This window comes from Grampus griseus (assembly GCF_964374135.1).
Source record: "Grampus griseus genome assembly, chromosome: 12".
Lineage (NCBI taxonomy): Eukaryota > Metazoa > Chordata > Mammalia > Artiodactyla > Delphinidae > Grampus > Grampus griseus.
In genome coordinates this window covers 68954695-69098873 of record NC_139006.1, presented here as the reverse complement: position 1 = coordinate 69098873, position 144179 = coordinate 68954695, and positions in this window count along the sequence as shown.

The following is a 144179-nucleotide window of genomic DNA, read 5'->3' as shown; positions in this document are numbered from 1 at the left end:
GCTGACATAAAGAAACTATTTAATACATATTACAATGATTGTTATTGTGAGCACTGCACACTTTTTAATGGCAAAACGAGAGCTTAGTAGCAAATAGCTGAATTAAAAGCCAATACGTGAAAGGTGAATGTTGGTAAGTCAGGACTTGACTTCATTGGAGATGTGTCAGGGCCTAATGAATGATTCATATGAGGTCATTCTGTCATATTAATTAACCCAATTGCTCTGTGGGCCCACAAACTAGGTACAGGACGGATACTAAGAAATTCTTATTCCTCTGAATATAACATAAATCAGGGGACTGGGGCATTTCAGTGGAAAATCTTCCCATCACTCAAGCTAGTACCATGGGATACTATAAAATCTATTCTGTCCACATTCTCCCTTACATACATTTTGAATTGCATCTGTTTCATTTTCTTATTACAGCGTATATGTGGAACACCTCAGGGGAGAGAAATCTTTCAAGAAAAATGATGGCTCGCAAAGTTGCCCCAGGGGAAAAACAAAACAAAAATAAAAGTTGTCTTTGAAACACCTGTCAGCAAGCATCTTCCTATATGCCAGTTATTGTTGTAGAGAATTGTTTTCAAAACCAAGAGCACGGGCTTCCCTGGTGGCGCAGTGGTTGAGAGTCCGCCTGGCGATGCAGGGGACACGGGTTCGTGCCCCGGTCCGGGAAGATCCCACATGCCGTGGAGTGGCTGGGCCCGTGAGCCATGGCCGCTGAGCCTGCGCGTCTGGAGCCTGTGCTCCGCAACGGGTGAGGCCACAACAGTGAGAGGTCATAACAGTGAGAGGCCCGCGTACCGCAAAAAAAGAAAACAAAAACAAAAACAACCCACGAGCACAATTTTTTTTTTTTTTTGGCCATCTCTGAGTTCAATTTGAGCGGCTTGAAGTTCCTTGCATAAAGAATTAAAGAAGAAAAAGAAAGAAACCCTCCCTCCCCCCTGCCATATCCACTTTCCTCCTTTTCTCTACCAATTCTGTCCATCTACAGCTTCATTGAAAATACTATGTTTTCAGGTTTTATGTCTGACTCAAAGCTCTTGAGAGAGTTCTGTGCAATTTAAAGGCTATTATAAAACTTTAGGGTCTCATTGTTATTGTTTATAATAAGCTCTTATTGGTTGGGGGAAGGTCACTACTGCTGCTGAAGTAATCTTTTCCTTCTTCTTCAGAAAAAAAATATCTAAGCTCTGATGACAAGAAAATTAGATCATAAAGGAGAAAATGGGACAGTATGGTTTATTTTGTAAGCAGTACCTACTTAAGAGCTACATTGTTTAATAGGAATTTTATAGCGCTTCTGGCTATATTCCCTTCTGTCATACTTAGTGAGGAAGTTTACAAGGCAAAACATTGAACACCTTCAGGTTTTGCCTCAGGCTTCATGTTTCTCTGGCATAGATCTCAGCGAAGGTCAGTATTACTATTTTGTTAAGAGTTTTGTTTAAGGCAATGAGTGGAGAGTTATCGAAAAGACATCTTTAGCAAGCCTTATAGGCAGGATTGTTCTATTTTAAAAGGTAGAAATGAGGTATAATTTTGTTTTTTGAACAAAATTAGTTGGCAGAATGCCAAGAATATTGAACAAGGAGTCAGAGTTGCTAGATTCTAAGTATGGCTTTTTCTAGCTCTGTGTCTTTGGGCAAATTGCTTAACTTCTCTGGGCTTCAATATACTCATACATAGAATGAGGGCATTAGGCTGCATCACTGGTTGTTAAATATTTCTGGTTACAGCTCACAGTAAGAAATACATTTTATATTATAAAACTGTGCATATATACATATATGAATAGATATATAAATGTAAACTAAAATTTTGCAAAAAAAATCACTCCTGCTGCCTCTGATGCTCTGATATCCTCTAATTCATTTCATTCCATTCTATCTCATCTAGAGCAAAATGCTGGTTGAGACTCACTGAACTCATTTCACTCATAGGTGGTTGCAATCAAGTTTTATCAACACTGGGCTAGATAGTGTTTTTTTATTTTTATAAAGTTGGTTTCCATTTATTTCTTTGGATTGTGTGCATGTGTGTGTGTGCGTGTGCATGTGTGTGTGTGCGTGTGCATGTGTGTGCTTCCTTTTTTAAAAAATTTATTTATTTATTTTATTTTTGGCTGCGTTGGGTCTTTGTTGCTGTGCACGGGCTTTCTTTAGTTGCAGCGAGTGGGGGCTGTATGCACGTGGGCTTCAGTAGTCGTGGCACGCAGGCTCAGTAGTTGTGGCACACTGGCTCTAGAGCACAGGCTCAGTAGTTGTGGCACACGGGCTTAGTTGCTGGAGGCATGTGGGATCTTCCCAGACCAGGGCTCGAACTCCTGTCCCCTGCATTGGCAGGCAGATTCTTAACCACTGCGGCACCAGGGAAGCCCTAGGTAGTGTTTAAGGTCTTTTTTAGGTAAAAAAACTCTAAAGTAGAATAATGAGGGATCATGGAATTGCTGCTAAGTAAGAAAATACCTCTTCCCAGTGAAGGAATAGCTCTTTCCTTTTATGAGATTTGTCAGCATATTTGAAGTAATCAGACTAGATTTTGCCAGATGAAAATGTGATTTTCTGCATCTTCCATTTGGTGGGAGGCATGTTAGCTCCTGGAATCCTGGGTGTTAGTGGCTGCCTACTGGCCACCAGACCAGCTTTAGATGAAATCCTGAAATGGGCCACATTCATTTGCAGCATCTTCTGCTCTTCCTCTTTAAGCCTCCTCCTCCAGATTCCTGCTTCATTCTAGAAGGTCCAAGAGATAGACACGGTTACTCTATAATGCAGGTAGGCTTGGGTCAAGCACGTCCTTGGGAAGCCAGTTCCGTTCCAAGCTTGCTTACATTGGAGGATTTAGTAGAACAAGAGGCTGAATGTCACCAAGTTACCCAGGCATTTCTCATTTTTCTCTGTGTAAGCCCTTCTGTCACCGTTTTTACTGTTGGCTTATTTTCCTTAATTCTTGGAGCTATTTTAATCCATATCACTGTTTCTCAGGGTTCCGTAAGAGTTCATGTGTATGCCATGCTAAAAGCATCTAATGAGATTGAGACATGGTGATAAAAGAGAGATACAGGTTTATTTATTCCTAGTGAACATTGTGAATCTCTGATAAGTGGATCGATGCAGTATTTACTGTACTTACCTGACCATGAAACCCTTCTACAGTCTCTAGGACTGTAAGCCCAGTAAGAGGAGGGAGCTTAAGGGGTTTTCTTCAACGCCTGACACGTATTCACAATCATTCGTGGCATGAATGTCGCTGAATGTAAACGATTTGACTGCATTAACATATCATTGAAAAGAATGAGACAATCTTTTTTTGTTTTGTTTTGTTTTTAGAATGAGACAATCTGAAGGCAGTTGTCTGTGGAAACACAAGAAAAGTGGTGTCTTAACAGCACACGTTGGACATGTCCAGCTGGGAGGATTTTAGCCTTTGAGTATTTCTGGTCCCAAGAATAAGGCTATCTTCTTACTGGAGTTTGATGTAGAGGATTCTGAATTTTGAGTATTGATGCTTCCACTGTATGAGATGAATGTGTCAAGCCAGACTGGTACATTAAATATTGAAAGCATATACTGCTTTTTTTTCTTTTTTTTTCCCCAGATTTGGCCTTATTATGGTTGTAGGTCTACATAAGGGATTAGTGGGCTAGTCATGCTACATAAGTACTTACTGTCCTTGTGATAGCAATTTCTTCTTGCAAATAAATTCTTTTCCATTTCAGTGTCTACCTCAAGCTTTTGTTTGCTTTTAGCCATTTTGACTGTTTCTCTTGGGTCCTGGGGAGCGCCCCTGGACACTGATGGAAACTGTTTACTGTTGCCTTAAAATGGAAGTTCAGATCCTACCGACGTCTCTAAGATTATTTTCCTCCAAACCGATTTAAGATCTTTCAGAAGCATTCATGCCAGACACATTTATGTACCTTTAAAGTAGACCAGTGTTTCACAAAGTGTGGGCCCTGCACCATTTGCACTGGCATCACCTGGGAGCTCTTGGCGATACCTTGGAAAAGAATTAAGTCACATAAAATATGTGACTTTTTTTTCTGCTGGGAAAAAATATCCTAGGAGTTTACAGTGTTCTTCCTCAGAACTGGATGTGGCTCCCTAGACACTGGTGACCTAAGAACTAAAAGGACAAGATATCTGCCCCTACACATCCAACATACATCCACCTTTCTTGTTCTCCTTCCCCCAGGACCCTACTTCCCTGGTGAGAGGCTGGAAAAGTGAGTAATTTAAGAAAAGGTGTTAATGGCTGAAATTCTCTCTTCCAAAGGGTTGCCTTGTGAACAGTGTTGTTCTCTATTGTCAATCAAAGGAATGACTCATGTTTGAATTTTACTTCAAGGCTTGAGGAAAAGGTCTGGAAAAATTCTGGGTAAGAGGCTGCTGACTCTTCCAGGAAAAAGGCTGGCCCTGCCTGGGAATTTCATGGACAATGGGATTTCATGACTCACAGACAACAGCAAAATTGTGGTAACTAATTAGTTTTACCCTCTTACTACTGTTTGGATGAACCAAATACAAAATTAAAAAAAATCAACATATTGACTTCTCTGCTCAGACTCTGTCAGGACGAGTGATGTGCATTATTGCTGAAAGCAAGGATTGTGCAATAATTATAATAATAATAGTAACAGTGCTTACTTTGCATAGCAAGTTACAAGTTGACAGATTGTGTATATATATATTGTTTATATGTAAACATGTATATACATATATTGCTTATACATTTAGTCATATTTAATCCATCTATCACGTACATATTATTCTCATTTTACAAGTGGGCAAATCAAGGCTAATTTAATGTGACTTGACCATCTAAATGCCTCTAGAATGTGGGAGACTTGAGATAGCATCATTTTTAGTTAAATGCCAGGCTTATGTTGCTACTTAAGTATGAGTTTCTTTTTTTCTTAATTTTTGGCAAACATTTTAGTAAAGTATAGCATATATAAATGTTCATATGAAGCGTATTCACAAAGTGACCACAGCCATGAAACCAGCACCCAGGACACACCCAGTCCCTTAGCGGCCCCTCTCCTGCCCCGTCCCAGCTGTTGGGTCTCCCCACCTCAGCCACCAAGAAAAAACATTGTCCTGTCTTTTGACAGCATATATTACATTTGTGTGTTTTCAGACACTATATAGTTGAAATCATAAAGTGTGTATTCCTTGTGTATATATATATATATATATATATATAAAGGAAATATTAGAAGCTTGTAAATGTTTCTTTAGTGGAACGTCCATATTATCCAGATGATGTTAACTGGCTCCATGTGATGAGGGGTTTTGCTCTCCCCTGATGAGTCAGGAAGGCTGCCTTTAGGTGAAGATGAATATACTTCTGTCAAGGGGAAGTTATGCTTGATTTGGAGCTCTGTTTGACCAGGTCAATTAATCAGATTGTACTGGTAAAACCTTGCCACTTTCAGGAATCATGGCAGGTGGTATTAAATTATGGAGTCTAGTCTTGGTGTTTATGAATAACTCATAATAAGTAGACCTAGCATTTTTACAGAGTGACTAATAGACTTTGACTTATTCCTATGGGCTGATTTAATGTGTTCAATCGGCTGCCAGGAATGAGTGCCAGAGAAGAATTGCCAGTGAACAGTCAGGAAGAGGCATTTCTAATAAGGGAGGATAGGGCCTTGCTCTTAACGGATAAAACCCTCAGACCTTTTATATAAACCAGGTGGGTTTCATCTACTTGGAGACTCTCCTCATCCAATGGACAGTTGGCTTTAGCAACTATACAGTTTGGTTTTCTTTTCTTTTTTAAAAATAATTAATTAATTAATTATTTTATGGCCACATTGGGTCTTCATTGCTGCGTGTGGGCTTTCTCTAGTTGTGCCGAGCAGGGGCTACTCTTTGTTGTAGTGCGAGGGCTTCCCATTGCGGTCTCTTCACTTGTTGCGGAACATGGGCTCTAGGCGTGCGGGCTTCAGTAGTTGTGGCTCGCCGGCTCTAGAGCGCAGGCTCAGAAGTTGTGGCTCACAGGCTTAGTTGCACTGCGGCATGTGGGATCTTCCCGGACCAGGGCTCGAACCCATGTCCCCTGCATTGGCAGGCAGATTCTTAACCACTGTGCCACCAGGGAAGTCCCCACAGTTTGGTTTTCTGATGTATCTAGCGAGCTACCATTATGGTTTAAGAGAAAGCCACAACAGATTCGATCTCAGTGCCTCAGTTTCCACATCTGTGAAATGGGGCTGATGATTAGACTTGCCTCCTGCTATTATTGCAAGGGTTCATAAGACAGTACATGGTTTGGAATAGTCCCTGGTGCATAGTAAGCACTCAGTCAGTATTAGCTAGTAGAGACGGGCTGATGTTTACTAGAAATACGGCTGCCCACATGGTGTCTTTTGAGGGGCTCCAAGAGAGTTCCATCTACAGAAAGAATTTGTGAAAAACCCCATCATCCATAAGAGATTTCCTATTGGTTTTGCTAAATGCCAGGGCAACACCTCAGAGGGCAAAGATGTCAGACGCACTCAATCTCTTCTGACATGTCTACTCCTTCTTCCTACGCCCTCTCACTATTCTGTTACATTGACACATTTAATATTCACCACAACCCAATGAGGTAAATCTTATGATTGTTCTCATTTTATAGGTGAGAAAACGGAGGCACAAAAAACAGGTTAAATAACTTCCCAATTTTACACAGCATGTATATGGCAGCACTAGGATTCATGCCCGGGATGGGCTCTAGAATTTACTGTTCTCATCCGCTCTGCTGCCTGTACCCTTTCCAGCCCATCCTCTCTTCCGGTCTCCCTAGTGTTTTCATACAGGGTCCTCACCTTGGCCTCCCAATGATTCTACCTGCCTGCATTCTTGCCCTTTCCAAACAACCCCACACACTATTCCTAGGGTAATCTTTCTAAAATAGGACTCTGATCATATCACCCTGTCCTGCTAACATTCTGCAATGTTTTCTCCAAGCCTGAAGAATCAAATTTGGAGCTCTCATCTTTTTTTTTTTCTTTGAGTTTTATTGGAGTATAGTTGATTTACAATGTTGTGTTAGTTTCAGGTGTACAGCAAAGTGAATCAGTTATGCATATACATATATCCACTCTTTTCAGAGCTCTCACCTTGCATCTCTGACTCGTCATGGCAATGGGCTGCCGGTTTCTACCCCAGCAGCATTGCTCCCCAATCCCCACTTGCATCCCAACGTTTTTCCAGATTGACTCTGAGGCTCTCAAATTTCTGAATTAGCGCAATCTTGCTTCCTCCTTTGCTTGCAAAGTCCCTCTCCTCTTTTTGTTGGACGGGTTCTTATATGTGCTTCAAAATTTGCCTCCTTCCCTAGTTCCCCACTCTCCCAAGTCTGGGTGAAGGGGCTTTACTGCCGGCTCTCACAGCACAGGCTCCCGGACCCCTGCAAGGCTCTCCAGATTGAGGCCCTGCCTACACGCTAATGAACTTTCCATTTCTTGTCTTTCTGCTCCACTAGACTTTGAACTCTGTGTAGGCAAGGACTGCTCTTACTTATTTTTACATTTCCAGCCCATTGCCCAGCCCACAGTAGTGCTCAATCAATGACTGATGAATGAATAAATAAAAGGATGGCATACAGAGAGCAGGGCCCTGGGGCAATGGGACTGAGAATGGGTAGGGCTTGACTGATGGCAGAGGAGGGGCACATTACCAGGGGCACATCAGGGGGCACATAGCCTGTAGTTGGGAGAATTTAACAGAGGGCAAGACACAATTACAAACCAATCAATGGAGTGACCAAGGGATGCAGAGAAAAGCCCTATGAACTGTGGTTAACAATGAAAAAATCAGTCTCACCGTCTTTCCTTCCTTTGTCCCTTCCTTCTTTCTTTCCTTTCCCTTCCTTCCTTCTTTTATTAAAATGATCTTTTAAAACTTACAAAATGAATATGTATGCTTTGTTGAAAGTAAAAAAACAGATAAGCCGAAGTTTGGAAAGTACTGCTGCATTAGTGTCTTAGGGCTGCTGTAACGAAGTACCATAGATGGGTGGCTTTGTTAAAACAACAGAAGTTAATTTTCTCACAGTTCTGGAGGCTAAAAGTCCAAAAGCAAGGTGTTGGCAGGATGTCCCTTTGACAAGGATTTCAAAAGGAAACCTGTAGAGGAGAATCCTTCCTGGCCTCTTCCTGGTTTCCGGTAGTTGCTTGTTAATCCTTGGCTTCGCTTGACTTGCGGCTGCATCACTCTAATCTCTGCCTCTGTCACCGCTTGGCATTCTCCCTCTGCTTCTTTCCTCTGTGCCTCTCTCCTCTTTTTCTTTTTTTTTTTGGCCCAGCCTCGTGGCATGAGGGATCTTAGTTCCCTGGCCAGGGGTGGAACCCACGCCCCCTGCAGTAGAAGCTCAGAGTCTTGACCACTGGACTGCCAGGGAAGTCCCTCTCTCTGTCCCCTTCTTAAAAGAACAGCAGTATATTGGATTAAGGACACACCCTCCTCCAGTATAACTTTCTCTTAACTAATTACATGTGGATAGACCCTATTTCCAAATAAGGTCACATTCTGAGGTCCTGGGGGTTAGGACTCCAACATCCTTTTGGGGGACACAATGATTCAACCCGTAACAATTATATTTCTACACCTCAGAGATAATCACTGGTAATATTTTATCATATATTTTCCCACATCTTAAAAAATGCATATCTATCTATATCTATACCGATACCTATATATACACACATACATATGTATCATATATTTTCCCACATCTTAAAAAATGCATATATACATATATGCAATTTTTAACCCAGATGAGATGATACTGTATATGCTGTTTTGTAAGTCTGCTTTTTTGTTTTTCTCAGGGTTTTTTTTTTTTTTTCCAGTTAATGATCTAAGGAGATTAACTTTTATTATCTGATTTCTTTTGTTTCACTTTGCAACCCTTGTTTTCTGGCTTATTTACTGTGGTTTTTAGCCATTATATCTGAAATGTGATCCTATAATGCTTTTTTGAATTGCTAAGCATATTTTCTGATTATTAAGGAAAGTTGCTGGGTTCCCTATGGGGACAAAAAAGAAAAAAGAAACAGATTTAAAGCCCCATTTCATTATGCATAATCCATGTAAGCATGTTTTCTGGACACTTCTGCTCTCATTGACATTCTGAAATTGAAGGCCAGGCTGGACTTCTACTCTCCACCCCAGTGGAGGAGGGCTGAGGTCAAGTGTGACTCTCGTCTGAATCTCTCCGATTAGATTCAGCGAGCTTTGTGCCTAATGAAAAGTTTCATCTAAAGGCTCATTTGTTCAGAGGAACTTTTTCTGAAACTTTCTTTCCTCTACCTAATGCAAAAGTCTGCAAGGAAAATACAAAAGAAGGAAGCTTTGCTGCTTAAGCATAATTTAGCTAATTGTGCAAGTGAACTAAATAAATAAAATAAAATGTGACACATTAGAAAAGAGAGGATCTTATCTAATCTTTATTTTCCATCTTTCTCTCTCCCCCTTTCCCCTTTTCAGCTGACCCTGGTGCTTTTTAGAAATAGAAGCATGTTTCCTGTCTTAAAAAAAAAACAACAACATAATGTGTGTGATGGTAGTGGTGACTGAATAGGAGCTGTCTAGGTGGGCTAATGGAAAACGGATCCCCTAGCGATCAGGTGTGTAATCCTCTGAGACACGGGTTTGGCTGTGAATGTTTTACAGAGAGAAAGTGGCAATCACCCATGTGGGAGGATTTATGAGATCCTTGGAATAAACTTCCTGCTCACAAATATTTTTTCCCACTGACCCACCAAGATGCCTGCAATTATGACATGATGTACTTCTCGGGGTGATGTCATTGAAGGGCAAGTTTAAAGCACAAAGGTTAGCTGAGCTTGCTATACATACATGTCTTCAGTCTTCAGTCATGTAATAACTGTGTGAGCCTCAGAATCAGCTGTGGCAGAACATGGCATAGGAGTGTTAAGTTTTGTTGGGGGATGGAGACCAAGTGTATGCGGGCGTTTAATTGTGAAATGCTATGGATGAATGGGTGTCATAAGGGAAGCAGGAGTTGAAGGGCTTAGAATGGAAGTGGCAGGGAAGATGTGGCTGCAGGAAAGCAGATGTGATGCTACCCATGGTGATGTGCAGTGCCAGCTGTTGGGCCAGGCTAGTACTTGGATTCAAATCTGAGTTCTGCCACAAAGTATGAGGCATTGGTCAATTACAGTCTCAGTGTTTCCATCTGTGCAGCTGGGGTGACAGCAGAACTACCTCAGAGGGTTGATGTGAAGAGTAAATAAACTAATGAATGTAATATGCTTAATACAGAGTTTGGAACATAGAATTATAAATGCCCAATAAACATTAACTACTCTTATTACTAACATTAACATATTAAAAGTACGTTCAGCACTAGCCTGGGCATGTTTATGTTTTTTTGTTTTTGGTTTTTTTTTTGCGGTACGTGGGCCTCTCACTGCTGTGGCCTCTCCCGTTGTGGAGCACAGGCTCCGGACGCACAGGCTCAGCGGCCATGGCTCACGGGCCCAGCCGCTCCGTGGCATGTGGGATCTTCCCGGACCGGGGCATGAACCTGTGTCCCCCGCATCGGCAGGCGGACTCTCAACCACTGCGCCACCAGGGAAGCCCTAGGCATGTTTAAAGTGGTGACTTTTAGCAACATTATAACTTTTAATTCTCACAACAGTTCTTTGCTAGTATCCCCTTTTAGAGATAAGGACATTGACACTTACAAAAGTTAAATAGTTTGGCCAATTTTAGGTAGCTAGGAAATCCCAGAATGGATTTGGAATCTGAATCCCTCCAAGGTTCACTACATGGGGTGTAGACCCTGCCAGCAGCCGGCCTGCAAGGTCGGGGGTCTTAGTTTGAGCTCCTGAGATGCAGAGTCCAAGACGTGGATTTGGATAAGAGGGATTTAATGAGGGAGAACCCTTCAGAGAAGAACCTGTAAGAGAGGGAGAAGGGCAAGATAGGAAGAGGAGGGGCCCCCAGTGAAGATGTGGTCTCAGGGAAAGTCTAGTCTTGGCGTGGTCCACAGAGGGGAGAGAGGGTCAAGAAAACAAAAAATCAAGTCACACGCGACAATTGTCCCTCCCTGAGCTAATGGCCTGGCCTGTGTGCTCACTGAATCAGTTTCTGGCTTTGGCTTCCTACCCCTGCCCCACCCGTCCTGGGTAAGGAAGCTCTTACTTGTGGTTAATTATCCAGGGAAGGGGACAACTGCGAGCCATTTGCTTCTAAAACTGCCAGCAGCGAGGGTGGGCATATCAGCCAGTACAGATGATCCGGGCAGGGTGCCAACAAAAAATACCATGCCAGGAAGATCAGGTAAATGAGCCCCAAACAGGGTCCGTCTGGGAAGACTGTTAATTTGAGGCAACCCTTGGAAACCTACTGTCATGTGGAATCAGAGCCTAATTAGGAAAGTTTTATTCATTGAATCCAAGAGTCAAAACAAGATGTAATGAAAGAATAATCCGTGAAGGTATTGCTAAATCACAACGTTGTGAAAAATCTGGTGAGGCCAGGTGAGGAGTGAGGGCTGAGATCAAGGATGACCCTTCATCTCTTACCTTACAGGCTCCGATCTATAGACTTAAGGAAACATGATGATGGGCTGCAGAGGGAGAGGATGACCCTACAATGTAGCTGCCAGCATATACTGCAGGGCAGGGTGGACGTGCTTAAAAGACAGACCAACTTCTCCAGTAACAAGTGATAACCCTAACCTGAGAACAGGTGGAGCCAGCCTGAAAGGGAGGCAGGGACTGAGTGAGTGGTGATGCAGCGAAGTTCCAGCTCTGCGTCTGCAACACACTCATTGTCTGAGCCTCGTTACGCTCGTGGAGCATGGGTTTCTCGCCCGTGAAATGAGGGTGTCCCCTCCAGCACTAAAACGCAAGTCCATTTTGTAGGCACTCAAGCCAGACACCACTAAAGTGTGGCTTTCACCCAAATTAGACGCGACGCTCCCTATCTGCTTCACCAGTGATGAATGATGGGTTTACTGCTTATTCTTTGTGGTTCATTTTGAAAAATCAATGAAAAGCTTTGAAAAATTGGTTTTAAACAGCGCTTAGAGAGCACATGTTTCGGTAGAGATGGATGGTCATGGTATGGATGCGTTCTAGGTTGGAAAGTGAGAGAAGCTATGAGACTAACTGGTTCATCATCTTTGGGGCAGGCCAGATAGGTAAGAATCACGTTCCCTAAAAACTGTGCAAGGCCACTTGACGGGGCTTTCCCTGTTTCAAAGCAAAAGGGTGCCCCCAAGTGGTGACTGCTGGTCGAGAAGCACAGTTCTGGAAGCAGTAATCTGGTACATTGAACAGATAGCTGCATTGAATTTTAGGATCTCGGATATTGCCTTGTTCATTTACAATTTACTTTTAACGGGACGATAGCCCCTTGGTTCTCTCTGTGTTCACAGTATCCTTTCTTTCCCCTGCTATCTGTCTACCTGACTCCAATCACCTTAGTCTCACCTATGGTAATCGCCTATGGTATTGATTTAGATACATGGTCTAAATCATGTGCCACTACTTTCCTTGTGACTGTTGAGAGTGACCCAGGGAGACTCAGAAAGAGACAGTCAGAGGACAACATTGAACTGACATCATCAGGTATCCTTGGATGAAAAGATATCCCTTGCGTTTATAGGAGTAAACGGCAAGTCATATATAGGTTGGAGTACTTTCTTAATCCTCTACTATACCTGAAGTCTTCTTCCATAATAGACATAGTACCATGCTTATGTCATTTAAAAAATTTTTGTATTTTACCTACCATTGCTATATGTTTGGAAAATGTTTGATACTCCCTGAGCGATATGGATTTCTTGATTGAGTTGACCTTTGGTGGTTAAGAGAATTCTTCCCAGAGAATGCTGGGAGTAAGTAAGCATATGCGAGTCCAGCTCTCAGCAGCTCCAGTACGTAGGACACAGATCTTTTTTTCCCCAGTTACTCTTGCAAAAAGGTTTTTGGCCCAGGGTCCAGGGCTGGATGAGCTATTCATTCAATAAAAATGTATTGAGTCTATCTGTTATCACTTGCTTAAATGGTAGGAAGTAAACCAAAGTCCACTTATATAACAAGTATAATTTAGATTGGAATTTTAAAGAAGTAAAACTTAGATCATTTTACAAACTGGATTGTTTCACACTACACAGTATACAGCCTGCCTGTACCTGAGTAAAAACAATGGTCCATCCATCCCCAGGCTCTATGAGTTCCTCCATGACACAGCCCCCATGATGCTCTAACACCTCCCCGGATGTGAGGCTGGTCTATTAAGTCACTTACTCCTGTCTCATTAAGTTCACATTAATCTCATTAGTCCTTTCAATTCTTTTTGGTTCAGAGGTTGGCCTGCTAAGAAGATCTCTGTCTTCCAAGCTACCATGAACTCCTTGTCAGCTCTTAGGCTTTAGGTTTGGGAAAGCAGAGACAACTCAGGCTTATCCTCCCAGTGGGCTCTGTTTTATCCACCCCAGAGCCTGGGGGGGGGACCCCTGCTTCCAGAACAGCCCCCTCTGCAGTGGAAGTGCTGGTATTCCTTGGCTCAGCCAATAACAAATCTTTAAAAAATCAGCTGGACTTAATTGTTTGTGGCAGCCTAATGAATGGGAAGTAGAGCTTACAGGCAAGAAAATAAACTAGAGATGGTTTCCTTTATAAAATAATTTCATTTGGGATTTCCTTTTCATCACAACCATGAACATAAACTTGATTCATTGTTAAATTAGCTAAACTCTTACAGAAAAGCTGTTACACGCTCACCAGGGAAAGGGCTTCTTTAGAACTCAGAACAGAGTTTCTGCTGTTGCTATTTAATAAAGACAGAAATAGTCACAAGTGAAATCATAGGTGATTTGTTAATAATTAGTAGGAGACCAATGGCCCTTTATAGCCTCTCTTGAAAACTGAAAACACCCTCGAAAGAGAAACTCAACGCAGGAAGCATTATTAGCTACTTAAATAGAATATTATAAAGTGTCACTGTCAGAAGCCTGACTGCATATATTGGGTTGAAGACAGAGAAAGAGAAACTGAGAAACTTACTTTTATTCTGAAGCAGGACCAAAGTTCATCATGTTTTGACAGCTGAATCAATGCCTCCCACTGCAAGGGAGGGAGGTCTGCGATGTTGAAGAAAACACTGGTGAATGTTCATTACTCATTTCTGATGGTTTCAAATATGAATTTTGGTGGTTTTGTTTACTGTAGCAGAACCAGAAATGGAAGATGAAGCATGGCTATTTCACACCTTGTCTACAGCGTTAGACTATCCTGTTGTCACATGAAAAGTCCAGTCATGAAGAGCTCGGCTCTTAGAGAATGCTAGAACTGGAAAGTTCCAATGTTTAGAGGTGAACATTGAGACCCAGATACAAGTAACCAGTTAATTACAAAGTCTGATTTAGGGAGGGAACAAGGATGAAATTGTTTTATTTTTCTCCAATCGTTGCCTTCATCCATGCTCAGCTGAATCGCCCTTTTCCATCCCTTTGTGACATAATAGGTGTATCCCATAGCTTTCCAGTCACTTTCAGTTATTAACGACTCCAGTCCCGCCTAGGCCAATCTAAAACAATATTAATACATTTTAACTGTCTGTCTCCCCTCCTCCTCCTAGCATGGACCAGGCTTGGTTCTGAAGGACTTGAAAAGGGGGGAGAGGGCACAGTTGACTGTTACCTGCTCTTGTCCTCCTTGCTCTACTATGTCTCTGGCTCCTTGGGGGTTGGAGATGGGAGGAGGAAATAGGATGTTTATTTTATTTATTTATTTGTTTTTTTTTGCGGTACATGGGCCTCTCACTGTTGTGGCCTCTCCTGTTGCGGAGCACAGGCTCTGGACGCGCAGGCTCAGCGGCCATGGCGCACGGGCCCAGCCGCTCCGTGGCACGTGGGATCCTCCCGGACCAGGGCTCGAACCCGTGTCCCCAGCATCGGCAGGCGGACCCCCAAACACTGCACCACCAGGGAAGCCCTAGGATGTTTATTTTTTAAACTTAACTGGGCAGTGGGTTGCAGTCCTGTGTTGGGTGTGGGTGCTCAATGCACTCTCTGCAGCAGATGTCCAAGTGCTGGCTCCCTGGGGGGCAAACATGCGAGCTCTTTGGGGGATTTAGGGAGATCTTGCGAAGCTGGGCTGTGGATTGTCCTTTGCTATCCATGCTGTCAGCACACCTACCTCCCAAGGCTGGGGGTCTGTTCTACAGACTTTTTGGATGGGGTCTCTTTGCTGATGAGCAACCCTCTTGGGTGAATTATGATAAGAGTGCTCAAGCCAATTACCATCTGAGGTATCCACGTTGCCCATGGGACACTCACTGTCTTTGTCCCGCTAAACCTTGGGAATGCTGATTGCCCTGCGGTAGACTCACCATCTGAAACACAGGGTGTATCAACCAGTCTGTTGCCTAAGTAGATGTCCAACCACGGAACCAAGGGCAGAATCCCTTTCTTGAAAGTCCTTCTGGCTCCTTCCTGGCTCTGGCACTCCTTACTAGACCACGTAATTCATGACTGTTAGAGTTTTCTTCTTCCAGCTCCCCTAGCCTTTTGTTAGTAAACTAGAGGGGAGTAGCACAAACGTAAGCCATACAGTCCCAGTTACGAGCTCTAAGGAACAGAGGGATGGAAAGGAAATCGAAGGATACTGTTGTGCGAGGTGAGTTACAATTTCTTAGCCACGTGGGGATTCTCTCGATCGAAGCTTTTACCGAATCTTGCTGCTGTGACTGTGTCAGAGGCCAGATTTTCCTGTACTTCTCAGTGATTTATGACTGTTGGTAATAAATGTGCCGCCGTAATGAACAAAATGTAACGGACTGTGTTGGCGAACGGCATGGCTTGTGACGGTCCCACTTAAGATTTTCTAAATTCAATGCAGTGGTGTTCTGGCTCCTTGAGAAGCTCTAATCTCGCTTAAAAAGATAAATTGTAGTATCTTCTTGAATTTGTACATGTAAAACCGTATCAGCTCCTTTTCTCAGGCTCTTTACAATCATTTGCCAAGAATGTAAAACTCAAAGTAGTTCCCAGCTTCCAGAGCAAAAAAGAAAAAAAAAAAAAGAATTGGTATTTATGTTAGGTTTACCATTGTTTTCACAAATTCTCATTAAGGGTTTTGCAAATAGGATGATGCATTTACATTCAACAGTAATGTTTAGTGGTTTGGTCTATTGAACAAATATTATTAAAGAATAGCTGTGAAACATCTTTTTATAAATATAGAGCTTATGATTGGAATTTATACAAAATTTCATTGTTTTTCAAACTTTATTTTAAATCAGCCTTTTACCTTTCTTTTAAGTAATTTTCTCTAAAGTCCAAATTGGAAAAAAAAAAAAAAAGCACTGGAGTCAGATATGCCAGTGTTTAAATTAGGCTCTGCCATTAACTGCTCTATATTTACCCTCTCTAAGCCTTAGTTTCCTCATCTATAAAATGGGCTGGTAGTTGCTACCTCCTATATTAGCCCTGAGAATTACTAGAGCGACGATGTGCGGTGCTTAGAATAGTGCCCTGCACACCGCAAATGCTCAGACCTTCTGTTACAGTCATCAATGGCTCTTGTGGCCTCAATTCTTCATCCTGCTTTTATCTGTGCCCTCTGCCATGTGACTCTGCAGTTCCCCTCACCACAGAGCTGGAGTCCAAATCTGCCACTTTCCATCCGAGCTTAGTTATGCAACTGGCTTTGGCAAGTGGTATGTGCCCGTAAATAAATGAAAAAATAAATGAAATAAGCCCGTAATGTGTTTTCATTGGCTGTCTTGATTCTCTGCCCACACTCCGCCCTCGCCCCCACGAGCACTGCTGGAGGATGATACACGAGGAAGCCCTGAGTTACCCCAGTCATCCCAGCAGAGGCCTTCCTGGAATAGCTGAACTGCAGCTGACTGCCAGGCAAGGGTGTTAGTCCAGCTGGGACAAGTCTGAATCACTAACCAGCTCACTTGAGAGCTATAGAAATGCTGATTGTTTTAAGTCACTGCATTTAGACTCCCTGACCACTTGGCTGCCTCTGACCCCTTGGACCATCTCCTTCTATCAGTTTCCTGGTTCTCGGCCACACACGGTTCCTAGCTCTGTCCCATACTTGGTCTGTGCCTTGCATGTTGGTCCAGGGCATTGTCCCAGGTTGGTGCAGTCCTGTGGCGTCTATCTTTTGCATGTATTTTAATTTCTGTTCCTACCTGCTTTCTCATTTGAATTTTTGCCTGGAAAATTCTTGACTATTATTTCTGGGTTTCTGTTCCTCAGTTGAAAATTTTCAGCTGTTATTTTTGGGTGTCCTTGCTCCTGGCTGAATGTCATTGGTAGAGCATCTCTGGTGCCTCGAACATTGCCACTGTCTATGGTCCCAGCTGGCCTGAGCTTTACTTAGAAAACATCTAGCTTGGGCTTTGAGATCCCGAATTTATTAATTTGGCATACATGTGTTGAGTGACTAATATATGCCAGGTACTGTTACTGATGTTAAGGATTTAAGAGTGTTGATAACACAATATTACCTTCTATGTGCAGTAAAGCAGAATAGATAATGTGATAATAGAACTGTTTAAGTGAACTTGGGTTGGTGTTGAGGGGTGCGATGAACTGAATGTTTGTGTACCCTCCAAAATTCATATTTTGAAATCCTAACCCCCAATGTGATGATAGTAGGAGGTGGGGCCTTAGGGAGGTGATTAGGTTGGGAGGGTGGGCTCTTGTGAATGGGATTAGTGCCCTTATGAAAGGGCCCCAGTGAGCTCTCTCACCCCCTTTCTGTCATGTGGGGATGCAAAGAGGAAACAGAAGTCTGCAACCCCAAAGAGGTCCTCACTAGAACCCAACCGTGGTGACACTTGGATCTCAGACTTTTAGCTTCCAGAACTGTGAGAAATACATTTCTGTTTTTTAAAATAAGCCATTCAGTCTATGGTACTTTTTTATAGCGCCTAGACTAAGACAGGGGGTAAAGGTTTCATTGCAGAGAGACTAGCACAGCCATGGAAGTAGAACATATTCTGGGAAAAGCAAGATGTTCATTATGGCTGAGGTCTAAGGTATAGGGCATTAAGGTTTTATGCATAGCAAGAACCAGGATTAGAGAAGGAAATGGAAATCAAATTAGATCAGGTAAGGAGTGTGTAGGTTGTAGAGAAAGGGAGTCCTTAAAAGGTTTAAGTAAGGGACTGAGAGGATCACTAGAATGCTGCGAATCTGACACCGGTGTGGAGGTGGGCAGACTGCTGGAAGGGAGATGAAACGCATGGCTAATGTAGGGGCATGATAATGAGTCTGGGCAAAGTCAGGGCAATGGGAATAAAGAAGAGGGACTGGACGAGAGACCTACTGTGAAGCCAAAACCAACAGAAATTAGCCTTTTATGACATGGTGGTGGAGAAGAAGAAAGAAAATGTGTAATGACTCCCAAGTTTCCCTATGGACAAGTGGCTAGAAAAATTTGTTGAGACCGGGGACACAGAAGGAGGAGAATGTTTGGGGATAGAGAAGCTTCCACATGTGTTAAGTGTCATGAAAATAGTAAATGTTACTAGGTTAATAATAATAACAATGAAAACAAAAACAATGAAAAAGGGAATACTTCCAGCTGAGATGTTATTCCAATGAATTACAATTATACACATGCATATATTATTCCTTAGTATATGCCATGATGTGAAATTTACAGAAATGTAATCTAAGACATGAAGGCACCAGAAAAAGGGCAGGATCTAGAAGGTGGATCAAAGAAATATTTGTCAACTGCATCTTTGACTCAGTGTGTCAACATTTCTGTTTTATGCAGTGACCCCCCAGACAGTGATTTGTGTTGTTGCTTGGTGCATAAAGATGTATGGTTGGGTAAGGCTGTAAACATTTTTTCTGAGGAAAGGTACTACATTAAAAGTCATAATAAACCTATATTTTGGCAAGCAGAATGAACAAATTTGTCTACATGATTAAGAGAAAACTAGCGAATCATCAAGATATACAGGAGTTGGCAGTGTGTGCATTTTTGGGTTGTTTTTCAGAAACATTTATTTCTCCTCAAAGGGAAAGAAAAATTCTAAATGATCACATTGCCAAAACTAAGAGAAGATTAGGTGCTTTCTCTGTCTACAGTGAAGATGACTTCTCCATCTGTATGCCACATGTTTCTTGTTCTGCTACAAAACTAAACCATTAATGAGGGGAAAATGTGCGAAAGAAAAATTTCTTCCAAATTATGAGTCACAGTTGGAAAGCATAAGCATTTAAATGTTAATGACAATAATTCCATTAGTGTTCTGCCTCAAAATAAATCTAGGTATGAAGATATCAGCTCGTGATTAAAAGAAATTAAGTTAGCATCAGGATTCTGCTTAACACTCACACCCCCTCTGAGATGTCAAGGTCACATGCTAACCTTACTCTGTGCCTTAAAGTGGTTTTCAAAAAAATCTGGTCAAGAATAGGACTGTCTAGCTTGGAGTGAACTGAAGGTTGAAGTTTCTATTCGTAACGATTTTGTGAGCTATTTTACTTTTTTAGAAAGTTTCAAACTTACTTAAAGGTTGCCAGGAACTCTGGTATGTCCTCACTAAGATTCTTAACTGTTGCCATTTTACGACATTTGCTTTATCATTCTAGCTCTCTTTCTGTAGATGCATATACACGCTGTTACCATATTTTTCTTTGAGCCGTTGAGAGTATGCTGCCTGTCACCCCTAAATACCTTAGGGTGCATTTCCTACAAAGACCTTAGGGTGCATTTCCTACAAAGACAGTCCTGTATGACCACAGTACAGCTATCAAAATCAGAAGTTACATGGATACATGTAACACCAAACCCATTCAACTTCTTCCAATTGTCATAATGACATCCAGGATCCCATACAGGATTAGACATTTCATTTAGCTCTAATATCTCTTTAGACTTCTTCAGTTGGGAACAATTTCTCAGTCTTTTCTCACCTATAGTGGTTTTTACTTTTTTAAGAGTACAGGTCAATTACATCGTAGGCTTTTCCTCATTTGGGTTTATCTGATGTTTCCTCATGAGTGAGATTATACATTTTAGATGTGATGCTGTATTCTGCACTGTTTCAGGAGACACACAATCTCACATTTCTGGTGATGTTAACTTTTATCATTCAGTTAAGATGATGTCTTCCAGGTTTCTCTACTGAAAACTTAACTAATAAGGATTTTGTACTTGCTAGTTAAAAAGTGAATGTATTTAGTTTTGATTCTACTATGAAGTAGAACTCTATCAGTATATATTCATTCAATGTGTTTTTTTGTTTTTTTTTTGCGGTATGTGGGCCTCTCACTGTTGTGGCCTGTCCCATTGTGGAGCACAGGCTCCGGACGCACAGGCTCAGCGGCCATGGCTCACGGGCCCAGCCACTCCGCGGCATGTGGGATCTTCCTGGATCGGGGCACGAACCCGTGTCCCCTGCATCGACAGGCGGACTCCCAACCACTGCACCACCAGGGAAGCCCTACTAGAATTAATTTTATGCCAAATGTGGTCTTGGCAACTTTCGAGTTTCTGAGAGGGTATTTAAAGAAGACTAAGACTAAAATTTTTTAAGGAGACTAAGGTACAATCCTTGTTTTTACCTACTCTATAGTTGGTGAAGCAGAATAAATGAAAGTAGTATTGAAAGCAATTTATTAAGAACTTACTATATGCCAGACCTTTGTTTAACTAGACACTTTATGCACATTACCTTACATCACACTTGGAACAACTTCAGAAGTTTGGGATTATTGTTCTTGTTTTACAATTTGACAACTTGGGTTAGTCAGAGTTGAGATTCAAACCCAGGTCTGGCTGACCCTGCAGTTCATATTCCTTCTATTACACTAAAACTGGACAGAGAGAAGCCACGGGAAAATTTCTTAGTGGTTGTTGAATGGTATAAATCTGAGTTACAAAACTATCACCAAAAACTTTTCAAGAAATAGGATTTTATAATAATTTCTTTTGCTGTATAATGCAGTTTTTATATTGTATGATGTTTTCTTCTTGACTAAGCATTTAACTCATACTGGCTTCAATCAAACATTGATGAATTAGATAAGATATTACCATTTTACAGATGATGAGCTAAATAACTTGTCACAGGCAAATACAAAGTACATAGCTGGGGAACTGGAATTCATCTCTCTGTGAATGTGTTTGGAATGAGCTAGGCACAAAATGTTTATAAAGGTGAAAATTTAAGCAGTAAGGTAGCCATTCCCTAGATCCTCTACCCTAATGGAAAATTGATGCTTTCTGTGCTACCAGGACTCAGCCTATAGAATATCACTTTTTTCTTCAAAGGTTGACATGTGGTTTGATTGAACAAAAATGTTTGTGGAAGGGCTCGGGATTCTGAGGGGAAGGAGAAGTACAAGAGGAGTGCCAAAAAGGGGGGAAGGAGGTTAGAAAGATGAGTTTGAAGTCAGTTTTGCCTTCGGCTGTCTCTATTGCCATCTGTCACAGCGCTGCCTGCATAATGGTCCTTTCAGCTTTGAAGGGACTAAGAAATAATGATTCTGAAAAGTAGAACATATGAATCAATTTCATAACTTCATTCTTTACTTATTTTTAATCATCTTCATTTGCATGTCTAAAACTAATTATACATGAAGAAAAAGAATCAGTGAGTTTGAATAATAACTAACTTGTGGGGGGGTGCTGAGTACATTAATTTTATGGTAAGCCATTTGCCTCCGATAATTAGTTTGATGAGACTGATGTTCTTAACAATTCATATAAAATAAATGGGGTTGAAAGATACATTATTCCAAAGTAAAAATAAGATATAATATGCTAGTATAAAACAATGGTAATTGTGTGTTAGATTCTGGAAGTGAAGACTAATTTAAAAAATGTTTTATGTAGAGACTCCAATTCAAAAAGTGAAAATACTTTATATTTAGGGATTGTTAAAAAATAACATAGGTCTTGTTTTAAGAAATTAAAGCCAGAGAGTAGTTTGTTAAACCCAGTTTTCATGTTAAAGCTCTCAGAGTCTATGTCTGTGTGTGGTCAATAGAGACCTTATACAGAGAAGGGCATCACTTTTTCCTAAGCAATGAGTAGACTATATCCTTTAGTAATATTTTCATATTCTCCCTCTATTTTAAATGCTGTAGTATTTTACTTGCATAATAAGGAATTATGGAAACTTTGGTGTCAGAACATCATAGAAACTGGCAAACTTTTATCAGTAAGTATAAAAATTAAGCTTGTATTAGGCTAATTAAATAATCACCTCTGTAAAATCTATTTGTATATTTCTTGCTTTAGTTTTGTTAAATTTTTCTTAGTAGTTCTTGAAATTCTTTTATTTGATACATATGCATTTAGGAATGATGTCTTTCTTGATTAACTGATTCTTTTAAGATTATGAAATATCCCTCTTTATCTCTGTTAATACTCATTGCCTTGAAATCTACTTTGTGTGATCTTAAGGGAGCCACAGAAAGATTTTATGTTTAGTGTTTACATGGTGTGTTTTCCATTATTTTACTTTCACCTTGTCCATATCTTTACACTTACAATGCATATTTTGAAAACAGCGTATAACTGTGTTACTTCTAAAAAGTTCAATCTCATGTTATCAGCCTTTTAATTAGAGTGTTTAATGCATTTATATTTAATATGATTATTGACATATTTGAATTTATCTTACTTGTTTTCTATTTGGCCCAGGTACTCTTTGTTTATTCTTTTGGGTTATTTGAGTATTTTTTTAGTCTTTCTTCCCAATCACTCAGTTGGCTTTTTTGCTGTACCCATTTGGGTTATGTTTTAGTGATTAGTCTAGGGATTACAATATGTGTCCTTAACTTATCATGGTCTACCTTGACTACTTATTAGACTACTTATATAAGAAATTTATGATAATTTGTACCTTCCAGAACTTTGTGATATTGTTCTTATATATTTTACATGTTCATATATTATAAACTTCACCTTATAATGTCATTATTTTTGCTTTAAAATGTTCTTTGTCATTAAGAAGGACATATTAAGACCATAATCTTAAATATATTTAAGAAAATATATTTAGCCAAAATCATTTTTAGTTCTCCTGAATTATTCCATTCTATATATTAACATTTCCATATGGTATTATTTTACTTTGACCTCAAGAACTTTGTTTAGCATTTCCTATAGAGTACATCTGCTAGTAATGAATTCTCTTTGCTTTCAGTTGATCTGAAAAATACTTTTATTTAACCTTTAATTTTGAAGGATATTTTTGCTGGATATAGGGTTCTAGGTTGACTGTTTTTTTTTTCTTTTAACACATTAAAAATATTGTACCATTAAAAAAAAAAAAAAGAAAAATGAGGGCTTCCCTGGTGGCACAGTGGTTGAGAGTCTGCCTGCCGATGCAGGGGACACAGGTTCGTGCCCCAGTCCGGGAAGATCCCACATGCCGCGGAGCGGCTGGGCCCATGAGCCATGGCCGTTGATCCTGCGCGTCCGGAGCCTGTGCTCTGCAACGGGAGAGGCCACAACTGTGAGAGGCCCACGTACTGCAAAAAAAAAAAAAAAAAAAGAAAAATATTGTACCATTGCCTCTGACTTCAATTATTTCTGATGAGAAGTTGTTCATAATTTATATTATTATTTCTCTCTGTGTGTGCATTGTATCTTTTTTCTCTGACTTCTTTTAGGATTCTTTTTCTTTGATCTTCAATAGTTTAACTATTATATGCCTAGTGTGAGATTTTTTTGTGTGTGTGTTTATCATGTTTGAGTTTACTGAGTTTATTGTATATATGAGTTGGTGTTTTAAAGAAAATTTGTAAAAATTTAAATCCACATTTCTTCAAATATTTATTTCCTGTCTCTCCTTTCTCTCTGAGTCTTCACTTATACATATATGTCTGCTCAGTTTTGTTCTACAGACCATTGAAGCTGTGTTCTTTTTTTTTAATCTTTTTTCCCTCCGTGTTTTAGTTTTGATAATTTCTTTTGTCCTTTTATCAAGTTCATTGACTCTCTCGTAGCATGCAATCTTCTCTTAATTCCATCCCCAAAGTTTTTGACTTAAAATACTATTTGTTTAGTTTTAGAATTTCATTTAGCTCTTATTTAGTATTTCTTTTTCTATCCTGAAAGATCCAAGGTGTGGTCATGAGGGAGTGCAGCAGAGAGGAGTGAGGATAAAAGTCATTAGAGTAGAGAAGTTCAAGAAACTGTGAGGTTCCAGAAAGCCATCCATATACACCTCTGATGCTTCCCAAGATGATGGAGGAGTTAAGGTGGAAAGCCAGATAGCTAATGAAAGGTCTGTGCATAATTCAGCAATCTGTCAAACTGGGAGGGAGCTGGGATTGACCATAGAGCTTGGAGGTAAGACAAATCTCTAGCAGCATGTATATTAAATAATGAGAGGGGTTTTCATAAAGCTGATGAGTAATGGCCTTGAATTGGAAATAGGCAACTAGGAGAATGCTGACTCTATCATGTAGGCATGGGAGAAACAATAGACTCCACTTGAGGAGTCAAGGGAGGTGGAAATTGGGGAAAATGTCAGAATTCAGTTAAAGCAAAGGGTGTATTGTGTGTCTTTCAAAGAGACTGAGGGCATAAATGAATTTATTGATTATGGAGTAGGAGTTTAAAAGGACACAGTGAAAAGATAGGAAGAGAGGATGGCAGTGAGAGGCTTGCACCGCAGGTCAGTATGAGGGATGGAGGGATGAGACTATGGAAGATTGATCACTAGTTGGAGCTTCACTGGGACACTGGCAAATGTCAGGGAAGAAAGGATGGAATTAACTGGTCTATAGGACCTAATAAAGCTTCATCATAATAAGAGCTGTTTGGTTACCACATTGGCTCTGGCATTCCAGGGCTGGGGAGGCCCTAAGTATCATCTGCAGTTGACTCCAGGTGGTGCTGAGAGAACAGAAGGAGAGGCAGGACATCATGCTTGATTCTCAGTAATAGTGGGAGGAGTTAGCACAAAGCAGAGCTTGTATTCTTGTAAATGAAGAATAGTCTTACCAACAGAGTCTGTCTGAGAATGGCTTTTAAAAAGGATGGAGGAGATATTCAGTTTATTGTCTTAAATACTCAAGGAGATCTAGGTACCACAGTAAGAGGGAAGAAGCTACAGAAGAAGAACTAGATACATGGAATCACATTTTGGAGTCAGAGCATTCCTCACTCATCTTGCCTTCCCATTCTGAGCCCTCCCACTACTGAATGGCCTAGGCTGCCTTCATTCCTCTTTGCTACTGTTAATTTGATAGACTGTTTCATGTTGAAGCTGTGACAGATACTAATCACAGGTCCCACACTTGGGAGTTAGGTACTTCAAATCTTGCTGTCATTGACTTGTCGGCTCATCCATTAAGCTCAAAGTATTTATTTGAAAACAGAGTTAAAGCTTTCTTTTGCAAATATTTTGCTTGATAAAGGCAAAGTATTATGGGACTGCTTCATAGAGTCATTGAAATTTAGAACCAGTAGGACACTTAAAGACCATTCACGTCTTACCTTCAACAATCTTGGTTATTTAGTTTACCTTTAACTTCTATTTATTGTCCCTTTTATTAAACTAGAGCTGACTATTGCTGGAAACTATCTAGAGCTGGCTCCTCCCACACTCAGGTGGAAGGAGGACTGTCCCTTCTACACCTCCACAGGTGTTGTTCTGTTGGCAGGTGTAGGGAAGTTCTGGATGGATGTACACTGGAAGGATAACGTGCAGAACAAGGGTGAGGATTGGGGGAGGGGGGCTGGACCGTGTGGATACTGATTGTGAACCTGCTTTCCAGTCTCGTCTTATTGGGCTCACCTGTCTCTCCCATCTGCCTCCAGTCTGGCATCTGTGTGAGGACTGGTGGTGGTAGGGAGTTGGGAGTGATTAGGGAGATATATTCATATTTTCTACTAAATGTTTCACTCCTGCCCTGAGTTTTTGTTGTTGTTGTTATTATTATTGTTGTTCTCCTAAGCCATAGACTTTTGGAATTCAAAAACTAATGAGACTTCTTTCTCCCCTATTTTTTTCTGCTTTTAAATTACTTCCCAGAGGCAATGAGCATGGAATAGCTTAGCAGTTTAAATGAAGAGCTAAGGCAAGAAGAAAAAGGAACAATGGTAAAAATCACATTGGCTAACACTGACTATAAAGTCAGAAAACCAGTCAAAAATGTTGTAAAGACATTAAAGATAAGCTAAAAAATACATACTATATCTTTAAAAACCTAGATGTTCTCTGCCTCATAAATATTTTGGTGTTTTACTGACCTTTAATAGTATCTAAAATACAAACTATGTGGAAAAAAACAAATAAACACACAAACAGTTGGTTGAATGGTGGAAAAAATTGAACATAACCAGTAAGTAATTGTTTGTTTGATGTAATTCACTTTTCCTTTTTTCCTTCAAACTGCTTTTGAGATACATTTGTAGGTAAATTTTATAGCCGTTGGTAGAAACTTATAGCTTAGTAGTTCCTATCTATAAATTTCCTAAATCATATTTCTGGAGTAAATTTAATGGGCTAAAAGCTTTTTTAATGGTTTCCAGCTGTGTGTGTGTATATATATATATATATATGTGCGTGTGTGCACAGACTTTTGGTGTCTGTATAATGATCCCTCACTCATGAAATCCATGAATAAAAATGAGAATGTGAAGACATTTATTAGGATATAATTGGAGCAGGAAACACTATAGTGTGCTAAATGTGTATTTAGATTCTGTTATTCACTATGTTTGCAAGATTTAAAACAATGCTTGGTTCTAAAATCCCTGCACAAATGCGTCCCGAGGAGGCATGTTCCATGGTGTGATAGGAGGGCCCTGTGAGACCTGGTATAACTACTACATGTGTTAACTTTCTGCTCTGGTACAAGGATTCTCCTTGGAGTCTAGGTCTTTTAGCATAATTTCAAAGTCATGCACTCAGTTTGGAGTGGGGAGTTGATGCTGGAATGGGCAACTAATGAAAAGTAGGACATTTGGTAAGGTTGGGCCATGTATCTATGGGCAAGTCAATTCACTTGCTTGGGTCTCAATCTCTTTAGCATAAAATGAGAGAGATAATAATGTCTAAAGTCCTCTCCAGCTAAAAGTCAACAATCTATCTCATTTTTCATATATATCAGAGAAAGAATGAGAGAGAAGGATGCTGTTCTGAAACACCATGCATTTCCCTTGTGCTTAGAGGCAGGGCTGCACCTAAATCACTTGGGACAGATGCTTTATCTAAGCTGTTCTAAAAGATCACCAGGGATGATTCTTTTTTTTTTTTTTTTTTTTTGCGGTGCGCGGGCCTCTCACTGTTGTGGCCACTCCCGTTGCGGAGCACAGGCTCCGCACGCGCAGGCTCAGCGGCCATGGCTCACAGGCCCAGCCGCTCCATGGCATGTGGGATCTTCCCGGACCGGGGCACGAACGCGTGTCCCCTGCATCGGCAGGCGGATTCTCAACCACTGCGCCACCAGGGAAGTCCAGGGATGATTCTTAATAATCCCTTCTGCCATCTAACTGTCTCAAGAATTTTAGAGTGTCTATAGTTACACTGTGTCTTGAACGCTGTAATTGCTGACTATTGGCTGATAATGGTAACCATAGTTTACCTGTTGGACCTCAGGCTGCAGTCAAACTCCACTTTGTCAGGTTTTGTTATCATCAGACTCAGAAAGTAAAGATAGTTACTTACAACAGGGGGCCTGTATTCATGAACAGGAAGGAAATGATTTTTTTACCCCTCTGTCCATGGTTCTTGGAGAGGTTTTGCTTGTGTCTGTACATTTCAAAAATACCCAGATCGAACAAGGCAATGCAAATGATGTGTTGAGGAATGCTCTGTGATTTACCATTAGGGAGAATATATAAAATCCTGGTTTTCTTGTTCTAAAAATGGTTGTTAATACCTTTGTTATTTAATGAGCTAATGAATGTGAGAGCTTTTGTAATCTGTTAAGTACTCTACAGATAGGAATAATTATTATTTTATTTCCAGTGGTGTTGGTAAATTTGGGCTGGTTTCCTCTGTTCTCTTACCCACCCATGCTTTTGACAAACAAGCTGACTGCGGCTAGAGGTAGAATTTTATACCCTAGGCACAAGAAGATCTAATCAATTAGTTCCATCACTTCAAACATTAACTGAGTATTTAGGACAGTAAAGAGAATGTATATATCGTCCTGTCTTCAGGGATTTTTAAATTTTTTGGGGTTAGGAGAACTGTGGCACATTCACGAAGACAATGGCAGGCAAGCAGTGTCCAGAAAGACGCCTGCTTCCTTGAGTCCCCAGCTCGAGTTCAAAATGTTCCTCATGCTCTCATGACCTGTAATACACTCTTCTATGATCACATTTCTAAAGTGAAATATAATTATTTGTTTATTGTCTCTTTTCCCCATTGGGTTGTAAATTCCTAAAGAGTGAGGTCCATGTTTGTTCATCAGTGCCTAATGCAATGTCTATTGCATATAAGTTGCTCTCTTTGTATATATTTTCTGAATCAATGAATGAATATGCTGAAAGGTAAAGTAAGAGTCTCCAAAATGGAAGTATGTTCCCCTTAAAGTCTGTGCAAGATGATCCATGGGAGGAAAATATTAGCCTATTTATTTGTGTACTTATTTGTTTCTTAGCTAATCATTTTCCATTTTGTGTGTTTTGCAATGTTCATGCTGTATTAGTTCAGTAGTAGAAGTCTATATTTATATTATATGGTATAGCTTCGAAATTTTTGATAGTGCTTCCATTGAGAGGTAGGAATCTATCGCTCCTTCTCTTGAATCTGTGCTGATTCTGTGACTGCTTTGACCAATAGAATCCGATAAAAGTGACACTATATTAGCTTCTGTGCTCAATCCTTAAGAGACTGGCAGCTTCCCCTTCATCTTATAGAGAGCTCTCACTCATGAAGTCCTCAGTCACCGTGTAAGAAGTGGGAGTTCCCTTCTGGGGAGACTATGTGGAAAGGCCCTAAGATCTCATGAAGTGAGAGAGGGCCCCACCTGAACCGAACTTTCCTACTGTCCCTTCCAAGGCATCAGGCTTATGAGCAAAGTGGTCTTAGATCCTCTAGACCAGCCTGGCTGAGCCATTAGTTGAGTACCACTGAGAGACCCTAGCCAAAGAAGCAGAAGAATCACCCACTGAGATCTGTCTTAATTCAGGACCACCAAAATCATGGGCTATAATAATGTAACTGTCGTTTTAAGACCTTAAGTTTTGGAGTAGTTTGGAGTAACAATAGATAACAAGCACTATACAGGAGGTATGCCTTTTTTTTTTTTTTAAACAAAGGGGGTGCATGATCAAAAGCGTTTGGTGACCACTGAGTTAAAGTGACAAGGGATTAATGAGGTCAACACATTTGAGAATGACTTGGCGGTCCTCAATTTTCTATTTGCTACTAAGCAAAGATAGACCTGGATGAATTGTAAGCTATTTAATCAGTTGTAAGATGGTTATGTCTACAATTTCTGACACTGTTAATTGTTTAAAATGTTCAATTTTCAATTTTTAAATGCCTAGCTCTTTTATAGATATAACCAAAGAATATTAACAATTATTTCATGCTTACTGGCTCTAATCCACTCTACATGATTCCAAGGCTTTTGACTTCTCTATAAGCAGGGTTGAGAAATGGAAAGAGGATAGGCTTTGAAGTTAGCCAGATATAGGTTTCAGTTTAGGATCTACTGCCTGTAGGCTGTATGACTTGACTAAGTTATTTAATCCTCTGAACCTCAATTTCCTCCCGTAAAATAGGACAGATCTCTCAAACAATTTCATTGAAGAATTATTGTGAAGCTTAGTAAGTGGTCAATAAATTTTATCTTCTGCTATTATTATTTTTGTTTTTCTGATATCTTATTGACATATTGAGGCTTTAAAGCAATGGGTTTAAATTTAGTAAATAGTAGGATATTACTAGCATAGAAGCATGGGTAGTTACTATATTCTTATCTCATAAATATTTTTGGTTTAGTGCTTGAACATACTTGAAACATAGCCAGGAATATTTTTCAATCAAGACGTCCGTTTCAAGTGGGAATGAGGTGACTGAGAGAGTTAATTAGTTTAGAGTGGCTTCTCATTTCAGGCCAACTTAAACCACTTGCCTAGGATGAGTTATAATTTTTGCCAGACAAATGGTAAAATGTGATTTTTAAAAATTATATTTTGAGTGTTTGTCAGGTCAGTTTTCCATCAAATATTATATATCCTGTATCACTTAATAAGCAGTCACGCCTCTGGGTGCTCAATACATTTGTGGATGATGAGGATGAATTTATTTCTCTAAGTGTTTACCCCGTCAGATCACAATGATATAATATTGTCTGTTTTTTTCAGCGCTATCTTATGAAGTTAAGATCAATCTGTTGAATACTGAACTGTGATATGAAGAAGGCAATATCTTGTTCCTAAGTCAGTCTATACAAGCTTATTATTATTTTTATTACTGTGGTGAGAAACACATAACATAAAATTTACCATCTTACCCATCTTTAAGTGTGCAGTACGGTAGTGTTAATTACATGCACATAGTTGTGCAACAGATTTCTGGAACGTTTTCATCTTGCAAATCTGAAACTATACCTATTGAATAAATCCTGTTTTCTCTCTATCCCTAGCCCCTGGCAACCATCATTCTACTTTCTGTTTCTAAATAAGCTTATTATTTTTTTTACCCAAGCCTTTACCTTCTGCTTGCTTCCTTGTGTCTATAGATGATACCTCTATCCACTTAGGTCTTTCAACCCACAATCTCTGCAGTTTATCTTCAGTTCCTACACTGGCTTTATGATGCACGTCAAGTAACTGTGCAGTCACATGTTTTGAACTGCATGTAAAAAATGATGCATCATTTTTTCACTCTGTCTACAGCCCCGCTCTCGGTGGTAACCTGGCCCAGACTTTCACAATATTTTCCCACCTTTCCTTTGAAAACTGTTGATTAGGAACTCTGGACTACCAGCCACCTTCAGGTCTTCAGTCTGAGGCCATTCTTGCAGCCAAACATTGACAGATAGGTTGGTCTCCTTAGCAGTCAGAAGTAGTTAAGCCTACTGGAAGGTTAAGTATATGGAATCCTGCCTGACTACATGTTTGTTTGTTTGTTTTTTGCGGTATGCGGGCCTCTCACTGTTGTGGCCTCTCCCGTTGCGGAGCACAGGCTCCGGACGCGCAGGCTCAGTGGCCATGGCTCATGGGCCCAACCGCTCTGCGGTATGTGGGATCTTCCCGGAGCGGGCTACGAACCCGTGTCCCCTGCATCGGCAGGGGGACTCTTAACCACTGCGCCACCAGGGAAGCCCAAACTTGGAAAGTTTAATGCACTGGTCTTCCTGCTGTCCTGGCCTGCCTGTGGTCTAAACCTGGCTCTGACCCTTTCCAGCAGTGTGATTCTAAGCAAGGCGCTAATACTCCCTGGGCCCCTTAAGATTCTTTCTCTCTCAAGATTCTATGAATATGCAAATATAATTTAAGTCCACTGCTTTATATTTTCTAGGTCTCAAAAAGCACTCATGTCTGTGTGTATTTATTTTAAAGAATCTTATCTTTTAAGTTGCAAAGGTAATATATGCTCACCATATGAAGTTCAAAAATTACAGAAGCATAGAAAATAAGAAAATTAAAGACTTCCTCCATTTTTCTAAATCTAATAGCTTGGTGTATTTCCCAGTTATCTCTATGCTTATACAAGTCTCCATGTGTCTGTGTGTGTTTGTGTATGTAATTTTTACTTCAGTTGAATCAGGCTATACATTTTTGCCTGTTGCAACTGTTCTTTTAAAAAAATTAATGGCATTCCAAAGTTACCTTTTTATATTGCTATATACCTATCATGCTATTTTCTTTTTCCCTTTTAGAATCTGCATGATGCATTGTTGGAGGAGGACACTGAGAGGACGTAACCACAACCACCTGTTGACCCAGGCGGTAGAAGGCTCCTAGCCCCTCCTCCGGCGTGCAATGTATGCTCCGCCCACCGTTCCTACAGCTGGAGCAGTTTTCAAGGACGCGGCCTCGAGAGAGCAGTGTGTTCGGACTCTCTGAACTGAGTTCGTGGCTGAACCCCGTTAAGTCCTCTGTAGAAGCTTAAGATTCTGGCAGGAGGGTACGAAGATCTACTCGCCTTTCGCCCGCCTAAAATAAGCCTCGTAAGTAAATTCCCTTGTTTATCAAACCTGCCCCCCACCAGTCTGGAGTGATCTGCCTCGTTTGGTCTCCCTACCCTCCGTGTACTGGGGACCAGTTTCAGGTTTCACCCAGGAAGCTCCTGTGGTTGCAAACCAACATGCATACATATACTGAATTCGTTTAACTAATCCCTTATAAATGAAAATGTTAGTTACTCATTTTATCTTTGTTTCTTACAATTATAGAAATAATATATAAGAACCATGAGAAGCACAGAAAGGTGTAAAATATGAAGCAAAACCTTTCTTCTGACCCATTCCCAGTTTTTATTTCTCAAATCAAAGGCCCTAGAAGTGACCACTTTGAATAGGTTTGAATTTTGTTCTTTTGCTGGTTACCACTGTAGCTTTAAATTGTGTACTTATATATCTATTTATTGATTTATCACCTTGAGACAGTATCTATTGACTGGCTGCTATAAAAAATAAACAGGAGGTCTAAAATTCAGTGGCATGGAGACAATGACAGTTTCTTAGAATAAGTATGTGAGCATGTATCCTGATTTAATATTTACTTGTATTATAAAAATTATAGATATAACCCTTTAGAAATGATAATTTTCCTATATTTAGGAGACTTTTAATGCTGGTGGGGTAGGAGAGTGGGGATAATTTCACTACTATTTTATTATTTTTTTTTTTGCGGTACGCGGGCCTGTCACTGTTGCGGCCTCTCCCGTTGCGGAGCACAGGCTCCGGACGCGCAGGCCCAGCGGCCATGGCTCACGGGCCCAGCAGCTCTGCGGCATGTGGGATCCTCCCGGACCGGGGCACGAACCCGTGTCGCCTGCATCGGCAGGCGGACTCCCAACCACTGCGCCACCAGGGAAGCCCTCTTCTATTATTTTTTTTGAAACTGATTACCTGAGGGGAACTTGTGTAGCATCAGTTTTATATGGACGTTTATAGTGAGCCAGCCTTGTCTTGGAATTATTGGCATGCTTTCTGAAGAGAGGGCTCCACCTTTCGACCAGTGGGCTGCTGGGAGAACTGACAGCAGCGCTGGAGAACACACTAGACATGGAATCCAGTGGGGGGTGAGGAATTCAAGACATATTCAGACAAATTTCAAACTTCTAAAGTTTCAATCTGAGCGAAAGATGCAGCTTGTAGGCTCAGGTGTACTGGGGTCATTGTGAGCTCGTTAACCAGGTACTATAGAGACAGCTGAAGCCCATTTGGTTCAAGGGTGGGGCTGTCATCTGACACTGGTGGGGGAAGGGTTTGTAATGCAGGCACGGATTGAAATCAAAGTGGGAGTTTCCAGTAGGATTTTCTACAGAAACACTGCTTGTGTTAGGCAATTAAAAGGTTTTCTGCGTTTAAAAAATCATTGTGCTCATGCTAAGGCTGGAATAGATGAAAGGTGGAAGTTGGCTGCTACTCTGGTCTCATTATTAGTAAGGATATTTAAAGACAAGTCAAAGCATAAAGGCAGTGGTAGATGGAAGAGTAATCAGATGGATAATACCACTCCACAGAGTATGAGGAGGGATGGCTAGCCTGTAGGGAGGTATACTTAATTAACATCGCTCTTAAGGTCGTTCTTCCAACTACCTAGCTATCACTTACCAGCGTTACTCATTGCAGCTGTGTGCGCATGTGAGCTATGCCATTGTGAACTTGTAAATGAAAACACCTGAGAGCAGCTTAGTAGGAAGCTAGAAAATCAGATCTTGTTAATCTTCTGAATAACTCAGTACAGGTCCCCACACTGTGCAGACCCTGGAAGTGAAATAAGGTACCAGAGACCCAGGCAGGAAGAGTTACAGAAGGGCTCTGCACCCGTGGTTCCCAGGCATTTGAGGGCTCTCTACAGCTCTAAGGGAAGGGTTACATCGGGTTTAATGGACCATTCCTAATGGCCCCTGGGGTCTGGCTCCCCGGGGCTCAGGACCCAGATATGGTGAAGCCTTGAAGGTGGCTGAACTTTTTTGGGTAGTTCTGTTTGGATGACATATCAGCCAACAGGACAGAGTGACAACCTGTCTTTAGAATGAGGCACTCAGGTTAGTTCTCGAGGTTGGAAAGAGCGTTAGGAGGAAAGCTCTGGAAAGGGGGATGATGGTAGTTGTTGGGGTAGGAGAGTGTAGATCAGTGGTTCTCCAAGTGTGGTTCCCAGACTAGCAGTGTCAGTTTCACCTGGGAGCTTGGTAGCAAGGCAGATCCTCAGGCCTACTCCAGACCTACCAAGTCAGAAACTCTGGGAGTAGGCCCAGCAACCTGGGTTTGAACACACTGTCCAGGTAATTCTAATCACTCAAGTTTGCCAATCACTGCTATCGATTAACTAGCTGCCTGTTCATTAATTTGAGATTACCCTGGCAGCATTGATGTAAGCAGGAACAAATCTGAATCAAAAATCCTAGATAAATCCGTTCTAAATGTCTTCCAAACTTATGCTATTGAAGAAAAATTTATATTTTTCTCTATTACATAAAAATTATTAATTGAGAGGTTTCTATGTGCTTGGCAGTGTGCTTAGTATTTTAGCTACATTATTTCCTTGGCTTTTCCCATCCTTGCTATTAATTAAGTACCATTTTTATTTCCATTTTACAGATGAAGGGACAGAAGGATTTAGAATCTCATTAAAGGTTTTGGAGCTAACAAGTGGCAGAGCTGAAATTTGAATCCGGGGAATTTCACAAGATGAGCTTGGCTTTCTTAACTGCTAAGCTGTACTCTACGCATTCTTAAGTTCCCATCGCCCTCTCCCTGTGTGAAGGACTGCGGACCATGCACGATCGGTAACGTCTATTGATTAGTGTTTTCCTGCTATGGGTATGATGTGAAACTGGTATTTTGCCTGTTATCGCTAACTCATTGAATCTCTTTCGAGTCAACAACTTCTACGTACTTGTATGCAGTTCTACTCAGAGTTTAACGCTAAGTGCACTTCAGACATACGGTGTTTTAATCTTGCACTTGCTAAATTTATGCCTTTCTATTACACCTGTAAATCTTTTCTTGTCATAATATGAGTGATTTACCATTTTCCTCTCAAGGATTTCCTTGTGTTGTATTGGCACCTCCTATTGTATTTGAGGACAAGGGTAAAAATAATGAGACGAGGTGATTTTAAATCAGCTCCAGTGTTTCAGGATAAGCATCTGATTAGTTTTGTTTTTGCTTGTGATAAGTTTTCTGTAGTTAGAAATGTTGAGGTGATGCTATTTTAAATTCCAAGTGTGAGAATATTCCTATAGCGTAAACTTCCTCTCTTTTGTGTGTATGAGTGATTGGGTGTGGGTCAGAGAGACTTGGAACATTAATTTCAATTCAGAAGTGGTGCTGGAGAGACAAGTTAATTTTCTAAATCAGCCTGGTGAGAGTTGGACCTTGGAAAATGCATGCAAGGAAACGTGTCTTATACTTTGCTAGAACAATTCTGAGGTAATAGGTTCAGCAGTATACTAGCCACCATGGTTTAGTAACAAGTCACTTTTTCACATTTTAATATTTATGAAACCAGAATACACTTTGTGGTTGGTGAATATATGGTAGGATGTTAACATGGAGGTTTTAGCTAAGGCTAGAACAGAAATTATATTTTCAAAGAAGATGGTAGCAGAAAGAATCAACTCTTTATTTTTTAAATTTTATTTTATTTACTTATCTTTTATTTTTTTTTTTTTTTGCGGGATGCGGGCCTCTCACTGTTGTGGCCACTCCCGTTGCGGAGCACAGGCTCCGGACGCGCAGGCTCAGCGGCCATGGCTCTCGGGCCCAGCCGCTCCACGGTATGTGGGATCTTCCCAGACCGGGGCACGAACCCGTGTCCCCTGCATTGGCAGGCGGACTCTCAACCACTGCGCCACCAGGGAAGCCCCTTATTTTATTTTTAATTGTGGCAAAATATACATAATATGAAGTTTACCATCTTAATCATTTTAAGTGTACAGTTTATGGGTATGAAGTACATTCACATGGCTGTGCAAGTATCACCACCATCCATCTCCAGAACGTGTTCATCTTCCCCAGTTGAAGCTCTGTCCTCATTAAACACTATCTCCTCATTCTTCCCTCCTTCCAGCCCCTGGAAACCACCATTCTATTTCTATTTCTGTGACGTTGTCTATTCTAAGTACCTCATGTAAGCAGAATCATACAGTATTTGTCTTTTTGTGACTGGCTTATTTTATTTTGTGTAATGTCCTCAAGATTCATCTGTGTTGTGGCAAGTGTCAAAATTCCTTCTTTGTCCAGGTTAAATAATATTTCGTTGGGTGTATATACCACAGTTTTAAATCCATTCGTTTGTTGATAGACACGAGCTGCTTCCACCTTTTGGCTCCTGTGAATAATGCTGCTGTGATCGTGGGTGTATAAATGTGTTTGGGAACTTGCTTTTGATTCTTTTGAGTATAGCAGAAATGGAATTGCTGGATTACATGGTGATTCTATTTTTAATTATTCGGGGAAACATCTTACTCTTTTCCATAATGACAACCATTTTGCATTCCCGCTAAGAGTGCGCAAGGGTTCGAGAATTTCTCCACATAGTCGGTGACACCTATCATTTTCTGTTTTTTTTTTTGGAAATAGTAAACAATTCTAATGGCTGTGAGGTGAAGGAGTTATGACTCTTAAAGACCTCACATAGAGGTTACAATAAAAGGGTAGGAATTGAATATTGGGGATAGCTTTGGTGGAGGATGTCGGTGGAGAGAGCTGCTGATTTCATCCCATAAGGAGAACACATCAGTGTAAAACCTATGGAGAAGTATGAGTTGTGTTTCCTCTGTTTTCTGAGACCACTTGGAGATCTAACACAGGTATCTGCCAGCTGGCCTTGGGTAGTGTTGACATCTGCTCATGACTATTTCAGGCTGGAACTTTCCTGGTCCTTTCTTCCCTTTCCTTTCCCCACTTTAACTCTGGGGGAGTTGAAAACTAGCAAGTTGTAGGAGGAAGTGGAAGGTTAGGCTGGAAAAGAAAGAAAAGAAGTATCTGATGACACCCCATTGCCTGCTTGCTTCCTGTTGGCGACACACACAGAAAGGAGGTAAGAGGCTTTAACTTTATATTAAGACCAAGTTTTGATTGTGATGTGGGACTGAATATTCTAATTACCAAGAAGAAACTGCCTTTTTCACATAAGATGTTTGGTGGACTTTTAATGACCCAAAAGAAACCAGAGAATTCATGGAGCCAACTTCCATAGTGCCATGGAGTACATTTTAAGGGATGGAGGGATGGATTAAGTACATTTTAAGGGATGGAGGGATGGATTAAGTCACTTGATGATTCTATTCCATGGATTGACCTTATCCAGTGAAATGGTTAAATACACATGTAGTGTGGTAGTGTCTTTCCCAACTGAATCTCTGTCCAATTGTAATTAAAATGATGATGAATTGTCCTTGGAGAATGAGAGGGTAGGGGAAGACTTGTTAGGACATTTGGAAGGAGAGAACATTCCAAAGTTACGGAGTTCAGCTGTGGTGTGTTTAGCCTTGGGAAGAAGTGAACTTCTTTAATGGGAGGCATCTAAGTAGAAGAAATGGGACAGTCTGTTATGGCTGAAGAAGGGATTGGACAGGGATCCTTCTCATGGCCTCTCCTAGATAGTGGGGTTCTTTGGTTCAAAGATGTTTAGTTTTGAGTTTGACTGACCTCGTGGACACAAGCTGACAACTTCTCTCTCTCTCTTTTTTCCTTAGTCTTAAAAATGTTACTAGATTGGGGTTTCTCTGGTACTGAGGACTTAAGTGTAAGAAAATGTAAGCTTTACCATGTATTCAAGACTCAGCGAACATCACATTATATATGTTTGCCATGTTAAAATAGCTAGTGCCGAAAAGAGTGTCTTCATGTTTTGAAAATATTTTTGTTTCTGTTGTAGTACAAGAATGCTCCCAAATGTTTTTTGAATGAAATGTTCAAGTTAGTTACTCATCATTCACTTGACAGCAGTAGTCATGTAGCAGTGGGAGAGAAGTTTATTTTAGGAAAACAGAGCTTTGCTACTTAGTTATTATTTTGGGGAAGTAATTTCTCCAAAATTCCAGTTATCCTTAACCCTTCCAGAGCTGCATTCATCTTGGCTCCATATTCCGCCAGAGTTTTTTTTTTAACATCTTTATTGGAGTATAATTGCTTTATAATGTTGTGTTAGTTTCACTGTACAACAAAGTGAATCAGCTATACGTATACATATATCCCCATATCCCCTCCCTCTTGAGCCTCCCTCCCACCCCTCTAGGTCGTCACAAAGCATCCCGCTGATCTCCCTGTGCTACGGCTGCTTCCCACTAGCTATCTATTTTAGATTTGGTAGTGTATATATGTCGACGCTACCCTCTCACTTCGTCCCAGCTTCCCCTCCCCGCCGTGTCCTCAGGTCCTTTCTCTGTGTCTGTGTCTTTATTCCTCCCCTGTCACTAGGTTCATCAGTACCATTTTTTTAGATTCCATATATATGTGTTAGCATACAGTATTTGTTTTTCTCTTTCTGATTTACTTCGCTCTGTATGATAGACTCTAGGTCCATCCACCTCACTACAAATAACTCAGTTTCATTCCTTTTCATAGCTGAGTAATATTCCATTGTATATATGTGCCACATCTTCTTTATCCATTCATCTGTCAATGGACATTTAGGTTGCTTCCATCTCCTGGCTATTGTAAATAGAGTTGCAGTGAACATTTTGGTACATGTCTCTTTTTGAATTATGGTTTTCTCTGGGTATATGCCCAGTAGTGGGATTGCTGGGTCATATGGTAGTTCTATTTTTAGTTTTTTAAGGAATCTCCATACCGTTCTCCATAGTCTGCCAGGGCTTTAATTGGATTTTGTTAGTAGTTAACGGGAATAAATCAAATTGGCCTAACCAGTAACAAAATTTTTTTTCTTTTAATAACAAAAATTCCAGAGGTAGGGTGGGCTTCAGATGTTGCACTTCAGTCAGTTCTGCTTCTCCGCCCTGCTAGTGACAAGATGGCAGCAGGAGTTTCAGCAAAACATTCCATGATGACAGTTGTTAGAAAAAGAAGAGAGATTTTTGTCTCTTCCTTAAAATTAAGAGAAATTTTCTTTGAAGTGCGTCCTTCCTTCCTCCACCTCAGCTGACTTCCTCAGACATCTCATTGGCTGGAGTTAGTGACACATCCTAAACCAACAGTGGGGAAGGGGCCAGCTGGATTCTGTCACAACTGTTCATCTCTGCCATTGCGGTATGAAATCAGCTGTAAACGATAACATAAATGGGTGTGACTGTGTTCCAACAAAAATTTATTTACAAAAGTGGGAAACAGGCAGAATCTGACTTGTGGTCTGTAGTTTGCCGTGGTTATAGGCTCCTAAAAGTTGATCTTCCCGTTGTAGTTCTAGTACAAAAGTGGTTTTGAGAAGGATTGTGTGGGTTTCAGATGAGGCTCAAGGATTTGTATTTTCCCCAAACCAAAAGTCAAAGGCATGGCCTTCCACTCTGTTTACATGATGTGGAAACTACTTGCTATCCAGTCAGTTTGTCATGACAACTGGTACATTCAGTATGTTAAGCAGAGTCACAGTTTATTTCACTGAACTGATCGGTCAAGCAGTCAAAATAGCACGCTCTTGCCAAGGCATAACCTTGACGTAATTTGGACGGATAATCCTCCGGGACACCAATCTACCTGAAAGTTAGTTTACCTGTAATCTGCATTTCTCACTGAGCCTAGTAGGACAACGTCTAACTAAATCACACTCTGAATGAGGACACAGCTTGCCTTAGAAATAATTTAACCAAATAATTAGCACGTTCTAAAATTGTGGCAAAAATTGGTAACAGGAAGTCACTTGTAACTTGTCTAAAGCACTCATATTCTAGGAGACGCAGGTCAACTGTTTTTGGCTGGGGAGTCACGTGATGAGTACATGGCCTGATGTCTCAAGGAGGGGAACAGTGATCTGTATTTAGGGAAACTGCTTTTTCGAGCTCTCAGTAAATATGAGTCTGTTAAAGACAGATACTCTGTGTTTGCACTTATAGGTGGAATCTAAAAAGCAAAATGAACAAATATAACAAAACAGAAACAGACTCACAGATACAGAGAACAAACTAGTGGTTGCCAGAGGGGAAGGGGTGGGGGGGATAGGCAAAATAGGTGGAGGGGATTAAGCGGTACCAACTTCCAGTTATAATATAAATAAGTCATGGGGATATCATGTACAGCACAGGGGAAACAGTCAATAATATTGTAGTATCTTTGCATGGTTCGTAATATATAAACATATTGAATCAATATGTTGTACACCTGAAACGAATATAAAATTGTAAGTCAACTGTGCTTCAAAAAAAAAAGCCCTTTCAGAAGTAAGGGCAGGATCTCTGTTGCAGTTCTTGGAGCAAATCACTGAGGTTGTGTATAATTGTTTTGATTGAACAGTTTGAACTTCTCAGGTATAAACACACAATGACTTTATCTTTCCAATATCAAATTGTGTCGGTCAAGCTTCTCTTTCCTGCTGGGAAGCTGACATCCTTAATGACAGTTTGGGCTGATTCCCTAATTTTTCAGTTTCTTTCGGAAATTAAAATGGTCTCGTTCCTGTTCTTAACATTTTTTCTGTTCTTTTTAAAACCTCGATCACCTGTTCATTTCAGGGCCTCCCCATTTTCTCTCATTTCCCTCCAAATCCAGCAAAGACTGGAAACTAGGAGTGTAGTCTGCTCTCTCACCAATCCCTTTGCCCTGGCTTTTCCCTCTGGTGTCTCGGTGTTGAGGTGCTCGGTGGAAAAGGGCCATCTTCTTGCATAATTGCTGGTGGAGAAAGGGCTGCCTTCAACGTGGCGTTTGGGATTGCTGTTCTCTTATGTGGGCAACCTCACATCAGAGATGGCAAGGTCACTTCTTCTCTCTGTTGTGTGGCTCCATCTCAGCTGTCTGCCCAGCTGTCAAATCCCACTGGTTCTCTCAGGGGGCATCCTTTGGTTCTTGAAAGTCTCCAAGACAGCCTCCCCTTGTAAACCCCCCTGGTGTGAGAGATCTGAGTGAAGCTTAGCTTCTTCCTTCCCAGCTTCCAATCCCCACTGTGGGCCCCCAGCTTGCAGCCTGTTGCTGCTGGCTTCCTCTCGCCCAGCAGGAAGGGCCTGCTTCGTGGACGTCTGACCAGTGCAGTTGTACCGGGCCTGTGCTCAGAAGGGCCCCATACTTGGTGTGTAACATCCACAGGGTACCATCTTGAAATTATTAATAATTTTATCTTTGGATTTGTGTTTTGGACGTGAGATCAGATGGGCTAGTGGAGCATGTGTCAGGCTTAGAGCCTTGGCCCCTGCACAGACCTATATCTTACTGTCTCCTCACCTCTCTTGGAGACCCATTCCCCACTTCTCCATGCACTGGGCCCTGCCTGGCCTCCCCATCCTCGTCCTGCAACTGCTGTTGCCTTCAGAAACATGCTGTGTGTGTGTGTGTGTGTGTGTGTGTGTGTGGTCTGTGCGGGCACTTGGGCATGGGAGGCTTGGAGTGGTGCAATGCCCTGCTGTGTCTTGGGGAAAAACAAGGAGACATCTGTTCCAGTATATTCCATAGGCAACCCAGGAGGCCTCTTGCCCACCCCCAATCCAAGTACCAATCTCAACCTGGCAGGAAGGTTGCAATGCCTTGGCATTTGCCCTCTACCACCAGTCGGGGTGGTCGGCCCATGGAGAGGGGAGATTAATTTTCTGTTCCTGGCCAGGGCCTCACATTTCCAGTTTGCACTGGACCCCCCAAATTACTTAGCTAGAGCTGCCAGTAGATGGTCCTCTTGGGGAGTGTTGGCCAAACAGCTTAAGCCACTTCAGTACTGACCACATTACCTACAGCTGGGCGCTCTCCTTGTTAGTAGAGATGGCAGGACTGAAGGCATCCCCTGGGCCTCCCTTTCCTGGCCCTTTTTCGCTGAACGACTGGCCATATCTTTCCTGAACTCTCTACTGCTGACTCACCAGCTTCCAGGTAACTACCAGCCCTAACTCAGTGGTGAGGGGTTTAGAAGACCCTTCTCCCTGCCCATAATCTTATAACGGGGGGTTGGGAGGCATTCAAAAGCCCACTCACCTTCTTAGGAGGGAGTTGATTGCCCTCCACAGTGTTGAAGTACCCCCCAAGGCCGTCTCCTCTCTCCAAGTCCTCTTTCGTTTCTCAGTGACAGAGGCTGGGAAGCCCTGTTAGCCTTTTTGGGTCCCGAGGGAACCTGGGACTCACCTTAGTCTTGGGCCTTCTCTGAACTCCACATCGGAGAATTTTGAGATTTTGTTCTCAGCAGTGCACGAACTCTGCTTTAATCCCTGTTCTTTTCACTCACCTTCTGGGAGTAGAGAAACGTCTCTCTCAGGGCCTCCCATTTTTTCTGTTAACAAGTGTTCACGTGGGCCCTCAGCCTTTAGTGAGTTCGTGGAGGCTCGGAGTTGCTAGGCTCTTTCACTGAAATGATAGTCTCACGCAGCAACTTCATTTCAATGCTGCATACGTTCTTGTACTCAACTTCGCCCTTCTGGAACAGCTGGGAGACTGCCCCTCCCTCTGTAGTATTTGGCTTACATGTTCTACACAGTTTCTCTTAACATTGTGTGTATCGGAAACAGCCGTAATGCTTTATCTAAGACTTTCTAAGACTGTCCCTAACACTGAAAACGAAGCCTTGGTTTTCTGGTGGGCAAGATGGAAAAAATAAAAATGAGTCCCATTTACTTTACATGGTGTTTGTGAGAAACCAGTAGGATGATAATTGTAAAACCTCTAAAATGTTTAACTGTCCCACAAGTTTGCGATATCCATAGTCTGAATCTAAGTAAAGACACACCCTACACAGCCATGGCTTTCCCAGGGCAACACGTATTTGATGCTGGGGGCAAACCAAACCCAACCCACAAAAGCCCTTTAGGCTCGAGATTATAAAGTGAAGTTTAATTAAAATGAGCGTTTCTTGGTGGAATGGTAGTCATCTGGATGGGATGCTTTGTAGCTGTGCATGAGGTAGGGATGATTTATCTTGAAGAGATGAAGCTGATTCATATCTCTGAGGTCCGAGGTAAATGTGTCTGAAGCAAGAGAATCGGGTGCTTTATGTTCTGAGAACCTTGGTGTGATTTAAGTTTGATAGTTTTGAAGTCCACCTGGTGTTTCCGCTGGCAAATAGTTTGCTGCTTTGATCCTCTCTCGAGACGCTTCTCGAAGGAGTTCATTCATACTCTTTTTTTTCTCTAGTTATTCTTCTGTTTTATCTCCTCTACTTAAAAGAAAAAAACAAACAAACCTCCCCTGTGTCCAAACGTGTGCTTATATTCTCGGGTGCCCTGTGGATTGGACACTTGCCCAGCCACCAGCTGTTCAGAGTCTGGACAGCAGACAAGGGCAACGTTGGGCTGAACTTTCGGGGACTCAGCTCCTCTGCTGTTGCTTACCGGCTTCAAATTCCACCTGGTTTTGCTAATGGGAAGCTTGACACCATCTGCAAAAATTGAAATAAAGCAATTTTGGTCTGAAGCAAAGGAAAATAGCAAGTGGAAGCCCATTTGGAAAATGTCATGTTTGCTGCTTCAGAAGGAAAAATGGACGGGGATGTGTGTTGATATATGTTCCTGTGTTTGGTGGACTTCCTGAGAAGACACGTGGAGAGGTGTAACCTTTGAGTGCACTGCCTTTTCTTCCTCCAGTAGGGGAAACACAGACTGAAGGAAGTCTACAAAATGTGCCTGATCCCCAAGATGGGTTTTGATGATTAATTGACAGTAGGTTGTGTTTATACATATTAAGTCCAACTCCCCCCAGAGTACAGTGGGGGGCCAGTGTGTTTTGTTGGTGTCTGTGGCATATAAAAATCATGACCCTGTGCTTTTCTTAGTACCCAAAGGGTTCACTTATGTATGATGTAAGCCTGCACAAATACCCATAATCCCACCCCAGGGTCAAGGGATAATAATAATATAGTAGTATTAACTAAAATTCATCCAGTGCTGACTAAGTGTCCTGGACTGCTCTGAATACTTTAAATAGTAGCTCACTTAATTCCTACAACCACCCTAGAGGGTATTACTATGATCCCAATTTTACAGATGAGACTGTAGCACAGAGAAGATAAGTCATGACTAATAAGTGGTAGAGCTGGGATTTGAAAGTAGGCTGTCTCGCTTCGGTAATAGGTTAGGACTGGCCTCTGTGCTCACGGGGGTCACTCTGTACTTGACCAAGTATATTTTAGGATTAGTCCTCATTTAGGACTGCGTGCTGCCGCTCTCCTGCTGCTGCGCTAGATCTCTGCTCATCCGTCCTCTATCCTGTGCCGGCTCAGGGAGGCTTGCCCTCTTTGGATTGCATCCTGGGCTTCCTGGCCTTCAGTTTCCATTCCGGTTTGGCTGTGGGCCCCTCTCTCTCCCCCAGTGGCTGCACCCTTGCCGGGGGTGGCCCCAGTTCTCCTCAGATCTGGTAACACCACTGTCTCTACATTTACTCAGGCAGAGGGGGACCAAAACTTTCAGCCTCTGGACTCCTGGTGCCTCACCATCACAGGGAGGTTCTCTGAGCCACGCCCTCTGTTTTGTAAAAAGCCCTTCATTAAAATTTAACACCGAGTCTGTTGTCTCTTTCTGCAGGAGTTCTAACACATACAGGCTTCCTCAGAGAGTTCATCTGTTGTCCCCTGCTTGAGTCTCCAGTACTCAAAAACACTTGATATTTTTAGAATAATTTTGTGAAACATAAATGAAAAAAAGTTAAAATTTAGGGTAGGGCCAGGCAGGCCTATCATCTTGGCTTAGAATAGACAATAATAATAATCCCATACTTGTAAGAAGTCGTCTTCTTTTCCAAGTGCTTTTAGATGCATTTGTTAATAACAACCTCTGCAAGTGCTGGGTTCCATGCACTCTACGAAGGAGTTCATCTAAATTATTTTATTTAATTCTCGGAACAGTCTTAGGAGGTAGGTTTCCTCATTATTCTCATGTTGCGGGTGAAGAAACTGAAGTTGAGAGAGATGAAGCAGCCTGATCGAGGCTGTGCGGTTAATAACTCGTGTGTGTGGGATTTACACCCAGGCAGCTGGCCCCGGGGTCCGTACTTGTAAGCAACATACTTATACCTCCTGCATCTGACTGTGCTCTTGGAGCAACTTGGGAAGTAGGCCAGACTGGTGTAATTTTCTCACCTTTATTGCAGTTGAGTAGACTGGAGCAGAGTGGGCTGAAATGACCTCTCTAAGCTTACAGAGCTACTTAGTCTATACGTATAAATGGCAGGAGTGGTGGTTACTGGGTGACCTTGCTGCAGAAATCAAGCAGCCTTGGAGGCAGCTTTGCTTGTGCAAAGAGCCTTAGGCTTGAGGTTAAGAGACAGGGGTTGAAATCCTGAGACTCCCTAGTTATTTCTCCTCGAGTGATTCTTACTCTGAGGCTTTGTGTCTTCATTCATAAAATGGGAGAAATTAATTCCTCCTTCACAGGGTGTACGAGGATGATAGAAAGTAATCAAATGAAAGTGTTTATCACAGTAGTTGTTTAATGTGTTTTAAAAAATGTCCACCGACATCATCAAAGTGTAGATCCGTGAATTGAGGGATAGAAAGGGAAGCAAAGGATGTTTCGCTCCTGACACCCTAGCTGGTTCCTCAGAAGTGTAATAACTTCCAGGGAAGCCTGCCTTGGGTGAGCAGGGCTTCATCCAGCCCTGAGCATAGACTGAACATCTGCTCTATGTTATTGAAGAGTTCAGGTTTTATATCAATGTGAGGGCTTTATTTTTGCAGTAGGCTTTATAGTAAAAACTAATTATAATTCTAACTGTATAATTCTAACAAAAACCTCGAGGCAAAGCTTTCGTTGGTAGTACATTAGGTACACTCCTGTGAGGACAGTGGTTTTACAAGCAGAATACCTGTATCTGTTACAGTGATGTCTTGATCTGAGTGGTTTTTAGGGTCTGCTCTTCAGTGAATTTGGAATGTGAGGAATCATCCCGACAGAAAGTAATTTCTCACCCCTCTGAAATATTGCCCTCTGTACCATTTCTCTGAATGTACTATTTCTGGTTTGAAAATGGTTCTTTGTGTACTTTTTTCCTCTCCACGCTGAGAGCTTATATATATATATATATACACACACATACATACATACACATGCACGCACGTATATATATATGTATATATTTTTTTTACAAAGCACTGTATTCTCGACAACTGTGTATGAATGTCTTATGAATGAATTCAGTGAATTTCTTTCTCATCTCTGCCGGGGTGGGGGTGGGGAGCATCTGCCATTCCTTCAAAACACTGAACATCTTCTGTGTGACAAGGACTCAGCTGGGCCTAGGGGTATAGAGATGTGTCTTTGGGCTCTGGTACCTGACAAAGGTGCAGATAATCACAGCATGTTATATCAAGTCCTGTAAGAAGTTGTGTACAAGGTACAGTGAGTTCCTTGGCAGTTACATTGGAAACAAATGTGTTCACAGAACATACTAGTAAGTGATCCACATGGGTTATTTTCCTTGACAAGAGCCAGAGCCAGAGGAAATGAATACAGTAAAGCCTCCCACAGCCAGAACGCTTGGTGAACGGAGTGTTTTGGTTTCTGGGCTTTTCCAGTCCGCTGAGAGTTGTAAAACTGCAACGTCAACCTTGTCATCACTGAAAATACCCTACAGTTCCACTAGATGGCGCTCTGTCTCTAGGAAAGCAGAGCTTTCAAGTCAAACAAGTCAAATTTGAATTCTTGGCATTCTGGCAATCATCACACTTCCCTCACTTTTTAGGGAAGTTGAATGTTGAATGAAAAATTGAGTTGTTAAGGGTTCAGTTGAAAATGAAGGATCACCAGAAGTTCACTCAGAACACATGAACTGAAATTCCCAAAGGAGGTTTTAACACATTTTTTTACAATGGTTAACTTATTTTCAGAAAAATAAGAAAATAAAAACCAAGAATACAGGAGCGTCAGTAACTAAGCAAATAGTTTCACTATATGGACTTGCAAACATCAGATGAGGCAGTGTGGCTTGCAGTTGCCTTTGCCTGATTTTACTCTTTGATTAAATTTTTCACAATTAAAAGGAATACAAGCTTATTGTAAAAATATAGACAATGCATTTTACAAGTATAAAATAGAAGTGAGTCCTTCTTCACCTCCTACCTCCAGGTATAGCCCACCCACTTCTTTTGCTATACATTTAAAATTCTCTTTATAGTGAGAGAATGAACATACTAGTGGAGAATGGCCGGACTGTATATAAAAATAGAGCTCTGACCTATAATCCGCACTAACCAGCCAGGAAGCCAACCTGCTGTCTGCAAGTCACACTAGTAGGAAGTCAGACCATTACCTCTAGCAATCAGGCCAGAAAGTGAAACAATAACTTCTATACAATCAGCCCTAAACAGCCAGGACTTGATTAATTACTGACAGAGCCCTTAATTTCTGTCCCAGATTACAATTTAGGACTAAAGAGAGAAAGCCAAATATGCACCCCTGAACAATCACACGGGATTCCTTCCTTCTTATAAATTTTATTTATTTATTTATTTATGGCTGCGTTGGGCTTCGTTGCTACCCATGGACTTTCTCTAGTTACGGCGAGTGGGGGCTACTCTTCATTGCGGTGCGCGGGCTTCTCACTGTAGTGGCTTCTCTTGTTGCAGAGCACGGGCTCTAGGCACATGGGCTTCAGTAGCTGTGACACGTGGGCTCAGTAGTTGTGGTGCATGGGCTTAGTTGCTCTGCGGCATGTGGGATCTTCCCGGACCAGGCCTTGAACCCGTGTCCCTGGCAGGCGGATTATTAACCACTGTGCCAACAGGGAAGCCCCCTTCCTTCTTAGTTGACCTATCTACAGCTTCCCCACGCTAAGTGTCTGCAGTCAGGGTACACCTGTATCTTTCCCTTGTTTCTCCTATAAAGCTTTCCCACTCCTCTGCCTGCCTGAGTTTCTGCCAAACACCTGGGATGGTGCCTGACTCTTTTGCAATGGCAAGTGCTGAAAAAATAGGCTGATCTTGTTCTCATTTGATTGGTCTTCATTTATTTTCACAACAGATACAGATTCATTCGTTTAACGTCACGTATTTGAGGGCCTGCTGTTCGAGAGGCTGGGGATACAGACACAGTTTCTCCCTACATGATGCTTACATTTTAGTGGAGGGGGGTAAAAAGTAAATGTGTTTATAAAAGACTGTTAGTGAGTGCTATGTGCTCTGAAGAAAAGTAGAACAGGGTCAAAGGATGGAGAGTGATGGAAGGTGCTATCTAAGTGACGTGGAGGGGAAAGTCCTCTCTGGGGAGCTGACACTTCAGTGGAGTCCCGGATAAACAAAGGAAGTGAGCATGTGGCTACACTGCGAGAGTAGCAGGTGCAAAGGCCCTGCAGTGACAGCGTGCTTGTTTTGTTGTGCGAAAACCAAGAAGGGGTGGGGAGGGTCAAGGTTGAGTTCTCAAATGGTTTTGACTGTGACACACAGTAGGATGCACATTTTACTTCCTGACCCGATGGACAACACACACTGTTATGGGTTGAATTGTGTCTCCTCACCCGCAAAAGGTATGTTGAAATCTTAACCCCCAGTAACCTCAGAATATGACTTTATTTGGGAGTAGGGTCATTGCAGATGTGATAAGTTAAGGTGAAGTTTTGCTGGGTGGGCCCTGCATCACAATGACTGGTGTGCTTATAAGAAGGGAAGAGACACAGAGACATAGGTGCACATGGGGAGAGTGTCATGTTGTGATGGAGCCGTAAGGTTTCAGAAGGAGCGTGGCCCTGATGACACCTTGGTCTTTCACTTCTAGATTCTAGAATAGTGAGGCAATACATGTTTGTTGCTTCAGGTTACCCAATTTGTGGTGTTTTGTCATGGCAGCCCTAGGACACTAATGCAGACACACACAGACACAGCAGTGCAAGTGATTAATTCAACTCTCCTTGCCCTTACTCCCTGTAGTTTGCTGACCGTTCTGTTCTCTGCCATGATGTCACATGTTGGTGAGGACCCTGGGATGATTTCCTGGTGGCTCCCCGCACCCTATCACCCTGCATTCTGCGATTGAAAAACACTGAGCAAATGTGAGCATTGGGCTAAGAGGCCAGGGAAAGAGCCAGGGGCCAGATCACAAGGGCCATGGGAAAGGCTCTGCAACTTTTTCCTTTGGGAGCTGGGAAAACCACTGGTAGGGATGTTTTCTTTTCTTCTTCCTTTTTTGAGGATGTGTGTGTGTGAGACACAATCTGATTGGTCTTTTAAGAGGATCTTGCTGACTGTGCTCTCTGGAGAAGAAAGCTTGGGAGAGAAGAGTGGAAGCAGGGAGCGCAGTTAGGGACAGGTCGCAGTAACCCAGCCCGGGGGGTACCGGGGGTCAGGACCAGGTTAGTAGACAAGACAGTGGGAATGCATGGTTCCATGTGAAACCTCCAGGGGCAATTAAGAGGTTTGATTTCACTTATTTTACTGTAGGTTCCATTGCCTACCTTCAGAGTCTCCACAAGTGCCCCCTGAGGAGTTAATGTTGCCTTCCTATCCCTCCGAGCGTGTGGAATCCCAGGAACGGAACAGACCAGGCCTTTCTTGACCACCTTGTGCTGTCTGAGGCCTCTCTACACCATGACTCTGGCGTATAGTCTGGACTGTTTCTTTACCCAAGGATCAGGCACTCTTGTAAGACTACTGTGGCATGAGAGGCTGAACCACTAGCTAAGGCCAGATTTCCCTGTGAGCCACACAGGGGAGGACTCTGCAGTGCTTGGGTCTTCATTAGAAAAATGGCGCCCACGTGTGTTCTCTTTGGTCCTGGTCTTCCTCCGCGGGTTCATCCCGTCCTCATTTTCAAAGTTCTCATGCAGCCCTTCTAACCAGCAATCCAGCTCTCTTCTTAGGGATACTCTCCTACATGGGAGTTGATTCTGAGGCTCCATTACTTTGATTTTCCAAGAAATTCTGGTGGCTTCTTCATTGAGTGGCTCTCCTGGGCTCGATCTCAAAGCCTGTGGACCGGGTGGACTCCAGTCTTGCAAGTGAGGGGGAATCGATTTATTCTCTAATTATATAGTTTAGTCTTTCTATCAGTGGAGCTATGAGGCTGTGGTTCTCTTAATCATGAGAAAGAGAAAAACAGACCCTGACCTGTGGGAACTGGCCTTGGTGTTCTCCTGCTTAACATAAGCAATTACGTGGAACATCAACATCAGACAGAGCCACTCTGGGGGTGTGACGGGTCAGTACAGAAATGGGACCATTGAGCACAGACAATATGCATCACTGTGTAAGCCAGAAAGATGACCCAACATCCTCCTGTCCTGGATAATATGAGTGAGTGCCACTTTTTTTTTTTTTTCTTTTTTATCTTTTAGAGCTTTAGCCTTCCTCTATTCCTCTTTCCTTCTAGGTAGGATTTATTAAACTACCCAAATATAGGATTACCTCTACCTTTTTTTAAAAACCTTATTCATTTTCTTAATTGAGGTATAGTTGCTGAAAAATATTGTATAAGTTACAGGTGTACAATATAGAGATTCACAATTTTTTTTTTTTTGTGGTACACGGGCCTCTCACTGTTGTGGCCTCTCCCGTTGCGGAGCACAGGCTCCGAACACGCAGGCTCAGCGGCCATGGCTCACGGGCCCAGCTGCTCCGCCGCATGTGGGATCTTCCCGGACCGGGGCGCGAACCCGTGTCCCCTGCATCGGCAGGCGGACGCTCAACCACTGTGCCACCAGGGAAGCCCAAGGTTCACAATTTTTAAATGTTATACTCCACTTATTGGCACTGTAAATTATCAGCTGTATTCCCCATGTTGTACAATATATCCTTGTAGCTTATTTTATATGTAATAGTTTGTGCCTCTTAATGCCCTACTCCTATATTTCCCTTTTCCTCTTCCCTCTCCCCACTGGAAACCACTAGTTTGTTCTCTATATCTGTGAATCAGCTTCTTTTTGTTATATTCATTAGTTTGTTGTATTTTTAGATTCCACATGTAAGCAGTATCATACAGTATTTGTCTTTCTCTGTCTTGTTTCACTTAGCATAGTGCTCTCCAAGTTCATCCATGTTGCTGCAAATGGCAAAATTTTGTTCTTTTTTATGGCTGAGTAGTATTCCATTGTATACACACACACACACAACATCTTCTTTATCCATTCATCTGTTGATGGGCACTTAGGTTGTCTCCTTATCTTGGCAATTGTAAATAACACTGCTGTGAACATTGGGATGTATGTATCTTTTCAAATTAGTTTTTTTTTTTTGAATATATACCCAGGAGTGGAATTGCTGAGTCATAAGGTAGTTCTACCTTTAGTTTTTTTATTTTTATTTTTATTTTTTTTTTGGTGGTACGCAGGCCTCTCACTGTTGTGGCCTCTCCCGTTGTGGAGCACAGGCTCTGGACGCACAGGCTCAGTGGCCATGGCTCACAGGCCCAGCCGCTCCGCGGCATGTGGGATCTTCCTGGACTGGGGCACAAACCCGTGTCCCCTGCATCGGCAGGCGGACTCTCAACCACTGTGCCACCAGGGAAGCCCTACCTTTAGTTTTTTGAGAAACCTCCATACTGTTTTCCACAGGGGCTGCACCAATTTACATTCCCACCAACAGTTTCCTTTTCTCCACATCCTTGTCAGCATTTGTTGTTTGTGTTCATTTTGATGGTAGCTGATCTGACAGATGTGATTATCTTTACTTTCTGACAGCATCCAGTCTGGAGTTAAGCTAGCTTCTCTGAATCCTCCAGTGAATCCCTAACACGAGCCCAAATTCTACATTAGGTCATTTCTAACAGCCTCTTATGGAGATGTCCCATGATTCCCTATGGTGTGCTATCTTCTTTGTTTCTACAAGAAATCACCCAGCTTGTTCAACTATAGGTGTGTTCCAGAGGTCTTTCACTGGAGGACGTTGACACTAAGCTACCTTTGAAAAAAGCCAACTCGGCAAAGACAACATATACATTTTCTTACCGTAAATCATCTAACCATTTCTCTTGAAGGGATTTAGTTTGCCTCCAGTGTTTTGCTATTAAAAATATTGTCGTAGTTCTGTTTCTGGTCAAAATCAAGTAATGGGGAGAATTGGATTCACCTTCCCACCTGTAACAACTGAAAAACTGGACAAAGTATACGTAACAATGGCTTTCAAGACATTGGACGTCAGGCAATAGGCAACAAAAGACAGTGATCCCTGGAGGATGGGAAACAAATGAGGTGAACTTAATGATTGCAGCAGCTTATGCCTAAGGAAAGTTACCAGGCCTCAGTGCAGGAATGGGGAAGCCTGGGAGAACTTGTCTCCCAGAGTAATTTTCCTGAGTCTGGGGAAAGCAATGTGGCCAGGGTTTGCAGAGCAGAATAAAGGAGAAGAGAGCTGCACAAAGAGCAATCCTGAGATGAGAGGAGTGTGTCCTTTGAGTTCTCGGTTGAGTACTGATCAGTGCATGCTTGTGAGGAAACCCACTGAGGCAGGGGCAAGAACCACTGCACAGTGTTGGAGGGAACAGTGTCTAGAGTTCATGTTGGTTCCAGAATAGTGCTTCTTCCCAACTGCCAGAGTGGAAAATGTGATATTTCACAGGGCACTGGATAGAATTCTACAAAGGGTCTTACCTCAGTATTGGGAAAAAATTAGCCCTAGACTAAGTGCAGATCCGATTCTCACAAATAAAACTTAAAAGCAAGATTCAACAGCATCAAATTCTTCCCAAGTAACGTAACCATGTGTGAGAGCAAATTTCAAGAATATATATAGGACTAGAAAGATATCTGGCATCAAATAAGGTAAAATGTTCTATGTCCGGCACCCAATCAAAAAGTTTTAGGCATACAAAGAAGTAGAAAAATATAACCCCTACTGAAGAGAAAAATCAGTCTAATGAAACTAACTCAGAAATGATACATGATAGAATCAGTAGTCAAGGGCATTAAAAGTTATTAAAACAGTATTCCAAATGTTCAGGAAACTAACATGTTAAGTAGAGAAATGGAAGATATGAAAAAGACCAGAATAAAATTTCTAGAGATAAAAGCTACACAGTGTTTGAGTTAAAAAATTCACTCACATGTATGAAAAACCTATAGCTACTATCGTATTTAATGGTGAAAGATGGAATGTCCAAACCCCTCTGCCCCACATCAGAAATAAGGCAAAAATGGCCACTCTTATCACTTTTACTTATCATTGTATTGGAGGTTCTAACCAGAGCAGTAATAAAAAGAGAAGAAATGAAAGGGATTCTGTTTGGAAGGAAGGAAGTAAAACTCTTTATTTGCAGATGACAGTGATTATCAAATTGGAAAACCCTTTAGAATCATCAAAAAAGTTTCTATAAGTGAGTTTAGTCAAATCTGTGGGATACATGACCAATATAAAAATTAATTGTACTTCTATATGTTAGCAACTAAGAATGAGAATCATTATGTTGTACACCTGAAACTAATATGTTTTATGTCAATTATATCTCAACAAAAAATAGTGGTAGTAATGTAAAAACTGGGAAATTGATCTTAAAAGAACAGTACTGTTTATAATATCAAAAATATGAAATACTTGGGGATAAATTTGACAAAATTTGTTGAAGACTTGTGCACTGAAAACTACAAAACATTCCTGAGTGAAATTTAAAAAGACCTGAAATAAATGGGGAGATAAACCATATTCATGGGTTGGAAAACTCAACTCAATTTTTAAGGTGCTGATTCTTTCTAAATTGATCACAGATTTAGTACAGTCCCAATCTAAATAGCAACAGATGCTTTAAAAAGTAGACATGGTAACTCTAAAATTCATGTGGAAATCAGAGAACCTAGACTAGCCAAGACAACTTTGGGGGAAAAAAAGAACAAAGATTGAAGACTTATATTACCTAACTTCAGCAGTGTGGTATCAGTGTCAAGAATAAGGAGTAGAACAGAAGAGTCTAGAAATAGACCCACACATATATGGTCAATTTTTAGCAACAATGCAAAAGCAATTCAGTGGAGAAAAGACATTTTCAACAAACTGGATATTTATAAGTAAAAATTGAACTCACATCCTATACAGAAGTTAACTCTAAATGCATTACAAATTCAAAGTAAAACCTAAAACTATAAAACCTCTAGAAGAAATTATAGGAGAAAAACCTTTGTAACTTCAAGGATAGGGAAAGATTTCCTAGATATGACACTGAAAGCACAATCCTTAAAAGAAAAAGATGGTGAATTAGATTTCATCAACATTTAGAGCTTCTACTGTTTGAAAGACCTTTAAGAGAACAACAAAAAATTTCATAAACTGATAGAAAATACATAACAAATCACATGTCTGATAAAGGAATTATATCCTCAATAGATAAGGAACTTTTAAAACTTAAAAAAAAACTAATTAAAGAAATGGATAAAAGATTTGAACAGATGCTTCACCAAGGAAGATATATGGACGGCAATAAAGGACAAGAAGAGATTCTCAACACTATGTGTCATTAGAGAAATGAAATATAAAACCACATCGAACTACCACCAAACAACTATTAAAATGCTAAAACTTAAAAAGATTGATAATACCATGTATTTTTAAGGCAGGAGGCCCACTGGAAATCTTATACATTGCTGGTAGAAATAAAAAATGGTACAACCACTTTGGAAAAAGAGTTTTGGAATTTTAAAAAGTTAAACACGTATCTACCATATGACCCAGATATTTCATTCCTAGATATTTCCCCAAGAGTAATGAAAGAGTGGGTCTCTACAGAGAATTGTAGATGGGTATTCATAGCAGCTTAATTTGTGATATCCTCAACCTGGAAACAACCCAGGTGTCCATCAACAGGTAAGTAGATAAACAACTCATTGATATAAACAACAATATAGATGAACCTCAAAATAATTAGGCTGAGTGATGTAATATAGACCAAAAAAAGTACATATCATAGGATTCCACTGATATAAAACTCTGATAATTAAAGTGATAGAAAATAGGTCTAGTGGTTGCCTGGTTGGGAGAGCAGGAGGGTTGAGAGGAAGAAATTACTGCTAGGCATAAGGGTACTTTTGGGCGTGATGGATGTGTTCGTTATCTTGATTGTGGTGATAATTCCAGGAGTGTATACCTATGTTAAAACTTACCAAACTGTACATTTTATACATATGCAATTGATTTTATGTCAGTTATGTTTCAGTAAATCTGTTAAAATAATGTGACAAGAATGATATAATGTCTGTCCGTGAGCTGCTCTAAAATATTTCTTATTGGAGAGAGCAAGTAGGTGGGACTTGAGAAAAATTAAGATTGGCCATTAGTTGATAATAGCTGAGGGATGGGTACATGGGAATTCATTAGCCTATTCTGTCCACTTTAATATTTCAAATTTCCCATAATAAAATATGCAAAATATTGTGATTAATGCTTTGTACATAATACATTTGTGCCTTTTTTTAAACAAGTGTTTTATCTAGAATAGGGACCAAAAGTGGAATGTTGGATGTATGATTTTGCACACATGTTATTTTCACGAGAACGATCAACTTGTGTTTTTAAAAGTTTCTTTTGTATTTCTTTTGAGAAGAAGGGAACATGGTCTCTTGTGATTTTTTGTTTTTGAGTCTTTTAGTTGAAACAGAGATAAAATTCAAGGAAACTTGATGCTGAAAAGCTATGGCATCTCAAGTTAATGACCCTAAATATCTGAAATTAACTAAACCGAGTCAAAAGAGCATTCTGAAGCTGTTTATTCTTGTTGTCAGAAGTCTTTATGCAGGCAGCTGTGGAAGAAGAATTTGTGTCTTTTGTTCACTGTTACTTCCATTTCTGTTCTTAAAAATGCCACTTATTTGGAAAATTTGGTTATTCAAGTGTTGATAGTGCTTGATTGTGTGTCCAAATAGCATCTAACATTTATTGCATGCTTTGTGTTCTAAGCGCTTGACATGGATATATTTAATCTCTGAAAATTTGTGGCATATACTATTATTACTCTGTTTACAGTTAATAAACTGAGGCCCCTAGAATTTAACTAACTCACCCAAAGTTATGCAGCTAGGAAGTCAGAGCCGGAATGCAACCCAAGGAATCTGGCTCCAGGATCCATTGTCTCTAATCACTGTATTTAACTTCCTCAGTACTTAATTCTCAATGAGTAAAAGCAAGGATACAAAACTTTTGAATCCTCTGTTGTTGCTTTGTTACTGTGTATACACTGATAGTATATTTTCCCCAGTTAAACATTTTTTCCCCCTCAAAGTTTTACACACAACAAACATTGCTAAGGAAAGTTTTCTGTTGTTTGATGACGGTGAAATGAAATGATACTCACTCTAGGTCCAGATTTTTGTCTAGACAGTGGGGTTTATCAGGGTAATGCCTTTGTATGACTTAGGAAAAGATGAATTAGGGAAAGGCACCATCTCGGGTTGGACAATCCCCCGATGAGCCCCATAGCTTTCAGTCTTTGTGGGTTTTTGTCCTGGGGAGGGTGGCAGAGAAGCAACATTTTGCTGAGACACATCCCTTGGGCAGGACAACACATTGGCCAGCAGATTTCTGGCTGGATTTCTGTCTTCAGAAACCTCCCAGCTGGGGGGTTTTAGTGCAATGTACAAATTCCACAACCTTTAGACTCCTCTAAGGAGCTTATGGCAAGCTTTCTAGCTCAACAACCATTTTAATTGTAACTTTTGGTGGCAGAAATGCCAATTGTTTTTGTTTTTTTTAATACGTCTTTATTGGAGTATAATTGCTTCACATTACCGTGCTAGTTTCTGGTGTACAACAAAGTGAATCAGCCACATGCATACACATCTCCCCATATCCCCTCCCTCTTGAGCCTCCCTCCCACCCTCCCTATCCGACCCCTCTAGGTCGTCGCTGTGCACCCGGCTGACCTCCCTGTGCTATGCTGCTGCTTCCCACTAGCTAACTGCTTTACATTCGGTGGTGTATATATGTCGATGCTTCTCTCACTTTGCCCCAGCTTCCCCCTCCCCACCCCGGGCCCTTAAGTCCATTCTCTATGTCTGTGTCGTTATTCCTGCCCTGCCACTAGGTTCATCAGTACCTTTTTTTAGATTCCATATATATGTGTTAGCATATGGTATTTTTCTCTTTCTGACTTACTTCACTCTAGACTCTACAATCTTCCCTTCTTTTGTGTTGATAGAGGCTCTGATTTTGACCAGACCCATAGGATGAAGATCTGAGCATCTCTTGTAGTTAGATGTGGCCATGCAACCAGTGGGGTCTCGTAGAACTGTTTTGTGATGGCATTGAAGAAATTTCTTAAAAGACTGTTGGTACATGTCCTTTGCCTTTCTTCCCCTTTTTTCTTGATCCCCCTGCTTGCAACACTGATAGGATACTATGTTCACTATGTTGCACTCCGAGGATACGAGTCATGTTCCAGGGATCAGCAGCAGAAAACAAACATCCTGGTACCTGATGATAAGCCAACATACAAGCCCTGGCTTCCCTGCATTTATGCAAGAGAAACAAGGTGCTTTTTAGTTGAACCCATTTTTTCTGTACTAACTTCTACATACTACTTTATATTTTTGAAAGTAAATTTATACCAGTTATTTGCTTTTATCAGAATTGATCTCGCTCTTCTTTCTCCAGTCTCACAGTGTTTCTGTGACATGACCAAGGTGATCATATCCTAAACTCTCAATTAAGCAATTACAAGGCTGAGGTTTGTTGCTGCACATTCATTCATATTGCTGGCTGCTCTGGTTTTTTTTAAGTCAACTCGGTAGCAATCTGTGACAACTGATTATTCCAGTTGCAGAAGTACGAAGTCAGCTTCTTCATGGTTGATCTGTATTGCCATAGATCCAATAAACACTTCAATCACAAAGATTAAGCTTAATTCTAGAAGTTTATCTATTGCACAGACGGTGTAACTTAAGTGTACTTTTATTTTACACAAGTGCTTGTTCCTTTCCATTCATATATTTCTTCCAATTATCTTTTCAGGTGTCTTTATGGAGTCAGCTTATAAGCACCCATTGTAATTAGTGATACATGGAAACAGTTGATGTATCTGTTTTCCCCTAGCTTTACTGAACTCTAAGGCCTCCAACCTCTATCTTGACTACTAAGGGCAATATTGTGGATTTGGGGGAATAGATACATTCAGCGTGGAAGCAAAAGTGCTGTGGAAGGCAGAAATACTTTGGGCAAAGAGGCCCATTGGGCAAGACCAGTTTCCTTATGGCCAAATCATTCACTCCTTCCCCAAAGCCATCATCATCTCTTAGCTGGTTTAATGCTACAGCCTCCTTACTGATTCCTCTTTTGCTCCTTTCCAGTCCAGTTTATACTGAACAATCAAGTAATCTGTGTGTCCTATGCAATATTTGTTGGTTGTTTCTTCAAGAGTCTGATGAAGAGATTAGCTGAAATCCCAAACTAAAAATGCTAGATACTCTTATGACAGCTCTTGGTGCGGGGACTTCTGTTGCTGACTGTGACGTATGCTAATGTTTCCGTTCTAATTTCTCTCCCACAAATGACTGTGGCTTGTACTGTGCCATTTGTGCACCACAGTGGCACCACCTCTAAGGAGGAGCCACGCGCACCCTAGACATTATTGATACATAACAAATTAAAACTGTGAGAAAAAAATCTTGTTCTACCAGCATCAATTTGCTATAATTTCCCTACAGATAGACATAAAATGTCTTGTGTCACAAAAGTGTCACTTTTCTTAAGGACACAAAATCACCATACGGGCAAGTAGTGGCCTTGTGATCACTTGAGTGTTGCATTCTAGGCATGTGGATAGTATCTGGTAAAAATGTCTCCTCATTTAAAACGAAACTACCAGATTACAAATAAATTCTCAGGGCACTGTGTACAATCGATATTACATCAGCACAACTCAGTTTGTCTCTAACCTCACTGTATTCATTCCAATACTATTTGTTACTATTATTTTTAATAAAAGAGGAATATCCACTTTAAATATCAAAACACATGTACATCAGATGTCAGTTCCACAAGGAAGAAACACAGTTGTAGCTTTAAACTAATCAATATCTTGTCCCTGGGGTTGTTCTGTAGCATTTGTCAGCAGTGAAACTTGGGCGGCAGGGGGTAGATAAAGTTGGAATAAGAAATTTCTAAAATCTCTCTATTGGGAAATAATATCACTGATGTAGGTTCTCATCTTTCTTAATCTAGAGCCTCTCTGGGTTTTTCTTTCTGGTCACAGCTTGGGAGGTGCAGGCTGACTTCTTAACTGTACACTCAGCTGCAAAACCAGCTCCTTCACTTTCCTTCTCTTCATCACTATTGGCTGAAGACTTTTGGGGGATAAATTCTTCCGTTTACTGTTAACTTCACTTTGGAAATTTGAGGGGAGTTTCATACTTCTTGCTTGTGAGTAGAGAAGGGAGCAACATTTCCTAATTAAAACCTGAAATGCAAACCACTACTTTAAAATAAAATCCATTTTTGATAACATTTTATAATCCATATTGGAGTTGTACTCAGTGGTCTTGGAAGACACGGAACCAACATATGACCACAGGGTTGAAAGGAAAAAAAGTCCGTCGATCTTATGTGATTCTAAAGAAAATTCCCATCGAGTTAGCATAGGGTTAGGATTAGGGTTAGGGAGTTGTAACTACTAGTTTACATTTCTAATTGATTCAAAATATAAATTTACAATTTACCTTTTATTCATTCATTATTCATTACCTTTTATTCATTATAGCCTGAAATTTTTATACATAAAATGCAGACATTAAGGAGTGCAATGTTTCCTTCACCCTTTCCCACCTTTTTTTTCTCTGGGGATTCCTCCATGTTTCAAAGAGCTATTTCACAATTGAGCTTTTAGGGTTGATGTGCTTTTTATGAGGTGGGATCTGTCTGTGTGCCTAATTTCCACTGCCATGTTGCAAAATCCTCAAGACATATTTTATGTAAAACCTCTTTATACATCCTAATGGCACCTAGCAGAGTGCCTTAAACATAACATTCAGATAAGCGTCAAATTACATTAAACTCTTCTCTTTCTCAGAATTTGAAAACTTATCAAGTAGGAGTGTTTTTTTGCCCTTCTCTAGAAAAATGACTTATTCTAATTAAAATTAGTTGCTTTTTCTAATTTCTAATTAGTTGCTTTGTAATTAGAATTTCTAATTAGTTGCTTTCTTTTTTTTGCCGTTTCACTGTTTCTTCTCTCTCGAGTGTTTGTTTATAGACAGTGAGCTATCTTCATATTTTCCATCATCTCTTCCTTTTCCATATAAATATATATGCTATTCATCCCCCAGTTTCTATTTACAAGTTTGCCGCATTCAAAACTTTAATGTTAATATTGGAAAAGGTCAGTCACTGATGCTGCCATTTTATGAGAAAATCACCTGCCCTGGGGAAGCCCACGGGGCCAGATGACAGCTCCCTCCGGCCATTTCACTTTCTTGAACTAATTTGGGATAATACAGGGTGACTTAGGAAAAGTCACCAAAGGTAAATAAAGTTATTTCTTACTCTCACTTTTAGGAAACAGTTTTGTCATCTTGCTATTACTTTTTTTTCCCCCCACCGTGGGTTTAGTTTCAACATTTAGCTAGGTTGCGATAAATTATCCAAATCTGAGGTTTCCCAAATATTAAGTAGAAACGGAGTTTTTTAAAATTATTTTTTTTGGATTATAGTATATATGTTGTGTTAGTTTCTGCTGTACAGCAAAGTGAATCAGTTATACATATACATATATCCACTCTTTCTGAGAAGGATTTTCTGATAGATTCCTAGGCTGTTTTCTGCCGTAGTGCCTCCTCTTCCCCGATTTTCCATTTCAGCAAGGGGCCATTGTTCCTTTTTGAACAGGGCTTCTGTTTGTCCATGTGGCCTCTTACTAGCATCACCTTTAGAGTCAGAAGTTTCTACATTTATGTTGTCCTTCCTTCTTCTTTCCCCCCTTTCCCAAATGTATAAATATGTTGATTTGTATGCAGACAAGCACACAGACACACCTATCAACCCCTCTCTGATAATTTTATGCCTTTGAGGAAATGCATTTTTATGTTTTTTCTGTTGACAATTTTACATGATTCTGTGTGGCAGGCAGTCAACTGGAAACCATATAAAAAGAATGGTGAAAGGAGAAGAAAGCAGAGGTTAGCAAAATTTATTACACGTGAAGGAAATGGATAGACAGAGAGCTACCCCTGGAGTTGGCGATTCTCATCCTCGTATGTACACAATTTATGTATATTTCCCTTTGGAAGTCCCCGCCTCTGATGTATGTGAAACAAATACCTAATTTCCCTTTGAGAACGAATCTGAGGTTTAGGGCTAGTGTTTGAGTAGGACTTAAAATGTGGGTCTAATCAGTGTAACGTCTTGAGTGGGTGCTTACTTGAAACATTTTCTCGTGGCTCATGAAGCAAGTTAAAGGCAACTCCCCCAAAGCTATTGCTGCCGAGAGGGTTTTCTGTTATTCTAGAAGGATTTGTGGCATTCGTATTTTGTTAGCTGGGCTTCTCCCCCAAGTTAAAGGTATCCATTGTGAATAATTTTATCCCTGTGCCTGAAATGATAAATTAATGTCAGCTAATAGACTGTGATTTATTGGCTATATTGCTCACTCCTTTTATTTTGTTGAAGTCAATTTTGTTAAGCTCCACCAAGGCTCATAGAGTCCCTTTGGGGCAGAGCATTCGACTAATCGTAAATTCACGGAGCCACGGTGCATTGGTTTATCATTCAATTATAGGAACAATGGCGAAAATGAGCATTTCCTCAACCATCTGACATTGAACAGAGATTTTTACTGGGCCGAGGAGCAGAATACTATCTCTAAGTCTTGGGTAAGCCCTGCGTTTCCCCTGAGGCTTCTATACGTTCATCCTATGTGCTCTTCTCACGTCAGGTTAAGTCAATGAATATTTATTCATCAACCACTAAACGTCCATCAGAGTTAAACACTTAGGAGGCTGTTCTTATCCTAAGCAACTTGATGTCTATTAAGAAGAATGTAAGCTTCACCAAGATGGGGATTGTTGTCTTTTTCTCTCCAGTGTCCAGATCATGCTGGATGCATACTAGGCTCTCAGTAATAAATATTGTTAAATAAATAAAGAATATTGTTGTGCTTCAGCAAAGTTGTGGAGTGCCTTCAAACCTGGAAGTGTAAAGGTATTTTACCACCATTCAGCAGGATCTGAGATTAGAGCAGCGGTAGGGTTGGAGTGGAGAAAGCTGGGTAGACGTTGCCTCTGTTCATCACTGGCACATGGATTTGTGGGTGTGGGTGCTTGTGTGTCCTGGAGGCTGGGAGTAGATTGAGAGTGAGGTTGAGAGTTTGGATGATGTACAGGATGTGAGCTTTATCCATGAATGTCAAAGTGAGCTTCAGAACGCAGATGCATGGAACCTCAGAACTGACAGAGCTGCCTTAGGTGGGGAATGTCCTCTACAAACATTCCAGTGGGAGACAGTCTGCCTTCAACTGGCACCTTGTGCAGTGGGGAATTTATTACTCATAGGCAGGTAATTCCACTTTGGGACTGCTCCGGTTATAGAGGAGCCCTTCTTACATGCAGGTAGAATGTCTGCGTATTAGTCCTAACTGTACTTCCGCAAAAGTACTCATCACTATTTCTTTCTCTGTTATGGAATGGTAGCATTTGAACACGACTGTCATGTCTCACTCTAGCTCCCTTTTCCCGGACTTCTTGTTAGTAAAATTAACGTTTGCGCGTGGTATTTCCTGGATTATACGTTTCACATAGGCCGTGATTTCCAGTTCCTTTGCTGTCTGCTTGCTTATCTCCAGTTTGTATGCGTTATTTTTTCCTTTGAATAGAGGGGTAATTTCCATACTGTAAGATATACAAATCTTAAGTTTACAGTTTGGGTTCTGACACTTGTATACACACCCCTGTAAACACTACCCCAATCAAGATATAAAGCATTTTCATCATCCCAGAAAATTCCCTTATGCTCCTTTCTAGAACCCGCGCCCCCCCCCCCCCCCGCCCCCCGCCCAGAGCAACTGCTCTTCTGATTTCTATCAACATAGGCCTTTTTTGAACTTCATATTAGTGGAATCAAACATCATATGCACTCTTTTTCGTTTGGCTTCTTTTATTCAACGTGATGCTTTTGAGAGTCATCTGTGTTGTTGCATGTGTCAATAGTCTGTTCCTTATTCATGCCGAGTAGGATTTCATTGTGTGAACGCACCCCTCTCTGTTTCTCTCTTTTCCTGTTGATGATATTGGGTGTATGCATTCCTCTATACCTTTGATTACCATCAAGAGTCTGAGCAGTGCCTCCTTTGTTCTGGCATTGTGCTTTTATTAATCTAACACCAGATTGCATTAGTTATCAGAGTATCCTTATTGTGCTGTTTACATGATGATGAGTTGAAAAGAGCAGGGTTTTGCAGCAAGATTGCAAAAGATTCAAATCCCAGATCTGCTTCTTGTAATCTGTAGGACGTAGGGGAATTATTTTCTTTCTCTGTACCTTTGTAAAATGAGAATAATAATAATGCCTATGTCTCTTTGATGCCCATGGTTAGGAGCTTTCGGTGCTCAATAAATGTTAGTTCCTATCCACACCTGCCCACATGCTTTTTTTTTTTATAGGAATTGCAATCTGTGAAACCATATTATAGTTTTGTCACACCATCTCTCTTCTACACTCATGAATTTTCATAAACTCATGTGCCATATTTTCACATTTATCCTATTTATTTTCATGTAAATCCAATCCATCATTTTACTCCATTGAGACTAACTGACTCTTTATTCGATTAAGCAGCAGAGTTGCTATCTGCCTCAGCTCTGTGTCATCTCTGAATTTAATAAGCCGAGCAACCATGAACTCTTTCCAGTCACTTAATATTTGGATGGAACAGAAATAAGGACTTAGCATAAAATTGACAACCACCCTTTAGTTTGAAAATGATCTACCAATCAATGCTCTTTGGGTACTGTTGTGCAGACAGTTTCAAATCCATTGAACTATATTATTTTTCAGTTATCTTTTCACAACATATCAAGAGATGTCATTCTGTAAACTATAGGATTCAAAGGCCTTGGAAATTCTACACATATAAAGAATAAATTATAACCGCCTTTTTGGAATATGCATTTAATTCATTAAAATTTCCTAAAATTTTTAGTAGTTGACCTCATAATTTCAAATTTTTAAAAGGTTATCCCTGATCTACTGTAGAAAGAATGTTGCATCAAAATGATTCTTCAGGGAAAAAACCAGAAATGTAGTGATATTTAATAGTCTATAATTTAACCATTTTGCCACTTCTGTGTGATTTTTATGTCTTTAACTTGCAAAATGAATAGCTTTCTTGAGATTTTTAATGAATAAAATTGCATCAGATTCTTTCCTTGCATTATGACCTCTAGAATGATCTTAAAATAGCTTCAGATCCAATGAAGAGCAAAGATTAAACAGAATCATAATCTTTCTACATGTATTATCCTCTCTTGATTTTTAAAAGTATCATTTTGGTTGATAGAGACAACTCCACACATAGTATACATTTGCTTAAAATATGTGGGGTTTTTTTAGTAGTTACTTTCTCATTCTTGAATGTGAGAACGGATCACTTAATCAAGCAGGGCCTTGATACATAAAGTACTGTTCAAAATTTCTTTCTACTTTGAAAATTTAACACCATTTAGTTCACATAAAAGAAAAAAAAAAAGGTAAGTTGATTTGGAAGATCTTTGAAGGCAGGGGACATGCCAGATACTTTTACCTCATTACCTAGCATTGTGCTTTGCACAGTATAGGCACCCAGTAAAACTGTACTAAATTGTGTTGAAGGGGAATTAGGTTAATTCTGATTGGCTTTTCACACATATAATATGAATTTCAATTCAATGTATATCTAGAAGTATATGTTAGTAGTTCATAATCATTCTTATTAACCATCACCTGCCTAAGTATTTTACTATTTTGAAAATGTCGAAGGAGGGAAAGTATCTTCTGTAATTTTGTAGTTGACAATATTATGGTATATAAGGTTAAAAGGAGAACAGCTGGGAGGATGACATCTTCAAAAACCTTTGGAATAACACTCATGTAATCATATTCTCTCAAAAGATACCTGAATGATTATTAAAAAAATGTCTGTACAAATTTCCACCAGAAGAATTTTATGTACCAGTTAGAAAAAAAATCATAATGTAAACTCATATGGAGAGCTCTTTGTAATTCTCGGATAAGTGAGAACTTGTGAGAAGCAATGTCCTTGGGCTGAGTCTTTGATGTGAAGTCATTAGATAACTGTTATTTGTTGCCTTGTTTATGGGACCTCATAGTCACTTCATGTTAATTGATTCATTCCTTTATTTAAAGATTAGTGTATTCACATAGAAATCCTACACTTGTCTTTGAAAGCTTCCAAAACCACAATTTTCTGGTCTCTGTCTTTATGTGTGTGTGTGTGTGTGTGTGTGTGTGTGTGTGTGTGTGTGTGTATGTGTGTGTAAGGGAAGGTTAACAATATGAGGAAAGAACTAACTATTAAAACATTTTATTCATCACCATCATCATCATCATCCTTACCTTTGTCAATATTGCAGTTGCAATGAACTTCAAGGTTAGAGCTATAGAATAAATGAATTTTTTAGCTCTTGAATTTGAAGTAGACAGTTTTAAGACAGATGTCTGTTTACATGTGAGTCAGCCTGGCAGATGAATGGAGCACCTAACACCAAATTTAATATCCGGTAGTATAATAAGGATTTGTGATGCTTCCTGGAGGACCCGAGGTCTATAAACCAATGAATAGTTTACAGTGAGACATAACTATAGCATATAAAACATGCAGCCTTTTCATAGTGGAAAATCTTGATGTGTTTGAGGTTTGGCAGTGATGAAAGAAAAATACTGTTCTTACAAATTTTATATAAAAATGGCTTTATGTTTCAAACATTAATATTAGGAAACTTTATAGCCTTATTTGGGCTGGAGGTATTACTGGCCTAGAAAAGGGGGAGCAACTGAGGACCAGAGAGATTCCCTGGAAGGTGAAACCCCATGGATCCCTGATTAAGACCTGGCTCCTTCACTGAAAATTGTCTACATTTGGAAATGATGGGACCAGGGAAGAATTCACTTCAGAAATGATCAGGAGGATGTTCTGAAATAAAATGAAAAAAAGCCCTTAAATGAATAATTTATGACTGAATCTCATCCTAAATTCTCATTTTCTTAAGGAACACATGAACAATCTGTAAGAGATGAGCCCCTCTTCTTGAGGTGCCAGTCTCAGCTTATGTTGACACGACAGCAGAGCATTTGCAAGCTCAGTGCATTTTTCAAGTTCAACTTTATTCATTCATTTTCCTACAGATCTGCATAGTAAGTCATGGCCAAATTGCTCAGCAAGAGACACGCTTTACACATGGCCCTCTCTCCCAGGAACCCTGACTTCAGCAGAGCTGCCTTAGTAACAGCCCCTGAACAAGGCCTCAATCTCAGTACAAGCTTGTAATCCCCACAGGCTGCAGTCCATTTCCTGTCAGCTCTCTCCAAGTTCACCACTGGAGTCCAGATTAGTTGAAATGCCTGGCCATACCCATCCCTTCATGAGGTTCTAAAGCTACATCTAGTTAATTAGAAGTGGGTGTAGGGAAACAGAGGCCCTGCTATGCTTTTTGCTAGAATCAGGAAATTACTCTCTAGTTGAAAGAATCACCAGCTAGCAGCTGTCAGCTTAAGTTTGGCCTTTTACACTAGCATTTCTGTGTTGCCTTAAAAATGCAAAAAGAAATGATCAGAAAGAGAAAGTAAAAAAAAAAAAAACTCATTTAAAATTGCATCAAAAAGAATAAAATACCTAGGAATAACCTTAACCAACAAAGTGAAAGACCTACACTCAGAAACAGAAAGATATCCTGTGCTCTTGGATTGGAAGAATTAATGTTGTTAACATGGCCATACTACTCAAAGCAATCTATAGATTTAATGCAATACTTGTGACATTTTAAAGACCCCCCCAATTGACAAAGCAATCTTGAGAATGAAGAACAAAGCTGGAGATATCATGATCCCAGGCTTCAAACTATCTACTACAAAGCTACGGGAATCAAAACAGTGTGGTAATGGCACAAAAACAGACACAGAGATCAGTGGAACAGAATAGAGAGCTCAGAAATAAACCCATGCACCTATGGTCAGTTAACCTATGACAAAGGAGGCAAGAATATACAATGGAGAAAAGACAGTCTCTTCTACAAGTGGTGCTGGGAAAACAGGACAGCTACATGTAAAAGAATGAGATTAGAACATTTCCTCATACCATACACAAAAATAAACTCAAAATGGATTAAAGACCTAGATAGAAGACCTGAAACCATAAAACTCTTAAAAGAGAACATAGGCAGAGCACTCTTTTACATAAATCATAAAGATATTTTTTAAAGATCTGTCTCCTAAAGCAAAAGAAATAAAAGCAAAAATAAACAAATGGGACATCATTAAACTTAAAACTTTGCTTTTTCACGGCAAAGGAAACTATCAACAAAACAGAAAGACAACCTATGGAATGGGTTTGTAAATGAGATGACTGACAAGAGGTTAATATCCAAAATATATAAACAACTCAATATAAAAAAACAAAACCCAAACAACCCAAATCACAAAATGGGCAGAAGACCTGAATAGACATGTCTCCGGAGAAGACATACAGATGGCTAACAGGCACATGAAAAGGTACTCAACATGGATAATTATTAGAGAAATGCAAATCAAACCAACCATGAGGTATCACCTTACATCTGTAGGAATGGCTATTACCAAAAAGTCTACAAATAACAAATGTTAGGATGTGGAGAAAAGTGAACCCTCCTACACTGTTGGTGGGAATGTAAATTGGTGCAGCCACTATGGAAAACAGTATGGAGGTTCCTCAAAAACTAAAAATAGAACTAAAATATGATCCAGCAATTCCACTCCTGGGTATATATATATATATATATATATGGAAAAAATGAAAACACTAATTTGAAAAAATACATGCACCCCAGTGTTCATAGCAACATTACTTACAATAGCCAAGGTAGGAAGCAATCCAAGTGCACATCAACAGACAAATGGATAAAGAAGATGTGGTATGTATGTATATATATATGTATGTATATAATGGAATATTACTCAGCCATACAAAAGAATGAAATTCTGCCATTTACAGCAACATGGATGGACCTAAAGAATATTATGCTTAGTGAAATGAGTCAGACAAAGACAAATACTGTGTATCACTTATGTGGAAACTAAAAAATAATACAGATGAATGAATATGCAAAAGAGAAACAGAATCACAGATATAGAAAACAAACTAGTGTATCATATAATTCCATTCCAAATAAAAAAGTAAAGATGGTGTGTGTGTGAGAGAGAGAGTGAGAGACAGAATGTATGAGTGGGAAAAAGATACACCCCAAAATGCTAGCATCAGTTACCTGAAAGGCAGGAGATTTCAGAGACAAGAGGGTGAGTATTAACTTTTTCTATATAAACATCTGCATGGTTTATAGGTGTATTAGTATCCTGGTGCTGCTATAAAGTACTACAGACTGGGTGACTTACACCACAGAAATCTGTTCTCTCACAGTTCTGGAGGCCAGAAGTCCAAAATCAAGGTGTCGCCAGGGCTGGTTCCTTCTGAGAGCTGTGAGGGAAGGACATGCTTTCCTTGTCTTGTAGGTGGCTGACTTCCTATATCTCTTCACATCATCTTCTCTCTGTGCATGTCTGTCTCTGTGTCCCAATGGTCCCTTTTTATAAGGACACCAGTCATATTGGATAAGGGGCCCACCCAGCACCAGTATGACCTCATCTAAACTAAGTACACCTGTAGCAACCCTGTTTCCAAATAAGGTCATATTCTGAGGTACTGGGGGTTAGGACTTCAGCATATGAATTTGGGAGAGGGGTGCAATTCAACATATAACAGAAGGTATAACTTTTGTAATTTTTTTAAAAGAAAAAAGTGAGGCAAGTACCAAGAAAAGGACATGGGGCTTGGCGTCAGGGAGGCACAAATATCCCAGACTTGCTTCTGCCATTCTCCAGCTACGCTTGAGCAGGTCACCTCTCATTGCCTGGGTGCATTTTCACCTGTAAAATGAAACTTGGACTTAGCTGATCCCTGAAGCCTATCATACCTTGAAGCAATCTGCATCTCTACACAGCCTGACCAGTTTTCCTGGGCCTAGGGAATCCTCATTCTTTGCTGCTGGCAAACCACATGGGTCCTAAGGCAGTGCATCTTCTCCCCATCATTGTGTCCTGTGTTTAGCACGGCTCAGGTCTTGTACCTTTTTTTCACAATGAGTCAAACCACTTGCCTTTGTCTGGGGAAATGGCCCTGATATTCCCTAGGTGGCTCAGTTGCCACCAGCCTGGGATAATAATTTGCTGTAATTCCATGTATCCATTAGTCCCCCAACTACATATAACACTGCTTTTTTTTTTTTTTTTTTTTGCGGTACACGGGCCTCTCACTGTTGTGGCCTCTCCCATCGCGGAGCAACAGGCTCTGGATGCGCAGGGTCAGCGGCCATGGCTCACGGACCCAGCCACTCCGCGGCATGTGGGATCTTCCCGGACCGGGGCATGAACCCGTGTCCCCTGCATCGGCAGGCGGACTCTCAACCACTGCGCCGCCAGGGAAGCCCAACACTGATTTTTATGTCCTCAGATGTTGGGGCGCTTATTTAGCACCTGGGATTTTCTAGCAAAGGATTTCTTGACCCCAGGCCAGGACCTTATATGGCCCCTCAAATTCCACTGCGTGATCATCCTCCTATGTGTAACTGGCCCAATTTATAATGTAGATGTTCTGGAAAAGCTAGAGCCCCTATCCCAGTGATTTTGGAGGGAAGTGAATACGTTTTCCACAGAATAACTGTTGGACCAGATTCATCTTAGGAGAGGAGCAAAGTCCATCATGGCCTTTCTCTAGCTCATGTGGCTTCGCAGGTCCTTTCTGGAGAAGTGCCTCATGTCAAATTTCACCAAACTCTCTTGCTTGTGGTCTAGTAAAGTGGCTCAGAGGTCATTTAAACTGATGGGCCAACGTCTCCCTTTTAGGCTCTGCTAGTCACTCCTGCTGATGCCTGGTAACAGCCGTATCTGAGAGGTGACAGGGATGTCTTTTCACCCAACAATTCAAGCCCTCGTTGGTCTTTAGATGAAGAGGGTCCTTTCAAACCAGACAAAGAAACAAGAGTCTGTGCAGGCTTATCTTATCTGTTCGTTCTAATTGGTGTTGGTCACAACAGTTGGGACATGTAGGCGATCCAAGATCGGATTTATGGCAGGGACAGGGCTACAGATAGTTTTTTGTTTTGTTTTGTTTTGTTTTTGTGGTGCGTGGGCCTCTCACCACTGCAGCCTCTCCTGTCGCGGAGCACAGGCTCCGGACGCACAGGCTCAGCGGCCATGGCTCACAGGTCCAGCTGCTCCGCGGCATGTGGGATCTTCCCGGACCGGGGCACGAACCCGTGTACCCTGCATCGGCAGGCGGACTCTCAACCACTGCGCCACCAGGGAAGCCCAGGGCTACAGATAGTTTTAACAGAGGGCTACTAAAGTAGATCAAATACATTTGAGGGGCTTTACTTTTTATACTTTAACTGGGGAACAGTGAACTGGATGCTGTAGTTTGAAAGGTGTGTTAAAATGCATGGGGGGTGTATTGTCAAAATGTGGACAACTCTAATATATTTTTCACGTGTCATACCAGTGTATGTTTATGATGTTTTTTCAGTACAACTTTTATTTGGTTTCATTATTTTTACTTCCAGGCATTTCTGAACTATCTGATTTAGTAGGAATTCAAACTACCCAGTTAAGTTTTCTCTTAAATTCTGGAGTTAAGGCATTTATGATTCCCATTGATCAATCTGCACCTTTAGTTTGTGGGTGATTAATTACAAATGAGTGAAGTATTAGAGCCAGTATGGACCCCTGGGGTGGATGTGGGTACCTCTGAAGGATCCTCACTGCAGAAGGGCAAAGATGGGGACCACCTACTTGGTACTAAGGTTGATTAGTGGATAGTGGTGTAGCTGAGCTGAGGTTAGGATCACTGTCTTGCTTGTTAGCTGGTTACCGGTTACTGCGAGGGGTCAGGCCCTGACATTGGGTTTGGATATTCGGTTACAGTGTTCTTGTGTCTCACATGCAAGGTTTTAGCTGGATAAGCAATCTCTTTATGGCTACAATGTGGAAATAGAAAAAGTTTAAGTGTTTCTTCTGTTTATGCTCTCTCTCTCTCCACAGTGATAATATCTGTAAAGTCTCCAGTTGGTATTTGAATGGTAATGGGGCGTGCACTTGTACTGTTCTTCTCTAGGACCTGGGTAAAATGGCAAGCTACGTGTAAATATATGCCAGAAAGAAGCTGCTGTTTTAAAACTACGTGGAAAGTTCACTGTGGCTGAATACTTGTGAATTCTCTGACTTCCATATTCTGTGATTTTTCATATTTTCTTCTGGTTTTCTGTCACAGGACTATATTAGACGCCATGACTGGTTCCATTTAGGGAAAGTAACCAGACTTTATATGGGAGGACAATTCCATTTGGCCCTTACGAGCCATCTTTTCATGTTCTATGTGAAAAGATGTTCCATGCATGTATACGCTGCTCCAATTACTTAATTTGTGAAGACAGTGAACTTGTTGAGGAAAGACCGTAATAGAATCATCTTTGCAGTCTTCATAGTGCTTGTGGTAGGTTTTTTTTTTTTTTTTTTTTTTTTTTTTGCGGTACGCGGGCCTCTCACTGTTGTGTCCCCTCCCGTTGCGGAGCACAGGCTCCGGACACGCAGGCTCAGCGGCCATGGCTCACGGGCCCATCCAGTCCGCGGTACGTGGGATCCTCCCGGACCGGGGCACGAACCCGTGTCCCCTGCATCGGCAGGCGGACTCTCAACCACTGTGCCACCAGGGAAGCCCTTGTGGTAGGTTTTTGATGAGTATTTGTAAAATGAATGAACTTAGTCAAATAACTGATTATTTTAAACACAAACTCAGTTCTTTTAGAAATAATAAACTTTTCCTTTAAAAGGCCTTAGTGTTTTGATGCAAACTTTATCCCGATGATACACAAAAGGATGCTTTAGATGGATCACTGGAAGGTCTGAAATCATCAATCTTAGTAAGAACAGACCCAGGTTTACTTTTGGTTTCTCTCCATTGAATTATGCCCCACACGTTGGCCATAGATATTAACAAACAAACAAACAGTCTGAGAACTGATCCTACTCTAAACATTTTCAGCTTAGGGAGGTTTTCCAATGAAATCCCAATTGCCTCTCAGTGTCACACTCTTTTAGTTTCCTACCTTATGCTTTTTTGGGGAACAATTTCTAGTTCTGTTAAAGATGACTAATACAGAGAAAGAAGTACTTCACCCTAACAAAGTCGTGTGCAGGGAACACAAGAATCTTTCAGTATGATTGATTTATAAGTGACCAAGGCCTGAGGGAAACAGTTACTCTGATTGCAAAGAGGAAAAGGACTTTGTTGACTAGTGTGAATAAAAGATAGAGCACTTCTTTCAGAAAAGGTCAGCTCCAGAGAGCAGACATTCAGTCTGTTTCCTTCATTACTTTATTCCTGTAACTTAGAATAGGGCACATAGTAGGCTCCCAACAGCTGCTTGCTGAAGGATTGGGTGAGTGAATGAATAATCATGTGATAGAATTTTAATATCCAAATTATAGGTCAAGTGAAGAAAAACATTTTTGTCTAACCTCCCCAAATTGCCATAACTGCCCTTACCGTCCTGGTTTGGAAGTAAACCTACAATTTTACATTGGAATGCAAATGACAATTACATTTAGTCTGTTGATTATAGGACAGATCCCTTTAAAAGGATGGGTCTCAAGTCTTGATGAAATCTCTTTTTAATTAAACTTTATACTTGAGATAACTGTAGATTCCTGTTGTAAGAAAGAATGCAGAGAGAGACCAAGTAACATTTACCCAATTTCCTCCAATTGTAACTTCTTACAAGCATATAGTACAGTATATAGGACATTGATACAGTCAGGCCAGAGAGCATTCCCTCCACAAGGATCCCTCACGTTGCTTTTTTATAGCCATAGCTACCTCCTACTCTCCCAGCCTCGCTCCCCAGTCCCTGACCTCTGGCTGATCTGTTCTCCATTTCTACAGTTTTGTGATTTTAAGGATGTTATGTAAGTGGAGTCACATAGCTCGTAACCTTGTGGGATGGGCTTATTTTACTCTGCATCATTTTCTGAAGAGTCACTGAGGTGCTGCTGCCAGGAGGAGGTTCAGCTCTGGCGGGGTATACGAGGAGACCACTTGTCTCCATCAGGCAGGGATGGAAGACCAGGGCCCTGCTCAGCCCAATCAGTACTACCCTGGCAGGGGAATCGGAACCCTGCCTGGTTTTGCTGGATGGGGGACAGACGACTAGCTTTTTGCTTGACCATGTCAAGACCATCCAGTGGGGGAGTTGGATCATCTCTGCCTGCTTCCTTGAGGGGAGGCTGAGCTGGAGTGGGTCCTTTGAAGGTTAACTTCCTGCTTGGTCCTTCTCAAACCATAGCCTTCCTGTCTGGCTGTATGGGGTGCAATAAAGAAACCCCGGGCACTCACTGCCCCAAGTCTGTAGGACGTCTGCTTTCTTCTTTCTAGCTTTCAGAGCCTTCCTATGCGTGTTGGGTTATGTCCAGGGTTTTTTTGGTTGCAAGAGGGAAGACCTGGGGGGAATGGGGCTCTTCTGTCTTGGTAGAATCATAAGTTTCTGAATCTTCCTTTTCAAGAGAATTCTCTACAGTTTTTTTCAGTGCACTTTATGAATTGTTAACTTTGACAGAGGATATTAATCTTCATACTCTGTCTCAGAGTGTATAATTTCTCTTGCTGTTCAGTATATCCTGTGCTTGAGACAAGTATCTGCATCAAATTCTTTAAAATAAGACTTTCATCAGGGTAAGTGTTTAAGGATGATTTGATAGGTCAGCTTAGGGGGAGAAAAAGACAAGGATGTAGTTCTTTCTGAAATTGTCTCACAATTTACAAGTGTTACTTTACATATTTATTTTTCAAAACATCACTCTCAGTTTGGCTGATAGAAACTGTCCATCATTTTGGCATTCTGAAGACTTGAGAGAGAATTCCTTATGATTGTAGAGCAATTTTGTCATACTTCTAAGTGGAAGGGGCTAAGAAATTTTATGATTATCTAAAATAATTCATTTAAGCATGTTTTCAATATTCAGACTGTATATTATTGATCATGTTATTTTACTCCTTGTTTTTATTATGTCCTTTTTTTTTTTGCCGTACGCGGGCCTCTCACTGCCGTGGCCTCTCCCGTTGAGGGGCACAGGCTCTGGATGCACAGGCTCAGCGGCCATGGCTCACGGGCCCAGCCGCTCCGCGGCATGTGGGATCCTCCCGGACCGGGGCACGAACCCGTGTCCCCTGCATCGGCAGGCGGACTATCAACCACTGCGCTACCAGGGAAGCCCTATTATGTCCTTATTCACTGACTCTCTTCTTTCTCCTTGTAGCTCTTCTTACCACAAAGGCACAAGAGCTCTCCTATTTCTTTGTGGAATTGGAGTAATTTCCAGTGTATTTGCCTGTTAGCGACAGAGATTAGGGAAGGAGCCAATAAAATTACACTAAGCAAATTAATTAGCTTCAGCCATAAAACTTTTCAGCTGGAGCTGTAGGTCAAATGACCTCTCCCAAGACAAATCTTTCTAAAGACAACCTCTACAAGTCCAAATCCCTGGAGGCAACTAAACTGTGTCCTTATTAATTCAAAGTAAAGAATTCTAAGTAAGCATCTCTTCAGGTAAACGGACTGTAGAAGAAATTAAATTGCCCAGTGGTTTTGATATATATTGGGTAGTCAGTCTGAACCCAATTTAAAGTTTTAGTCTCTGACATTCACATGTTATGAGCAGTTATTTGCACACATGAACATTCATACTTATTATAAATATTAGACCCAGACACTAAAGAATGTATTTCATGCATTAAAAATTCCCTTATATAACCTTGTATTTATTTAGTAGCTACTTGATAGACATTTGCTGGACAGGGGAATGATTTAGGTCATTCAGCTTTCCTCTCATTAACATCTTCTTGGGCACAATCTATGTAAATGGTTCTGCCACTGCTGCCTTGAGTCATCTTTCTAAATACTTTGTCATCACACTGCCCTGATCATATTCACAGTCCTGGCATTTACAGCTCACAGTGAACTGACCCCATCTGATTGATTCCACCTGCTTTTCCAGTGGGGGTTAGCCCTCAGAATGCTCCCCGAATCAAATTTAAGTATGCTGTTTTCCCCACTGTTTTGCATCCATGCCATAGGCTCTCCTGCCTGTGTTTATGTGAAATCTCTCCTCCACCCACTGCCCAGCATCAGACTCCAGCCTGCAGTGTCCTCCTGCATTCTCTTGCTTTCTTGTTCTCATCTACAGCTAAGATTCCAGCTCATTTCTCATCTCTTCCATGATACCTTCTGTAAATACTTTAATACATGGTGTTATATTCTTGTATAGCCATTAAGACACACCATTGCACCTCAGATTTACCCTGTTGTACATAATGTCACATCTTTTCTTCCCCCAATTTTATTTTTGCTTCTTTCCAGCCAACGGTTTTTCCTTACACAGTTGCTTACTCTGATGAGGTCAGATCCTCACATCATAGGTTCTCACGACACCTTCCTACCACAGGTCAGGGTTGTGATTTGCAGAGCCTTGCGTGACAGTGCCTCCTGGATCTTTTATTCTCGTCACCTGACTCACTCCTATTCATTTTTCAGGACTCAGCTTAAGAGTCAATTCATCAGAGAAGATTTTTCCAATTCACTAACTAGGTCACTCTGCTAATGTTCTTTAGTAATTCTCTTTCATAGCACTTGTGCTTTTTATAATTTTACACTAATTTGTTCTGTTCATTCAGTAAATATCTGTTGATCACCTATTATGTGCCAAGTAGTGTTTCAGGAGCTAGAGATATATTAGTGACAAAACAGATACAACTTCCTGTCATAATGCCCTTACATTCTTATGGGAGGGGATGGACAATAAAAAGCAAAATAATTAAGCGATATTAGAAGATTTACTAGTCAGGATAGATTAAATTATGCTGTGGTAACAAGAAAGCCCACAAGTGCCCTTAACATACAGAATTTCTTACTCATGAAAAATATGTTATGGGTCTTGATAACTCTCCGGGGAAACTTTCCTCTGTGGTGGTTCTGCAATCTGGGATGCTCTGGTCTTCGGCACCTCAGTCTGAAAATAAAAGCAGCTTCATGATTACCACAGCTGTGGAAGAGATCACTGGAAGGTCTTGCACTGGCAGTTAAATCACTTAGCACAGAAATGCCACATGTCAATTCTGCTGACAATCCTTTGGCCAGATTTAATCATATGACTTGATTGATATAGGGGCAGCCAGGGAAGATTAATTCTTCTGCATGCTTGAAGGGAGAGGAGAATCAGGTATGGTTGAGCATCTAAAGTCTTTACAGCAGAAAGGTAATGCTCTGGGGAAAATAGTGGAACAGGATAAGGGAATATGTTGTGCTTACATGGTATTGAAATTTAAACAGAATGATCAATTCATGCCTCATTCACAAGTTGATATTTGAGCAGAGGTTTGAAGGAGTTAAAGGAGTGAACATGCCAGTCTGTTGGAGGAAGGGCATTCTAGAGATTGAGAAATGCCAGTGCAAAGGTCCTGAGGCCAAAGCATGCCTGATTCATCTGGCGAACAAGACATGTGTGGCTACTGCTGAGTGAACAGGAGAAAGAGAATGTAAGATAAATTAGAGAACTGGTTGTAGAGGTGGCAATCAGACGCCGTAAGGCCTCAGGAGCCATTTTAAGGACTGGGCACAAACACATACACATTTTGCTACTTTATAGAGGTGTAGTTCACCTACCATAAAATTAACCCTCTTTAAGTGTACAGTTCAGTGGTTTTTAGTATATTCACAGAGTTGCACAATCATTACCACAGTCAATTTAGAACACTGCTGTCATCTCAAAAAGAAACCCCACCCCATTAGAAACTGCTTCCCATTCCCCACAAATATCACCAGCTCTGTTTCTATAGATTTCTCTGTTCTGGGTATTTCATATAAATAGTATCATATAATATGCATGCTTTTGTGACTGGCTTCTTTCACTTAGCATAATGTTTTTAAGGTTTATTCATGTGGTAGTATGGATTAGTGCTTTATTTCTTTTCATGGCCGAATAATATTCCATTGTATAGCTTTACTGTGTTTTATTTATCCATTCATCAGTTAATGGACCTTTGGGTTTTTTCCACATTTTGACGATTATGAAAAATGCTGCAGTGAATATTCATGTTCAAGCTTTTATGTGGGCTCACGTTTTAATTTCTCCTATATACCTAGGAGTGAAATTGCTGGGTCATATGGCAACTCCACGTTTAAACTTTTGAGGAACTGCTAAACTATTTTTCAAAACATATGTACATACAGAGAGAGAAAGTGAGGAAGAGAGAAGTCATTCCCGTCCGCAGTGTAGGAGGTCTCCAATCTGCCACATCCTAACTAACAGTTGTTGTTATCTTTTTGCTTTCTAGCCATCCTAGTGGATGTGAGTGATATCTCACTGTGGTTTTGATTTGCGTTTTCCTGATGGTTGATGATGCTGAACATCATTTTATAGGCTTTTTAGCCATTTTTATATTTTCTTTGGAGAAATGTCTATTCAGATCCTTTGTCTATACTTTAATTGGGTTGAGACTTTGGCTTTTACCCCGAGAGAAATTGTGAGCCACCAAAGTTTTGAGCAGATGAATGGAATAATCTGACCTATGGTTTGAACAGATCACTCTGCTGTGTTGAGAATGGGCTGTAAGGAGGTAAGGATGGAACTAGTGAAGAGCACTTGCAGTAAACCAATTGAAAGATTATTGTGATTTGGACTGGGGCAGTAGCAGTGGAATCTGGTAAAAATGTTTGGATGCTGGATTTATTTTGAAGGTAGAGTTAGCACGGTTTGTTGACAGATTGGATGTAGGGCAAAGAAAAAGAAACGAGCCAAGGATGACTCCATAACTGTGGCCAGAGCATCTGGAAATATAGAGTTGCCAACACTTGAGATGAAAAAGACTATATATAGAGCAGCTCTGGAGATTAATTAATTTTACTTTATTTTACTTTTCTTACTGCTAGCATTCTCCAGTGCACTTCAAGCTCCTTGAGGTCAGGGACCATGTTAGTCATACTCATCATAGCATCTCCAGCTTGGAGCATTCTCCTGACATAAACAAACAAATGAATGAGTGACTGTATAAGGACAAACACCATGCATCTTTGAAAAACTGAATTTAACAGGTTTGGGGGGAGCAGTCTAATACCCACTTTGTTTTTTAGCTTTGGTTTTAAATTATTCCAATCATTATAATATCATGCTCAAGAGCATGGACTTTATAGCCAGACAGTCCTGGGTTTTGCTTGTGTATTATCACTGTGACATTGGGCACATTACCTAACTGCCTGGAGCCTCAGTTATCTTTGTACGTGAAGGGTACTGATACTCACCTCACAAGAGCTCTCTGGGTATCAAATAAGAATGTTTGCAGAGCACCAAGCACACAACATGACACATGGAAAGAACTCTCCAAATGATTTCTCCCTCATTTTCTCTCTCTGTATGTGTATATGTGCTCGTATATACAGCCACATACACAGACAAAATGCATATTGAATGCATTATGTAGTTAATACTTTGAGTTAATGTGTTAAAACTATATATTTCACATAATGGTGAAATATTTATTGCCCCAAACACTATTTATGTTATTCTTACATTAAATGCAGAGGGAAAACTGTGGGCGATTTGGAGCCAGAAGTCTGATGTTTGAACACCAGGTCTACCATTTGCTACCTGTGAGGCTTGTTCTCTCTGAGATTCCATTTTATCATCTGCAAACTATGATGACAGTAATCACACTCACATTATATACCTAACAGGGTTAAAGGGAGGATGAAAATGGAATGTATGTAATAGTGCTACTAATATTGTATGTCTTTGTCTACTTAATGTTATATGTTAAAATATTTAAGTGGTTCTTATTACTCTTCACAACCTATTTTATTTTGGGGAGATGATATCATTAAAGAAGATATTTTTTCAGTGAATTCTGAGAAAATAGCATAAACACAAACACAGTGTCCAATAATCTGTTAAAATGTCTGTAGCGACAAAATGATAAAAATCCAAGACATGACTTTAAGGGAGGCATTGGTGTGGAACCCACAGCATTTTTCCTGGGTTTTATTCAATGACATGTCAGACTCATTATGTTTGATTCATTGGGTTTCAGTGTCTGAAGCTGAGGACTGCACTTTCTACAACCAATTGTGAAAGAAAAAATGATGCTACAAATGGATAGCTCAGCATCTTCACTGCTCTGAAGTAGTCACTGAGAACACTTTAGTGTTGAGAAATGGAGACCAGGCTGTTCTGGCCTTCAGGCTCATTTATTTGTATCTGAAGGCATACAGCACATAGTAGGTACTCAATAATAGATATTTGTTGATAAACTTCTCTCATTGCTTCCTAGATATTTGATGTGGGTTTATTGTTTATCATGTGGGAAGTGTGAGAATTGGGAAAGTAATAACAAAGACCTAATACACTGATACTGCAACTTACTTTGAAATATATCAAAAAGTGAAAGATAAATTGATGGAGGGAGAGAGGAGGGATGGATAGATGAATAGGGATCTGATAAAGCAAATATTGCAAAATGTTAATCATGGAATCTGGGTGGTGGGTATATGTGTGTTAACTGGATACTTCTGTAAGCTTTTCTTGTTTGAATATCTTTGTAATAAGAATATTTAGGAAGGTAAAATGAAACTAGAACTAAACTGTAGAGAAACAGATTAGCTAGATCTGCTGCCGTGTTAAGAATTGTGGTGCAGTGAGGCCGTGACAAGAAAATAATGAGAGTGTTTTGATATTGTTGTTATTATTAGTGCACCAGCAAGAAGAAACAAGGTATACTGCTGCAGCTAATAAATTCCTAAATCTTAGCGGCTCAGCACCGCGCACACTCTCATGTTAAATGCAAGTTGCCTTGGGGCTCTAATCTAGGTCCCATACTAACAGAGCCTCCATCATTTCCAGTGTCACCAATCATGGCAGAAAGGGAAGAAAGCATGGAGGGTTACAAAGTGACTTTCAAGTACAGGGAGGTCTGGTCTTCCATGTGCTCAAGGAGTAGAGGAGAATTTGGTACTGGTTAACATGAGCTAAATCTTTTATAATTAGACTGAGCAGGAAATAGTTCAATTTCTATGACTTCTTTACTCTTCTTACTTCTCAGTGACGTACAAATTGTCATACCTATAAATCCAAAATCCTTATGAAACTCCCAAACACGAGACCTTGAGGAATAAATGATACACACTGACACATTGTAGGGATTCAGGTATGTTCCTTATTTGCACGCCTTGATTAGGTGGTGTCATTCCAGTGTTCTCTGAATTTATCATTAGGTCAAAAAGATTCAGCAGTTACTCTGTGTCTGAAATTCTCTACCACTTTAAGAGCTACCATAGACAGGGATCCTGTCCTCAAGTCATAATAATCCGGAAGCTGATCGGCATACAATAGAGAAAAGTTGTTACGGATGCAGTTGCAGGCTTGATTGTAGTAGACACTGTGAATGAAATAGGCTCAAAAAAAGACAAATATCACAGCAATAGGTATAGTAGGAGTAATAGCAATAATAGTGACAGCAGCTAATGATTAACACTGGGCTTACTGTGAGTCATGTGACATTCTGAGTCCTTTATGCATGTTGCTTCCTTGAATGTCCTTATCAGCCTTGTGAGGTTGGTGCCACAGACACTTCATAGAGAAGCAGTGATTTGACTTCTGTCACTGAAGTAGTTTGGTATTGAACAGGAGAAGGAGATGGAAGCAGGACCTTGGGGAAAGGGAGTTGTGTGCATAAAGTCAATAGACAGCTGAACAGGCAAAAGATGTGGAAGGGCAGGAAGGAGACTGGTCTAAATACAGCTCAAGGTCTGGAAGGAAAAGGAGTTTGATAGTTGGGTATGACCAGACAGTGGGGACTTTGAGAACCATAGAAAGTCTGTTTTCTGTTTTCTTTCTTTTTATGTTTGTTCATGAAGATGATAGGGGTCCAAATTGAAATAGAATATACAATTTAATGGTAATATTGTAAATCATGTCTGCAACAAGAGAAAAACGATCAAAGGACAGTTGAATAGCAAAGAAACAGTGGTATGAAAGAACTCATTTTTCCCTGACTTTTATTAAAAATGGGGGGGTACAACAGTAGCAAACTCAGTCAAAATGTACCCTTGTGTGGAAGTTTAGGCCAACTACAAAGATTAGAGGGCACAGTCCCCCAAGACTGCTTTCCTTTCTGACACCAAGTGCAAGTTTCAGGGGTTCTCCAAACCCTCCTTCCGTTTAATTATTTGCTAGAAAGACCGACAGAACTCACTGAAAGCTGTTGTACTCGTGGTTACAGTTTAATACTGGGAAAGGATAGAGATTAAGGTCAGCCAAAGGAAGAACATAGGGCAGAGTCTGGGAGAGTTAGACAGATTTGGAGCTTCTGGTGTCTTCTACCCATGGAGTCTGGGTGCATTACTTTCCCAGAACTGCTGTGTGGCAATATGTATGGAGTATTCTCAATCAGGGAAGCTCACCCAAACCTCAGTATTCAGACTTTTTATTGGTACTCCATTATGTAGGTGTGATTGATTGACTGACAGCCCATGTTTAACATCTTTACTGGAGTATAATTGCTTTACAATGGTGTGTAGTTTCTGCTTTACAACAAAGTGAATCAGCTATACATATACATATATGCCCGTATCCCATCCCTCTTGCATCTCCCTCCCTCCCATCCTCCTTATACCACCTCTCTAGGTGGTCACAAAGCACCGAGCTGATCTCCCTGTGCTATGCGGCTGAAATTTATCGGAGTACAGTTGTTTTACAATGTAGTGTTTCAGGTATACAGCAAAGTGATTCAGTTATGCATATACATGTATTCATTGTGTTTCAGATTCTTTTCTCATATAGGTTTTCACAGAATATTGAGTAGAGTTCCCTGTGCTGTGCAGTAGGTCCTTGTTGGTTATCTATCTTGTATATAGTAGTGTGTGTATGTTCATCCCAAGCTCCTGATTTATCCCTGCCTCCTCGCCCCTCATGTTTCTCCTTCGATAACCATAAGTTTGTTTTCGGTATCTGTAAGTCTGTTTCTGTTTTTGTAAATCTCAGTCTCTAGGTTGATTGATAGCTTGTGACCCAAAGCTGTCACCCTCAGTTACAATTTTGGTCTTTCTGGCATGGCCAGTCTCCACCCTAAGACTGTATGAGTATGGCCAGTCTCCTCTCCACCTCCCCTAACCCACCTCCCACACCCCCACATCATGCTGTTGGACTATCTGGCATGACTCAGTGCTCCCAGGCAAACAAAGGCACACCTGTCAGACATAACATTCCAAGGGCAAAGACCAGACCTTCTCTTTAGTTAAGGCCAAATTCTTTACTGTACACTCTGGTTTCAACATGTTGTTGGTTAATGTTTACTGTATTTCAAACAACTGTGCAATGCAAAACAATCCCTCCAAAACCAACTCTCTAATTTATTGGGTAGATGCAACAAGTTACCTTCTTTATGTATATTTCACAGAAAGAAAAAAAGCCATTGAACAGCTTTTTAAAACCTTTCCCATCCAAGTATATTTGTAATTTCTTTGTAACAGCTCAGTAGAAAGCCTTGTGTAGCATTCCCTTTGTTGTTTTACCTTTTAGATTTGTGGCTACAGTGGGAGATGGCTGGGTCTAACTCCACAGTGGCGTTTCTGTGGCTGCAGTGGTCCAGGCAGTGGGAGACGGAGGTTGGCATTGGCAGGGCTTTTGAGGTGAGGATGTGGCCAGGCTGGCGGATTTCAGGCATGACGTGAACAGGGGCAGGGCTGCAACTGACTGGACTACAGCAGGGATCAGGACAGAGTACTTGGAATATGGGTTTGAGTGGCGGTTGTAGATTGGGCTTAGGTCTGGAGCAGTTAGAGAACAGCTCAGCACCTGGTGAGTGAGTCATCAGGGGTCAGGGCCAGAGCAGCAATGGAGGCAGAATTTCACACTGAGTTGGAGGGAGGACTGGTGGCTTCAGTGGTGCACAGGAGAGTGTTGCCGCTTACCTGCCATGCTCAGAATCTGTGAGTCTGTTTAGATGACCATTAAAGGTAAGGATTTCGGCATCAGACTATCTGGATTCAAGTCATGGCTCTGCACGTTGGTAACTATGTGATTTGGGTAAGTTACTTAACCTTTCTGTGCCTCAGTTTCCACATCTGTTAAATAAACATAATACTCATTTTCTGCATCATTAATTTTTGCTTCTACGTTTAGAGTTCCCTTCTTCTTTGAGTTTAATTTGATTTTTCTTTTGATTTTTCTTGAGATGGAAGCTTAGGCTTTGATTTTCCATCTTTATTTTAATATTTGCCTTTAGAGGTAAAAATTTCCCTGTAATCAGAACTTTTAGTTATATCCCACAAGTTTTGGTGTGCTCAATCTTCTTAAAAGTTCAGTTCAACATATTTTAAAATTTCCTTTTAGAGACATGAATTATGTAATAGTGTGTTTATTTCTAGTTAGTTTTTGGTAACTTCTCCCTAGTTTAAGTCCACCGTGATCAGAGAACAGAACTTGTGTGATTTCAGTCTTTTGAAACTTGTTGAGACTTGCTTTATGGATGGGCATACTGATCGTTTTGGTAATTGTTCTGTAGGAACTCTAGGGAAATGTTATTCCTCAGCTGTTGGATATAGTCTTTCATAATTGTCAGTTAGCTCAAGTTGGTTTATAGGTTGTTCAGGTCTTCGATATCCTCACTGATCTTGTTGTCTGTTCTTTTGGTTACTGGGCAAGGTGTGTTAAATTCTCCAACTAGGACTGAAGATTTGTCAATTTCTCCTGAAGTTCTTTTAGAACTTTAGAATTTCTTTAAGAACTTTAGAAGCTTTTTTGCTTTATATATTCTGTGGCTATGTTATTAGCTGTAAGTTTAGGATTGTTCTTTCTTCCTGTTGGAATGCCCTCATCTATAGTAATATTCTTGCCTTTAAGTTTACTGTATTTGATACTAATATCAGCCTTTTGGTTTGTACCTTCATGGTATGTTTTTCTCCATCCTTTCAAACTGTTTTCTTATAGTCAGTGTAAGCCTTTTTGTCCCATTTTTGTTTTTAATCCAGCCTGAAAATCTTTGTCTTTTAATTGAAGTATTTAGCCCATTATTAAGTTAGGTGAAGTCTCTCATTTTACCATTTGTTTTATTTTTAATTCCATCTTTGCCTCTTTATTCTTTCTTTCCTGCCTTTTTGATCTTACCCAAATATTTTTGTTCCACTTTATATTCTCTATTAGCTTTTGAGTTGTGTTTTTATTTTTTGTTTTAATAATTGTTACTTTATGTAGGGGTATGCAAACTCTCTGGAAAGGGTCGTATAGTAAACGTTTCTGGCTTTGAGGGCCATATGGTCTGTGTAGAAACCATTCACCCCTGCAGTTTTAATGTGAAAGCTGCCACAGATAGAACATAAACATATAGATATGGCTGTGTGCCAATAAATCCTTATTTAAAAAAACAAGTTGCTGGAAGATTTGGCCCACGGGCCATGATTCGCAGACTCCTGCTTTAAAGATTAATGTATGTTTGACTAACAACAGGTCTACCATATTGGTAGTTTTATCACTTCGTCCTCCAAATGCAAGAACTTTATAACTGTTTAAATAGTTTACTCTTTTCCATTGTTTGTACTATCGTTGTCATGTATTTTATTTATTTCAAAAACTATCATAAAAATTCCACAGGACATTATTAATATTGCTGATTTAAAAAGCAATATTCTTTATATTTACCCACATATTTATCTTTTCCAGTGTTCTTAGTGCCTTCCTCTATTATTGTACTTCTACTTGGGTTAATTTTAACTTCAGTTTGAAGAATTTCTTTGTATGTTTATTATAGTGCCAGTCTGATAAGTATGACTTCTCTTACATTTTTGTCTGTCTGGAAATATCTTTACTTCATCTCCACTTTTGAAGACTATTTTCACTGGTGAAGTTGGCAGGGTTTTTCTTTTTCTTTTCCTAGCATCTTAAAGGTATCATTTCATTGTCTTCTTCTTTCCATGTTTCTGTTGAAAAATCAGTTGCAAAATTATTTTAAGTGAGTGTATTGCATTGTTTTTTCTGACTGCTTTAAAATCTACCTTTCCCCCCACCCCCCAGTTATACTAGAATGTGCTTCAGTGTGGTTTTCTTTATGTTTATCCCACTTAGGGTTCCTGACACATCTGAAATCTGTTGACGTTTTTTTACAAGTTTTGGAAAATTTTACCTATCATCTCTGTAATATTATTTAAGCTCAGTTTCTTTCTCTTTTCCTTCTGGAACTCCAATTATATACATGTCACCATTGTACTGTGTTCTGCATGTCTCTTACTTTCTGTTCTATTTTTTTCATTTTTTTCTACCTGTGCTTCAATTTGAATATTTTTTCATTGACTTGTCTTTGAGTTCACTAATGCTTTCTGCTTTGTCAGATCTGTTGTTAACATGTCTAATGAATTTTTAATTTTATAAATTGTACTTCTCAGTTCTAGAACGTGTATTTGATTCTTTTTTACAGATTCCAATCATCTGTTGAAAGTGTCTGTTTTTCATTCATTTTGTTCATCTTTTCTTTACCATATTTATAATATTTATTTAAAAATCTTTTCCTAATAACTCTGATATGCATATCAACTGTGAGTCTGCTTCTTATTCTATGTTTTTTTTTTTTCTCTTAACTGTTGGTCACATTCCTTACCTTTTTCCTGGGTCTCATGAATTTTTAAATAATATACAGGACACTGTATATAAAAGAAGAATAAATGCTAAAGTTGATTTTATTTTTCCCCAGGGAGAGTAATGGGTGAATAAGTTCAGTCCAATCAGGTCTGTGTTAAGGCTGTCTGGAAACTTCGATTATAATCTAGTTTCCTTTTGTACCAAATGTCTGAAGGACAAGACCCATTAAATGTTTGTTGTAGTTCCTCTTTCTAGTAGAACTTTGTCGCTTAAGCACCAGATGTTGGGGGTGATTTTACTCTGCCTTTTTATCCCAGCCCTCCTGCCTCCCATGATATCCCAAGACTCAGCAACTTTCTCACTGGGAAAACTGAGACATGGGCCTTGGGGATTCTCTGGATTCCAATTCAACATGCCAGCCCATGTAATGTCACCAAAAACTGTGCTTGTTTCTTTCTTCCCCAAAGACTCTCTCTCATAGCAAGCCCAATTTATAATAAATATGTAATTTCAGCAAGTGTCTTCAAGATAGAAAATAGACATCAATATCAGTTCATCTAAGAAAAGCTCTATCCTTTGTCATATTAAATTCATTTTGTCCTCTTTGCTTTAACAGGTATCCAGTGTCTTTTAACAAAATGATTTTTGCCCAGTTGTTGTAGTGGGTCTGATTCTACCTACTAGAGCCTACTCAGGTACAGAATTTGGGGAAAAAAATGTAAAGATAAAACAAGAGACTTACAGGGTAATTTTTTCCTTGCTAGATTGCTTTGGGTTACATCACCAGACTCTGAGGGTTAATCTTATCCTTTAGGAATGTTTCAGTCATAAAATTTTGAGAACTACCTCATTTAATCACTCAGCCTCAATTTTTAATATGTATTTTATGGATAATAAGGCATGTCTTCGTATGTTATTGTTGTACACAACTAGGAAAACAAATATAACACAAGGGAAAAAATTGTAAAAGAAAGCAATTTATAACTTATAAAGCATTATAAAGATATTAAATATCATAATTATGTTTGAATATATAAATCAGATACTACGATTGCTTTACATTTTCTGTTTTTTTTAAACTACTAATACAAATACTGTTCACTGGATGAAGGCCGAGATTAGATATATTTTGACTGAGGCTTGTAGAAGCTTAGGAAAAATGTCAGAGTCCCAAATAGGTGTCAAATACGTCTCACAGCTTCCCTCAAGCCTATCACAGGTTTTATATATGATCAAAGTAGAATCTAGTTTAATGTATCTTGGACAACAACTTTACATTTGTGAGAGTGATAAAACTCTTCTAACTTTTCTAGAACATTGATTGCCTGGGGAGAGCAAATAGACTCTGACCAAGTTTTGATTGCAATACAAATACACAAATATATCTTGAGGACATGTTATGATCCTACCACTGTGTTGGGTCTGTTAGGCACCTAGACACTAAGTAAATCCTGGACCATCATTTTAGCTTCTTTCTATAACTTCAAATATTCTTCTAACATATCTTTTTCATTTATTCTTTATCAGTGTCTTATAGATGATATGCTTAACTTTATCAAGTTGGGCTCTTCCATTTAGTCAAATTATTTTTTGTTTTTTAGGTCAAATAAAATGGGTTGAATAATTTTAGCAACTAGTCTGTAATGTTCACTTCTAGGGCTTTTTTTTTTTTTAACATCTTTATTGGAGTATAATTGCTTTACAATGGTGTGTTTCTGCTTTATACCAAAGTGAATCAGCTATGCATATACATATGTTCCCATATCTCTTCCCTCTTGCATCTCCCTCCCTCCCACCCTCCCTATCCCACCCCTCTAGGCGGTCACAAAGGACCGAGCTGATCTCCCTGTGCTATGCGGCTACTTCCCACTAGCTATCTGTTTTACATTTGGTAGTGTATATATGTCCAGGCCACTCTCTCACTTTGTCCCAGCTTACCCTCCACCCTCCCCATATCCTCAAGTCCATTCTCTAGTAGGTCTGTGTCTTTATTCCTGTCTTGCCCCTAGGTTCTTCATGACCATATTTTTTTCTTTGTTTTTAGATTCCATATATATGTATTAGCATATGGTATTTGTTTTTCTCTTTCTGACTTACTTCACTCTGTATGACAGACTCTAGGTCCATCCACCTCACTACAAATAACTCAATTTTGCTTCTTTTTATGTCTGAGTAATATTCCATTGTACATATGTGCCACATCTTCTTTATCGATTCATCTGCTGATGGACACTTAGGTTGCTTCCATGTCCTGGCTATTGTAAATAGAGCTGCAATGAATATTCTGGTACATGACTCTTTTTGAAGTATAGTTTTCTCGGGGTATATGCCCAGTACTGGGATTGCTGGGTCGTATGGTAGTTGTAGTTTTAGTTTTTAAGGAACCTCCATACTGTTCTCCATAGTGGCTGTATCAATTTACATTCCCACCAACAGTGCAAGAGGGTTCCCTTTTCTCCACAGCCTCACCAGCATTTATTGTTTGTAGATTTTTTGATGATGGCCGTTCTGCCTGGTGTGAGATGATATCTCATTGTAGTTTTGATTTGCATTTCTCTAATGATTAATGGTGTTGAGCATTCTTTCATGTGTTTGTTGGTAGTCTGTATATCCTTTGGAGAAATGTCTATTTAGGTCTTCTGCCCATTTTTGGATTGGGTTGTTTGGTTTTTTGATATTGAGCTGCATGGGCTGCTTGTATATTTTGGAGATTAATCCTTTGTCAGTTGCTTCATTTGCAAATATTTTCTCCCATTCTGAGGGTTGTCTTTTTGTCTTGTTTATGGTTTCCTCTGCTGCGCAAAAGCTTTGAAGTTTCATTAGATCCCATTTTTGTTTTTATTTCTATTTCTCAAGTAGGTGGGTCATAAAGGATCTTGCTGTGATTTATGTCATGGAGTGTTCTGCCTATGTTTTCCTCTAAGATTTTAATAGTGTCTGTCCTTACATTTAGGTGTTTAATCCATTTTGAGTTTATTTTTGTGTATGGTGTTAGGGAGTGATCTAATTTCATTCTTTTACATGTAGCTGTCCAGTTTTCCCAGCACCACTTATTGAAGAGGCTGTCTTTTCTCCACTGTCTATTCTTTCCTCCTTTATCAAAGATAAGGTGACCATATGTGCGTGGGTTTATATCTAGGTGTTCTATCCTGTTGCATTGATCCATATATCTGTTTTTGTTCCAGTACCATACTGTCTTGATTACTGTAGCTTTGTAGTATAGTCTGAAGTCAGGGAGCCTGATTCCTCCAGCTCCGTTTTTCTTTCTCAAGATTGCTTTGGCTATTCGGGGTCTTTTGTGTTTCCATACAAATTGTGAGATTTTTTGTTCTAGTTCTGTGAAAAATGCCATTGGTAGTTTGATAGGGATTGCATTGAATCTGTAGATTGCTTTGGGTAGTATGGTCATTTTCACAGTGTTGATTCTTCCAATCCAAGAACATGGTATATATCTCCATTTATTTGTATCATCTTTAATTTCTTTCATCAGTGTCTTATAGTTTTCTGCATACAGGTCTTTTGTCTCCTTAGGTAGGTTTATTCCTAGATATTTTATTCTTTTTGTTGCAGTGGTAAATGGAAGTGTTTTCTTAATTTCACTTTCAGATATTTCATCATTAATGTATAGGAATGCCAGAGATTTCTGTGCATTAATTTTGTATCCTGCCACTTTACCAAATTCATTGATTAGCTCTAGTAGTTTTCTGGTAGCCTTTTTAGGATTCTCTAAGTGTAGTATCATGTCATCTGCAAACAGTGACAGCTTTACTTCTACTTTTCCAGTTTGGATTCCTTTTATTTCTTTTTCTTCTCTGATTCCTGTGGCGAAAACTTCCAAAACTATGTTGAATAATAGTGGTGAGAGTGGGCAAACTTGTCTTGTTCCTGATCTTAGTGGAAATGATTTCAGTTTTTCACCATTGAGAATGATGTTGGCTGTGGGTTTGTCATATATGGCCTTTATTATATTGAGGAAGGTTCCCTCTATGCCTACTTTCTGAAGGGTTTTTATCATAAATGCGTGTTGAATTTTTTCAGAAGCTTTCTCTGCATCTATTGAGATGATCATATGGTTTTTCTCCTTCAATTTGTTAATATGGTATGTCACGTTGATTGATTTGTGTATATTGAAGAATTCTTGCATCCCTGGGATAAATTTCACTTGATCATGGTGTATGATCCTTTTAACGTGTTGTTGGATTCTGTTTGCTAGTATTTTGTTGAGGATTTTTGCATCTGTATTCATCAGTGATATTGGCCTGTAGTTTTCTTTCTTTGTGACATCTTTGTCTGGTTTTGGTATCAGGGTGATGGTGGCCTCATAGAATGAATTTGGGAGTGTTCCTCCCTCTGCTGTATTTTGGAAGAGTTTGAGAAGGATAGCTGTTAGCTCTTCTCTAAATGTTTGATAGAATTCGCCTGCGAAGCCATCTGGTCCTGGGCTTTTGTTTGTTGGAAGATTTTCAATCACAGTTTCAATTTCAGTGCTTATGATTGGTCTGTTCATATTTTCTATTTCTTCCTGGTTCTGTCTCGGAAGGTTGTGCATTTGTAAGAATTTTCCATTTCTTCCAGGTTGTCCATTTTATTGGTATATAATTGCTTGTAGTAATCTCTCATGATCCTTTGTATTTCTGCAGTGTCAGTTGTTACTTCTCCTTCTTCATTTCTAATTCTATTGATTTGAGTCTTCTCCCTTTTTTTCTTGAGGAGTCTGGCCTATGGTTTATCAATTTTGATTATCTTCTCAAAGGACCAGCTATTAGTTTTATTGATCTTTGCTATTGTTTCCTTCATTTCTTTTTCATTTAATTCTGACCTGGTCTTTATGATTTCTTTCCTTCTGCTACCTTTGGGGTTTTTCTGTTCTTCTTTCTCTAATTGCTTTAGGTGTAAGGTTAGGTTGTTTATTTGAGATGTTTCTTGTTTATTAAGGTAGGCTTGTTTAGCTATAAACTTCCCTCTTAGAACTGCTTTTGCTGCATCCAGTAGGTTTTGGGTTGTCATGTTTTCATTGTCATTTGTTTCTAGGTTTTTTTTGATTTCCTCTTTGGTTTCTTCAGTGATCTCTTGGATGTTAAGTAGTGTATTGTTTTGCCTGCATGTTTTGTGTGTTGTACAGATTTTTTTCCTGTAATTGATATCTAGTCTCATAGTGTTGTGGTCGGAAAAGATACTTGATATGATTTCAATTTTCTTAAATTTACCAAGGCTTGATTTGTGACCCAAGACATGATCTATCCTGGAGAATGTTCCATGAGCACTTGAGAAGAAAGTGTATTCTGTTGATTTTGGATGGAATGTCCTATAAACATCAATTAAGTCCATCTTGTTTAATGTATCATTTAAAGCCTGTTTTTCCTTATTTATTTTCATTTTGGATGATCTGTCCATTGGTGAAAGTAGGGTGTTAAAGTCCCCTATATGATTGTGTTACTGTAGAGTTCCTCCTTTCTGGCTGTTAGTATTTGCCTTATGTATTGAGGTGCTCCTATGTTGGGTGCATAAAGATTTACAATTGTTATATCTTCTTCTTGGATTGATCCCTTCATCATTAGGTAGTGTCCTTCTTTGTCTCTTCTCATAGTCTTTATTTTAAAGTCTATTTTGTCTGATATGAGAATTGCTACTCCAGCTTTCTTTTGGTTTCCATTTGCATGGAATATCTTTTTCCATCCCCTCACTTTCAGTCTGTATGTGTCTCTAGGTCTGAAGTGGGTCTCTTGTAGACAGCATATATATGGGTCTTGTTTTTGTATCCATTCAGCCACTCTATGTCTTTTGGTTGGAGCATTTAATCTATTTACATTGAAGGTAATTAGTGATATGTATTTTCCTATTAACATTTTCTTAATTGTTTTGGGTTTGTTATTGTAGGTATTTTCCTTCTCTTGTGTTTTCTGCCTAGAGAAGTTCCTTTAGCATTTGTTGTGAAGGTGGTTTGGTGGTGCTGAATTCTCTTAGCTTTTGCTTGTCTGTAAAGGTTGTAATTTCTTCATCAAATCTGAATGAGAAATTTGCTGGGTAGGGTAATCATGGTTGTAGGTTTTTCTCCTTCACCACTTTAAATATGTCCTGCCACTCCCTTCTGGCTTGCAGTTTCTTCTGAAAGATCAGCTGTTAACCTTATGGGGATTCCCTTGTATTTTGTTTGTTGTTTTTCCCTTGCTGCTTTTAATATTTTTTCTTTGCACTTAATTTTTGATGGTTTGATTAATTATGTGTCTTGGCGTGTTTCTCCTTAGATTTATCCTGTATGGGACTCTCTGTGCTTCCTGGACTTCATTAACTATTTCCTTTCCCATATTAGGGAAGTTTTCAACTATAATCTCTTCAAATATTTTCTCAGTCCCTTTCTTTTTCTCTTCTTCTTCTGGGACACCTATAATTCGAATGTTTGTGCGTTTAATGTTGTCCCAGAAGTCTCTGAGACTGTCCTCAATTCTTTTCATTCTAGTTATTTCCACTATTTTATCTTCTAGGTCACTTATCCATTCTTCTGCCCTCAGTTATTCTGCTATTGATCCCTTCTAGAGAAGTTTTAATTTCATTTATTGTGTTGTTCATCACTGTTTGTTTGCTCTTTAGTTCTTTTAGGTCCTTGTTAAACGTTTCTTGTTTTTTCTCTATTCTATTTCCAAGATTTTGGATGATGTTTACTATCATTATTCTGAATTCTTTTTCAGGTAGACTGCCTATTTCCTCTTCATTTGTTAGGTCTGGTGGGTTTTTGGCTTGCTCCTTCATCTGCCATGTGTTTCTCTGTCTTCTCATTTTGCTTTACTCACTGTTTTTGGGGTCTCCTTTCCGCAGGCTGCAGGTTTGTAGTTCCCATTGTTTTTGGTGTCTGCCCCCAGTGGCTAATGTTGGTTCAGTGGGTTGTGTAGGGTTCTTGGTGTAGGGGACTAGAGCTTGTGTTCTGGTGGATGAGGCTGGATCTTGTCTTTCTGGTGGGCATGTCCACGTCTGGTGGTGTGTTTTGGGGTGTCTGTGGCCTTATTAGGATTTTAGGCAGCCTCTCTGCTCATGGGTGTGGTTGTGTTTCTGTCTTGCTAGTTGTTTGGCATTGGGTGTCCAGCACTGGAGCTTGTTGGTCGCTGATTGGAGCTGGGTCTTGGTGTTGAGATGGAGATCTCTGGGAGATTTTCACTGTTTGATATTACGTGGAGCTGGGAGGTCTCTTGTGGACCAGCGTCCTGAAGTTGGCTCTCCCACCTCAGAGGCGCATCACTGACTCCTGGCTGCAGCACCAAGAGCCTGCCATGCACACGGCTGTGTGTTGTTCTTCAATCCAGGCTTGCAAATTCATGAAGAGGAGTAGCCCTGCTACTCCAGATATCAGCACTGAGAGGAAGACTATTTTGGGGTTCATGACCGTTTCAGGTGGCTGCATCTCTCATTTCTGAAGACCACATAGTTTGGTTTTCCACAGTTTCGATCCTTTCTTTTCCTCTTAAGTGCTCGTTCTGTGAAGTAACCTCGTGAGCGGGTATGGGAGCAGAGGGCGCTGGCAGGTACTGCTTTAACGGGAGCGGAGCTTCAGCGGGAAAGTTCCCCGAGCTCCTGGGCAAACTCTCACGGACTCCACCTGCCACGGGCCGCGGGGTGGGCAGGAGTGCGGTGCGGGGAGCTGGGACAGCGCTGACCGCGGTGCTCACCCTCACCCGTCCGCCCGACTGGGGCTGTGTCGCCGCCACTTCTAGGGCTTCTTGATGTCATCCCTTTAACCTTTATTCTCCTCAGTCATTTACATTTTCTACTTTTGTGTACTTCTCCACAATGCACTTGTGTGTGTGTGTGTGTGTGCATGCATGTGTGTGTTTGTGTGTTGACTACAGGTGCTGATAAAATAGATTCTCAATAAGTAGGCTGAATAAATAATAATCCCTTGCATTTTGCATGGAGTATTATAGGGTGCACAGTTCTGTCTCTTATTATCTCATTCAGTCCTCAAAACAGTTCTCTGTAGGAATCCTGTACTTTCAGATAGTGATTAATAAGATAGCTTATTAAAGATTAAAACTGAAAAACCTCAAGAGAGAACTTTTCCTACCCATTGTCCGCGCTAACTAGGTCTAGACCCTGACAGTATTGTCTTTCGTAGATTCTAAAATGCAAAAAACCTGTGGTGTAAAGGCTATTGGACTTTTTATGCTCAGTTCAACAAATGGTAGTAACTAAGTAGATGTGAACTGGTGAAAATGAAAATGGTCATTAATCTCAGGTATTATCTTATTGTTTCATGCCTGCCAGTGGAAGTAGGGAAAGCAGCATCTGTAAAATGGCCCATTGTTTTCATCAGTAGTTCCATTCCCCAACCACTCCCAAGAAACTTACGCTCCAAGTTAAACAGTGTTGGGCTATGCAAATGTCAGCATTAAAACAAATGCTCTAGTATCCTCTTTCAACCAGTTGTGGTCCAGAAGCTGTTCCTATTGAGATATTCTCAATCCTTTATTACATTGGTAACTAACATCTGTATGGTGCTTTTCATTTTAACATGGTATTTTAGTTTATATTTCACAGTTAATATTCCCAGCAGTTTTGTATAACAAGTACTATTTTTTACATTTCTTATTTGAGAAAACGGAAGCTTATGGAAGCAAAGTGATGTACCAAAGATTACGTGTTAGGATGGTGTCTAGAATTCAAGATTGGGTAAATGATCCGTAGGGACACAAAAGAATTGTGTATTCTGTGGTCGTTGGATGTGGTCTTTCACAGTTGTCAGTTAGGTCTAGATGTGTTGTAGATTGTTCCAGTCTTTAATAGCCTTAGTGATTTGCTGTCTGCTTATTTATGTTACTGAGCCAAGTGTGTTAAATTCTCCAAATATGACTGAAAATTTGTCTCTTTCTTTTTTTAGTTCTGAGAATGTTTTTGCTTTACATATTTTGGGGCTATACTATTAGATGTAAATTTAGGATTGTTACATCTTCCTGTTGAAATGACTCTCTTTAGTAATACTTCTGTCTTAAAGTCTAGTATGTCTAATACAGTATCTGATTCTGGATCTATGCAATTTACATTACACCATGGCTCTCCAGAGACCATTGGAATGATACAGATCTTCTCTAAATGTCAGAACATATCAGCTTGTGATAATATGTGGATGCATCATGTATAGAAAATTATAAATTCCAGGTCAAATTTCCCCTGGTTTCTAGCACACCACTAGCTGGCTTTCAACAGAAGCCAGTTGAGAGTACAAACTCATTCTGAAAAGCCAAGCCATAATTAGAAAGTTAATTTGCTCACCCTCAAGATCTCATAATGAATACTGAAGCCAAATATAAATTACTTTGTATTGTCCTTTATTTTGGACTCTTCGTCCCTTGATTCCTTCATTAATGTGGATAATTAAGAGTTGAGTGCAGAAGAATGGTAAAGTAATCTTAATGTTCACCTTATTTAAATAGAGCCATTTATTGTTACCCATCTTTGAGACAGCATCCGTTATATATTTGGAGTTAGATGTCTCTGCCTTGGATGCACTAAGGGGCGTGCTGAGCATTTGCAGTGGAATTGGACCACTCTGAGGATGAGGTCGTTTGGGAGAAGTAGTTGCAAGGAGTACTGTCTAGATGCTGAGTTGGCCATCTATTTCCATTGCAATCAATTCTCATCACAAAGATTTCAGGCTCTTCCCAACCTGCCTAAAGGTCAAGTTACTGCCCAGAAAGCAGACAAGGAAACTTAGCGCAGGAAATCTCCAACTAGTAGGTCAGTGGACATCACAGCTTTACTTAATACAATTTCAAAGTCAGTTGCTTTAGTTAAGCCATCAGTGGTCAGGGAGGATGGCCGAAAAAAATGACAGTGTCTTCTCTTTTCTGGATTTGTATTCAGACTAATGCCTTACAATCATCTTTTAATCAGGAATTTCAATTTCTGTATTCCTTCTCCAGCCCCATAGTTACCAAGTCACACCCCAAAGGCATGAGACCTTGGGGGAAATTAAAAACAGCACCTGTTCACAGAAATGTTGGATAACCCTAGCCTAGATGATGATGGGGAAAAACTGGTTGCATTTTATTTCTTGTCCTAATATAAGAGATACCACCTCTCTGTTGAACTGTTCAGTGAATGCTGAATCCCCCATTCCACTACGTGGGTTTCCACTTCTGAAAAATTCTGAGGCTTTTTACTACCTCTAGCTTTATTGAGGGACTGTCTTTAAGCCTGTAATCTTCATTAAACAGTAGCGTGAGACGTGGAGCTCTGTTGGGAGAATGAAGCCTCCATATAATCGATCCCCTTTCTATAAATTTCAAAGGTTGGTTTCAAAATATACAGTGAATATGGTCATTAATTTAACTTTCCATCTAAGAGCAAAAGTCAAAGGTAATAAAGATCCAAACCATTCAATGCATATAGATTCTAGAAGTGAGAATGAATCTCCCTTATGTGTGCATTCATTTGCATTCTTATTAGTTGATCAAAATCTTATGGGAATTAATATACATAGTTAGGTTGGGGGAACAGAAACATAGAGCTTGTCCTGTTTCATCACATGCATTCTGTTTTGGTGGAATCAAGGTGAAATCAAGGTGGAATCAAGGTGAATGATTTGGGTTGTTAAAGGGCCAGTATCCACAGTGATTTATTAAGAATCTCCCAGGTTGAACTCCAGTGGCCGTGGCTGCATCAAAGACATGAAATTTCAGAGCCTTATTTCCACATCAGTTGTTAGTTTTCTAAAATATCTTGAGTGTGGACATTTCCACACAGCAACCTAATGTTCTGGTTTTTGAAATGAAAGAATGTACCAATTTAAGTGGTTTCGGGACTGTTGTGCACAGGGCTGGTTATTAATACTGGATTTATATTCTAGTAAAATTTCCTCCCAAATCATTATTGTTTTGCCACATTCTAAGGAAGTTACAAATTCACAGACTGTTCATATTAAGCAAAAGTTAATTTCTCTCCTTGTTCTTCTATCAGCCTTTTGCTCCCACTCATTTCCTCACTCGTTTTCAATTTATAGAACCTGTAAAAGTCAAACTCGGCCCTTCAGCATCATCCTCCCCCCATTCAGGGTCAAACCAACTCAAATTTTTCGTTCACATACTATGTTTTTACTTATTTAACCTCTACCTGAGCAGCTTTTGTACCCCACATTCTTTCAGCAGTTACAATTATATAAAAACCTTTGACCTACTTATACTTTTATGTTTATCCATTATTTGTCACCTCGTTCATTCATTTATTCATTTGTTCAACGGATACTTGCTGAGCACCTACTATGTGGCAGGCACTGGTCAATGTATTGGCGCATGATGAAAAAACCCATATTTCACAGCGTCTTCTTAGTCATCCAAACTCAGTTTCTCTTGAATCCAACCACACTCAACTCCTCAGTCGCCCCCCTTGTCTAGTTATTGTTCTACTAGACTACTGCCGTGACCTTTAACCTGATCTTTCAGTATCCATTTTGGCCCTCTGCCCATCTGTTTTCCACACTACATGCAAAATGAATTTATCAGATTCAAATCTGATTATGTTGCCTATCTCCCAGCTTAAAAGTGTTCAATGACTTCCTATTGCTCCAAAATAAAGTAAAAAAAAAAAAAAAAGTCTTAAAGCATGGCTGTAAAGACCTGCATAACTTATCCTTGCCTATCCTTCAGCCTAGCTTGTGCCTCTCTCTCTCCCTCTGTACTTGGCCACTCTTTCTTATATACCATGTTCCCTCTTAGTACAGGGCCTTTGAACCTGCTGTTCCTACCCCTTCAAATGTTCTTTCCATCCCTCCACCTGTTACCTCAGCTCCACTGTCACAACTTCAGGGAAGTCTTCTAAAACCTTCCTGATCGGGCCAGATCCCCATTTCTTGGCTCTCAGAGCACTCAGCCTTTATTCTCTTTGTCCTTCTGACAGCATTCCTATTCTGCATTGTTGCCATGGTCATTTAGGTAATGTCTGCTTCCTCCATGAGATTGTGAGCATCATGAGGGCAGGGGCCAGGTCTGACTGTGCTTTTAGTGTCTAGCACAGAATTTGACGCCCAGTAGGTATTCCACACATACTTATTGATTAATGAATATTTTATCTCACAAGAGTTAGAATCTGAACCTTACGGTGGTTCTTAAGGTTGAGTGGGTGGATTCAAGGAGGGCAGATGGGTGTGGCCATCAGGAGCTACACCAGCCCTCTGAATTTGTATGCATACTTCTTTGTGCTTTTGGATTTTTCAATCTTTTTTGTGATTTTGGGAAAGAGTGCATAGATTTTTATCAGATTCTAACAGGAGAAAGTGCCTTAAAAAGGTTAATCAGTACTTGAGGGAGACTTGGAGATTTTATTTTTGTTCATTTTCTCACCCTTTAAGATTGAGCTACTCACACAACCTTTATTTCATGGGTAATGTGGCACGATATTTATGAAGGCCCAGAAGGATTGTGCTTAGTGATAACATAAGCAAATTCAGAAACACTAGGAGTTGCCATGAATTTGAATGAGAATTCAGCTTGAATTTGTTGCCCTGAGTTCTTTGTGTTTTTTGTTTCCCATTAAAGAGCAGAGACCTGGCCACAAGCAGGTGAGGATTAAATTGCAGAGAGAGGATGATAGGTACAGACTTATTGCTAAGATTCAGTGGTCCAGTGGGAATCCGTGACTGTTGGAAGTTAATGCAGAATGACAGATGGATGCTTCGAGTGGATTTTTTTTTCCTCTCACACAAACAAGCCACTAATTAAAGCATTTTATGTTTATATAGTTGTCACATCCAATAATTTAGAATTATCCTAATTTAAAACAGCATTTAAGAAACTCTAATTAGACTTAATATTATGAATTTTCAAGTACTCATGTTCTCTTTTCCTGATTAAAATGAAGAGGAAAAAATTCCCCCACATCAGCCAGCCAGCACCTGATTCTGGAGGTGATGGTTAACTTAAGGTGAGCATGTGGTTTAGACACTGAAAATGGAGAGAAAAATCTGACATTCCTTACTCATTTTCTCATTCAAATCAGGGAGCAGATTATTAATTTTCTCAAGTAGTTTTGCTCATGTCATAAAATATGAGAAGAGTGTAGCTTTAAGGAATTTACAAATCTCAGTAGTTCCCGAAGTGTCACTGGTTTAAAAATCTTGTCCGTCTCTAAAAAAGTGGGGAAACAGTAAACACAACATAAAAAAATTTAGGATGAATTTGTTTCAATACTCTGTTTTAAAATGAAAGTTGGAATAGATTTGATGTATATGGAGAGAAAGGTCATATATATATATATATATATATATATATATATATATATATTGTGTGTGTGTGTGATTACAACCCCCAAAAGAAATGCAGATAGCTAGCAGTCAAATCTCCACCACTTTGACTGCAAAAGTTGTGCCAATTAAAGATGCTTGGAGCTTTCCAAACTCAAAATGATTCTGTCAGTACTTTTTCTTCAATTATTCTGAAGCACTAAATGTGAAAACAAATCTCTTAGATTACCACAGGGCTGGAAAAAGAAGAGCTGGAAGAAAGAGCCAGGGACAAATCACAACAAAGCATAGAAATGTCACCCTTCTGGTACAAGCATGGGGCAGGGTTCCTGAAGAAAGATTTTTTCAGATGGAAAGTAAGGGGAACGATTTCCATTTCCTGTCACCCAGCAGTTTTATTCTTCAGCATATACTCAAGAGAAACTCTCAAGCTTGTACAACTGGAGATGTGTAGAGGATGGTTCATAACATCTCTGATAACAGTGAAAGTCCAGAAACAATCCAAATGCCCATCGGAGACTGGATGAATCAATGGAGAGTATTCATACAATGACATTATATGGTAAATTAAGTAAACTACAGAGTGACCCCACGATAATGGGTGGATCTTGGTGATATATGATTAAGTGAAAAAAGTAGGTTCCAACATATTATGGCATGATAACCTTTTTATTAAGTTGGAGAGAACTAAGATGGCACAAGTGAACTGAATAAAAAGAAAAGTAAGGGAATTATGGGTATGGAATTTAGGGTGATGGTTACTTTGGGCAGATGTCGGGGAGGCAGGAATTTGAGATAAGGAGACACCATTGGTGGTGGCTTATCTTCAAGGTCCTGGCTTGTTTTGGGTGATGAGTTTGGAGGTGCTTATTACATTATTAAAAATAACTAAAGAAAGTGGGCCGTGCATGAACCAATGATGAATGTGTGTATTGAACTAAAAGAACCAGTTCAAGGGGAAGGAAACCCCCAAAGGATACTTTGTGAACTTCCTTATTCTGAGGCTGTGAGTAGGTTGGGAAAAGAACTAGGAAGATTCTGTCAAGTTGCTATTGGTTTTCTTTCATGGAAAAAACAAGTTGATTAATTGAAATAAAGAAAGTGAAGCCACAAAATTCAGAGACTTGGGATAAAGATAATGAGACAAGTTAAAATATAAGATTTATTTTTCCCAGAAGAATTACAGAGAATGAAAACTGGGGATTTGTGCATCCTGTTCTTTAGGGCCAACTCAAACTCTCACTTCTTCCACGCAGACAATATTTTTGAATTATTATAGAGAATAAAGAATTTTAAACATACACAAAATTAGAACAGTATAATAAACTCCCATAAGGTACACATCTCCCAGATTCAACAGTTATTTTATGAGCACACTATAATTTTACTCACTATTTCATACATTTTCCCTGGTGTTTTGGAAGCAAATTCCAAATACTTTATTATTTTACATGTAAATATTACAGGATGTGTCCCTAAGGACTAATTTGTGTGTCTAGAAACAAATTTCCACAGGAATGGTTTATAATTTTATAATCTATCCCAAGATCATATTATTATCACATTTTAAAGTTTTAGATATTTAACCATATATAATTCATTTTTATGTTAGGTATAAGAAAGGGACCCAGTATAGATTTTTTAAATAGAAAGTTATGTCATCTGCAAATTAAGTTTTATCTCTTCCTTTTAAATATTCACATCTCTTATTTCCTTTCCATGTCTTATAGCATTGGCTGGGTCTTTCAGAACAATGCTGAGTAATTCTGGTGATTCTGATCATTATTGTTCTGTCTTTAATGCAAATGCTTCAAAATTTCAGTATATGAAATTTACTGTAGGTTGATACTGTTTATCAGGAAGTTTCCTTCTCTTTTTTACCTTATTAAACTTTTTTAAAAATAAGAGATAAATATTGAATTTTGTCAAATGCTTTTCTATCATCTATTTAGAGGATAATGTAGGTTTTCTTCTTTATTCTGTATTAGAAATAACATTAATGAATCCCCTAATGTTGAACTATTCTTGCATTCCTGGAATAAAATCTACTTGCTTGGGCTTTATTATTCTTTTAATACAATATTATTGAGGATTGGTCATCCATATTATTAAGTAAGATGGCTCTGTACTATTCTTTGATTTTGGTTTCAGGAAAAGGTTAGCCTTGAGGATTCTTTGGAAAGATTTCTATTTTTTTCATGCTCTAGGAAGATTAAGTAGCATATAACTCATTTTTAAGATCATTTAGGCTTGATGTCATTTTGGAGGTCAAGTCATGTCCCAGATATGTGAGTGAACTTACTGTTCAAACATGCTGCTCTTTTCATACTTGCAGTCTCTCACCCAATATTTACTCTTTCTCCAAGTATTTCCCATCCAATATTTACTATTTCTCTAAGTTGCATCGAGAATGAAGTTTGCATTTAGCAAATCCTCCAGATATCAGGACCCACCTGCCTTAGAAGGCAGCAGAGAGTTATAAGTAACAAAAAAACTTTTTGTTTTTTTTTCCCTGTAGCATGCTGAAATTTAAACCAAGGCATTTATTTATGTATGGAACAAGAGTGAGCATGTGTTTTAGTGCCATTTACCTTTAGCTTATACAGAATCACATCTGGAACCTGGAGTTGAACAGCACCATGTTTACAGCCCATTACAGTGAGGTGGGAGCCTCCACTTATAGATTAATGCTCTAGCCAGCTTCCCAGCTAAAACACACATTAATTTGTCTCCATTGAGAGTAGATCTTTGTCTCTATCTAGTTTCTTACCTCTTCTGAGAGGTATAAGAGGTCATTAATTTTTTTTCTGTTTGGTTGGAGAATGTTGCTATATGTTTTTTTCCCCCCATTTTGGACTAATCTGTATACTACTTTTATTATTATTCCATGGGTATTTAAAAAAATATATTTATATTAGCCTGCTGTATATATGACCTACCATCAAGGTTCCAGCAACTTTAAGGGGAGAGTCTGGTGACCAAAGAAGCAAAGTCTTATTCCAAAATGACATTTGTTTGGGGAGCTACACCCCTCAATAGGATTGTCCTATTCTTTCTTACCGAGTCTGTTACCTGCTGCCCACTGGACCTTGCTTCCCCCCACAAATGCCCCCACCCCATCCTGTGTTTAACACTATATTATCCTGCATTCTTTGGAATTTTTATCACTTGTTGAACTCTCAAATTTATTTGTTTGTGTACCTATTAATTATCTGTCTCTCCACTGAAATATAAGCACCGAGAGACCAGGGACTTTGTCCATCTTATACTCCATTGCATTCCCGGTGCCCAAATTAACTGAGTACTCGATAAATGAATATAGGGCTGGTGGCGAGAATCTGGAGGCCCAGCACCAGCTGTCACCAGAGAGGGTCCCTGAGATCTCTCACCAGTCAAGGCAGGTCATTGACTCCCCAAGACTTGCATGCTGAAGATGGCATGCGTCTTCCCAGGCAGGATTTGGGGGATGTTACATGTCAAAGTTTTTGAGGGTGAGTAAGAGCTTCCTAATTACTTTAAAGAGGAAGAACGACACGTGCAGTCAGCCCATGAGTCCTTGCAAAGCAACCTGCCTGTCATCCTTACTTGTCTGTTCATTCACTGTGCTAAGCTTTTCAGGTGTGAAAGTGCGGCTTCTGAGCACGGGGATAGTTGTTGGTATCATATAATCAGAGGCATGGTTATGACAGGGAACATTCTGTACCTGTCTTTGATTACTTGGGTTAGCTTAACCCCAATTAAGGAAATGGGGCATTCACCTGCTGAATTCACGGTGGGCAGATGGAGCTGACACAGCTGTCTGGGACGCCAGGTGGAGAGAGGGAATTGAGACCCAAGCGAGAGCACCGTCTTCTCACGGAGCCACTGTGCCATCTGCTACTCTATGACTGTGTTTAAAAGGAAGCGCTTTAACTCTTTCAGGGAACAGCTTTCCAGGACAGATGTTGCTATGCAAATCACCTGAAGGGGTGTGAACGTTTTTAAAGGAAGGGGAGTACGTTACTCCCTTCCTCTGACAAGAGCAGGAAAAGAACGTGGAGCAGCGTGTGCACATGGAACGTTGTCAAGACTCACCTGACGCCTGTGAAGAGGCCGGAAAGAGTTGTCTCGTTTTCAGATGGGAAGCTAGGGCAGCTGAGCCAGAGATGTGGTTGGTGTGTGATATAAAATGGAACACAGGGGAGCGAAGAAAAAAATAACCGGCTGGTTTTAGTTAACTCTGGAGAATCATGAACCAATGGCAGTACACTTCTCATTTTGCCCCGTGGATATGTGTGGCTGCTTAGCCATACGGAGTGGAATTTTCCACCTGAACCAATAGATTAACTCATGTTTATTTAGCTAATCCATTTTGCTTTTGGGTGTCACCTGCTCTTCCATTCAGCAAACTGAGTATTTAGATAAAGCTTTGTGCTGGGTACTATCAAGGATACAAGGACAAATAAGATAAAGTTCCTGCTTGTTTAAGCTGGTGGAGGAGTTAGAGACATGCATAAACAATTCTAGTACACAGTCAGACTTTGGTAAATTCTATGAGAGATTCTTCCTTTTGTGTGCTTTGAGGTTGTCCGAATCTGGGCTAGGGACTGAAGTGTGAATTCTATTCTTTTCTGATTGAATTTACCCCTGCCGTCCCAAATTAAATTCTCTAAGCAACTTCAACTTGTCTAACTCCCAAGTTCCCTTTTTAATAGCTAGAATAGGAAATAGGTAAGTTCTGGGGGAAAAGACTATGGCTGGCTTTGTTGCTGGGGAAGAAGGGAGGGCCAGTTGTGAAGAGAGATATGGAGGGATGTTTATAGAGAAAGGCTAGCTAATATAAATTAAGAAAAGGAATCTTAAAGCCTTAGTCCTCAGGGTGATTCTGGGGAAACAAAGATGGTTGTGCTGTGGAGGGGACTTATGGGGTGAGCCAGGAGATGTGTAGTCCAGGGAGATTGTGAATTCCAGGAGGAGAAGCAGGGCTCTGACCAGTTCTCTGTCTTGGGACAGGGGCTTGGCTCACATGAATCCATCTTTCTGTCTACTGGCTCACAAAGTAGTGTGGAACCGACCAATACAGGCACTCAAGTCTGATGAGCGCTGTTCTGAGATTTTGGACTCTCATGGCAAGCTGGTGAAGGGAGGGTGGGCATGGTGGGTCCTTGGGGACCACTGCTGTCAGGAAGCCCAGTAACACAATATACCATAAAGATTTCTGTCACCAGCCTTCCTTCCTTGTGAATGACTTTCTGTTCTGTTTGTACAAACCTCACATCCTCCCTTTGTTTCCTGTGTTTGTCTTCTGCTCCCATGTGTGGTATTTCCCATGCTTTGGTCATGGAGATGGTTTTTAAAAATGTGTTCCTGTTGTCAGACCAAAACCTGAGCAGAAAATGAATCTCCCTTTAGGCAGAAATGTGGATGCCACGTTGCCTTCTGTGTAGCGCTTTTAAATCATCCTCTTGTCAGCAACTGAGTTTACTGTTTATCCGATTTTCTTCACTTTCATTTGAGCCATATTTGAAAAGTCAAAATGTTTATAGATACAGGAGAAAGGCGGTAAGAGAAAGGCCTGCACTTACATTTCCCAACTGTTGCCCTACGCTTTGTACTCCATTTTCTGATATGGAAAGCTCCAGAGAACAGTGGCAACATAGACCTGGCCCATGTAATTGGTCAGGCTGCAACTTACTAGGGTGTATTAGCATCCCAGGATTGTGTCTCTTAAAACATGGGGTTTGGTCTCTATTAGCCCTTACCTTGCCCAGCAGAATGTGGTTGATTGATTGTTCTGAACTGGATATCTGGCCAAAGGTAAGGAAATATGAATCTTTCTCTTGGAAACTAAAGTTCATAACAATAATCCTCTATTAGATTAACAGATGAGTCATCTTTATAGTTCTCGGGAAGGTCTAGGAACTTCCACCCCTGAGGTCCCATAGGGAAAAGTTGACTGAGGAGATGAATGATGGAGAAAGGAGGAGAAGGAAGGGAGGCAAGTAGAAAAGGAAAAAGAGGTCTGAGCTTCTGTTGTGTTTTCCTGCTCTCCCTCCTTCTTCTTCTGCCCTCCTTTGCAGTCCCCTTTCCCCTCCCATCTATTTCCTTCTAGATGACCTCCTCATCTCTTATTATATACATATATCTGACCTCTCTTGGCTTCTCTAGTTTGCCAGGTCTGTCCATTATCACCAGTCAGCCCAACTGAAGCAGACTGTTCTCTCAGTATGGCTTCCTAGTCTTTTTTGTCTGTCCTTTGGTGGAAGGGCACCTTCTGCACTCCTTGTAGTGTTGGAGGGCTGTAAATCATTGGAACCTCCTGTCTCAGGCTGATCCATTAGACTTACACATCCCCCTGGCCAGAGATTTTGGCTCAGAGTGGATGTATGATCATTTTGACCCAAGCAGAGCTGTCAAGTCTTCCCTGGGAGTGACTGTAGAAAGAGAAGAGATAAGGTGTTTTTTTGTTTGTTTGTTTGTTTTGGGGTTTTTTTAGGTGGTTAAAACTGGGACAGGTAAAAGTCTGTAATGGCAATTTTGCCTGGCACATAGGAGGTTGCTCTGGAATGTAAAGTCAAGATTTAAAAATAGAGCTATGAGTTGGAAAAAGAGAAATAGTTCTGACACCATGACATCACTGTCTGAATTCCTGGATCTCCGACCATGACTAAAGCCTGTTCACCACCTGAATTCCCCAGATACAGGATCCAAGAAATGTCCTTTTTCTTGCATGACATTTGGTCCTGTCTAACACATCGATAAGACATTTATTTGGTCTATACCATAAGGTCTTTGACATTTGGTTTTGTCCAAAACCACTTGGCATGGACCAAATGTCTTACGGATGTGTTGGACAGGACCAAATGTCTATGAACCATCCTTTTTGTTTAAGGTGATCTGAGCTGTGTTTCTATTGATATTATGAACTGATTAGCACAAGAAGCAGCAAATGGCCAAGGAGTACAGAAGGCTTTCTACAGGTTTCCTCAGGTTAACCAGAGTTGGTTCTGCTTAGTTACTACCAATAAAATCCTAACCAATACTTTAGGAAAGTAATATATTTGGAGACAACCACCTAAACTACCACAGCCAGTGCTCTGCTTTGCCAGCTGTCCAAGACTTGAATACAGTCCCACGGAGTTGTTTACAAAGATTGTTTAACTGGCCTCATGTCCCCTCTGGTTTTCATTTACTTAACTCATTATTTGTGTCAGACTTGGTCTGTTGATCTCAGCACTGTCCCTGCTCTTCTTCCTTTTCTTTTGTATTCCAGGGGCTAAAATCCTGGAAATTAAATTTCTCAAATTCCTAACCAAAAGGGTTCCGTTAGATTCTGCAAATAAGAGTCACTTTGGTGAGGTCTGGAAGGCACATCAAAGGGACAGCCATTCTTCTCCAGCATCCGCTGTGGAAAGGTGTGTAGGTGTCAGAAGATGGCAGATGTGGGGGTTTGTGGGTAGTTTCTGGGGTCTTCCTGAAAGTCACTTCCTTACTGCAGGTAACCGACATGATTGGCAGCAGCTTTGAGCTGCTTCTAGGCATCTTCCCAAGGACTACCTGTTGGAGCTATAGGCAGCTGAAATCATTGGCAGCAGACACCCTCTGATTCTTGACTTTTCTGATTTCCTGAGAGCCAGCAGCCCTCCTGACCATCACTCCTACAGCCCTCCCAATGTCTATGCAAGCCTCCGATTTCCTGTATTTAATCTCTTCTTCACTGAGATATCTAGGGTGGCTTCTGTTTGTCTGAAAGAACCCTGACTGAATAATTTTCTCTCGTATCGTGGTATGGAGAAGGATCAAGAAAGATCATGCAGTGATGGTCAAAATGATCACCCTTCAACTATGAAAACTGAGAAACTACTACTGTCTCTCCTCCTGCTAGAGTGAAAGTATTTATCAAATCCAGTCCACTCTAAGAGAGCTCAAGGGGAAATGATCGGTTCCATTGTACACTCAGAAGGCTAAGTCTATTTTTCTTTCTTCTTTATTTTTAACATCTTTATTAGAGTATAATTGCTTTACAATGGTGTCAGTTTCTGCTTTATAACAAAGTGAATCAGTTATACATAAACATATGTCCTCATATCTCTTCCCTCTTGCGTCTCCCTCCCTCCCACCCTCCCTATCCCACCCCTCTAGGTGGTCACAAAGCACTGAGCTGATCTCCCGGTGCTATGCGGCTGCTTCCCACTAGCTAGCTATTTTATGTTTGGTAGTGTATATATGTCCATGCCACTCTCTCACTTTGTCCCAGCTTACCCTTCCCCCTCCCCGTATCCTCAAGTCCATTCTCTAGTAGCTCTGCATCATTATTCCCATCTTGCCTCTAGGTTCTTCTGACCATTTTTTTTTTTTTTAGATTCCATATATATGTGTTAGCATATGGTATTTGTTTTTCTCTTTCTGAATTACTTCACTCTGTATGACAGACTCTACATCCAACCACCTCATTACAAATAACTCAATTTCGTTTCTTTTTATGGCTGAGTAATATTCCATTGTATATATGTGCCACATCTTCTTTATCGATTCATCTGCTGATGGACACTTAGGTTGCTTCCATGTCCTGGCTATTGTAAATAGAGCTGCAATGAATATTCTGGTACATGACTCTTTTTGAATTATAGTTTTCTCAGGGTATATGCCCAGTAGTGGGATTGCTGGGTCATATGGTAGTTCTATTTGTAGCTTTTTAAGGAACCTCCATACTGTTCTCCACAGTGGCTGTATCAATTTACATTCCCACCAACAGTGCAAGAGGGTTCCCTTTTCTCCACACCCTCTCCAGCATTCATTGTTTGTAGCTTTTTTGGTGATGGCCATTCTGACCAGTGTGAGATGATATATCATTGTAGTTTTGATTTGCATTTCTCTAAGATTAATGATGTTGAGAATTCTTTCATGTGTTTGTTGGCAATCTGTATATCTTCTTTGGAGAAATGTCTATTTAGGTCTTCTGCCCATTTTTGGATTGGGTTGTTTGTTTTTCTGATATTGAGCTGCATGAGTTGCCTGTATGTTTTGGAGATTAATCTTTTGTCAGTTGCTTCATTTGCAAATATTTTCTCCCATTCTGAGGGTTGTCTTTTTGTCTTGTTTATGGTTTCCTTTGCTGTGCAAAAAAGCTTTTAAGTTTCATTAGGCCCCATTTGTTTATTATTGTTTTTATTTCCATTTCTCTAGGAGGTGGGTCAAAAAGGATCTTGCTGTGATTTATGTCATAGAGTGTTCTGCCTATGTTTTCCTCTAAGAGTTTGATAGTGTCTGGCCTTACATTTAGGTCTTTAATCCATTTGGGGTTTATTTTTGTGTATGGTGTTACGGAGTGTTCTAATTTCATTCTTTTACATGTAGCTGTCCAGTTTTCCCAGCACCACTTATTGAACAGGCAGTCATTTTGCCACTGTATGTTCTTGCCTCCTTTATAAAAGATAGGGTGACCATATGTGCATGGGTTTATCTCTGTGCTTTCTATCCTGATCCATTGATCTGTATTTCTGTTTTTGTGCCAGTACCATACTATCTTGATTACTGTAGCTTTGTAGTATAGTCTGAAGTCAGGGAGCCCGATTCCTCCAGCTCTGTTTTTCTTTCTCAAGATTGCTTTGGCTACTCAGGGTCTTTTGTGTTTCCATACAAATTGTGAAACTTTTTGTTCTAGTTCTGTGAAAAATGCCACTGGTAGGTTGAAGGGATTGCACTGAATCTGTAGATTGCTTTGGGTAGTAGACTCATTTTCAAAATGTTGATTCTTCCAATCAAGGAACATGGTATAGCTCTGAATCTGTTTGTATCATCTTTAATTTCTTTCATCAGTGTCTTATAATTTTCTGCATACAGGTCTTTTGTCTCCTTAGGTAGGTTTATTCATGGATATTTTATTCTTATTGTTGCAATGGTAAATGGGAGTGTTTTCTTAATTTCACTTTCAGATTTTTCATCATTAGTGTATAGGAATGCAAGTGATTTCTGTGCATTAATTTTGTATCCTGGAACTTTACCAAATTCATTGCTTAGCTCTAGTAGTTTTCTGGTAGCATCTTTAGGATTCTCTACGTATAGTATCATGTCATCTGCAGACAGTGACAGCTTTACTTCTTCTTTTCCAATTTGGATTCCTTTTATTTCTTTTTCTTCTCCAATGGCTGTGGCTAAAACTTCCAAAACTATGTTGAATAATAGTGGTGAGAGTGGGCAACCTTGTCTTGTTCCTGATCTTAGTGGAAATGGTTTCAGTTTTTCACCATTGAGAACAATGTTGGCTGTGGTTTTGTCATGTATGGCTTTTATTATGTTGAGGTAAGTTCCCTCTATGCCTACTTTCTGGAGGGTTTTTATCATAAATGGGTGTTGAATTTTGTCGAAAGCTTTCTCTGCGTCTATTGAGATGATCATACGGTTTTTCTCCTTCAATTTGTTAATATGGTGTATCATGTTGATTGATTTGCCTATATTGAAGAATCCTATCATTCCTGAGATAAACCCCACTTGATCATAATGTATGATCCTTTTAATGTGCTGTTGGAATCTGTTTGCTAGTTTTTGTTGAGGATTTTTGCATCTATGTTCATCAGTGATATTGGCCTGTAGTTTTCTTTCTTTGTGACATCTTTGTCTGGTTTCGGTATCAGGGTGATGGTGGCCTCATAGAATGAGTTAGGGAGTTTTCCTCCCTCTGCTATATTTTGGAAGAGTTTGAGAGGGATAGGTGTTAGCTCTTTTCTAAATATTTGATAGAATTCGCCTGTGAAGCCATCTCGTCCTGGGCTTTTGTTTCTTGGAAGATCTGTAATCACAGTTTCAATTTCAGTGCTTGTGATTGGTCTGTTTATATTTTCTATTTCTTCCTGGTTCAGTCTTGGCAGGTTGTGCATTTCTAAGAATTTTTCCATTTCTTCCAGGTTGTTCATTTTATTGGCATAGAGTTGCTTGTAGTAATCCCTCATGATCCTTTGTATTTCTGCAGTGTCAGTTGTAACTTCTTCTTTTTCATTTCTAATTCTATTGATTTGAGTCTTCTCCCTTCTTTTCTTGGTAAGTCTGGCTAATGGTTTATCAATTTTGTTTATCTTGTCAAAGAACCAGCTTTTAGTTTTATTGATCTTTGCTCTCATTTTCTTCATTTCTTTTTCATTTATTTCTGATCTGATCTTTCTGATTTCTTTCCTTCTGCTAACTTTGGGGATTTTTTTGTTCTTCTTTCTTTAATTGCTTTAGGTGTAAGGTTAGGTTGTTTATTTGAGATGTTTCATGTTTCTTAATGTAGGCTTGTATAGCTATAAACTTCCCTCTTAGAACTGCTTTTGCTGCATCCCATAGTTTTTGGGTCGTTGTGTTTTCATTGTCATTTGTTTCTAGGTATTTTTTGATTTCTTCTTTGATTTCTTTAGTGATCTCTTGGTTATTAAGTAGTGTGTTGTTTAGCCTCCATGTATTTGTATGTTGTACAGATTTTTTCCTGTAATTGATATCTAGTCTCATAGTATTGTGGTCAGAAAAGATACTTCATACGATTTCAATTTTCTTAATTTTACCAAGGCTTGATTTGTGACCCAAGATATGATCTCTCCTGGAGAATATTCCATGAGCACTTGAGAAGAAAGTGTATTCTGTTGTTTTTGGATGGAATGTCCTATAAACATCAATTAATTCCATCTTGTTTAATGTATCATTTAAAGCCTGTTTTTCCTTATTTATTTTCATTTTGGATGATCTGTTCATTGGTGAAAGTGGGGTGTTAAAGTCCCATACTCTGTGTTACTGTCGATTTCCCCTTTTATGGCTCTTAATATATGCCTTATGTATTGAGGTGCTCCTATGTTGGGTGCATAAAGATTTACAATTGTTATATCTTCTTCTTGGATTGATCCCTTCATCATTAGGTAGTGTCATTCTTTGTGTCTTGTAGTAGTCTTTGTTTTAAAGTCTATTTTGTGTGATATGAGAATTGCTACTCCAGCTTGCTTTTGATTTGCATTTGCATGGAATATCTTTTTCCATCCCTTTCACTTTCAGTCTGTATGTGTCCCTAGGGCTGAAGTGGGTCTCTTCTAGACAGCATATATACAGGTCTTGTTTTTGTATACATTCAGCCAGTCTGTATCTTTTGGTTGGAGTATTTAATCCATTTACATTTAAGGTACTTATTGATATGTATGTTCCTATTACCATTTTCTTAATTGTTTTAGGGTTATTATTGTCGGTGTTTTCCTTCTCTTGTGTTTCCTGCCTAGAGAAGTTCCTTTAGCATTTGTTGTGAAGGTGGTTTGGTGGCACTGAATGCTCTTAGCTTTTGCTTGTTTGTAAAGGTTTTAATTTCTCCATCAAATCTGAATGAGATCCTTGCTGGGTAGATTAATCATGGTTGTAGGTTTTTCTCTTCCATTCCTTTAAATATGTCCTGCTACTCTCTTCTGGCTTGCAGAGTTTCTGCTGAAAGATCAGCTGTTAACCTTATGGGGATTCCCTTATATGTTACTTGTTGTTTTTCCCTTGCTGCTCTTAATATTTTTTCTTTGTATTTAATTTTTGAAAGTTTGATTAATATGTGTCTTGGCATGTTTCTCTTTGAATTTATCCTGTATGGGACTCTCTGTCCTTATTGGACTTGATTAAGTATTTCCTTTCTCATATTAGGGAAGTTTTCAACTACAATCTCTTTAAATATTTTCTCAGTCCCTTTCTTTTTCTCTTCTTCTTCTGGGACCCCTATAATTCGAATGTTGGTGCATTTAATGTTGTCCCAGAGGTCTCTGAGACTGTCCTCAGTTCTTTTCATTCTTTTTTCTTTTTCTGCTCTGCAGTAGTTATTTCCACTATTTTATCTTCCAGGTCACTTATCCATTCTTCTGCCTCAGTTTTTCAGCTATTGATCCCTTCTAGAGAACTTTTAATTTCATTTATTGTGTTGTTCATCACTGTTTGTTTGCTCTTTAGTTCTTCTAGGTCCTTGTTAAATGTTTCTTGTGTTTTCTCTATTCTATTTCCAAGATTTTGGATCATCTTTGCTATGATTATTGTGAATTCTTTTGCAGGTACACTGACTATTTCCTCTTCATTTGTTAGGTCTGGTGGGTTTTTGCTTGCTCCTTCATCTGCTGTGTGTTTTTCTGTGTTATCATTCTGCTTAACTTACTTTGTTTGGGTTCTCCTTTTCACAGCCTGCAGGTTTGTAGTTTCTATTGTTTTTGGTGTCTGTCTACGGTGGCTAAGGTTGGTTCAGTGGGTTGTGTAGGCTTCCTGGTGGAGGGACTAGTGCCTGTATTCTGGTGGATGAGGCTGGATCTTGTCTTTCTGGTGGGCAGGTCCACATCTGGTGGTGTGTTTTCGGGTGTCTGTGGCCGTATTATGATTTTAGGCAGCCTCTGTGCTAATGGATGGGGTTGTGTTCCTGTCTTGCTAGTTTGGCATAGGGTATCCTGCACTGTTGCTTGCTGGTCATTGAGTGGAGCTGGGTCTTGGCGTTGAGATGGAGATCTCTGGGAGATTTTCGCTGTTTGATATCACATGGAGCTGGGAGGTCTCTGGTGGACCAATGTCCTGAGCTTGGCTCTCCCACCTCAGAGGCACAACCCTGATGCCTGGCTGGACAACCAAGAGCCTGTCATCCACATGGCTCAGAATAAAAGGGAGAAAAAAAAGAAAGAAAGAAGAAGATAAAATAAAATACAGTTATTAAAATAAAAAATAAGTATTAAGAAAAAGAATATTTTTAAAGTAATAAGTGAAAAAAAAAGGGACAGAACCCTAGGACAAATGGTAAAAGCAAAACGATACAGATAAAATTACACAGAGAAGCATACACATACTCACTCGCAAAAAGAAAAAGGGGGAAAAAAATATACATCGTTGCTCCCAAAGTCCACTTCCTCAATTTGGGATGATTCATTGTCTATTCAGGTATTCCACAGATGCAGGTACATCAAGTTGATGGTGGAGATTTAATCCGCTGCTCCTGAGGCTGCTGGGAGGGATTTCCCTTTCTCTTGTTTGTTCGCACATCTCCCGGGGTTCAGCTTTGGGTTTGGCCCCGCCTCTGCGTGTAGGTCGCCTGAGGATGTCTGTTCTTCGCTCAGACAGGACGGGGTTAAAGGAACCGCTGATCTGGGGGCTCTGGCTCACTCAGGCCGGGGGGAGGGAGGGGTATGGACGCGGGGCGAGTCTGCGGTGGCAGAGGCCGGCGTGACGTTGCAGCAGCCTGAGGCGCGCTGTGCGTTCTCCCGGGGAAGTTGTCCGTGGATCATGGGACCCCGGCAGTGGCGGGCTGCACAGGCTCCCCGGAAGGGGGATGTGGAGAGTGACCTGTGCTTGCACACAGGCTTCTTGTTGGCGGCAGCAGCAGCCTTAGCGTCCCATGCCCGTCTCTGTGGTCTGCGCTGATAGCCGCGGCTCACGGGAAGGCTGAGTCTCTTTAGAGGGAGGTAGGATTCTTGAGTGTTGCTTGTCTGGATGGGAAGAACTCATTGTGTATATCTATTGAATTCTAGTTGTAAATGAAGGGGAGAGTGGGCCATTGGTTCAAATCACAAATTAGAAAGACTGTGCTCTGGCTCTGGGAATTTGCTTGGTCCAACTGCTTTGAAAAGTGCAGTTTTTCTTGAGTCTTTTTGGCTTTGTTGAATTTTGCCCTTGAATGTCATGAACATGCCATTGCCATCCCTTGGTGACTTTTAGAGTGTGTTAGTCAGGGTAGGTTGGGCTGTGTTGTGGTAACAAGTCCACCATCTCAGGAGCTTATGGTTTTTCACCACTACTTCTGGTCCACATCTGCCTAGGTAGCTCTCCTGGACAGCATTCCTTCAAGTAGTGATGTGGGGATCCAGGCTTTGACCATAGTGTGGTGATGCCACTCTCAGTCTTTCCACTATCACCGCAGGAAGGGATGAGAGAGGACCAGGGTTTTTGTTTTCAAGCTTGGATATGGCAAATATCCCTGCAACCTCCAATTAGTTGGCCAGATCCCAGTCATAAGGTCCCAATTTAACCATAAGGAGGGCTTGGAAGTGTGATCTTCCTGTTATTAGTAAGCATTTAGCTAGCGTCAGCCAAATTCTGCCAGAAAGTCATCCCTTCCGTGTTCCATTTTGCACTCTACGTCACATACATGACCATACTTTAACAGTCCCCCCCAGCCCCCCAAAGAGTTCTTTGACTTGTGTTGTTTTCTTTATCTAGGTCGATTGGCCCTCCTTCTTCTGATTTGGATGAGGTCAAAATGAACACAGTGTTTAATCATACTGCTTATAACAAGCAGTGATTAATTTTCTTTTATCATCTTGATTGCACTGGGAGAGTAGGAAGTCTGACCCTGCTGCTTCCTTGATGACGCGTTGCCTTGTCGCTCCATCTTCAGCAATCCCCTGACTCTCTAGAACAACTAGCATTTGTCGTCCACACCAGAGGTTCTCAAACCTTCATGTGCATCAGAGTCACCTGAAGGGCTTACTGTAACACAAGTTGCTGGGCCCCAGCCCAGAGTTTCAGATTCCACTTGCTATGGAGTGGGGTCTGAGAATTTGCATTTCTAGTAAGTTCCCAAGCAGTGCTGATAATGCTGGTCTGGGGATCATCCTTTGAGAACCACTGGTGTGTACCAAGTATTTTAACATGAAATTTTGTATCATATTAAATTATTTGCTATTTTTTCACATTCAAATCAATACATTTTGAGTACCTGCTGTGTGCAAGAGCTATTGCCAGCTGGTGTTCATGGGTATCAGTTATATTTCAAGGACATAATTTTTATGTATTGCTTTTTTTTGTCATGTTAGTAGGTAATCACTTCACACTTACTGATAGGTGTGAACCAATGCAATTGACTTCTGTTGTCTCATCTTTACTTGAAACAGTAAGTGATTATCAAAATGAACCTAGACAATATGCAAACATGGTGATGGGGATTGATTATGAAAGGCTGTGATGTAGTCTTTTGACCTCTCAGGTGATCTTTTGGGAATAGACAGTCCTCCTCTGTTAACATCATCCTGGAGCAGTTTAATAAACATGGCATGTGAGTTGTTCAATTTCATGTCCTTGGACATACTCAGTCAAAGGTATTGCAAAAGCATTATAGGTAATTAGACTTGGCTCTTAATAAAAAGGCATTTTGACTTTACATAGATATTAATGGAGGTGAACTCCATATCCTCCAGACTACGTTTAACTCGATAAAGAGGCTCTGAGATTTAAATTTTGCCCTGATGCTTCTTGCCCAAAGGTGAATTTTACTCAAGTGTATTGATCCTCTTTTATTTTAAAGCTCAGTATGTTTGCCATGGGATATTTTGGCTCCAAAAAGGACCCAGGAGTTGGAAGTCATGTAATGTTCTGTAACAATCTCAGCTACCTAGAAATGATTATTGTTCTGCTAACATTTAAGGTTTGGACTCATTTTCCTGAAATACTTCATAACTAATTTTCTATTATAATCTAAACTTTTACCTCAGTATTAAAAAATCAACTCTTATTTGCACTTTGGATAGAAGTTGTATGTAATATAAATTTGATAAAAGTTAAGTTTCTCTGAAAACATTTTGGAAGGTGAGACATGAAACGTTTCATATTTATACGATAAAATCATCCACACCAGAGTAAGTCCCGCTCTTCTCTCTCCCTCCCTCCCTCCCTCCCCCCCCCCTTTCTCTCTCTTTCTCTCTTTCTCTTTCCCACCACTTTTTTTTCATGTTTAACGTGTTCAAACACATTTCTGGCTCAAGTTGCAAAAACATGTCCAAAGTTGTTGGGAATATGCCATGAGAAGAAATTTTCTATTTAATTTTATTCCACTATTTCTAGCTCTTCGGAGGAACAGCCTCTGGCTCTTTCTTCAGAATTGCAATTTTTTTCCCCTCAAATTGGGACTGCTTTTTGATCTTCTAGAGTTCTACAAGAGAATAAATATGGATGTAGATAAAAGGGAACATACGAATAGAATATATTTAGACTTTCTAAAGCCTTTGAACAATATTTGCATAAAATACTTATTAAAAGTTGAGTCACTATAGCATTGCCTGTATTGTTTTGTCAATAACAGCAATCAGTTTAAAGTATAGAAAGAAAGTAATAAAGGGGCATTTTTCTGGGAGGAAAAGTGAATTCATAGAAATCAATTCTAGGGTAAATTAGAGGTAATGATCTCTAAAGTAAGTGGGTGAGCTTTGAAGGCAATACATTGATCTTCCAGATTCCAAGTTGGTTTGGGTATTTTGAGGCTACATGAATACTGTGAAAATTAACGGATGAGTATGTGTGGATACTTATAAGGGAATATGTTTTGGAGTAAACTCTCACTTCTCATTCTGAGGAAATCCTTTGTTAAACAAAATTAAACCAAGGTCTATATTGTAGAGCCTTGTGGATATCTAAGAATAGACAGAGTATGTAGTGTTTCCCAAGTTTATTTGATCATGAATCTCTTTTGCCTCTGAGCACTTCTAACAATTCATGAGATGCTAGCAATCTGTAGCTGACAGTTTTGGTAATGCTGACCTAAGTTACTGTAACCGGATGACAGTCATTCTTAGGAGCCATTATTGTATGTTAATTAAAACAATTGTCCTGAGCATTAAATGGTCAACCAGTGTTGAGAACTATCAAAAAGGATGTTAAAAACAAGGTAGAAAATGTATACATTATTTATAACTCAAAATCATGGTTCTTTTGCACCTACTTTATCAGACAAAAGAGTTCTATCTAATGGCAGTTGCTTCCCTAGATTGAATTCTTTTTTCCCAAGAACTTTGGTTCTACAGTTTTCCTCTTTCTCTCTTTTATCATCAATCTTGTTCTCACTAGAGGTTAATTCTCATTTTTATATACTTGAAACATACAGAAAAAGCCTTCCTTGTCACCAATGTCCTCTAGCTGCCTCACCATTCTGTTCCCTTTTAGTCAAACTTCTCAAAACACCTGTCTACATAAGCTTAGTTTTCTCATCTCCTATTCACACTCCAGTTTAGTTTCCACCTCTAGCACTATCCTGAAACTGCCTTTTGTAAAGTCGCCCATGAATTGCTGATAATGAAAGGAAGCACTATTAATAGTCCTGCATAGGTAACAGGCATTACATGCACTACTGTACTAATGCCCATCTATCACTGACTGAGGGTTACTCCAAGGGATATTAACTCCCTGGAACTCCTGGTCTGCCTTGATCAATTCAAGAATGTACGTGGATGGAGGTTCCTAAAAAACTAAAAGTAGAACTACCATATGATCCAGCAATCCCACTCCTGGGCATATATCCGGAGAAAACCATAATTCAAAAAGATACATGCACCCCAGTGTTCATCACAGCACTATTTACAATAGCCGTGACATGGAAGCAGCCTAAATGTCCATTGACAGAGGAATGCATAAAGAAGAAGTGGTACTTATATAAAATGAAATATTACACAGCCATAAAAAAGAATGAAATAATACTATTTGCAGCAACATGGATGGACACAGAGATTGTCATACTAAGCTAAGTAAGTCAGAAAGAGAAATACAAATACCATATGATGTCACCCATATGTGGAATCTAATTTTAAAAAATGATACAAATGAACTTATTTAAGTAACAGAAACAGACTCACAGATTTTGAAGATAAGGTTACCAAAGGGGAAATGTGGGACGGGGGGGAGGGATAAATTAGGAGCTTGTGATTAACATACACACACACTACTATATATAAAATAGATAACCAACGAGGACCTACTGTATAGCACAGGGAACTCTACTCAGTATTCTGTAAAAAACTATATGGGTAAAGAATCTGAAAAAGAATGAATATATGTATATGTATAACTGAATCACTCTGCTGTACACCTGAAGCTAACACAACATTGTAAATCAACTATACTCCAATAAAGGTAAAGTAAAAAAAGAATGCACATGGAAGCCTGCATCCAGTATACACAGAATGTTGAGTGCAGAAGGCATGTGTTTAGACATCAACATCTGTGACAGCCCAGCAGCAGGATAAGCCTGGATAATCTGGTGTGAATGACTTTGAACTTCTTGTTTTTAGTCAATTCTCATTTGCTCAGAAATTAAGCCATACCTTTATCTGAGCATGATCCAGCCGAAGAGCCTCAATGAATGCATCTGGGGAAGGATTTGGAAAATCTTAAAATTCTTAAACTTGCTTGGAAGCCCTTGAATAAGGCAATTGACTATTATAGCATGGTAACCTTGATGGGAAGAGTTTACGTGAGGTTCGAGATAGAATCATCACAGCAGTATCAGCATCTGAGATAGAATCATCACAGCAGTATCAACATCTGACTGGCTGATTATAATGGGAAATTTAATCCACAAATTGGCAGCAGTGCCAAGGGACCAGAAAACTCTACAGCTGTTGTTGGCTCTAGCCCAGCAAGCTCACCAAGACTCATCCCAGAATCACCAGCGTTCTCCTTTGGTACAAAGTTATTTTGCAAGTGGCTGCTCAGTGTGGTCTCAGACTTGTGGGATTACAGTCATTCCATGTTGACTTCCTAGCTCAATACCCTCTTCCCTGCCTGTTCTCCCAGTTTTCTAGTCTGATCTAACTTTGACGTTTCAAACCTGTAATTACTGCCTCATTGTGAGAAGTACTTTGCATGTTTAGGCTGGTCCCTACTTCCTGTGTACCAAGAAGAAGAGAGAGAGAGAGACATAGAGAGGGAAAAGCATCCTGGGTGCCTCAAATTCTGCCTAGAGCTGTCTTGTGGACCGTGTCATTTTTCAGAGGCTGCTGTCTAATATATTGTAGTCTCAGGAGCAAGCAGGTAGCCAAGTGTAGTGGAAGACACCTGGACTTTGTGGTTAGAGAGAAGGAGTTCAAATCCTTCCTCTCCACCTTATCAACTGTCCAGTCCTGGATACATTAACTCTCTGCACCTCAGATTCTTACCTGTAGTGTGGAAACACTAAGACTCACCTAATAGGTGTGTTAATAACAATAATAAAATCATCTAATAAAAGAGATACCTTTTGCCTGAATAAATCCTCTGCATTCTGATCTCCCTTGGTAGATGGTCAAACCAAAAATAGACGAATAACTCCTGTCCTTTGAGACAAAAACTCAACAACAGTTTCTTGGAGCCAGAAGAGATAAGGGTGACCAAATCCAGAACTATCCCCACCACATTTTTCCTCAGAGAGATGGTTGCGTACTTCCAGTTACGGCTTAATCCAGTTATACAGCAGGATTATACTAGGCTATATTTTTTTCTTGTTTAACTATAATTCCCTTCAAAGGTTGCGATGATGAATAAAGCAAATAAATAGAATTTCTTTCTCGCTACGGATTTCGTATGTTAGAAAATGTGTGGTCTTGTAGGTATTCAATGTGACCACAAGATAAATAGGGCTTGTTTACCAGGGAAGCCAATGTGGCAGATCACCCATATGGCTGATGATGAAATTTCACATATGGGATACTAAACACACAAACAAAATTTAATTTAGAAATTCAGTAGCCCATCAGAAGAATTGAGGACTAAATTAAGTCAAGATGGTTTCTACCCAGGGAGCATCTTCTATGTGCTCTTGGGCTTCTGAAACATGCTGTGCAAACTTACTTTTAACTTGCCCTCTGTAGGCCTTGGTTTCCTAGGTGTAAAATACGGAAATTAGATAATCTTTAATTAGTTAGTCTTTAATGTCTTTTCTTGAAATTTTAAGTGTATGGAACTTTGAGTAAGGTGAAACAGAGCTCACAATTATTTAGGTACTAATCATGCTATCTCTCAGTAGATCAGCTGCCAGCTGTCGCATGTCATTTCTCCTTTTGTTTTTCTCTTATCATTCATTTCCTCAGTAGTGTTGGTTGACTACAGTCGTACTTGGGTAAGGAATTGCTGGGAATGCAAATGAGGTTACCCCAATATATGTACCATAATCTGATTGAGTAAATATACAGTAAAGTGTATTTAAGCGTAATACATATGATTTTTAAATCAGCTTTCCTTCATCACTTAATATTCTTACATTTTCTATTTTATCTTTTGAAGGAAAACGCAGTTCAACTGCAGAAGGAAATTTTTCTTTCCCTGCGTGATACACTGATATATTTTCAGGTGCTTTCAAAGCACAGATCTCTCAAGAACATTTTCTTGGGGTTCTGGACACAAGTTACAAGAATCTACTATGGCTGATTTAAGTAGTAAAGGAATTGTTAAAAGATGGGGGAACAGATAGAATTGCTGGGATAGCTGAAGAACCAGACTTGGGGCTACATAGCCAGAGGCAGTACTTCAGATCGCTGGTTTAGTGACAGTCTAACATCACTTCTGAGTTCCCCACAGTTTACTCTCCTAATGTCATACTTTTGACACTGGATGTAGCCACTGTAGGCCCTGATATCTGGGTGTGGTTGCCAACATTGCCTCTACCTATTGTCATAAAAGATTCTGCACGGTCATTTGTCCCTAAATAATGGTCTGGAACAAGTGCTGTCGTTGGTGGAGAGTAGGTCATATGGTCATGCCCTAGCTGCAGAGGAGTCTGGGAAAGTGATATCTTGCTGCTTCAGCTTCTGAAAAGGGAGGGGGCTTTGGCTTCCACCAAGACTCAGTAGGTGTAGAACTTTCCAAACATAGAAAGTGGGTCAGATGCTGGAAGATGACATAATGTTCAGGAAAATGTTCAGAAAGAGTGACATGTACCCGTCCACCTTAATTCTTTTGGAAAGTACCTCCCATTCCATATCACAACAAGAGCCATTAATGAAACAAAAGACTTTTCTTCTGTCACCAAATTTTATTCTCTTTGCATACAACCATCAGAATATTGGAAACGTCAGTTTCAAGAAGAAAATAATTTTTTCTTTTGCTTATTTCATTATGTCTATTTTTTTTTACACGTCTTAAAAATGTTAGGTCAAGCAAAATAAGCTCTAACCTTTTTCTTACAAAACTAGAATCTAGTATGAAATAAGAGGCACTCTGTACTTAGGACCTCAAAGACTGTATTTACAGATAGGGATTTTGTATTTTGATAGGGATTTTGATAGGGATTGACTGCATTTTGATAGGGATTAATGCAATCCCTATCAAAATACCCATGATGTTTTTCACAGAACTAGAGAAAATAGTCCTAAAATTCATATGGAACCACAAAAGACCTTGAATTGCCAAATCCATCTTGAGAAGAAAGAACAAAACTGGAAGATCATGCTCCTTGATGTCAGGCTATACTACAAAGCTACAGTTATCAAAACAGCATGGTACTGGGCACAAAAACAGACACATAGATCAATGGAACAGAATAGCAAGCCCAGAATAAACCCTTGTGCCTATGGTCAATTAATCTATGACAAAGGAGGCAAGAATGAAGAAAGGAGAGTCTCTTGGGAAAGCTGGGCAGTTACATGTAAAACAGTGAGATTAGAACATTCCTTCACACCATATACCAAAATAAATTCAGAATGGTTTAAAGACCTAAATGTAAGACCTGAAATCATAAAACTCCTAGAAGAGAACATGTACAGAACACTCTTTGACATAAATTATAGCAGTAGTTCTTTGGATCAGTCTCCTTAGGCAAAAGAAATAAAAGCAAAAATAAACAAAGGAGATCTAATTAAACTTAAAAGCTTTTACACAGCAAAGGAAACAGTGAACAAAATGAAAAAACCTACAGAATGGAAGAAAATATTTTCAAATGATGTGACTGACAAGGGGTTAATGTCCAAAACATATAAACAGCTCATACAACTCAATATGAAAAAAAAAACCCAATCAATAAATGGGCAGAAGACCTGAACATTTTTCAAAAGAAGACATACAGATGGCTAATAGGCACATGAAAAGATGCTCAACATTGCTAATTATTGAAGAAACACAAATCAAAACAATAATGAGATATCAGCTCACACCTGTCAGAATGGTTATTATCAAGAAGTCTACAAATAGCAAATGTTGGTGAAGATGTGGAGAAAGGGAATCCTTGTACACTGTTGGTGAGAATGTGAATTGGTGCATCCTCTATGGAAAACATTATGGAAGTTCCTCAGAAAAACTAAAAATAGAACTACCATATGATCCAGCAATTCCACTCCTGAGTATATATCTGGAAAAAATGAAAACACTAATTTGAAAAGATACATGCACCCCAGTGTTCATAGCAGCACTATTTCCAATAGCCAAGACATGAAGCAGCCCAAAGTGCCCCTCAACAGACAAATGGATAAAGAAGATGTGAGATATATTTATAAATGGAATATTATTCAGCCATAAAAAAGAATGAAATTCTGCTGTTTACAGCAATGTGGATGGACTTAGAGAATATTATGTTTAGTGAAATAAGTCACACAGAGAAAGACATTTACTGTATGATATCACTTATATGTGGAATCTAAAAAATAATACAAATGAATGAATATCCAAAACGGAAAAAGACTCACAGATATAGAAAACAAACTGGTGGTTACCAAAGGGGAAAGGGATTGGGGGAGGGACAAATTAGGGGTATGGGATCAAGAGATACAAACTACTATGTATAAAATAGATAAGCAACAAGAAAATGTTGTATGGTTCAGGGAATCATAGCCATTATATTGTAATAATTTATAATGGATTATAATCTACAAAAATATCGAATTACTGTGCTGTACACCTGAAACTAGTATAATACTGTAAATCAGCGAAAAAGCGATGTGTAAAAGTGACATGTAACTAAAGTTGCCATATGGAAGAACTTGCATCTGCAGTTATATGTTTCATTCTATTTAGAAAAGTATTGAGGACAAGGAACATTTTCTTCCCAAAGGAATCTCCACTAGAACTCTAGATGAAATGGATTTCCTAGAACACTGATCTCATGGATGATTCAAGAGCTCAATCACTTGTGTCTTGTAGATGAGTCAGTGGAGCTTTTCATAATGTTAATTCTTCCATTCATTCCATTCTCCACTGAGCATGTGCTAAGGATTTGAAAGAAACATTTACTAGTTGATTACAACTTAGAAAGCCTTCGCTTATTAGGTATACGACCATAATTATGAGGCCAGGAGAATTTAAAAAATAATTTTATTTCATATTCTGTTGTTGTTATTATTTCATAATCCAAATTTCATTTGATCCACCCATATATTTACCAGGTTCATTGATTTCTATTCTTGCTGAATCCCTGAGGCTCTGTTTTTTTTTTTCCCCAGCTCGAAGAAATTAAGCCATTAAGAACTACCATTAAGCATTGGTTTTAGATAATTCTGCATGTAGTAAATTATCTGAGATTTTATGTCTGAAATGTCTTTGATTTATCTCCATCCTGGATCAAAATTTTCTTTCAACAGCAAATTCTAAATTGACAATTAGTTCTGTTAGCACCTTACAGGTATTTCACATTGTTTTCTAGCTTCCATTGTTGCTTTTAAGAATTCAGCTAGTTCTCTAATTCTTGTTCCAGTAGGGTAATCTGCCTTTTATTCTCTGGCTGCCTTAATATTTTATTTTTGTCTTTGATTTTTCTGTAGTTTCACTGCATAGGCAGGAGGTTTGTTGGGCTTCTTGAATCACTGGATTGATATAGTTTATCGGTTTGGGGAATTCTCAGGCATTAATTCTTCAAATGTTGCCCCCTTCTTGCCTCTCCTTCTAGGACTCCAATTAAACATTGATATATCTTCTCATATTGACAATGTTTCTACCTTGCATTATGATTTTACTGTTTTTTGTTTATTGTTTTTCTGAAATAACGGAATGGATAGTCTCCTTTGACCTATCTTAAAGTTCACTAGTTTTCTCTTTTCTTGTGTTTAATCTGATGCTAAGCCCATCCAGTGAATTGTTAATTTTGTCTATTGGTTCTTTCTATTTTGTAAATTCAGACCAACTCTTCTGTAGCTCTGAAATGTTAACTTGTATAGCTTCCAATTCCTTGTTGGCATTTTAATGTTTTGCTTTTGTTAGTTATGAGCATAACTAGTACCGTGTTGTTTACAGTTTAAATCTAATGATTCTAATTGTGCACTGGATTCCCGGTGGACAATTTCTTTTGTCTCTTTTTTCTGTTGATTATGGCTTATGTTGCTTTGTCCAGAGGGGACGAGTTCTTTGATTATTTCCTGGACATACATTTGAGAAGTTACAAATATAAATAATGTGATACCAAGAGTGATACCGGCTTTCTCAAGAGAGGAATTTTCATCGCTTCTTACAGGGATCTGAGGGTGCTCATGTCCTATGAACAAGGCTTGGGTTCCTCTGGGTCACCTAGATGATCCCTGGAATTTTCTAAATCCATAACTCCGTTTCACAGTGGAGCCTTTGAGGGATTTTGTGTTAGGATTTATACATTGGCAGAGTTAAATTCTGACCTCCTCATTCATCCTTAGGGTCAGTCAACCAGCTTACATTTATCGTCTCAATCTTTTTTTTTTTTTTTTTTTTTTTGCGATATGCGAGTCTCTCACTGTTGCAGGCTCAGCGGCCATGGCTCACGGGCCCAGCCTTTCCGCGGCACGTGGGATCCTCCCGGACCGGGGCACAAACCTGAGTTTCCTACATCGGCAGGCGGACTCTCAACCACTGCGCCACCAGGGAAGCCTTCAATCATTTTTAAGGGTGCAGTTCAATAGTGTAAATACATTCACATTGTTGTGCAGCCAGTCTCCAGAACTCTTTTCACCTTGCAAAACTGAAACTCTGTAATGGTTAAACTAGAACTCCCATTTCCCCTTTCCCTGTTAACCACCATTCTGCATTCTGTCCCTATGAATTTGACTACTCTAGGTACCTCATATAAGTGGAATCATGTACTATTTGTCTCTTTGTGACTGTTTTCTTTGACTTAGCAAAATGTCCTCAAGGTTCATCCACGTACAGCGTAAGTCAGAATTTCCTTTCTTTTTACAATTGAATAATATTCCACTGTATGTATATACCACATTTTGTTCATCCACTCATCTGTTGATGGACATGTGGGTTGTTTCTACCTTTTGGCTTTTGTGAATAGTGTTGCTCTAAACATGGCTGTTGGCTTTATTTCCCTGACATCAAATGCATGGTGTCTTTCCAACACCAATTCTCTGTCTGATTCTCTGACACCAATTGGGGATCCAACAATTTAATTCAGTTCTGACACTAACTACTCAGAATTAGTGCAGATTCCATGAGTTAAGCAGTTCAGTTTCACAAGAACGTTCCCACTTCACATGCCAGCCTAAGCAGGGTGCCCGGGCTACCCACATTTTGCTTGTCCAAAAACAAGCTCAGGGTTTCCCATAACCCCCTCCTCAGGTTCCATACTTTGCTAGAATGACTTATAGAACCCAGAAAATCACTTTACTTACATTTACCAGTATATTATAAAGGATACAACTCAGGAACAGCCAAATAGAAGAGGTGAATAGGGCAAGGTATAAGGGTCCAGGGGGAGTGGAGCAGAGCTTCCATGCCACGATCCCAGTATCTCAGTGTGTTTGGAAACTCCCCGAGCCCCTGTGTTTAAGGGTTTTTATGGATGTTTCATTATGTAGGCATGGTTGGTTAAATCATTGGTCATTGGTGATTGAACTCAATATCCAGCCCTTTCCCCCTCCCTGGAGGTGGGGAGAGGATAGAGCCACCTTCTAATCAGGGCTTGGTCTTTCTGGTCCCCATCTTGAAACTACTTAGGGGCCTTCTGACTTAGGTCATCTCATTAGTATACAAAAGAGACTTCATGGCTTACGAAATTCCCCAGGGTTTTAGAAGCTCTGTGCCAGAAACCAGAAACAAAGAGTAAATATGTATTTCCTATTATATCACAGGTGTCCAACTGTCTCTTCAAGACCCTGCTTCCAATTCTCTTGAATATGCCCAGAAGTAGAATTGCTGGATATATAGTAATTCCATGTTTAATACTTTGAGGAACTACCCACTGTTTTCCATATTTAGCTGCACCAATAATGCACAGGGGCTTTTGTTTCTTTGTTTTCCTATGTCAGTGGGATAGTTGGTCCTAATCACCTGGTCAGTCATTACTGGAAGCCATTATAGATTTGATGTATTTCTGTATGACATACACAAGTTTCTAAGATGAGAACGTTGTTGGTTCAGTTGGCTTCTGAAAGAGCAAGAGTACTTGTGAATTGTTTTCAAATGTCTTCTAAAGATCTAGAATCTTACAATCAGCAGATAATTTAAGGAATAAAGGACTCCAGGCTTTATCTAATTTAAGGTCTTTATATTGAAGACCAGAAAACAAACTTCATGAAGGAAAAGATGAAGAAAAAAACTTTATGAAGGAATTTAGGTTTTATGTGCTCACTAATTCTCCTTAGTAAAAAGTGCACGGGAAGTTAGCTGATAGTTTTCACTTGCTGGCTCTATGTGTTGGTCTTAGACACTCAACAAACACTGTATAAGCTACAAGCCAAAGGGAACATAACCTGTGAACAAAACATTCTGCTAACATGATTACAAAATATTGAAGTTTGTGGACCAGGCCAAGCCTGAGGTAAAATATTTCCACTTCTAATACAACTCCAAAATAGACTTTATCCTTTAAAAGGTTTTGATCTACTTTGGGATCATTATGTAGACAAAGTCTTAAAAGGAGACGAAAGTGTTTCCTAGAAGTTTCCCTTTGTGATGGATATGTTAGTCAACCTCCTAATGTGTTTAGACACAAACATCTTAAAATCAGGAAGACTTTATTCTTATCTTTCTAGATGTAATGTAAATCCCATTCAATGCATGTCCTGATGTTACAGATGAGGAAATGGAGATCCCGAAAGAGGGCAAAAAATTGGTACCAAAGCAGGGCTAAAAGTATTTAAAGTGGAGTTAGGTTGAACTGGCTTTGAATTATCTACCTTATATAATACTTTCTATTTTAAAAATCTGGAATGTGTTTTGTGTTTACCAAGTCGCTCTGCAACTTTTCAGTGCATTCTCCCTATAACGATAGCAACAACAAAATTTAGAAATCACTTGTAGGGGAGCAAAATTTGCCACCCCAATATGTCTCTTTGGTATGTAGATTCTTTCAAGCTGAAAAGAATCAAGGCCCAAAAGACTCAGGAAGAAACTTTGACCTTTCCCCTAGCTGCCTAAAAGAGTGTAGATAGAGGGACTGTTCCAGGAAGGGAGTTATCATCAGAGATAACTATAGTTATGAACTAGGTGTGTAGACGGGGAGGAACCTAGCAAAGTCTGTTTGTTAAAATTCCTTTCTGTGTCCCATTGTCTCTGCCTGGCCCAGCAAACCTTTGTTTATCAACCATCTGCTTTTCCATCCCCTTCTAAATTGCCTTCCTCTTCTTTGAAGTCCCAGGCTACTATCCTCAACATCCCCTTCTGTCGTTAGCAGAAGATGGTATTTAAGGTGAGGGTTTTGGCCATTTTGGTGAGTTATTCAGTTTTACTGGGTCTCTCCTATGTGTACATGTTATTAAACTTTTGTTTCATTTTCTTCTATTAATCTGTCTCATGTCAATTTAATTCTTAGACCAGCCAGAAGAACCTAGAAGGGTAGAGGAAAATTTCTTCCTGACACATTCCTTTCTCTCCATTGTTCCCCTTCATGGAATGTCTTCTTTCCTTCACTTTTTCAAAATGACAGTAACGATTATTAAACAACATGACAGTATTGAGCAATTATCAGGCTATTTACAAGTAGAAAAGATTTCATTACAATCTGGTGTAGTTGCTCATAAACTAGAAAACAATCTGAATAAAAATAATTTATAGAACTACAAAGTCCCAGTGATACTGTGTATGGCCACAGGTGTGTGTAATATTTACATCTGTGATAAAAACAACCCCAAGTTGGAAAAAGATTAAACTTTGTTTCCTTCTCAGAGATATTGGGGCTGAATTACTCAAAAACTTCAACCTGCTAGGGTCCCCCTGTGTATTTATAAAACTGTAACGTTAAGGAAAACTGCTAAGCAACATGAAAGCAGCATGGTGCATCTATGCTGTCATTAATGGGGTGCTATGGTTATTCTGAGGGGAGATGATGGGCAATTCCACCAGAGCAGGACAGTTAACCAGGGCTTTTGAACTTTACACAGGGCCTAGGAAGTCAGCTTTCAACCTGAAACATCCAAAGTGTGTATCCCCTGGTTCTTGGACGAGTCTGTGCTCATTCTACCCAATTGATTCATAGCAGCATTTGCCAGGCACATGCCACTTTAGGGGGCAGACAGAAGAATAATGTTTTGGAATAAATATAAATGCTTCAGAGTCTGGTCAGAATAATCCATAATTCCCATGCAGAAATCCAAGCCCTAAGGAAGTAACATAAATAGTTCAGTGTAAAATTATTCAGCTTTTTAAAGCCATGGTTGGGTAATCAGCACAGGCTATCTTGTAATGGTGTGTTAAAATGAAAAAAGTCAGAGGCTATTTCCCGGGATATTTTCTTTTTTTTAACTTTTTTTTTTTTGGGGGGTCCGCGGGCCTCTCACTGTTGTGGCCTTTCCCGTTGCGGAGCACAGGCTCCGGATGCGCAGGCTCAGCGGCCATGGCTCACGGGCCCAGCCACTCCGCGGCATGTGGGATCTTCCCGGACTGGGGCACGAACCCATGTCCCCTGCATCGGCAGGCGGACTCTCAACCACTGTGCCACCAGGGAAGCCCTTTTTTAAACATTTTAATTGAAGTATAATTGCTTTACAATGGTGTGTTAGTTTCTGCTTTATAACAAAGTGAATCAGTTATATATATACATATATCCCCATATCTCTTCCCTCTTGCGTCTCCCTCCCTCCCACCCTCCCTATCACACCCCTCTAGGCGGGCACAAAGCACAGAGCTGATCTCCCTGTGCTATGCGACTGCTTCCCACTAGCTATCTGTTTTACATTTGGTAGTGTATATATGTCCATGCCACTCTCTCACTTTGTCCCAGCTTACCCTTCCCCCTCCCCGTGTCCTTAAGTCTATTCTCTAGTAGGTCTGCGTCTTTATTCCTGTCTTGCCCCTAGGTTCTTCATGACCATTTTTTTTTTTTTTTTAGATTCCAGGATATTTTCTTTTCAGTAAAATGAAATAGAATGGAAAAGATATTATGGGTCTATAATAATGTGCGCTATTCTTATGGGAAACAGAAAAATGTAGTGCTTCCCAATCCCCTTTCACATCCTGACATACAGAGAAATTTAGAATTATTTGAATGGCATATCTGGCCAGAGGTGATTGGTCTGGGTCTCTTCTGGCCACCCTAAGGGTAAGGGATCAATATCTCAGGCATTACTGCAACTTTTTCTCTGTTCTAGAGTCCCATGACTGTGGTGTGGGTTATTAGAAAGGTCTCACCAGAGTTAACACTATGTACTTCTATGTGCCAGGCACTGTTCTAGGAGCTGTATATATCTTAACTCATGTAATTTCCACAAGGCCTACGGCACATGTAATATCATTATCATTCCCAAGTAGCTGAGATGTAAAGAGACTAAAGAATTTGGCCCAGTTGCTGGTAAGTGTGGAGCTGGGATTTGGACTCAGTCTCAGCAGTCATAAAGGGATCCACACTTCTAGAACCCAGTAGTACTTGGATATTTGTTTACTTTGTAAATAAACTACACATCACTTCTGACAGCATTGTTCACTGTGATGTCAGGGCTATGAGAAAAAGGGTGATTCAGGGAAAAGTATCCAGCAAAGTAGTTGTGACAGAGAAAGCAGGAGTTGGGCAGAGAAGGATCCACACACAGGAAAAGTTTACTGTAAAGTTTGTTGCCACTGAAATAGGTTTCGAATTTTAAGGCAACTTCTAGAAATTGGTTACTTTTTGTCAGTTATAATTTTGTATTTATGGTAGCTGCCTATTAGGATCTGCTCCAAGCAGTTTCGCCTCTTTAATTCCACAATCCCTGGCTTAGATCACTAAGAATTGAGATTAAATATAACAGCAGACTTCCAGTTTCTGCTCTGACATGTAAAAAGCTTAGAAGTTGTCACTCTGTCCTAACGACAAGGAAAAAGCTGAACAAACTTGAAAATTCAACAGCTCTTCTCAGATCTGTGAGAGAACTGACATCATGGGCTAAACTGCTGCTTCCCAAATTGGAGAGACTGACAGGTGAATACAGAGAGTCACAACTTACCAGAATAGAAATCTCTGCAGGAACCAGTGCTGGGGTAGGAAAACCTGAAATGTAATTGACAAATAACAGGGGGCTCAGTGTGGGCACTTTCAAGAGTTAAAAATTCCAGGGGGACTCAGTAATGGGGGGGTCCACGCTTCTGTGAGTTTCACCTCCAGGAGCTTTATTAGGTCCTTATGGTGTCAGAGGACTGACACTACCCATGTCAAGACTTACTATAAAGCTACATTAATTAAGACAGTGTGGTGTTGGTGAAAGAACAGACAAGTAGATCAATGGAACAGAACAGAGAGTCCAGAAATAGACCCACATAAATATAGTCAACTGATCTTTGACAAAGGAACAAAAGCAGGGCAGTGGAGCAAAGATAGTCCTTTCAACAAATGGTACTGGAACAACTGGTCATGCACATGAAAACAAATGATCTAGATAATCTTTACACCCTTCACTAAAATGAACTCAAAATGGATCATAGACCTAAATGTAAAATGCAGAACTATAAATTTCCTGGAAGATAACATAAGAGAAAATGTAGCTGACCCTGGGTATGGTGATGACTTTTTAAGTACAACACCAAAGGCACGATTCATGAAAGGAATAATTTGTAAGCTTAACTTTATTAAAATTAAAAGCTTCTGCACTGTGAAAGACAAAGTTAGAAGACTGAGAAGACCAGCCGCAGACTGGAAGAAAATATTGCAAAAGACATGTCTGATAATGGACTGTTACCCAAAATATACAAAGAACTCTTAACATGCAAAAATAAGAAAACAAACAATCTGATTTAAAAATGGGCAAACACTCTGAACAGAAACCTTACTGAAGAAAATAAATAGACGGCAATTAAGCATATGAAAAGCTGTTCCACATCATACGTCATATGGAAATGCAAACAAAAACAACAGTGAGAGACCACAATGCACCAGTTAGAATGGACAAAATCCAAAACACTGACAGCACCAAATGTTTGTGAGGACAGGAGCAACAGGAACTCTAATTCATTGTTGGTGAGAATATAAAATGGTACAGCCACTCTGGAAGACAGTTTAGCACTTTCTTACAAACCTAAACATCCTCTTACCATATGATCCAGCAATTATGCTCGTTGATATTTACTCAACTGAATTGAAAACTTCTGTTTACATAAACAACTGCACTTGGATGCTTATTGTAACTTTATTCACAATTGCCACAACTTGGAAGCAAGATGTCCTTCGGTAGGTAAATGGATAAATAATCTGGTACATCCAGAAATGGAATATTATCCAGCACTAGAAGTAAATGAGCTATCAAGCCATGAAAAACATGGGGGAGACTTAAATGAATATTATTAAGTGAAAGAAGCCAACTGAAAAGGCTACATACTCTATGATTTCATCTGTATGACATTTAAAAGAATTATGGAGATAGTGAAAAGACTAGTAGTTGACAGAAGTTAGGGGAGAGGGAAGGATGAATAGACTTAGCACAGAGATTTTTTAAGACAATGAAACTACTGTGTATGTTACTGTAATGATACCTTGTCATACATTTGTCAAAACCCATAGGATGTACAACGCCAGGAGTGAACCCTAATCTAAACTGTGGACTTTGATAGTGATGTGTCAATGTATATTCATCATTTTTAACAAATGTACTCCTGTGGGATGTCCATGCGGGACATGTGGGATGTCCATGGTAGAGGAGGTTGTGTGTATGTGCATGAGGGTATATGAAAACTTTCTATACTTTCAGCTCAACTTTGCTGAGAATCTAAAACAGCTCTAAAAAATGAAGTTTATTAAAAACAGAACAAAAAAAGAACAATCCAATTCTTATGTTGCTTTTCTGGAAAAGAGGAACTCCATTAAAAGAGTAAATATATATGTGCTAAGCATTCATTATCCATATTTTAAAATTTTCATCAGTAGCTACAAAAGTTATTCTCTTTCAAGCAAAATTGAAGCAATACAACAACTAGACATAAAAGACATAAATTAAAATCTCCTCTTTAAGTTTTAGAGTAGGGATGACAAATAAGGTTCATCTTTAGTACTAATTCTGCTAGACTAAGATTGGCAACAGGAGGCTATGTCCAGGCTCATCAAAGAAAAAAAAGGAACTAGTTATATCTGTTCTGGAATGGAGGGATGGTGGTATTAATATGTTTTATGGTGAATGTAATCTCTAAGTAAACACTTTGTTATTGTAGAGGCCAACTGTAGCCAATACACTATGCATAACCACTCTCCTCTAGACTGGAGATGTCTTTCAGCTCCTAAGCTCCTTTGCTCTGGGTCACTTGCTCCAGAATTTAGGATATCAAGTGATGGGTTTTCTTTCTCTATTTGTCTTCTTGGAGAAAACACATTTGTATCTCTTTGCAATTTCAGTTGTTTTTCTAAAATGATCTTGACTTCCAAGTTGATTTCCAAGTGGCTCCTTTTAATTGTGGCCTGATCTTTTTATTTAAGTTAGAATAAATTTAAGGGAAAACCCACACTGGGTATATTCCTATAGGGAGAGGAAGTGAATAATTATAGACAGTATGAAATCTACCACACTGATAGATTGTTAGTCCCCAACTCTGCTCTCCCCTTTGTGCTCATCATTTGTATGAAAAATATTTAGAATATAGTAAAACAATTCACTACTTTATTTACCTCTGAATTTTTAGTAGGTGTTCTCAAACTTGGATTTATGAATAGACTTTACTCCTTTCCTCTTTCTCAACAGTGTGTGTGTGTGTGTGTGTGTGTGTGTGTGTGTACACACTATTATCCTTTCGTTTCATCATCAGTACTTAGCTGACAACAGCCCAGGGGGGAGGACACGGGAAATGCTGCTGTGCTTTGATGCAGTAAAGAGAAAAAGCACTGGGCAGGCTTCTTACAGACAGCATGAAACGTTTTATCTTGCTTCTAGAGTGCTTAATTTTGGTTTCATTAAATTTCTATACCTGTACCATCTTCAGTAACTCAGGGATGCTTTATAAAAATAATCAATTAAAGCATATTAGATGAAACCCATTTCAGCCATATTCTCAGCTACTGGCTTTGCCTCAAATGCTCATTAAAAACAAAAAATTATTATTTTCTGTTCAGCCACAAGTGGTTAGAACAAGATTTTGATTGTACTTACTTTACCCGAACCACCTGAATCTCACAATTCCCTTGGAATGAAAGCTGGCGCGTTCTAAGTTATGATAAACCTGCTGTAGCTCTGTTAGGGGCTCATACTAGGAAAATATCAGCTAGGAGTTTGCAAGGTGTCTGTGAAATTTACAAGTGCATAGATAACATTCTCCAAGGATGTTTGCACAGTTTTAGTAGGACTGCATATTTTCTGCCTTTATACTGTCTTCACCTTTCATTCACTATCTTTGAAAAAGTGATCCTGAAATCACTCAGTCAGATTCACAGCTTGACTGCTGGTGTGTGCTCAGTTCCTCTCAGAGGTATTTTCTTTGGAAAGCAACAATTTTCAGTGTTCTGCAGGATTAAAAAAACGCTTTCAGGTATGAAACATTTTGGTTATATAATTTAGATGCCATATATATACACATACACACACATATATGTATATATATATATGATCCCCTATATATTTCATAGTTCACATTTCCATATGTCTCTCTATGCACCTATGTATGGTATGTATAATATATATAAATATATAACTACTTTAAGGATCTCAAGTTGTGTTTTTGTGCTGCAAATAGATTCATAGAATGTGATATGTAATTCAGAGGTGATTTGTTCTGACTCATTCTTTTCAGTTTAGACCGGGACCTGTGGTAATGCTGAGTTCTGATGAGTAGATGTTTGGTTAACAAGTTCCAGTTATAGAGTTTATTCCATTCTTTTTATCCAAGGTTCTGATCTGGCAGCCTATTTTAAACTCAATGTCACTGTCTCTGCGCCTTGTCACCTCCACATCTTTGACATGTATGAAGCGTTCTCCTCTTTACCCCCTCCCAACATACTTGCTCTTTGTCTGGGCAGTTGCTACATGTTGAGTTTTCAGCTTTGATACCACTTCTCTGTCGTCTTCCCGGACAGTCCGCCGCAGATTGGGATGAGTGCTCCTTCCGTAGCTTCCCAGGGCATCTCCTGCTGTCCTTTATCTTGGCACTTACCACACTGCATTGTAATTCTCAGTTCATTTATTAAGATAATCTCCCTTCATTAGACCAGTAGCTCCTCTAGAACAAAGACTGACTTGTTCACCATGTTATCCCACAAATCCAGCAGTTTGGCATAAATTCAGGGCTCAGTATATATTTGTTGAATGACTGAATGAAGAATCTGGTTTCTATTAGGCCCAACCTAATTTTTTTACCCTATCAAATTCACAGTACTTTAGGAACGCAAGCCAACCAATTTATACTTTTGATTTTTGCCAAGTAGATTTTGAGATGATTGAAAATGTTATCTGTTATTTTTGCCTATTGACGTTCATGTGTGTCACTTCCATGAAAACCTGAAAGAAACTATACTAATGTTTGGAATGACTACTCCTATCTGTTCTCGAAACCATATGACTTGCCATCACAGCTACTGTCTTTCCCATCTGTTCAGCAGACAGTGCTGTTTCTGATGACGGGAGAACAAAATCATTTCTGAGGGCAGGATCTGCACTGAACCCAAATCAGACGAGGATGTACCATTGTCAGGGACAAACACCTGACAATATTGATGATGGGATGGTAATAGCCATGAACATCGCCTCCCACCTCCAGCTGCATATCATACTTGTACCTAAAATCCAGCTTGTTGCTCAAGACTAGGTTCATGTTTGCTTTAAAAAAGGAAGTGCTTGATTCATTTAACTGCAACTAATTGTTTATTAAAAGGAAAAAAGTATTTGATGAAACTGTTAATGTAATTAAACAAGGAGGCCCTTAGACTGAGGTGGCTCCAATGCCTTGGTTGTTTATGTGAGCAAACCAAAGCCTGAGGTCAGTCAGTGCACGCGTATCCAAGAAAATGAAACTTAAGGACAACCAGCCACAAACAACCAACCAGCCTTTGCAAAATAAGGCAACTGCTTAAGCCATAGCCAATCAAATAGTTTACTTGCTTTGCTTCTGCATCTCCTCTATAAAACCCCTCTCCCCAGCTCCTGTCTGTGGAGAGTACCTAAGCACTTTTAGATGGACGCTGTCTGATTTAAATCAACGTATGTGTGAAGGATCTCTGGAGAATTTCAATGTGCCACAGTTTATCTTTCAACAAAACTAACCCTGGTTTTCTTTTAAATTAACGAATGGATGAATGTGGGCATACACCATACCATGGGTGGTCCCTGAGATGCGGCTCTAGAAACACTTGGCCATGAGTGTGAACAGAGGTGCTGGTCAGTAGTCATGAGTGACTTAAGAGGTAAAAGTGAATCCCCCTGCCCCAAAGTTTTAAAGATATGAAGGGCTTGAAGGATTTATGAAAATAAAATAGCTACCTTGGACAAGAAGGATTTAGTGAGAGTAAAACAAGATATGACTGGTCATTCACCTTGGTTGAGTTTAGCTTATTAGAAGAGCTAGGCATTCTTGGATTAATGAGACATTGAAGGTGTAAGTTTTGTTAGGTTTGGGGAGGCTTGGTGATGCAGGCTAAGAGTTCCTGGGTTCCCAAGCCCTGGGTACTTAGAAGGGGTGTGGAGGGTGGGTGGGTGGGATGCTGCCATCCAAAGGGCAGATGTGGGCACCAGGAAGGAAAATAGGCTGAGGATGAAGAGGGCATGATGCCTTGGGATTCGATAGGCCAACCTGTGTGATATTTTACAACCCGGTAGGCTGACATTCTAGTTTCTTGGCAACAGGCACAAAGATTTCCATAAGCACTTCTGTTATTTTAAAGCATGTCTGGACATTGTTATTAAAATGGGGAAAAAAATAAAGGAAACACTGACCTTCCGCACTGCACCCTATATAGGCTTGAAGCAGAAATAATGTTTTGAATTTTCTCTTTCTGATTAGATTTCAACTTTGTGACTCTGCTTTCCAGTTCTTTGTATAGAGTTGCCTTTAATGAAGCATGTAGGCTGGAATTAAAGATAGCCATATCTCACAGCCTCACTTCTCTGCAGTGACAGAAGTGTGACTGTTCAGAATAGATGCACAGACATTTTGCAGTACACAAATTCTGTCAACATCCCAAACTCTCCCAAAGCTCCTGCCAAGGAAATGCATCTAAGCAGGCTGGGTGGACCCACATGCCAGCTAGATGCTGTCACTGGTCCAGTTTAATCAGACATCTTGTTAATTTGCTAATTTACATTCGGAGTTTTTTTTTTAGCTCATTAAATAAATTGGAATAAAAACCTGGCCTGTCAGTTCTTCCATTCTGTGTTTCTGCATAACCACTTGAAGAAAAATGTAGCTTTGCAAACACGGATTATTTAAGTTTAGATTATTCACAAGTGGGTATGTGTGAGTTTTTAATGGGTTAGTTTAGTCATCATTTCTATTTTTCTGAACCAGGGTTGAAGATGTATCAGTGTGTGTGTGTGTGTCTGTGTGGTGGGTATGCTATTTGTGTGCGTGTTGAAGTGATTGCCTTAGAATATGAGGTGGAAGGTGTCAGGAAAATGGGCTTCCAGGAGATCACTTGGAGAACTTTATATGTGTCCCACTGACCTTGGACCAAAAGGGGTTGACTGTTATGGCAGCAGGACAAGGAACAAGTACTGCCCTGGGAGTGGACCCCCTGCGTACGGGCCTCGCTGGGCCAGATGGGGCCACAGGTGCAGAGAGATGGCCTAGGTCTTACCCACGAGAGCCTCCTGTTGGGTGGGGCGAGCAGACCACAGCAGAACAGATTTGGAAGGTCTCTGGGAAGAGTAAGAGACTAGCAGGAATACAGATGCAACCACCCAGTAATTGCTGGGTGAGAAACTTCCAGCAACTGAGGCAAGGAGAGTGCCTTAGAGGAACCCCTAGGAGGGGCCTACCACTGTAGTGTCAATAGATAGTGTTAATAACAAATGAAAATACCTAAATAGATACAGAATGTGCAGTTCAATTTGATAACTGTGCGGATAAACAGTGAATGGTTTTCTGAAGTTCAGTTTTAACTGGGTGTCCTGTGTTTTATCTGGTAACTTTGGCTATCAGAAAAAGTCAGATTTCAACATCTGCCAGGCTAAGAGAGCACAATGCTAGCTGAAGACTGTATTATTATTTTTTTATTATTTTTTATTTTTGCGGTACGCGGGCCTCTCACTGTTGCGGCCTCTCCCATTGCGGAGCACAGGCTCCGGACGCGCAGGCTCAGCGGCCATGGCTCACAGGCCCAGCCGCTCCGTGGCATGTGGGATCTTCCCGGACTGGGGCATGAACCCGTGTCCCCTGCATCGGCAGGTGGACTCCTAACCACTGTGCCACCAGGGAAGCCCTGAAGACTGAATTTTTCAAGAAGGAAATTTACTTCTATGGCTTTATGATCTGGAGGGGTCAGAAGCTGAGTTCGAAAGAAAAGCGAGGTAACTACACAAGGAAAAAGAGAGGCTCAGCCGATTGCTGCCTCCCCTCATCCTAACACAATAAATTTGAGTTGGGAAGGTGACCTGGCATAGCCTGTCTGAAGGGCAATGGTGAGAAAGAAGAAAGTGTTTTTTCTTTTCTGTCCTGTCATATCCGTCTTGCTCAATAAACTGGTCACCTGTTTCTTTCACGCAACCAAGCTGGTTGTCTGAAGCAAAAACAGAAAGAAAGGATTTGGGAATTTGTTCTTTCTGGCTCTTTCTGTTCAAGTGTATAACTAAGACTTAATTATATTGTTCAGGTTTCAAAAAGAAACAACTCATCAAGTGAAAAGTAATATCTTGTATTTTGAGGGTAAAATGCTACTGTAGAATAAATATGAGAAACAGCATTCTAATTGATTTCTCTTTCAAAGTAATTTACAAAGGCTATTTCTTGGCCAACGTCATATTAAAGTGACTGTCAGAACTTTGTTGAAACTGAGATTTAGCATGGGCAGGTGACTTTCTACTCACTACTTATACATACTAAATATGTAAATAAGTAGCTATAATACAATAGTATAAATGATGTTATATTTTATTTCTATATAGTAGCACATTTATGAGAAATAGACATAACAATAATAATTAATGTAACATTTTATTTATTTATTTGCTTTATGCGGGCCTCTCACTGTTGTGGCCTCTCCCGTTGCAGAGCACAGGCTCCGGACGCGCAGGCTCAGTGGCCGTGGCTCATGGGCCCAGCCACTCCGCGGCATGTGGGATCCTCCCGGACCGGGGCGGAGCCCGCGTCCCCTGCATCGGCAGGCGGACTCTCAACCACTGCGCCACCAGGGAAGCCCTAATGTAACAGTTTAATTGAAGCTTACTGCATTATATTTGAAGAGCACTTTATAGTCTTACGAAAGTTCTTTCACTGTATTCTCTCAATTGTCACTCACAGCAAGCCCGTAGGGCAGGAAGGACCAGGATCATACTTAACTGAAAGATGCAGAAATTGAGGATCAGGGTGAGTTAAGTGATTCGTCCAATGTCATATAGCTGGGAAATAGTGGAATTTGGATCAGAACCCTTGTCTTTTGATCAGGCTAATATCCTCTCTCTCTCACGTCATATGATTAAGGAATATCCCTAAATAAAAGATTATGTGCAAAACTGAGGAAATTATCTGAGTATTTAAAGCAAAAATAAACCACTAAGTTTTGACAGGCTATTTTTGGTTCAAAAACCTAAATTATTGCTATGATATTGTGATTTGGAATTTGGGAACCAAAAGGGACTTTAAAAGTTATCAAGGACAATTCTCTTGTTAAATGAATGCATTAGTAAATGATATTTAAAAAGTAGTGTAATATGCTGGGTTCTAGGCTACAAAGAATCATGAGCTGAGGTCACTGACCCTTGAAGGCCAGTAGAGCACCAAAGAGAGGAGCTCCTGATACGGTTGGGACCAGGTTGACTTCCTGGAGGAGAGGACTCCCCAGTTAAGTCTTCAGTGATGAGAAAGACTGGTGGGTGGGAAGAGCATCCCAGGTGGGGGACACGATGGAGGCTAGTATCCATAGTGTTAAAATGACTTTCCAAACATCACACTGTTAGTGACACATTAGGACCTGAATCCAATTTGGCTTTCTAAGTTCACTGTTTCTCTCTATTGCTCTTCTACGGTTCACTTTGCAAATGTAGAAATAATTTCATTCACATCAAAGTTGTCTCTGCAGATATATATATATTTAACATCTTTATTGGAGTATAATTGCTTTACAATGGTGTGTTAGTTTCTGCTTTATAACAAAGTGAATCAGTTATACATATGTTCCCATATCTCTTCCCTCTTGCGTCTCCCTCCCTCCCACCCTCCCTATCCCACCCCTCTAGGTGGTCACAAAGCACCGAGCTGATCTCCCTGTGCCATGCGACTGCTTCCCACTAGCTATCTGTTTTATGTTTGGTAGTGTATATATGTCCATGCCACTGTGACAAAGTGGGAGAGTGGCATGGACATATATACTCCGCCGATATTATAAGGATGCCCACTAGAGGTGCTGTTCTTTAATGTTTTTCTGAAAATTTTAGCAAGTGCCATAAGGCGAGGTGAAAGAATAACCAACACAGAGGAGTCTTATTAAACAAGTATTTAAGTTATGTGAATTCAGCTCTATGTGCTCAGCAAAGTGGGAGAGAATAAAGAGTAGAATACTGCTTTCTCTCTTATCCACACTGTGAGTTGAAGTTGAGAGACAGAGCCTGTTGTTTCTTTGCTCAGTTTTACTTACTATAATCCTATTAAAGCATGAACATATTCCCTGATAACTAGGATTCTAGAGTTTAAAGTCACATACTTTTCGAGTAGTGGAACCATGGCTTATGTAGGCTATGGTCAGATTTTTCTTCAGGGTCAAAACAGTTGTTACTTCCAGATGAAACAGTTATCTTGCTCGTAGTGGTGATGTGAAATTCATCTGGAAAAATAGATGGTTGAGAAGAGTTAAGAAAATATTGACAAAGAATAATAAGTTGGGAATACTTGCATGGCTCAATATAGAAGTGTCACATCAATAAATGAAATGGAATAAAGATGCAAATATATACAAATATTTGCATATGAAAAAATTGTCACTTCAAATCAGTGAGAAGCAGATGGATTTTCCGCAAATGTTATGGTATAACTAGCCAAATATGTGAAAATAATGAATTTTGATTGCTAAAGAAAAGATTGGTAGGCATGACCACATCAAAACTTAAAGTTTTCCACTGTCAAAAATACTGGAATGTGAATTCAAATGAACTAGGAAAAATATTTGCAGCATGTTGGAGAACCGTAGGGTGTACAGGGTGTTTATCAGTTTGTTTGTGTGGCTGCCCCTATTTCCTTCTCTGAAAATGAAATAAATCAGCACAGGCCATTTGAGCTTCTTCTGCCCTTCATCCCTCCCCCACCCCAAACTCCGCAGCCATGTCTAAATTCACAAGAAGTGTGCGTCTAGCTCAAAGCAAGATAATCCAGGAGTAAGGTTCTCAGACTCACATATTTGAATGTGGAGACACAGGTATGTAGCTGGTTATAATACACTCAAGGGAACATTCATGCTTTAATTCCTTGGAGAATAGGGCTCAGAGTTGGTGCTGTACAACCTCAAGGCTCATGAATATATAACCCCATGAATATATAAATGAAGTCGTATCAAGAGAACTAGTCTATGAAAAGCAGAAAGGAAGAGCTGTGTAGAGAGAAGTAGAAGAGGCTAGTAGTCCCAGAGAGAGGGAGAATATCTAGCTGCCTGATAGCTTTCCAGTTCTTGGGAGATCTTGTTCTACTTTCTGGTTGTGGCTTCTATGAGATTATCCTTTTCTCTAGCTATCAGTTCCCTGCTTCCTGAAATAGATTGAAGAGATTTCTGTTTCAACAACCACATTATTCCCATGAAATAGGGCTAATATATAAACTATTACTTTATATCACTACTGTTTTAAAGTGAAATGGGCAAAAGTTACAAATAGGGATTTTTCCAAAAAAGCAATACAGATGGCCAAAAAACATGGAAAAACTTCAACTTCATTAGGGTCAAAACATAGAAATGTTAAAACAATGTAATGTATTTTTAGCCTATTAAGTTAACCAAGACTTTTTTTTAAGGCTTCGGTATTGAAGGAGTACAGGAACAATAGGTATGTAAGAGTATAAATTGGCTGAACTTTTCTGAAAGTAAGGTTTGCATGCTCTTTGATAGAGCCAGGCTACTCCTGAACACTAAGATTAAGCACTAATTAAGTTACAATGACATAAAATTTTTATAGAATCTTAATGATGAAAATATGTATATACATATTTCTGACTTTCTTTTTTTTTTTTGCGGTACGCGGGCCTCTCACTGTTGTGGCCTCTCCTGTTGTGGAGCACAGGCTCGGGACGCGCAGGCTCAGCAGCCATGGCTCATGGGCCTAGCCGCTCCGCGGCAAGTGGGATCTTCCTGGACTGGGGCACGAACCCGTGTCCCCTGCATCGGCAGGCGGACTCTCAACCACTGCACCACCAGGGAAGCCCTCTGACTTTCTTTTTAATAGTGATTATCTATCAGTGACAATATTACGAGTGATTGTTCAAAGGCAGAAAAAAGTTAAAAATACAAGAAAGTAAATTGCGAAGATAAAAAGTCCATAATTCTACTACTCAGAGGTTTCCACTCTTGTTATATAAGTCAGACATAGTTCAGGTTATTGAGCTGGCCATCTGATAGATGAAGCCAAAGACCATCTCCTTGGATTCTTATCCTGATCTCGGTCACCCAGCAGTGTGTGATACAGTGTGACACATTCTTGACTGCTATGCCCCATTCCTCTCCTGATTCCTTCTGAATTTCAGAGTTGTCCCTCTCATTGTCACTGACAACAAACTCTTCTTTTTTAAATTTAAACAAATTAAAAAAACTATTTGTTTTAAGCAAGATAACTGGTATTCATCCTACTTGTCTCATTTTTGAAATAACTTCCTTTATAATTTTTTCTTTCTGATTTCCTTTCCTCTCATCAGTTCTAGGCTTAATCCCCACTGAACTGATTGTTCCTTGAATGTGTTGTGCTTTCTCTCACCTTTGATGGCTGGTCTCTCTGCCTAGAACTCTTTCCTCCTACCTTTCATTTCTCATCATGGACATTGCTATGGAAGATTATTACAGTAATGGTGAATCAAGCCTGTGTCCATACTCCTCTGCAGTGGAATGCTGCAATTTCTCCCATCAAGAGGTGGCATCCATAATTCCAACCCTGTGAATCTTGGCTGGTCTATGGCTTGCTTTGACCAGGAGAATCTGGCAGGTAGTGACGTTATGTGAACTCCAGAGCATAAGAGTTGGAGGCTTTGTAACTTCTGCTTTCAACTTCTTGGAATACTGATGCTACCTTGCTGTGAAGCCTGGTCTAAGTTACTGGAGGATGAGAGGCCAAGTGCAGAACTGGGCCACCCCAGCCAATAGCCAACAGAATTTTCCAGACACATCAGTGAGGCCATCTTGGATATTCTAGTAGGGAGGTTGGATTACCATAGTCATGTGTGTGATTCCAGGATAGAGCAGCAGAAAGACTGACAGGATTGCCAACTCAGAGGATAATAAATCACAGTTATTTTAGGCCACAGAATTTTGTAATGGCTTATTAGACAGCAAGAGGTGACTGATATAATCACTTTCTTCAAGGGAAGCATCTTTAAGTGTCGGTCCCCATCCCCCTAGCCTCTAAATCCCTGTCCCCTCTGTCCCGTGTAATATGGGTTTAGTTAGTTTTGTTTTACTTCTTGACATCTCTACTGCCCCCTCAACAAGTCTTACACTATATAGTTATTGAATATTTACTTGCCTGCATCCTTGACTAGAATTAAAGCCCCAGGAGGGGCAAAAAAACTGTGTCTTATTATTGACTGTTGTGTCCCTAATACCTGATAGGATGCCTAACAAATAATAGACACTCAATTAAGTTTTTAAAATTTATGAACAAATATTCTTGGATTGTATTTTGTGAACCTGCTTTTATATTAAATAGTAGAGCATGGACATATTTCCAGGGTTATCATTAATCTTCTGCAACATTATTTTTAATAGTGCTAGGCTATACCTTTGTTGGGATGAATCATAATTCATCAAAACTAATACCCTAGTTTTGACATGTAGGTTTTTTAAAATCAATTTTTCACTATTATAAAAAATACTGCTGTGAACATCTTTTAAACAAGTCTTTGCCCACATCCTTAATTCTTTTCTTACAATAAATTACTAAAGGTGAAATTGCCTTGTCAAAGGTTGTATTCATAACCTGTTCACTATCGTTACAAAAGAAGGAAAAATTTTGGTGAGCAAAAAGGGAAAATAAAAATTGTGAGGAATATTGGTGATTTTATTTATCTATATTTTCTCCTTTTTCTCAAATAAACGCTACTTATGCACTTTTGGTAAAAAATATCAAAAGGTACAAAAGAATATAAGGTAAAAAATAATTCTTCTTCACACGCCTATCCACCAGACTCCTGATTCACATTACAAGTCTTCTGTGTACCATCCAAGGTATTCTGTGCACACATACATTTATATTCAGTCCTTTTCTCCCTTCCTTCCCTCTTTTGCTCACCCCTGTTTCCTTCCTCCCTCCCTTCCTTTCTTCCTTCCGCACAAACAGAAGCATTTAATACACATTTTCTACCCTTTTTTTCCCCCTTACTATATCTTGGGAGATTATTTTGTATAAATATATAGAGGTAGCGTCATTAAAAAAAAAATCATCCCAGCTTGATTTATTTCATCATCCTATATAATCCTCTGTATATTTCTCATTTTGTTTCTTTTAAATTGTTCTTGAAGAAGATAATACATTCTCATGGTTAGCAAGAGACCACCAAAAGGTTTTTAGTGATTAATCTTGCTCCTACTTCTGTTCTCCATCACCTCTTGAAGGTCCACATTTAGATTGCTTTCTTGTGTATCCTTCCAATATTTCTTTATGTAAATTC